The 144,179-nt window shown below is 35.3% G+C and overlaps 2 protein-coding genes and 1 pseudogene across 7 annotated transcripts; 1 reads left to right on the top strand and 2 right to left on the bottom strand.

The window, feature by feature from the left end:
- The window catches only part of LOC131148347 (uncharacterized), a 6,730-nt pseudogene extending 3,892 nt beyond the window's left edge, over positions 1 to 2,838 (top strand).
- Positions 2,839 to 35,515: 32,677 nt separating this feature from the next.
- Positions 35,516 to 37,040, bottom strand: LOC131148831 (E3 ubiquitin-protein ligase PUB23-like). The gene has a single exon (XM_058098764.1). The coding sequence runs from the start codon at positions 36,907 to 36,909 to the stop codon at positions 35,662 to 35,664; it is 1,248 nt and encodes a 415-aa protein (XP_057954747.1). The 5' UTR covers positions 36,910 to 37,040; the 3' UTR covers positions 35,516 to 35,661.
- A 14,830-nt stretch (positions 37,041 to 51,870) lies between these two features.
- Positions 51,871 to 108,415, bottom strand: LOC131149222 (uncharacterized). Of its 6 annotated transcripts, none has more exons than XR_009135174.1 (7): positions 107,987 to 108,368; positions 107,578 to 107,681; positions 92,999 to 93,241; positions 89,486 to 89,644; positions 57,463 to 57,552; positions 52,388 to 52,639; positions 51,871 to 52,165 (listed from the first exon to the last, which is right to left on the bottom strand). XR_009135174.1 is itself a non-coding variant. In XM_058099478.1 (6 exons), the coding sequence occupies exons 1-6, from the start codon at positions 108,259 to 108,261 to the stop codon at positions 52,443 to 52,445; spliced, it is 1,065 nt and encodes a 354-aa protein (XP_057955461.1). In that variant the 5' UTR covers positions 108,262 to 108,415; the 3' UTR covers positions 51,871 to 52,442. The 6 variants fall into 6 exon arrangements, 2 of the variants coding, with proteins under 2 accessions (XP_057955461.1, XP_057955460.1); XR_009135176.1 differs by having other exon boundaries at positions 89,486 to 89,641; XR_009135173.1 differs by having other exon boundaries at positions 51,871 to 52,215; positions 107,987 to 108,351.
- Between the last annotated feature and the right edge of the window lie 35,764 nt (positions 108,416 to 144,179).

Here is a 144,179-nt window from a genome sequence, read left to right as displayed (position 1 = left end):
CACATAGATGTGCTGGTAGACAATACCGCGGGACATGCCCTGTTTTCATTCATGGATGGGTTTTCTGGATATAATCAAATTAAGATGGCCCCAGAAGATAAAGATAAGACCACGTTCATCACCTTATGGGGGACCTTTTGCTACAAGGTTATGCCCTTTGGTTTAAAGAATGTAGGGGCAACCTATCAGAGAGCCATGGTAACGCTATTCCATGACTTGATGCATAAGGAGATAGAAGTATATGTGGACGACATGATTGTTAAGTCTCGAGATGAGTATAGCCATGTGATGAACTTAAGGAAGCTATTTAAAAGGCTACGAAAATGTCAACTGAAATTAAATCCAGAAAAATGTACATTCGGAGCTTCTTCAGGAAAATTGTTGGGATTTATCGTAAGTGAGAAAGGGATTGAAGTAGACCCAGATAAAATAAAAGCTATTCGAGAAATGCCTAGTCCCAAAACTGAAAAAGAAGTTAGGAGTTTCCTAGGCCAATTGAACTACATAGCTCGATTTATATCTCAGCTGACTGCTACTTGTGAGCCCATATTTAAGCTGCTGAAGAAGGATAACCCCGAAAAATGGAGTGAAGAATGTCAGAAAGCTTTTGAGAAAATAAAAGAATATCTATTGAACCCTCCAGTTTTGGTTCCCCCTGTACCTGGAAGGCCTCTTATATTGTACTTAGTAGTATCAGAGAATTCCATGGGGTGTGTGTTAGGACAACACGATGAGTCTGGAAGAAAGGAGCGCGCCATCTATTATTTAAGCAAAAAGTTCACGGAATACGAATCTAGGTACTCTAACCTGGAGAAGACGTGTTGCGCTTTGGTGTGGGTGGTTATACACGCTGTATTACACAACATGGCTGATTTCTAAAATGGATCCGATTAAGTATGTTTTCGAGAAACCTGCAGTAACAGGACGGATGGCTCGTTGGCAAATGATGTTGACTGAATATGATATTACATATGTGACGAGAAAAGCCGTCAAAGGGAGCATTATAGCAGAATATTTGGCTGATAGGGCCGTTAATGATTACCAATCCATGGAGTTTGACTTCCCGGATCAAGATATTGATTCAATTGATCAAGAAAAGGAAGGTAATGTTGGGTGGATGATGCTATTTGATGGAGCGACCAACGTATGGGGGCATGGAATAGGGGCTGTACTCATATCACCAGAGGGTAAATATTACCAGTCACAGCCAAACTCACCTTTCCGTGTACCAATAATATAGCTGAGTATGAAGCATGCTTATTGGGCTTACAGGCGGCTATTGACCGAGGCATTAAAAAATTGATTGTAAAAGGAGATTCTGCTTTGGTAATTTATCAGTTAACTGGAAAGTAGGAAACCCGGGATTCCAAATTAATACCATATCAGGAGTTCATTCAGGAAATGATGCAGGAATTCAATACTATCAGTTTTTCGCATTTACCGAGAGAGAGTAACTTAATCCCTGATGCGCTAGCAACATTGGCGGCTTTATTTAAGGTTGAGTCCGGAATAGAGATTGAACCCATTCGAATAAGAATGCATAGGGAACCTGCATATTGTATAATGACGGAAGAAGCCAATGGGAAGCCATGGTTTCATGATATCAAAACATACATTCAATGGAAGCAGTATCCCATAGGAGCCTCTAATAATGACCGAAAGACAATTCGGAGGCTAGCTATGGGATTCTTCTTAGATGGGGAGATATTGTATAAAAGGAACCATGATTTGACCCTCCTACGGTGCGTGGAGTTGCAAGAGGCAAGACAAATCATTCAGGAAGTACACGACGGAGTTTGTGGGACCCATGCGGAAGGACACTCGTTGGCCCAAAAAATCCTAAGGAGTGGATACTATTGGATAACCATGGAACGGGATTGCATAGAGTATGTTCGAAAGTGCCATAAGTGTCAAATCTATGGAGATCGCATACAAGTCCCACCCACTCAACTCCAGGTTTTATCTGTACCTTGGCCTTTCTCAGCATGGGGGATGGATGTGATCGGACCGATAACCCCGAAGGCTAGTAATGGGCATCGATTCATTTTCGTGGCCATTGACTACTTCACAAAATGGGTAGAAGCAGCATCATACTCTAATGTCACTCAAAATGTAATCAATCGTTTTATCAGGAGAGAATTAATTTGCAGGTATGGGATCCCGAAAAGGATAATATCAGACAATGCTAAAAACTTGAACAACGAGGTCATGACAAAATTATGTAGTCAGTTCAAGGTCAAGCATCATAATTCAGCCCCCTATCGACCTCAAATGAATGGAGCAGTGGAAGCAGCCAATAAGAACATCAAGAGCATCTTGGAAAAAATGACAAAGACCTATAGAGATTGGCATGAGAAGTTACCTTTCGCTTTATTGGCCTATCGGACCACTGTTCGAACATCTACAGGGGCTACCCCTTTCTCTTTAGTATATGGAATGGAGGCCGTAATTCCGATAGAAGTTGAGATTCCATCGTTACGAGTCTTAAAAGAAGCAGAGTTAACCGAAGCAGAATGGGTGCAATCTAGATATGACCAGTTGAATCTAATTGAAGAAAAAAGATTGACAGCTATAGTTCATGGGCAGTTATACCAAAGGAGAATAATGAGAGCTTTTAACAAGAAAGTGCGTATTCGACGGTTTCAAGAAGGAGATCTAGTTTTGAAAAAGATTTTACCAATTCATAATGACCCCCGAGGTAAGTGGACCCCAAATTATGAAGGGCCGTATGTGGTAAAGAAAGCATTTTCAAGAGGTGCCTTATTATTATCAGACATGGATGGAGCCGATCTGGTGCACCCCACAAACTCAGATGCGGTAAAGAAATATTTTTCTTAGAAACCCTGTAAACTCTCAAGGAAATTCAATAAGATGACGATTTGCTTCATAAATCTAATGACTGTGCATTATTCATGTTTTGATCAAATGACAGATGGCCATCGTTGGCCGATCTGCTTTCCTATAAAGAACCAAATAACAATTTACCATTTGATAACCAAATTGAGCCTAAATGATAAACCAGTATTTTTTTCAAAAGTCAGTTTACAAAATTTAACCTGGGTATGGGTCCTTTAGGGTCTGGCAAGTCATATGAGACAACAATTGGCTACTCGAAATGATGGCAGGCCATCTTTCTGCTACCCAAAAGAAACAAAAAGAGATCCCTTGCAAGCCCTTCTTGAGCCTGGAAAATTCAATTTTTGATTAACCCGTCAAAGGATCACACCCCACACTGGGGCAATTTCAAAGGATTAGTCCCAAATGAAGTCCAAACAAAAATGACCGAATCCCTTCATGAAAGAGAAAAACAAAAGGGAGCAGCAAAAGCAAATGGAAAAAGAAGAAAAGAGAAAGAAAATAAGGGACATACTACGCATGTGATCTTTGACCAAGTTGCCCTTAATGAAAGTGCTGATTTTGAGCCTTATTTAACTCTTTCTTTCTTTAACCCGTACCCCTAGCCTATATTACAGTCCAAATAAAAGACCTGACCAGATTGATATACATTGTTGTCTCTAATGATTTGTCAGACTCAATGATTGAGTCTGAACTACGTAATGACCTAATCCGGAGAAGGTACGTAGGCAGCTTGTTCAAAAGACAAGTTCGGTCAAAGCCAAAACAAAGTGCCTCAACTTAAACTGGGGCAAAGAATGTCATTATGGGTTGGGATTTTTGAGCCATAGTTTCCCTCTTCTTCAGAAAACCTATATCCCCAAGCCTACGTTTCGTCCCGAGTCTTAAAGACCATCTTGAGATCAAAACATGAACTGAACCTGAGGCAATAGTTTAACTTGAGAATTATAGGGGTCCGCAACAGAATAAGGCGAAAGGAGGGAGAAATGTTTGGGGTCATCAACGAAAAAAAAAAAAATTAGTCAAAGGGGAATTAAGCTTGACAACTTAACATTCATATGCTTCGACTTTTTGAATACTGGTATAAAGTTTTTTCCTTTGAACTGACATTTAAGTCTGGTAAACTAGTCATCTTGCATATATGATCTTTTGATGTAGCAAAGGGATGTTACAATTACATGGTTGGATATTTCTCAAAAAAAAAAAAAAAAAGAAGAAAAATGAAAAAGAGAAACCCTTTTCATAGTCTCAAGAATAGGGTAATCAAAAGAGTTCGCTAGTATGCTTCCTGTTTCAGGCATGATCAGCAAAAATGACTTAGAGCTTTGGAAATGTGGTGTACAACCGATGAATAAGGTAGGGTCCGGACAGGTTGTGGCCTTCATATGAAACTGAGAGCTTTTACTGATGCATTTGCAATGAGGCAATTATAGTGCCAAAGCTTGTCAAATGTCTCCCTATTCAATTGCATTAAGCAAACAGGGTTAATATTGGTTGTAGATCCATTCAACTGAGGCAGATTTTTTTAGTGAGTTTCCTTTTAGCCAAGTCAATCGTCTCCATGATTGGGTGAATTAAGAAAATTGAGCTAAGATCAGCTACAGATGTGGCAAGTATCAAAAGCATGGCCAAGATGAAAAGATGAGGTTATTGATCACAGACGCACCAGGGGAAAAGATTCAGGCATTTCCTCCATTCATTACCATACATTTCAGGCATTGCATAAAAACATGTAGCAACATATCCCCATGTTCTGGCACCACAGTAGACAGCATACATGCATTACTGCATTCTAGTCATGCCCCTCTTGTCATGCATCTCTTTTGATCATTATCCAAACGACCTTTTTCTCACTAATGTTTGAGTTATTACTCCATGAACTATAGCTCGGGTTCCTACACCCGATGCAAGTCACCCATCATGAACTATAGCTCGGGTTCCTACACCCGGTGCAAGTCATCCTCCATGAACTATAGCTCGGGTTCCTACACCCGGTGCAAGTCAACCATCGTGAACTATAGCTCGGGTTCCTACACCCGGTGCAAGTCGCCCTTCCGTGAACTATAGCTCGGGTTCCTACATCCGGTGCAAGTCACCCTTCCTTGAACTATAGCTCGGGTTCCTACACCCAGTGCAAGTCACCCTTCCGTGAACTATAGCTCGGGTTCCTACACCCGGTGCAAGTCACCTTCCATGCACTATAGCTCGGGTTCCTACACCCGGTGCAAGTCACCCTTTCGTGAACTATAGCTCGGGTTCCTACACCCGGTGCAAGTCACCCATCGTGAACTCTAGCTCAGGTTCCTACACCCGGTGCAAGTCACCCTTCCGTGAACTATAGCTCGGGTTCCTACATCCGGTGCAAGTCACCCTTCCATGAACTATAGCTTGGGTTCCTACTCCCGGTGCAAGTCACCCTTCCGTGAACTATAGCTCGGGTTCCTACACCCGGTGCAAGTCACCTTCCGTGCACTATAGCACGGGTTCCTACACCCGGTGCAAGTCACCCATCGTGAACTATAGCTCGGGTTCCTACACCCGGTGCAAGTCACCCTTCCGTGAACTATAGCTCGGGTTCCTACATCCGGTGCAAGTCACCCTTCCATGAACTATAGCTCGGGTTCCTACACCCGGTGCAAGTCACCCTTCCGTGAACTATAGCTCGGGTTCCTACACCCGGTGCAAGTCACCTTCCGTGCACTATAGCTCGGGTTTCCTACACCCGGTGCAAGTCACCTCTCATGAACTATAGCTCGGGTTCCTACACTCGACGCAAGTCATTCTCATATGCTCTCAAGCATACATGCAAATCGGTTTTCACAAATCATTTTGGTCTCTTCCGTTACAATGGGCCTGGTCCAAAATCAGCGTCTTTTATCTTTGCAGGTTTGTTGCCACAAATAACGTAGGAGAGATCTTACTTTTACTTTGAAGCAACGAATCCTACAAAGAGGGGCAGCTGTAGACACCCCATTTTTACCCAGGCCCAATATATGTATTACTATTATTATTATTATTGTTATTTTATTATTATTATTATTTTATTTATTCTTATTATTATTATTATTATTATTTTCTTTATTATTATTATTATTATTTTTCATTAGTATTATTAATATTACTTTTATTTTTATTTTTTACGTCTATTTTTATTATTATTATTTATTATTTTCATTATTATTTTTAATTTTTATTGTCATTATTATTAGTATTTTTATTACTATTATTTTATTTATTACTATTATTATTATTATTATTATTATTTTTCTTTAATATTATTATTATTACTTTTATTTTTATTTTTATTTTTTATTTTATTGTTTATTATTATTATTATTAATTATTTTCATTATTATTGACATTATTTTTATTATCATTATTATTAGTATTTTTATTACTATTATTACTATTATTTTATTTATTATTATTATTTATTCTAATATTATTATTATTACTTTTATTTTTATTTTTATTTATATTGTTTATTATTATTATTATTAATTATTTTCATTATTATTGACATTATTGTTAATTATTATTATTATCAGTATTTTTACCTTTATTATTACTATTATTATTATTATTTTATTTATTTATTTATCTTTATCATTACTATTATTATTATTATTTTATTATTATTATTATTATTATTATTATTATTATTATTTCCTTATTTACATAATAGTAGTGTATATTATTACCAAAGAAAAGAAAAATACCATAAACCAAAAAAAGGAAATGTTTTTAGGGTTTCTTCAAAATTATTTTTATAAGAAGAGGGGGGCGCTGCACAGAACCTACAGCCGAGGGGCACAGCGGGCGCAGACCGAAAGAAAAAAAATTCCCATCTTCTTCTTCTTCTTCTCCACAAAAATCCACTGTTCCAGTCATCTTCTCTGAACAACCTCCATCCGAAAGCACAACCATCACCGGCCATCTTCCCACTCGTCAGCCAGCAACTCCACGTAACGTCTCCATACCTACAGCAGAAAACCAGCCTTCACAGACCACCGTCATCTCCGGCGAACAGCAACCTCGGTGACGAATCCCCCTCTCCGTTCTCGCCTGTAACTCCAACCAAGGATCCCGACGGCAGAACCACCACTCCCGGCTTCATCGTCACTCTCCTCTGTCCTGCGCCAGCCTCCACCAAGTTCGGAAAACTCCACGGCAATCGCGAGCCACCATCGAGCGATCCCCTGCACCGACCACTCCTCCGGTGTCCGCCTCTGCAACTGCTGCTGCTGCTGCTCCTTCCACACCGAACTCCAGCTCCCAGCGCCGCCGGCGGTGCAGACCCGAGAGGCCACCACCGAGCCAAGCCAAGCCATCATCTCCGGCAACCCCTTGGTGATTCTCTCAAACACACACACCTTGTAAACACCCACACACACGCACAAAACACACACAACACGCACACACGCACACTGTGCACACACAGTTCATTACATACTGGCATGTGTATTGTTTTTATTTTATTTTATTTTATTTTCTTTCTGTGATATTAACTAGCTATTTTTACTGCAGAATTTTCTTTTTATTTAATAATTGATAGTTAAAGAAAAAATATCTATTGTTGTTACATTATGTGTGTAAACATATACATATATATTTAATTGGTATTGTACTATTTAGGATTAGGTATTGAGATGATAATGTTTTTAGTCTTTTTATTATGTTTTATTATCTATATGTTTAGTAGGCTTGATTTATTGTTATTATTTAAGTAAACTATTTTTTTTTTTTTTTTTTTTTTCATTGGTGTTGAACTAGTCACATTATTTCTTGTTTATATTTATCTAGGGTTTGAAATTATTAATTGTGGGAGTAGTTTCGAAGTCTTTTTAATAATGTTTACATAAACTCTAGGGTTATTATTGTAAGGTTTTAGTATTGTAATGTTTGCTTCAATGTTTAATATATAAGATTTGTTTGTCTTGTTGATGTAGGGTTTACTACGCTGTAAGATTTGTTTAAAGGTTGATATTCATGTTTTCATTTTTATTGTGTTTATGGTTGAACGATTATTATTATTATTGTAGATTTTTTTTTGTCGTCTTAACATTCAATGTTTGAACTTTGTTGTTGATATGATGCTCATATTGTAGGGTTAGATTTTTGTAATATCTATGGTATATATGATTAATGTTAGTGTGGTAGAAATTTTTTATTGATATTATATATTCCTTATATTAATTAGCATTTTTATAATATTGTAAATTTATTATTGTGATAATGTGGCATTACATATTTAAGAGCTTGGTGTTTTATTGACATTATATGTAAATTAATAATTTTAGTTATATGTATATCGCATATTAGCATATTGGTAAATATTACATATTTAGCATTTTTGTATTTTCTTTCTAATATTATGTATTTAGTGATTTAGGGTTTAATGGATATTATATGTTTGGTAAATTAGTATTTTAATCACATGTTTAGCATCAATTATTTTATTTTATTTATTTTTTATTTTTTATTTTTTATTTTTTATTTTTAATATATTAATATAGTTAGTATTAATTATTAGTATCCTAGTATTTTTAGTATCAGCTATTTTAGTATATAAATATGTTTAGTATTAATCATTATTAGAACCTTACTATGTTTAGCATTAAGTGTCCCTAATATATTAATATATATAGTATTTAGTTACTTATTTTGACATTCATAATATGTTAGTAGGTATGTGAGGCTTATTATTCTATTACCATATATTAAAAACCTCCCATGTTAGTATTTTTCTATAAAAATTTTATATATAATTTCAAAATTTTGGGAGTGTATTTTCTTAATTATAATTCCCTATGATTTAATTGCAAGGGGTATTAGCCTTTGGGCATCACGTACCCTAAGCTCTGAGGGAATAGATGTATATATTTATTTATTTTCCTATGTATTTATAAATTCATAAAAAGGAGTAATGTAAAGATTTATTAGATTAACTTAGGGATAATTTTAAATTAATTAGGTGTCGTTCTTAAGAACGGGCGCGTAGGGGGTGCTCGTACCTTCCTCTCGCGTAACCGAACTCCTGACCCCAACTCTGGTAATATAGACCGATTCTACCCCTAACGGGGTAGTGATCAGGTGTTCTAACCGCACTAAAGGTTAGTGGCGACTCCTACACCATATTTTTCCTGAAAATATTATAATAATTTTAATTTCGCCGCCCGGGGCACACGCGCTCCCGGGACGCCGCGACATGAGGTTTGCATAAGAAAATAGGGCTTAGGATTTTTCAGAGAATTTTTCTTAATCTATTTTTATAATCCTTGCAAATGAGCCCCTATATATAGAAGAGGGTTAAATTATGACCGTTGAGGACATAGGGGTAATTATTAAAATTGTTTTAAAACTATTAGAGAAAATTAACCCCATTTAACCCCTCTTAACCGTGGTAAAAAAGTGTGCAACCCGAGAGTTTCGGGCACCTGACCTGAAGTTCGATCGTCTGAAAAGACAACAAAAAAAGTCATTTTTGAACGTTTGGGTGCCTGAAAAAGGGTTCGGTCTGCTGAATTGAAGGCAATTTCAAAAGACTGCGATTCGGTCGCCCGGTCCTGAGTTCAGTCTGCCGAACTCACGTGTTCAGTAGACCGAGGAAAATTTGAACGTGAAGTTCAGGCTGTTGAGTTGGTAGGAAAAGTCAGAATGGTGGTTCGGTCGCCCGAGGATGCTACGATCATTTTTGGTTCGGCCGCCTGAAACCAAGTCAATATTCTGACTGGTCAAACATTTGGTCGCCCGAGGTGTTTTAAACATCAGGGGTTTGGTCACCCAAAACCTCACAAATTTGGCCAGTTCTAATTTAATTCAACTTATTCCTCTAATAGTATATGTGATATTTGGGACTATTTTACGTGTAACTGCAAGGATATCAGGTCTTTCTAAGATTTTTGAGTTAGTCCCAAAAACCTAGCATTGGTCGACCTTCAGTCGACTGAAGGGTATTCCCTAAGGTCACTCTATGGTCTTAAGCTTATCAATTCCTACATGCATGATATGCAGATTATTATAGACCTTGGAATAAATGATTATTATAGACCCAATTGAATGAAAAAAAATACAACACTTAAAAGCAATAAGGGTCTTCATATTTCTTTGTGTCTTCAAGTGCCATCATATGATATTGTCAATGAAAACCTACACACACACTTGGCAACTATTAAATACCAGAGTATTTGTCATAATCAAAACATGGTATGACCCATAGGGTCAACAAAGAAAAAGAAAAGAAAGGGACATACTTCATATATGATCTTTAACCAAATTGCCCCTTGATAAGTTTAAAAAACTCTAGCCTTATACATCTCTTTCTTCTTCAACCAATACCCCCAGCCTACATTACGGTCCAAAAAAAAGTCCTAACCTGATTGGTACGTATTATTGTCCCAAATGATTGGTCAGACTCAAAATTGAGTCTGAACTACGTAATGACTCGATCCTGGAAAGGTACATAGGCAACTTATTCAAATAACAAGTTCAATAAACACTTTGCAAATTTGGCGCCCCAAATTAGGGCATAATATTTTGTTATGGGATGGGATTTTTGAGCTTTGGTTTCCTTATTCTTGTTGAAACCTAAATCCCTAGCCTACATTTCGTCTCATGTCTTAAAGTCCACCCCGAGATTGGAATATTAATCAAACTACTCATTTAGGCACTAGTCATAGTACAAGTAAGAAAGAATTCCTTAGTATTGAAGCAATGGAGAATTTTTTTTTTTTGGGAAGCCAATACATAAAAAGCAGGAGAAACGAGAAAGATGCTTGCCCATTGAAGTGACTTTTTAAGTCCGCAGTACTGGTAAATTTGTTTCCTATATACCAAGCATAGTAAGACACACAGAACTGAGCCTTCCGTCTGATGAAAGTGAGACATCTAATTGCATTTCATTTGAATTCCAAATTGACTTTAAACATTAAGGAAGCTCATCACAGAGGGCCCTCGCGGAGAATGCAAAAATGGCCAAGAATAGCCTCAGGCAAGCAAACACTGGGGCAGACTTCCAGCACCTATTGCGAGTATGGCCAAAATAGGGGCAGTTCTTGTGTCGAAAACATAGCCAAGATCAATGGCAAGCAAACACTGGGGCATACACTAAGCACCTGTTGCGAATATAGCCAAAACAGTAAAACTGGGGCGATTATTGTACCAAAAACATAACCATGATTAGTGGCAAGAAAACACTAGGGCATATTTCGAGTGCTTATTGGAAACTAAAACATGACCAAAATCAATGATAAGAAACAAATGGGGCAGACTTTGAGCACTTGTTGAACTTGAAAGATGACCAGGATCAATGACAAGTAAACACTGGGGCAGATTTCAAGTGCCTTTTGGAATTTGAAACATGGTCTGGATCAGCAACAATTTGGACTTTAAAACTGAAGCCAAAGCTAGCAAATAGACAAAATGCAAATGAAGCAAACTCTATGTTAAGTGCCAGCAGAGCCAATTTAAGTGCCCTCATGTCAAAGCCAAATTTAAAGCCAAGACCAGTGACAAACGATAGTAACTGGGACAGATTTTGGGTTAAGTTTTCTCTAAACTGATTCTGATGCCTTTATATCAGAGCACAAGATGAAAATATAGTGTTAGCTTTGGTGTATTCCTAGGATGGGGGTGAATTGGGTATTTAAAAATTTTCCCCTAGGTTCAACTAGTTCAGCAACAGTACATTCACAACCTAGGTCTATCTACCCAAATGGGCAGATAAGTATAATATGCAGAATTTAAATCATGTGCATCATTCACACAATGCCATACACGTGCGGTAAATATAAAGTGTGAAAATATAAACGGACACATGATATGCTATTGGGGTTTGGCCAACTGTGCCTACATCCCCACCTCTGGCTCACAAGCCCAAGGATTCTACTAATGCTCACTTAACGTGTGAAGCGGCACCTAATACTAGGTAAATTAGCACAGGGCTGACCTCAACCTTTATAAGTTCTCTGTGAGGGGCGAAGAAGACCCTAAGTCAAATTCACAGGTCTGACCCCAACCTTATCCTTCCGGGCTAAATCAAGCCACCTCAGGCCACGCTTGGAAATACAACAATATTTTTCACAACATAACTGGTACAGTAATTATGCTTCTCAAGTAAAGCAGATATGTACCCCAATACGCACAGTATACTTAATCAATCACACATAAACAATATAGGTAATGTAAACTCAGTGATGTGATTTTGTGCAAGTAACACTCAAAAAGATATGATCACAATAATGTTCAAGAGTGTTCTAAACAAGTTGTATCTTTGAAACAATTTTATATCAAATCTCAATGTTCAATCAGAGTTTCAAAGATGCTAGTCAAATATTCAAACTAACTTGTTGGCCTTACAAGAGTTCATGAGAGCTTGTACCTCAGATAAGGAAGGTTATATCAAGCTTGAAGCATGAATTTAAAGTTCAAAGCTTGAAGATCATGTGAGCATTGATATTAAAGAAATAGCTTCAAAGAATTAAAGCCCAAGTGATTAACATGGAAAGCTCAAAGAAAGATGAAACAAGTATAAAGGCCTCAAGAAATTCAAGAATTGAAAAAGTCTAGGAAATTTCATGTAAGTACTTCAAAGAATTTCAATATGGATGCATGAAACTCTTAGGTAAATTTATTGGACCTAGATACCTTTGAACATACTTGGAAAATATTTTATAAGGTCAAAAATTGTTTCAAAAAGGATAGACTCAGTTTTGGAATAAAAAGCACCAAAAAGAGGATTTCTCAAATGCTGTCAATTTTTCTACATCTACATTGATGTACATTTTTATCCATCCAAAAGTCCTTATTTTAACATTTGTTCAACATGAAAGTTTTATAATTTTCTCTTAGATTTCATTTGAAACCAAGAACGTCAAAATTGGAGTTATAAAAAAAAGTTATGACCAAAATACTGAAAGGTACTCGAAGTTGACAGCTTGATAGACGACTGTCAAGAACTGGACAGTCGACAGCCAGTGCACTTTGAGGCATCTATGTGGGTTTGGATAGATGACTGCCACCTTTCTTCCCCTTTAATTTAACTGGACAGTCTATTGCCACGCAGCTGTTTTGAATTTTCTCATAACGGTCAAATTTTTAAATGAGGTTGCTTGGGGCTCAAAATTTATGGAAACTTGGGGGATACTTCAAAACACTTGGGGATCAATTTATACACTTTTTAAAGTCTATAAATAAGTCTCAAAGATCATTGAATCAATGCACCAAGAATTCAAATTCTGAAAAAATTCAAAGTTCTCTCAAATTGCTCTCAAATTCTCAAGGCTCTCTTTTGCTCTCAAGCTCACATATTGTGCACAAATTCAACTGAGATTTTTTTTATCTTCTTCCACCAAAATTGTGCTACAAATTCTAAATCTTTCAATCATTGAAAGAATTAATAGGTGATATACTTCCTTGAGCTTCAAGTTATATTCCATATTGTGATTTACTTTGAAGTATATTAGTTGTACTGTAATTGGTGTACTAACCAGCTCTTTGAGGAGCAAGTTCTTTGTACACATCTATTTGATTTGTATCTTGTAGATTGACGATTCCAAGGGTTGTTTGGATCATTGGTTAAGCAAGAGGATATTACTTAGAGAGTCGGACTCTAGCCTAGTTAAGGAGTAACCGGACAAGGGGATATCGTTAGGAGAAGGCGGGCTCTAGCCTTACCCAAGGAGTGTTGTAAAGGTTTTTTCTGCCCATTAAAGGAACATGTTTAGTGAATCCTTTGGTGGTTTACCAAGGCGAGGACGTAGGCTAGGTATGAGTCGAACCTCGTAAAAATATCCGTCACACTCTCTCTTTCCCTACTCTTTATTTTTAAAACATATTTAAATTGCGTGGATGGTTTAAATTGAAAATCATTTATACTACTTATATTTGGGAATCAAGTAAACTTGAAGTTTAATTTTGATTTGGGTTGCGGAAACCGAAAGGGAGTACGTTGGTTAAACCATATCTTGCAGAAACCATACGGGAGTACGTTTCTTGGTTAAACACTCAAAGATAAATTAACTGAAAATTTATTTGAGTTTTGAATATTTGGAAAGAGTGATTGAATGTTGTTTTGAACATCATATTAAGAAAATCCATATATACAGGGCTTGATTCAAATTTATATCTAGGGCTAACAACAAAAGCTTTATTGTGTTTGTGAAGTATTATTGAATATTAAATTACATTCTTCACAAGGTTTTCAAATTCATAACCACAGGGCTTATATATAAACAAACAAACTATCTCAAGATTTTATATTACCAAAGTGTTGAATATTTTATATCTTGGTTTCTTTGTTTGCTGTTTAACTTGTACTTAGAAAATAAATTGATTGTTTGTCTTGAAGATTGTGTTTAATTGATTGAATGTTTAATTGTGTTGTTGATTGATTGTTCAAAAGAAATCAAGTTCTTGTTTGATTGAAAAAATAAATAAACAAGTCAAAGAATTGGTAGAATATTAAAAGAAGTTAAAGACTTTAAAAGAACTAAAGAGAAAGTTTTCAAAAGCCAATTCACCCCCCCCCCCTCCCCTCTTGGGAAGCTATTCCTAATTTCATAACTCAAAATATTTCCTTCAATGAAATACGCACACGAGTAGTTTGAAAAAATATTTTAGCTTGTAGAAAATATTTTGCACAACCAAATCAAAACTATGGGACACTTGCAATAACAATGCCAATATCCTAAGCTTGGTAGTTTATCCCAACACAAGATTTATTATATTCAAATCTGTAGGATAAACTTTGCTCACTCCCCAAAAATAAGTCAATCAATCAAATAAGAACAATGGGATTATTAGCAACCTCTACTAATTAATAACCCAAGCAAGAACTCTCACAAAGCTAAAAATAATCAATGGAATAAAGGTATGAGAGTGTTTGGAAGTATTATTGGAAAAATGGGATTTTGAGTTTGAGAGAATTTTGGCTAACGATTTTTCTTAATCTCCACTAATCCTCACAAATGAACCCATATTTATAAACAAGGTCAAAAATATAACCGTTTGGGACCTATTGGGTGTTATTAGAAAAGTTCCAAAATGCTTAAGCACTATTAACCCAAATTAACTCAATTTTACCTCGGTTAAAATATTTTTTACCCGGCGAGGTTTGGGTGGATGAACTCTGGTTCGGTTGCCCAAGCATAGACAATCAAAAAAGGTCTTTAAATAGGTTCGGCAGCCCGAGTTTCAGTTCGGTGGCCCAAAACAAAGTCAGAAACATTTCTTCGTAAATTTGGGTGCCCAGTCATAGGTTCGGTAGCCCGAACTCGTGTGTTCGGTTGCCCGGGGCTCAATTTGAACTAAATAGTTCAGTCACCCGAGTTGGTGAAATGTCCCTTTTGAAGGGTTCGGTTGCCCGAGGAGAGTGCATAAATGTGTTCGGTCACCCGAGAGCCTAAGTCATCTGTTGACTTCTCAACAGTTCAAGCGCCCGAGGAGTTTTGAACTCCTGGGGTTCGGTCGCCCGAGCTCTCTTAATTTACCTAATAATGTTCAATTTAAGTACATTTTCAACACTCATGTATATTATATGATATGTATGTGAGCACTAGGATCTAAAGTCATATTATGGTCTTACTGAGACCCTTTTGAGATAGTCCCAAAAATTCGGCGTCGATCGACCTTCAATAGACTGAAGGGTGCCCTAAGGTCATTCAGTACCCTATGGTCAATATATGGTCATGTGTAGCTTACAATTACCTACATGCATGACATGTAGAGATTATTACAGACCGATATAGATTATTACATACCAAATTTAAAACATAAGTGCATTTACAATAGGAATCTTCTTCTTCTTTCTTCTGCTCTTCAGATTCTCCATGGAGCATGATTTTTAAGTCTTTTAGGCTTCCAACAATCCTTTCTTGTGTGCGTACTGAAATAATGACCTATTCAAGTACTAGGCACACACATTAGTAATATGCAGTTTGTCATAATCAAAACCAGAGATCGAACTCAAAAAGTCAACAATAATATATAAAGTGTTGAAATTGTGCCTTAAATTGAACAAATATCAGGATATTGAGAGAGCTCGGGTGACTGAACCCCTGGAGTTCAAAACTCCTTGGGCGTTGGAACTGTTGACAAGTCAATAGTTGACTAGGGCTCTCAGGCGACCGATCTATAACATGCATACTTTCCACAGGCGCCCGAACCCCTCGAAAGGGACAGCCCACCAACTCGAGTGACCCATTGTTTTAGTTCAAAAAGGACCCCGGGCGACTGAACACATGGATTCAGGCCACTGAATATAGGACCAAGCACTCGAAGTCGCGAAGCAATGCTACTGACTTTGATTCAGGTCTCCGAACGTGAAACCAGGAGACCGAACTAAGTTTAATAAAATTTATTACCGAGTCTTGTCGGCCGACCGAACCTAGGTTCAGCCACCCAAACCCCGACCGGTTAAAATTAATTTAACCGCGGTAAAATAAGGTTAATTTAAGCTGATTGTATTTTAACCATTTGAGACTTTTTTAATTATTCCCAATATGTCCCAACCGGCTATAATTTTACCCCTGGCTATAAATATGAGTTCATTTGCAAGATTAGACAAGAATTAGCAAATAGATTAGCCAAAATATCCTCTCTTTTGAAAATACACCTTTTGGCCAAATACTCTCAAATTTCCATTCCTTTGATATATTTTAAGATTGTGAGAGCTCTCTTTGTGGGATTGTGATTACTAAATCTTGCTAAATACTCCCACTTGCTTGTGTGATTGAGATATTGTTTTTAGGGAGTTTAGCTTAGGTTTATCCTACAGATTTTTATATTATAAATCTTGTTTGGGGATAAACCAATGAAGCTTAGGATATTTGCATCTTGTTGCAAGTGTCCAATAGCTTGGTTTTTGTTGTGCAAAGATTTTTCAAATAAGAAAATATTTTCAAACTAGTATTGTGCATATTACATTAAAGAAAACTCCTTTGAACTAGTTTAATTATCTGATTCGTATCCTTGAAATATTGATTTTCTATTGAAGTACTTTGTTTAGATTCCAAGATATTGCTCGTGTTGAACACTCTTGAGCATCATACTGATCATATTATATTGGGTGTTGATTGCACAATAACTTGCATCACTGAGCTTACTCTATATCCATATCATTGATGTGTATGTGAATGTGCGTATTTGGGTACATATCTGCTTTATGTGAAAGCATTATCTTTGTACCATCAGTTTGAGAGAATACTGTTGTATTTCCAAGCATGGCCTGTGGGGGCGGTAATCCAGTCCGATAAGGATTGGTTGTAAAGGTTGAGGTCAACCCTGTGCTAATTGACCTGATTTGTTTAGGTGCCGCTCCACCCGTTTAAGTGAGCAATTACAGTGATAATCCTTGTACTCGTTAGCCAAGGCGGGGACGTAGGCAATTGGATGAACCTCGATAACATTTCTGCGTGTCACTCTTACTTTACTGCTTTCTAGTGCTTGTATTGCTAATTAGTTTGCTTTATTTAATTACTGATACATATTACAATTGATTTACAGTACTTGCACTAGATTGTCCATAGGGTTGTGAATATACTGCTGTTAGAAGATTTACCTAGGGCTTAAATTTTAAAAATACCAATTCACCCCCCCCCCCCCTCTTGGGATCACGGTAAAGGTAACACATAGCCAAGATCAGTGGTCAAGGACCAAAACTAGGGTATTTTTCGAGTTCCATTGAAGAAAATTCAAGAGCTTTCATGGCATAATAGAAGTCGAAAACAAGGCCATGACTAGTGAATAGGTGAATGAAATTGAGGCAATTCTCGTGTTAAAAGCACGCCAAGAACCGGGGTTGAGTTATTGACTACAGTCGCATTGGAAGAAGAAAGATCATGCATCCTCATGCATTTTACGTATCCACGTGCATTTCATGCATTTGAGGAAAGGCATTCGCATTATGGGTACTAGCATGCATACATATCATGTAACATGCATCATGTACATATAGCAGCGTATCTCGGCATTCTAACATCACAAGTTAGCAATGATTGGACTGATTTTTTAAATGCAATAGAGGTTGTGAGATCTTTTGAAACTGTTCATCATAATAAAATGGAATTTGATGCTCGAAAAAGAAATAGTGCGTTTAAGGTTTGGATTCTTTTTTAAGTTGAATGTTTGAAGAGAAAGATCGTCACTAATAGTCTTATATTAGCTAGTACTAACGATTCTCATAAACTGTCACTAATAATGCATTTGTTGACAGAGACAATGGTCAAGACTGATTCACTAGTAGGTTGATCTAATGTAGTAACGAAAATGGCCAATCAAGTGCAATTAGCGAAACACAAGCATTAAAATAACCTCGCCTTGGCAAAATACCTAAAAATTGACCTAACTTGTAACGCCCTGACCCTCTAGGTGGGCCCGGAGTGCTACTATTCATACATAACTTGTATATATCTTATAACATACATAAACTACCCACCTTGACATACGTTTGTATCATACGAATCTGTATTCTCATGCACAGCCGAAAATATAAACATTCATATTTCTTCTAATAGACTACCAGAGTATCTAATTGTTTCTTACATACATACATACATACACTCTAAAACATAATATGTCATTACATTTCCCAAAAAGACCTCCTGGCCAAAGCCTAATACATATACAACCACTTACGTAAACTAATGATAATACTACACTCTAAAGTCCCTCTACAAGTCTAGGATCGATTTCCTACAAGACCTAAAACAAAGGTTATATATATTGGGGCGAGACATTTCTCAGTAAAGTGGAAAATATTACATTAGTGTGTGATGTGGATACCCTAATTTTTACTAGCCCTTCCTAAAAAACCTGGTATAATATAGTTGACTTTAAGTCAAATTAGAGTCCTGGTTGTTTTAGTTTTGAGTCCTTTAATAAATTAGAGTCTCATTTTGAAAAAACCAATTTTCCCAAAATAATCTTGCAATTTCAAGTTGAGTCCCGGTGTTCTAGGAAAAGGTTTTTCAGACCTTCAAATGGTCTTCCACACACCGGTCAAATTCTGACCGGTCTGCCCCCTCCCCAAACCGATTCTCACTGGTTTTTCTTTTATTTTATTTTAGATAGTTTCTCTTAAGCTTCAAAATCCATAAAAATTCATAAAATTCAAGAAAAATGCCAAAAAAATCTAGAAAAATGAGAGAAATTTCCCAAAAATATTATTTAAAAATAATTCCCTTCATTTTTGCACCCTTACATATTCATTCACAAGCATTCTCACACGTACACTTGCACTCACACACACATGCATGCACATGCATGTACACACCCACACACGTACACACCCATGCATGCAACATACACTATAACACCCATGCTTATGCACACATATGTGGACACACTCACACAAGCACATCTTCATTCATACATGCATTCTAACACTCACACACATACATATATACACATGCATGAACACACTCACACAAGAACGTCTTCATTCATGCACGCATTCTAACACTCACACACATACATGCATGCACACGCATGTACACACTCACACAAGCACATTTTCATTCATGCATGCATTCCAGCACTTACACATACCCATGCATGCAACATACACCCATACACATTTACACACATTCCAAGCACACACTAAAACACACGCTAACACGTGCGCCCCATAGGCACCGCATGTTGGCTTGGTCTTGACCGGACCTTAAACAGGTTGACCCTTCCCCTTTGACTGGCTTTCTCCCTAAACCGGTCAGGTCTTATGAACCGTGACCGATCTGGTTCAATTTGTGTCATTTCTACTCGAATAATCCCAAAATTCACCATAATCCACAAAAACCATAAAATTTTAGGAAATTCTAAAAATATTTTTAAGTTTTGATTTTCACAGTTTTCGTGTTAAATTTATTTTGTGCTATTTTAAGGTTTGGTAAAAATATCAACGATCACAAAAATTTTTTCACACTTAAAAAAAAATCAGAAAAATATCTTTTCAGCCTAGAAAATCGTTTCCATCCCAAACAGGTTCCAAAAACCTCCCGGAATATTATTTTTTTCACTTAGAAAATTCTATAAAGATTTCAAAACCCCAAGATTTTTTTTTTCGTAAACTATTTTTTCTATTTTCCATCCTAATGATTGCAATAGGAGGCATGAACTCTTCGAAGTACGATATGCCCCGGTTATAAGGGAATACCTATATAGTATCTTCATTTTTTCAATTTTTGGAAAGGAGTAATCTTAAAGACTTATTAAGTTTGGTTCAAGGGATAATTTTCAATTAATCTGGTACCGTTCGTAAGAACGAGCATGTAGGGAGTGCTAATACCTTCTCCTCGAGTAACCATACTCTCAGACTCGACTCTGGTAATGCAGACCAATTTTATCCCTAATGGGGTAGCAATCAAGTGTTATAACCGCACTTTAAAAGGTTAGTGGTGACTCCATACACTTTGTTTTTCCACGAGAAAATTCTTTTCAAAATCACACACCATTTTTCCAAATTCGCAGTTGCACTCGTGCACAGTATTTTTGGCAGGTCTGGGACGTTGCATCATGTGACAACATGAGTTTATACCAGTGGAAACATATATGCATTTAAACCATTCTTAATCCTGTAATATAGGAAATATATATATATAATTCCTACAATAGATAATTTAGCATTATTACAAGTTAGAGTTCTTGAGGTTAGGGTAGGGTACAGGCCCACACATTGTACAATCACTCCGCTCAGTACTCAACCCTGTGACTTTGCCCATTTTAGTTTTTAAATTATGTATATGTATATAGAACGCATTCCAGCTTTGAAACTTCATAACTAAGCCATCTACTGCCCCATGGCAAGGGTTGTGCGATAATAAAGCTCTGATCTAGCCCTGTTCGTGCAAGCATTGTCAGGCATCATGTTTTCTCCTGTCCGATTTGGCCATCACCAACCTGGCCCATAAGTTGACCAGTGACCCTTCGTACCAATTGACTATCTAAATACCCACACCAAAGAAATTGTTGTGTGGTTGCACTATACCTCATAATCTAGCAACGGTACCATGCTTACTAATAACGAGCTTTTTAAGGCCCTCTGATAACGAGCTTTTTAAGGCTCTCTAATAATGAGCTTTTTAAGGCTCTCTAATAATAAGCTTATCTAAAACTTTATAGTAACAAGCTTTCTAAGGTGGTTCCAACATCATATATACAATTTATAATAAAAGCATATTAACCTGTTTTATTTCATAAATCATCTAAGAAATTCCAGTATTTTTCACAAACTCATTAATACATTCTTTCATACTTTCATTCTGTGATGTAAACTGGCACACGCACTCTCGGTTTAACCTTTGCATACATAGCGCTCAATATCTAACAGACATCTCTTATCTGTTTTCCCTGATAATCATTTGGAACTCATGTTCCCATATTTCATAAACATGCTTTCATTTCAATACATTCCTATTTCATATCATATGCCACACTCATTTGGTTAAGTATACCATACATAGTAAAATGGTTTGTAAAATATCATTTAAACCGCAAACAAGGGTTTCAAGCATCTCCTACTTTAAGTTTAATGTAAATAAAGGAGTTTTGATAAGTTTGGAGATCATACGCCAAAACCCTAGTTTTTACCAAAACCATAAAATCACAAAAACAACCATTTTACCCTATAGAATTTTCCAAATGAATAGTCATAACATACATATAAACATAAGTTACAATTCTACAGATTTAGTTTTCTAAAATAGCTTATGTAAACAATTTTTCTTACCTTTTGACGTAAAAACAAACCCGAACAGCTCGAAATGGTAAAATCCTAGAACTTCAATCCAGTGAAAACACGTATCCTTGCTAGACCAAGGGAGAGAGAGACATAACCAGGACCCAAAACTGAGTTCGAAAAGGCTTTATGAAGAAAAAATTTTGAAACCCTAGGAGTGAGAAGAGAGAGTTTTTTAGAATTCCCCAAAAAAAAGAGCTCAAACCTATTTATACGTGAGCAGACCCAGAGGAAAATCTGCGACGATTTTTCTACTACATAGAAAATCGTCTACAATTTTGTCCCTGCATGCTGAAATCCTTCCTTTTTCTTTCATTTTCCTTCTTTCTCTCTTCTATATATATATATATATATATATATATATATATATATATATATATTTTCATTTTTCGGGTTTGGGTTCCTACATAACTGATGAGTCGGGCCAAACACCGAGCCCTATTAGACGAACACCCTTCTCTCAAACTCCATAATAGAATTATTTATATGGCCATGGACTGGGATTAATGTTCTTAACATAGTAGACAAAAAAGATGGATGAGCTATCATTGATAGTGAATATTGGTTGAAAGATTGATTCTCTAAATTTGAACCTTTTTGAGTTCGTGCATTTTGGAATGGCCATGTACAGACCATGGTTGGCTAGTCATTTATTGTCGTATGATTCGTTGCTAGCGGTGGACAAATAAAACCAGATACTGAGATTGTCCAGGAATCGAAATAGGAAAGAAATAATTAATTAATGTTTTGTGTTAGCTTTACCGTGACTACAAGAGGGGGGGATGAATTGGTATTTATAAAATTTAACCCCTAGGTATTCTTCCTAACAGCAGTATGTTCACAACCCTATGGTCAATCTAGTGCGAATAACACAAATATATCAGAAATTTAAGTAAAGCAGTTTAATTACTCACGCACGCACCAGAAAGTAATAAAGAGAGTGTGACACGCAAATATATTATCGAGGTTTGGCCAACTGCCAACGTCCCCGCCTTGGCTAACCAGCACAAGGATTATCACAATAACTTGCTCACTTAAACAGGTGGAGCGACACTTATACAAACCAGGTCAATTAGCACAGGGCTGACCTCAACCTTTACACCAATGCTTACCGGGCTGGATTACCGTCCCCTCAGCCCACTCCTGGAATCTCTCAGATATACAATCAAAAGGTACAATATAAGGGTGCTTTCACGTAAAGCAGATTTGTACCCCAAATGAGCACAATCACAAACACCACAGATGATTTAAACTGTAAGCTCAGTGTGGTCTAAATAGTTCAATTCTCAAATATATTTTCTATCAGTGTAATACATACGTGAGAGTGTCAACGACAATCTGTGTATTTCAAAATATTCAATCAAACGTGCTCACACAAAATATCAAGCAAGCCTCAAGAGTATTAATCAGCAGAATATCTCAATCACATAAATATGTATATGCTTGGACTGCAAAATATATATTATCTTTGTTTTCAGCAAATAATATGCGAGTGAATGAATATTGCAACAAAGATGTTTCACCTCAAAAACAAATATCTCCTCAAATGGTTTTCAAGATAAAGAACAATAGATATTTGTAAATGATTTTGAAAATATTTTGCAACCAAAAGCAAAAAGGAGCTTCTCAAGATGTTGCAACGAATATGCAATCTCATAAGATCTAATAAAGTCTTCTTATGATGAACTTATTAGAAAAGTCCCCTAAGAATCCTTTTGGGTTTGGCTTTCAACAAAATGAATCAATCTCACAGCAAAGAGAGAGTAAACTTTCCTATTTGAACACTCAAAAACACTTCGGAGGATTTTGTAACTTTGGAAGGTAAGCTAGAGTGTTTGTAGAGAAAATATGAGCAATAAGAAATTTTTGTCTTTAGAGAATTTGATTTGCTAATCTCCTCTTAATTTTCCCAAATGAAGGGATATATGTAGACATCCCATGATTTTTTGACCGTTGGGGACCTATTAGGAATTGTTAGAAAAGTTTAATGACGTTTAAAACATTTTAACCCTGTTTAAAAATATTAACTATGGTAAAAAATGAGGTGCAACCCGAGAGGTCCGGTCGACTAGAAAGGTTTCGGTCGACCAGATCTCATATGGTTCGATCGACCAGGAGAACTTTGAACTAAGGGCTTGGTCGACCGAAAGTGTGCGATTTTCCATTTCTCCGAGGTTCGGTTGACCAGTCCATTTTGAACTGGCTGGTTCGGTCGACCAGACCATTAGGATTTTTCCTGTGGACCCTCGGTCAACCAGATAGTTGGAGTACAAAAATGGCGCGGTCGACCAGATGGTCAAATTGTTGACCAAAGAGGGTTTCAGTCGACCGGGGGGGGTGGGTTTGAACTACATAGGTTCGGTCAACCAGGACCTTGGTCAATAGTTAACCCAGGTCTGGTTCGGTCGACCAACCCAAAATGAACTGTGTTGGCCGGTCGACCGAAAGTGCACAATGTGTGCATTTCAGTCCTGTTTTAACAACCATTCACCATATTCAAGTTCCTAATACATGCAAGTGCAAAGGTGAGTGTCTTAGGGTCATCTATGTCCAAAATAGAGACACCGAAAGAATCCGGTGTCGATCGAATGAAAGGTACAACCTAAGGTCTCTCTACGATCACTTTTAGTTCGTATTTGGTTTGAGCTTACGAAATAAATCATACGTGTGTTGTGTGTGCTTATTACAAACCAAATATCTTAATTACTATTACAGACCAAATAGATATGAAATGCATTGCAAAAAGAAATTGGGTCTTTAACTTCACTTTCTCTTTGTGCCATCAATGTATCTGCTAATGTAGACCTACACATGAACTAGATATTCATTAAATACAAGAGTATTTGTCATTATCAAAATCGGGCGTGACCAATAAGATCAACATTTTGGGCAACCTAACCAGTGTGTTTCACACCACAAATGAGAATCTAGACGAGTTGAAGATAAAATACAACGAGAAAAGCATGTGCTTGAGTAGAATGCTTGAAGAGAAAAACCGTCACGTACTAATGGTTTTTTTTTATTTTCTATCAATATATTGTTGCAATTATACATAAATGAGCAAATAAATAAAAACCAAAATTATACAAAAAAATTAGTAATGAAATAATTAATAATAATACTAATAGTAATACTTATATAAAATAATTATAATAATATCACAATTTTTTTTTTTAAAATCGTTATTAAATAGGCCCAATAAATATAATTGTACAAATATATATATATATTTATATTAATATATAAAATTAATTAAAAACCTTTAATTATTTTGCAAAATATCATTTAATAAAATATTGATGTTATCATTTGTTTATTATCGAAAAAAAAAACAATAGGAGTAAAATAGTCAAATGGAAAATTTAGCTAGAATATTAGTGATGGTTTTCAAACATCGTTACTAATAGTTGTTGTATTAATTAAAAATGTATAACTAATTATACTAAATATTAGTGACAGTTTAACAACTATTAGTGACGGTTTACGACCGTCACTAATAGTCTGAAATATTTTAGCCCTAACCCGCGCTGATTTTCTTCACTTCTCCCCCCAAAACCCTCGAAAACCCTCCTCCCCTCTATTCGTGCTTCAGCCTACTCCTCTCCGCTCATCCGCTCCACCAGCGCGGGTCCCCCCAATCTCCCTTTTTTCCCCCCACTCTCCCTCTCCTTTCCCTCAAATACTCCCTCCTTTCCCTCCTTCACTACCCACGACACCCAATCCTCCCTCCTTTCTTTAATCTCCCTCCAATATCCTCCTCCTTTCCCTCCTTCACTCCCCAACGACACCCTCTCGCCACGGCCTTGTCGTTCTCATCTTGCCGACTCTCTGGCCCATGCGATTGTGGTCGAAGCTTTAGGGTTCTTAAAACGCTAACTACTTCGTCGTTCTCCTCTTGTTGACTCGCCGATACGTCACACTTACTCGAGTCCTCAAAAAACCCTCTCCTTCATTGTTCTTTCACCGTATATCACATTTCTCATTTTTATTTTCTAATTTTCCCCACTTGTGGGCAATGTTTGAAATCTAAATTCATAAATAATATATTCATATTTTTTTTATATCAGATTTTGTTTTTGCTTTCTGCTTTTTCGCCCGATTTCTTTCTATTAGTGAGAAAGTTGGTTCGAGTCTCATTTGCTTTGACTCTCTATTTCAATTAGACTATGGGCATTGCACATGCTTGATAGGCTTTTATTATACCCATCTTCTTGAAATGGCTATCGGGATTCTTATTTTGAATTAAACATTGACATATACATCATCTGTGCATTTTTTAGAATTTGAGAACACAAACAAAGATTTGATTATGACTTTACTCCTTGATGCTTGTAGTTGGCGTAGTCACATATCTAATTTACTACTTTGTTTTCATGTAAAAATATAGTGCTAAATTATATGAGTAAAAGGATTAGAAGATCAAAAAATGGTTAAAAGATTTAATACTAGAATAAAATGGCATAGGGTGGATTTGTCCATGTGTTTAGAGTAAATTTAAGTGTAGTTGCCATTTGTTCAGTTATATATGAGTGAGGTAATGCCCCTTGTGTTCAATCCATGTGCTAGGAGTGAATTTGAGTGTATTGACATTTGTTTATTACATGCTTGTGAGGTAGTGCTCATTGCGTTTTTAGATTACTACAAGTATAGGTTAGCCTTATGTGCCATGTATGCAAGTATTCTTTATATGCTCTTTTCTTGGATTTGGAGTAATTGCTTTCATTATAATTTATATTTCCCTTGTTAGTTAGCTTTCATTGTTTTGTTCATTTTCTGTAGGCCGTGGGTGATAACTAAAAAGATACCAAGGCATTGATGGTTTAAACCGTTAATTGGGAACCTGAACTGAAATCCCTGGCAAGTTCTTTCATTTTTATTTTTATTAATTTTTGAGAAAATATCATCAACTATAAAAGTGAGATTTTGTGATACTGTTGGAGCTCTGTTGTCGAATTGCATAATTGATTTTATAATTCTCATATTGTAGCAAGAATTACAAAGCACAAATTCTATAATTGGCGAAGAATTAAAGCTCTGTCACTCAGGAGCTGCAGAATATAGGATAGTTAAGGAGCTAAAGGATTTATTCATGGAGTTTGCAGATCATCAAAAGTGACTGCATAAGTGGCTTGCATCGGAAGAGATAAAATCCTGCACACGTTTGCCCCATAGTGCTTGCAGAGTTCAGACGTGTTCTTGAAGGTGAAAATTTGTGTATCGTTTTTGCAAACTAAGTGAATGATTACATTTCTTTGATGGATGATTTATATTTTGTATAAACTATTATTTGAGCTACTGGATTTCATGCCTTATCTAGAATGCCACCTGCAAGGCTGATGCAATGATTTATGTTTTGTATGCTATAGAAAACTGGTAGGCTATCTGGTATACTCTCTTTAATTTACAGATTTGGGAAATGTTCTATTTATAGAAGGCATGTTACCAAAATTTTGTTAAAATTTTTTCCAAAATAATCAAAATCAAAAAATCAAGTGCTAAATGTTTATAATATGATGCATGCTTAAATTGTTGATGAAAGGATGAGTGATTGCTAAATGAAGATTGATCTTCATCCTAAATTGAAAACGCATGCATAAGAACATATACAGAGGAGCTGAGCACCATTCTTAGATCATTAGCAGTGACAACCCCCTATTTTTGATAATGGCAAAGGGGGAGAAATGGATGGTAATGAGGACGGTATTAATTTTTTGTTCTTGAACTGATGATGTTTTTGGAAGTCAAGAAAGCTTCTTTGTTACTTCTCTTAATGATGTTACTGACTATTTGGATTTATTTTAGTGTATTGATGCAAATCATCTTGTACTTTTTATTTATTTTAACTTTGCAATGAAAAACAGTTATGCTTAACTGATGCTTGCAAGGACCTACTTAACTTGATTTGTGTTGACCCTATGGGTCATTCCCTGTTTTGATTATGACAAATACTCTGGTGTTTAATGTCTATCTAGTTTGTGTGCAAGTTTATATTAGCAAACCAATTGATGATGGCACATGAAGTAAAGCATAAAGACCCTAACATATTCATTAATTGTTTTAATATATTTTGGGTCTGTAATAATTCCATTTCAAATGGGTTTGCAATAATCACTATGCTACCTTTACCGTGATCCTAAGAGGGGGGGTGAATTGGTATTTTTAAAATTTAAACCCTAGGACAATCTCTTAACACCAGTATATTCACAACCCTATGGTCAATCTAGTGCAAGTAATGTAAATGAATACTAGAAAGTAACTAAAGCAATTTAATCAAACATATATGCACCAGAAAACAGTAAAGTAATGGTGACACACAGAAATGTTATCGAGGTTCGGCAATTGCCTATGTCCCCACCTTGGCTAATAGGCACAAGGATTATCACAGTAACTTGCTCACTTAAACGGGTGGAGCGGCACCTAAACAAACTAGGTCAATTAGCACAGGGCTGACCTCAACCTTTACAACCAATCCTTACCGGACTGGATTACAACCCCTCAAGCCACGCCTGGAAATACTCAGATTTTACAATGAGATGGTACAGAAAAGGTGTTTTCACGTATAAGCATAAATGTACCCAAATACACACATTTACATACACATCAATAGCATGGATATAGTGTAAGCTCAGTGATGCAAGTTTTGTTCAATCAATACTCAATACAATATAATCAGTACGACGCTCAAGAGTATTCAATACAAGCAATATCTTGGAATAAAAACAAGTATGTCAATAGCACATCAATATTCCAAGTATATGAATCAGATAATCAAACTAGTTCAAAAAAAGTTTCCCTCAAACTATATTTTGGGCACTCGTTCGCATTTTCATGTTCACCATAAAAGAGTGCACAATCATACCTACATGCATGTATTAGAGTGTAACCAATACCCAATTCACGCATGTATGTCTTCGCCTCATAAAAAAACTTGGGAAGTGTTTTACCATCAGGCAATGCTGCCTTAATAAGGCTTAAATGTATGTTGAATGCACTCTAAGATAACCCATGCATTGTCCTTGCATGAAGCAACTTTATCAGAAACTCTAATTTTGAGAACTTTTTACAGTTTGGATATAGGGGCACTCATGCATCCCTCATGAGATTAGAAAATGATTTACTGAGTCGATTCAACGTACTAGGATTTCAAGGTATGGTAACTACTGAAGTAGATTCATCACCAGTACGCGACACAGGCACATCGCCCATGTCTATTGCAATCCCCCTCTGCAAGTCTCCTAACATTTCAATTACCCCTTCCGAACAGGTATCACCACCTACTATATTTGCCCCCTCATCTTCATCGTTATCATCATCGCTTTGAACTGCGTAATCTTCACCGTGGAACACCCATGTTGTGTACCTTTTCTCCATTCCAAATTCTAATCAATGTGAATAGACCAAATCAATTTGTTTGAATGTTATGTTCTGGCATTTCTTACAAGGACACCTTATTTTACTGGCTTTGTCTGCATGAGGATGCACGAACTCTATGAAATCATATACCCCTTTCACGTATTCTGGCAAAAACCTACCCCAAGCGTTTATCCAACTCTTATCCATGTTCAAGTAAATGGTGTTCATTACATTCTCATAATGTTTATAACGCATGCATCGTGAATCCTATATTCAACCATCATACTCTAAAGGGTACGGATCCTATCCCATTCAGGAATGTTGCATTAACATTGCGATCAATCGCTCAAATTCCTTCGTAGTCATTATAAATTTCGACAGCATCTCCCCGTGTCTCTCCAAGTACATGAGATGGGGGAAGTGAACATGTTGCTAGTTTTCCATCACTAACAAATTATCACGACACCCCACTATGCACCTAGAGAACACAAGTAGATACGCACTCGAAATATATAATGACAATTGACAAAGCGTGAACGATGACAACAATGTAAATACAACTTCCTGAACTGTCCACATTGGACAATCCAAGAATGGTTGAAATACAAACATTACTAATCGTAAGTGAAACAAATAATTAATATGTTCAAGTGATTATTAGTCAACATAGTATGACTAATAATCAATTGAAATATAACAATTGATTTGTCTCACATGTACGATTAGGTATGAATGTATAGTAACTGTTCTTGGACGGGTCTAAGATTCAATAAATACATGAAATGGCAGTAATTAATTTGGAATTTTACTTCATATGACATTTAGTTCTTGACCTTTCACTATACATTTAAGATTGTTGTTCTTAGCCAAGTCTTTTTGATTTTCAATTATAAACCTAAGATCGTCTCTTTTCTTACGAATTTCAACACGTGAGAGCCGTGAGTTAGAATGACTTTAAGTTTTAACTGATCATGCATACATTTCTTTGCACATAGTTTTATTATGGAAAAACTTTAATGAAAATTCGGCAGCATGCTGTCTATAAATTGAACATATCCCAAAAAATTCCTGCACTAAAATTTGATAGATTTAAGCAATATACTAACAATATGTATAATCATAGCTCTTAGAATCGTATGATTCTTGACTCAAAGCATAAATTCATAGAAAGGCATAAATCATTTCGAATGTATATGAATATCATAGAAGGCTATCGAATAGATGAAATAAATCTTACGAACGTAAGATTTGGATATGTCTCCCCCAAAGCCCAACTTAAAACTTTTAGACATTTGCACAATGGCCTTCTTCTGCCATTTATATGTAAGTTTTGTCCACCAATAGAGAAGAAATAAGTTTGTTGGCCTTCTTATTTTGCACTTTTCTTTTTTTTTTTCCATTGGATATTAAATCAAAAGAAAATCGGAGTTAGAGAAGGAAACCATCTTAAAAAGAAAAGCAAAGTCAACGGGGTGGGTTAGCTTTTGGTTGAATACATTCATATTAAATTACTTGGGGCTCAGTATGTTTAAAACCTTGTAGTTCAAATTTAAGATTTTTGAATTTTTTGGAGATATGCAATAATTAGTTTTCTAAAAATATACATAACTGACATAAGTAAGTTTAAATTCAACCATTTTATATTTATTTTTGAAAAGGTGTTATGAATAATTCTTCATCTAAATAAGGGATTAGCTGAATGAATGGAAAAATTATTTTGCTCTTTTTTTTTCTTTCCGAGTAAAAAAACAATGTTTACATAGAAATTACAAAAAGAAACTTTCATTATTTTTTTTTCTGTTTCGCTCATAGATGTCTCGTAATTTTTTTCATGCATAAAGTTTACTTACAATATACTCCTATAACAAACTAATTTGAATGGAGGAAAAAAAAAACTTGCCTCAAAAACATTGAACCATACACCTCCAAGCCATAAAATTTTTCAAATTTTTACTTATAGAATCTTATTAGCCCAACAAGGTTACGGAGATTTTTAACAAACAAAGCCAAACTCAAAAAATTGCCTTTGAAATTTTGAATTGCCTCTTTCTAAGATTCTAGAGATTATTTTGATGGAATGAAATTTAACAACCACAAGGATATGAAGACAAACTATTTACTGCTTTGAAGATTTCCTACATCCTTGATTCTAAAATCCTAAGATTTTGCAAGTTGAAACCGATTGACTCTAATTACTGAAGATTTTTGTAAGAAACACAAAGAAAATGAACTATTGTGTAGACATCCATTGCCTTAACATTATTCTATCTTATCAAGAAGCATCAAATTCGCCCAAATTTTAATAAAAAAAAAACATACCAAGGGTTGGGAGGCTGAGGACTCGACAACGTAGCGGCGGCGCGGCTACGGCTTTGAGTGCAACCGGAGGCAGGGTACCCGACGACGACTAATTGGCCGGGTAGCTGCAGCTGCGGTTGCGGTTGTGGCTCCGAGGGCAGCCGGAGGAGGAGGGAAAGGAGGGGAAAGAAGGAAGAGGGAAAGGAGGGGGATCGGGAGATCGCATAGGGAGACGAGCGGGAAAGGAAAAGGGAAATGAGGGAAGAGAAGGAAGATTAGGATAAAGTTAATTAAAGGACTAGTAGTGACGAATCCATAATCGTCACTACTAGTAGGGCAATAGTGACGAATTAATAAATTCGTCACTAATACTCTACAACCAAAATTCTTTTTTAAAAAAAAATATGGGAAGTATTAGTGACGGTCCTCAAATCCGTCACTAATACAAGAGAAATAGTGATGAATATCGAAATTCGTTACTAATATTCAGAAATAAAAAAATTAAATTTATTTTAGAATATGGGAAGTATTAGTGACGGTTCTCTAATCCGTCACTAATACAATAAATTCGTCACTAATATTCTGCAACCAAAAATTTTTTTTTTTAAAATACAGAAAGTATTAGTGACGGTCCTCAAATTTTGTCACTAATACAAGGGAAATAGTGACGAATATCAAAATTTGTTACTAATACTCTAAAATAAAAAAAATTAAAATTATTTTAGAATACGAGAAGTATTAGTGATAGTTCTCAAATTCGTCACTAATACTGGGACAATAGTGACGAACATATAATGTCGTCACTAATACTCTGAAACAAAAATATTATGATTATTTTTAAATACAGGAAGTATTAGCGATGGTTCCAAAATCCGTCACTAATACTGGTGCAATAGTGACGAATAAAGAGATTCGTCACTAATACTCTAAAACAAGAAATTTTTATTTTTTTTTAAATACATGAGGTATTAGGGACAGTTCTCAAATCCGTCACTAATACTGGGCAATAGTGATGAATATATGAATTCGTCACTAATACTCTAAAATAAAAAATTCTTATTTATTTTTCAATACGTGAAGGATTAGTGACAGTTTTCATATTTGTCACTAATAATAAGCAAATAGTGACGAATAAAGAAATTTGTCACTAATACTCCGAAATAAAAAATTCTTATTTATTTTTAAATACGGGAATTATTAGTGACGGTTCCCAAATTCATCATTAATACTGGGGTAATAGTGACGAATTTGTATATTCATTACTAATACTCTGAAATAAAAAAATTTATTTATTTTTAAAATTATAGTAGTAACGATTATTTATTCGTCACTAATAAGAATCTTTTAGTGACGGATCTTATTCGTCAATAATACTGTACAAATCGTCGCAAATATTTTCCCGAGATAATTTTTGTGCGAAAAACTATTTCCTACAATTTTTTTCGATTTTTAGTGATGAAATTATTAGTGACGGATTCAATTTTGTCACTAATAGTTACGTATAAGTGACGATTTTCAAATTCGTCACTAACAGCCCCCCTTTAGTGACGAAATTGAATCTGTCACTAATAATTTCGTCACTAAAAGTCAATTTTTTTGTAGTGTGCTTTTCAAATATTGAGACTCTTCTGAAAACTCTAAACATCGTATCCGGCTCTTAAAGTTTTATGATTAAATATGGATTGTTCTTTGGTTATGAACACAAAATCATGCTATGTACATATATATATGTTCAAACATTGTATGCTAGTATATATATGTTCAAACATTGTATACTAGCTAGCTAGCTTCTTGTGAAATTATTATTTTGTAGGGTTTGCGGCTCTCAGAACACTACGACGATGTCAAACACTTCAATCAAGTCGAATGCCTGCAACTTTTTACTTTTCCTGTATTTCTTGTTAACTAAACAGAATGAGTTTGTATATTTTAATTTGAATTTGTACTTGCATGTATTTTAATTTTGAACAATTTGTATTTTAAATTTTAATAATTTATGAATGTTTTAGTAATTTTGGTTCAATTTTATGTATTTTAAAATGTAATTAAAGATTTTTACATGAATTTTAAAAAAATTAATTTTTTTCAAAGCATTAGTGACAATTTGCAAACCCCTTACTAATAATGGGAAGATGAAGTATTAGTGATGGTTTAGGAACCGCCACTAAATGACCAAAACTGTCACTATAGAATCAACCTTATTGGGGCCAAATATTAGTGGCGGTTCTATAATCGTTACTAATAGTCAATTATTAGTAATAGTTTTAATAATTCACTAAAAAGTGTGCTATTAGTGACGGTTTTTTGACCGTCACTACTACAATCATATTAGTGACGATTATTAAATCAATCACTAATACATGCGCTTTAGTGACGAAGTTGAGCCGACCATATGTGCAATTTTATACGGTCGTAGGCTATTAGTGATAGTTTTCTTCTGTCATTAATGCTCCACTATTAGTGACGGTTTGAATATTTCATCACTAATAAGTATTAGTATCCGCAGATATGGTGACAAAACTAGAACCGTCACTAATACTGAGAAAATTGTCACTAATAGTATTAGTAACGATTTTTTTGAGTATTAGTAACAATTTAAAAACATCACTAATAACCTTATTTCTTATAGTGATTGAGTTTCTGCCCAGGTCAATCGTCGACAAATGGCATTGAATCATCTCAACGAATTGTAGGGACTCATCGATGAATGAGTATTGGCTCGTCGATGAATTTTTTCAGTAGCCAAAATGAGTTTTCAGCCTAGGTGACTCGTCAATGAAAAGGCATGATTCATCGACGACTGAGGGTGACTTGTCAATGGTTGGGGTAGACTTGTTGACGACTAACATCAAGAATTGAACACCAATGACTAGAAAAACAACTAGTTTCTTTTGGGATTCACTCCCAACGACTATATAATGGCTAGCTCGGTATTTTGGCTATAAATACAAGTTCTTAGACTTGTTTAGCATGAGTTTTTGATTATTTTAGTGATAAACAACTTTTTATACAAAACTTGTATTTGATATTAGCTCAATTAAGGAGCATCATCTTGTAATCATCTTCTTGTTGTAAAGGTTCTTTGTGAACCGTTTGGTGAAAGTTCTTGGTAAACCGACTTGCAAGGCATTTTGGTGATCCTCATGGCTCTTGGTGAGTGCAGTAGGGATTTGTTCCCGAGTATAAGACTTCTCCACTGGTGAAAGAGTTCCTTAGTGGATTGCGGAATCCTTGAGTTGGTCACAAGGCGTGGATGGTGTCGAACCACGTTAAAATACTAGTGTTAAGCTTTCTCTCCCGATACTCTTTATTATTTGTCTTGTACATGATTTACATTTTATGTATTGTGATATAATTGCTTAAATCTTGCTAGGGATTTTATTTTGTAAAGAAAGTCATAAATACGCGAAAGAGTCCAATCACCCCCTCCCTCTTGACTCTATATATTCTCGAGCCAACGAGTGGTATCCGAGCATACCATTGCACTGTCAGATATCAATTTCATCACTGAATATTTCCCCTCAGGTGAAATTCAACATCTCCAACCCCTTCCCCCCCCCCCCCCCCGGGGCGCTCCCCTCCCCATCTTTTACCAATAAAGTTACAAAAGTCACTATGAAAGACCTTCATCCCCATATTTTTAGCGATAATTTTGTATTTTGTCACTAGAGGCCACTTTCTGTGATGAAAAATTGATTGTCACTAAAACAATTGTCACCAAATGACACTTTTCTTATAATGTTATACGTAGATAAAATTATGATATGAAAGGTGTATATTTCTAAAGAAAATTCAGTAATATTTTTAATTAAATAACTATTCTCTTTGATACCACACAAAAACTAAGTCCAATTTGGTTTTTTTCTATTTTACAATTTAAAGAAAACCTAGATTCCGAATAAATTACAGATATTTGGCTTCAAATCAATTGATTAAGAAATCTATTAAATCCAAATAATTTGGATCAGATCATCACAGGCATAAAACTGACAAACTTCTGGAAATAGTTTAATATTATTAGATATTGGTTCAATGGAAGGAGTTACTTCTATACTTTCATGTTTCTCTCCAAATACATAATATTGCTGCATATTTATCTAACGCAATGACACGAACACCCAAAAAAACAAAAAACAAAAAAAAAAACAAACAAACATAGATTAATATTTCAACTTTCAATTGGTATACTCTAGCTCAACAACTATATATAGTAGTGTTTATTAATTCTATGTATAACTGCCTTCTAAAGAATACATTATATAAAATGGATCAAGATTTTCAAACAATAAATTTTATTTTGAAACTCCTCTATCTTCTAGTTCTAGGTACCCTTTGATACCATTCATCACCATTTGAAAAAAAGAAAAAAAAAATCTTTTTTTCCCAATAATTTCTGTACACAAAAAATAAACCCTTGAATTTCATGAAGCGGGATATGAAGAGAGCAAACGAGGAGGGATGCATGGAGAGTGCTTCCAAACCCTTGAGTGCAATTTGAGGATCTCCCTTGCCCTCTCTTTGGTCTTCAAGCTGCTTTCCATTTGAAGCACTAAACACAACTTCGAAACAACACCTACTTGCTGCATTTCCTGAAGAACCCTAGAGCATGCCGAGAGCCTACAAACCGAAGACAGTATTTTCACTGCCCTATCGCTGGCCAAATGGGAAACCCTAAGAATCTTTTTCGATACTATGGCCACCCCAGCGGCGTGCCTTACCAGTTCCGCCCGCCCTTCAGCGCAGCTGCATAGCTGATCCAACACAACCAGTACAAGTTCACTGATCCTCTTCTCGGGTGCATCAAGAAGAAGCTCGACCAAGGCAAAAACCGCACCGGCTTCCACCGCCTTGACCCGGTTCCTCCCCCACGGGCAGATCTCCATAAGAAGTTTCAATGCAGCTTTAGAAGTTTGGTACGAGATCTTCTCGCGCAATACGCTTGTTATCCCAATGAATAATTTGGGAGCAACGCCGATCAGTTGATTTGGATCGGCAACCTCAAACACCGATTTCAGTAGCAACACGGCATCAGTGCGAGATTGGCATCTGCCACAAGCCAAGACTTGCACCAAGGACTCCATGAATTCTCCATTATTGCTAGGCACGAGCTTTTTACGACTAGCTTCCGAGGTTTCAAGATGATAAAGGATGCTGAGGGCTTCATCTCTAGCACTTGGGAGGTCGGATTCATGGTCCGAAGTTGCTTCGACTGCCATGGGATATTCATTCTTGATTATGACTGAAGCAAGGAATTCAATTGCACCGGCTTCTTCTAAACACTTCCTGTTCCTTTCGCTTTCGAGTGCGAGAGACTTCAGCCTTTGGATGCATTCAAGCTGCATTTGCGGGAACTTGTTCGCATCGTTGACGAGTTTCTCAACCTTGGCTTTGTCGACCGGCGGCTTTGGGGTGGGAATCCGTTCAATACCGTGGGAGGCATGAAGGGTACACCACCCTTGGATCAGACGGCGGAGCGTGTGGTTTGGGGTTAGATCGGTGTCGGACAGGTCTTGCTTCGTGACGGGACAAGTAGTGTTCTTGCCCGAAAACAGCCATTTTTCTATGCTTTCCCTGTCGTAAGTTATGCCGGTGACGGCGGTGACCGGATCTCTCATGAGCTCCATGGAAATCGGACAAAGAAAATGAGAAGGAACTTCAATTTCACCCATCTAGCAGAAAACAAACTCAAGCTGGAGAAGAGATGATAAACCAGGCCAAGGTTGGGAAAATATCTTGGAAAGGACAAAAGAAGATAAATGAGTGACAGAAGAAAGAGCAGAAACTCAAAGTTATGATTGATGGATCTGAAACCATGAGGCAGTGATGGGATTTATAGCACCAAATGAACAAAGTCGTATGTGCAAGTTGTTCATCTTATTCAAAAAGGGCAAGTCAACACACGGAAATTTAGAGAGAGAGAGAGAGAGAGAGAGAGAGAGAGAGAGAGAGAGAGAGAGAGAGAGAGAGAGAGAGAGAGAGGGCAATTTCATTTAAGACTGATTCCAAAGTTAAAAGAAGAAAAGCCGAACGAAGAGGTTTGGGAATTGGACTGTAAAGAATAAAGATGGAGCATTAATGAATGGAGGGGTGGGGTGCGAAAGGAATCGTCGGTATTGAATTGGAAGATTAATAAGTAATATATACGTTGCAAGTACGATATTTTTAAAATATTCAACGCATTCAATGCATATTTTTGTAAGGAGTGTGGAGTGCAACAGCTTGGACGCTTACTCATCCTTCGTTTTCACGGTTTTAGTTTAATTTTGGTGTTTAAATTTAATTTTTATGTAAATTTTTTGGTCAAAATATTGTATTAATTAAGTTTCGTTTAAATATATATAAAAATTTTAATCAATAATCTAAAATTCATGGGCTCCTAAAGGCAATCTTTAATTCATAAATCTCACTAAATATTGTTCGAGCTTTCTTAATTTTTATTTTTTAAAAAATATTGATCTTCTTGATCTATTTTCTTTTTTTTATTTCCCTTCTTTAATTCTCACCAATCTCTTATGCCAACCCCCATCATACCTTCGGCTCCTTTTCCTGATTATACCTTTTAAGCTAATAAATTATGAAATACTTTTTAAGGGTTGATTCCTATTTCAATGCTACAAAATTTTAAATGGTTCACAATACTTTAAAATCAAATTGATCATGTACAGCTATTACAATTAATTAGTTTATCAAAAACTTTGTGTCACCAATAACAAGAATAAAAATTCATACAAATATAAAGGGAAAAAATATACTTATAATCCCTTGGTTGTAAGTCTGCAAATGATGAGTTAAGCTAAATCGAACTTTACCATACTCAAATTAATCTATTAAATTTTTAAATAGAGCTCGAGATTGAGCCAAGATCAAATCGAGGTTGCATATACTTGTTCAAACTTCTTCATTTATGTAAATAAATTAGCTTACAAACCTTTGTCAAGCCAAGCAACTAAACTAGCTACTAGTGATTTGATTTTTTTGTAATTAACCTCTCACATTGGGAAATGGCATAATCTTATGTTGTGCTTAGTTTGTGGAGTGGAATGGGGTAGGAAAGGGATGAAATGAAAATTTGAATGGGAAGTTTGATGAAATCAAGAAATTTAATTTCTTTTGCCTCAATTCATTCCATTCCTACATACCTAACATGCAATTAACTTTTTATTAGACGAAAGGTGAAAATGAGATCTTTTCAATATTATCTCAAGATTTCTTTACCCTCTACCAAGCTAGCCTACTAGCCTTAGGCCTTTGCCCTATCATTAAAATCAAGTTATGAAACCTGATTTAAACAAACCCACGTCCAAATAGCTCCTACATTTAGATTAAATAAGCTTGATTACTACAATTTGTCAAACCTAATTTGATCTTATTAAATGAGTCTGCATATTCTAAACTAATTAAACGACTCCAACCAAGCTGGCCTATATAACCAAACCAATCATGAGTCAAAAATGCACATTTTTCATTATAAAAAAAACTAGTTTTTAGTGATGAAACTATTAGTGATGGATTTAATTTCATCACTAAAAGCGGGAATTAGTGACGATTTTAGTAATCGTTACTAATACAGCACTATTAATGACGAAATTGAATCCGTCACAAATAGTTTCGTCACTAAAAATCGAAAAATATCTCGCAAAAACATTTTTCGTGCAGAAATTATCCCTTGAAAATATTAGTAACGATTTATGTGGTATTAGTGACGAATTAAATCCGTCACTAAATGATAAACATTAGTGACGATTAAATAATCATCACTACTATTATTTTAAAAAAATTAAAAAAAAAAATTAATTCAGAGTATTAATGATGAATTTACAAATTCGTCGCTATTGGCTCATTATTAGTGACGGATTTGAGAACCATTACTAAATGGAAAAAATAAATAAATAAATTTTTAGTTCAGAGTATTAGTGACGAATTTATAGATTCGTCACTATTAATCCATTATTAGTTACGGATCTGAGAACCATCAGTAATACTTTCATTTTAATATATATATATATATATATATTTAGTTCAGAGTATTAGTGACGAATTTGTAAATTCGTTACTATTGACCCATTATTAATGATGAATTTGAAAACCGTCATTAATACTTCCATTTTTAAAAATAAAAAATAAAACAATTTTAGTTCAGAGTATTAGTGACGAATTTGTGAATTTGTCACTATTGACCATTATTAGTGATGGATTTGAGAATCGTCACTAATACTTCAATTTTAAAAAAAAAATAACAAATTTTTACTTCAGAGTTTTTATTAGTGACGAATTTGTAAATTCGTCACTATTAACCCATTGTTAGTGATGAATTTGAGAAGCGTCACTAATACTTCCATTTTTAAAAAAATAAAAATAAAAAAATTTTAGTTCAAAGTGTTAGTGACGAATTTACAGATTCGTCACTATTGGCCCATTATTAGTAATGGATTTGAGAATCATCACTAGTACTTCCATTTTTTAAAAAAAAAAATTAGTTTAGAGTATTAGTGACGAATGTACAAATTTGTCACTATTGGCCCATTATTAGTCACGAATTTAGGAACCGTCACTAATACTTTCCTTCTTTAAAAAAAAAAATTATCTGAAACTATTAGTGATGAATTTACAAATTTGTTACTATTGGCCCCTTCCCCCCAATCTCTTACTTCCCCATTTTTTCACCCAAAATTTCCCTCCATTCTTTCGTAGCCCCTTCCTCCCGATCCCCCTCCCTCCTGATCCTCCTCTCTTCGTCGCCGTTCGCCATTGCGTCGCCCGCCGCCGTCGCCCATTGCCGTTGGCTCGCCATCGCAGCTAGCTTTCGCTCGTCACCATTCTCTACTCCAACCACCGCCGCTGCTGCTCCTCGTCGGGATCTAAGTTTGCTTCTTCTTCTTCTTCTTCTTCTTCTCCTCGTCGCTGCTGCTTCTCGGCAAGAGATTCTAATCCATGTTTCTTTTACATCAAATGCTATTGAAAGCAACTATTTGCTGTAAAAACTAATTTTTAAAGTCAAGATAATTAAATTTTGATAATATTTAAAATTAATTTTTGTACATGAAAACTACATATATGTTTTACTTTCTTTTGTACTCTCCTTGATAACTAAACATAAAAAAGTGATTTTTAAAATTTCCTTTTCCTTTTTCTATTAATTATTTTCATGTTTCAAAAGGCATGTTTGAATTTGTTTATTAATTAAGAAAATGTCTATTCTTAGAATAAAATTATAATGTAGGAATTCAATATCTTTCCAAAAAAAAAAAAAAAGTATTAATCCATGGCAAGAAATAGGATAAGAATAAATATTTTCATAGTAAAATTCAAAAAATAATCATTTATTGTCTAATCTATGTCACAAATTAATAGCAAAAAAATGGATACGAAGAGAGAGAGAGAGAGAGAGATTGAATTGTCATTTGTTTTACAACAACACCTTTTCTTTTGTAAGTATTCAAATCTTTGTATTATCAACATTTTCTTTAAAAGAATACATATTTTATGAACCAAATGTATTTGGACATAACATTATTCCTTATCTTTTTATTGTCATTGGTTAACATGTAACAGATGAGGAACCTTGAGTTGTTTCTATCCTATTCCATCTTGAATTGAATGATAGCTAAATGATTGTTTTCTAATTAAATTATTATTTGAATGATTGTTTTCTAATTAAATTTTTATTCATGGATTTCACTATAGGTTGGGATGTTTGTTCTTATCCTATTACATGTTGGATAGCATGACAACTAAATGATTCTCCTATAGTTAATTATCATACACCTATATGTACAAAAATTATGTAAATACCCTTGTAGTTTGATAAAAAAAATTATTAAGTCATTTTCGACATTTTTGACATTTGTTTGTGGTTAAATTATATTGAATTACGACATTTTCGACCCACCCATTTAATAATTAGGAAGCAGATGAAAATTTTATTTATAACTGTGTGAACTTGAAATCCTTTGAAAATTAAAATTAAAATTTCGAATGACTAAATATTTTTTATGGATGGTATTATGTTATATGAATTGTAAATTGAACTACTAAAATACGTGTTTGTGTTGAACGTTAACTGCATGGCTGATGCAGTACATTGTGAATTGCATATTAATAGTGGATTTAGGTTCTTGCATGCTCAAACTCACGAGTATCTGTATGATGCATATTATTGTGATTTGTTTATTTATATCTATCAAGTTTTAGTGCAGAAATTTTTTGGGAAATGTCCAATTTACAGACTGCATGTTGCCGAAATTTTGTTAAAGTTTTTCTAGAATAAAATCATGTACAAAGAAACGTATGCATGATCAGTTAAAACTTAAAATCATTCTAACTCGCGCTTCTCACGTATTGAAATTCGTAAGAAAAATGGCGATCTTAAGCTTATCATTCGAAAATGTAAAACACTTGGTTAAGAACAACAATGTATAAAATACAGTGAAATGTCAAGAACTAAATGTCATATGAAGTAGAATGTCAAATTAATTAGTACCATTTCATGTATTCATTGAAGCTTAGACCCGTTCAAGAATGGTTACTACACATTCATGTCTAATCGTATATGTGAGACAAATCAATTGTTATAATTCAATTGATTATTAGTCATACTATATTGACTAATAATCAATGGAGCATGTTAATTATTTGTTTCACTTACAATTAGTAATGTTTGTATTCCAACTATTCTTGAATTGTCCAATGTGGACAGTTCAGGAAGTTATATTTACATTGTTGTCATCATTCACGCTTTGTCAATTGTCATTATATATTAACCCGTCAAAGGATCACACCTCACACTGAGGCAATTTCAAAAGGAAAAATACAAAATCTCAAATGGATCCCAGATATTAAAAAAAAAAAAAAGGGAAGCTAAAATTCCTTCAAAAAGGAAAAGCAAATGATGTAGTCAAAAAAATAAAGAAGAAAAAAAATGAAGGAAAGAATAAGGTACATACTTCTTAGGTGATCCTTGACCAATGTTACCTTTGATAAAATTAATAATTTTGAGCCCTACCAAATCATTTTCTTCTTTAGCCAATACCCTCAGCCTCCATTACCATCCAAATAAAAGTTCTAACTTTATTAGTATGTACCAGTACTTTAAATGAATTGTTAAGCTCATTAAGAGTCAAAACAACGTTATGACCTGATCCTAACAAGGTACGTAGGCATCTTGCTCAAAGAGCAAGTTCAGTCAATATGTGTCAACACTAGGGGCATGAATGTCATTTTGGGGAGAGGTTTTTTAGCTTTAGTTTCCCTGTTCTTGTTGAAACCTAAATCCTTAGCCTACTTTTTGTCCCGTGTCATGAAGTCCACCCTGAGATTAGAATTTTGATCAGAATACATAATGGGGCACTAATTATAATTCATGATAGAAATTTTGAGATAGGTCATGGAATACAAATCAATAAAGTATCATTGGTGGTTGGGTGCAGTGGAGGAGATATGCCTGTTCCCATGAAAAGATAGTCAAAAAAAAAAAAAAATCAAAAGTGTTGGCCTATTGATGTGATTCTCTAAATTAACAACAAAGTTATACCAGCATCGAAGTACTGTTAAAGTTGTTTCCTATTTAAACAAGCACATAAATCAAGTAAAACTAGACAAGTTTAAGCATCCCATTCATATCTTTAATGAGATCGAGTTATCTGATTACATATTTATTTATTTAAATTTAAAATTGATTTTAAAACATTAAGAATGTAATCCAAAGAAGGACCTTGTTGAGAAAATGCAAGATGGACATGAGCAATCACAAGTAAATTAATTGGGGTAGCTGTCATGTTGTGTTCTAGGGAAACAAAATTCAAGGGCATTCATATCAGATTGGAATTCAAAAATATGGCCAAGATCAAAGTTTGGTTTGTTGATTACAAATGTGTTGGAGAAAGAAAGTTCGTACATCATCATGCATTGCATAAACAAATGTGCTTATATATCATCATACAACATGCATGCATATGTCCATATTCTAGCATCATAAGTAGCGACATACATACATATCATCATGTCATGCACCCATTCATTCATGACATACATGTCTTATTGCATAGGCTTTGCATATTCATTTTCATCCCTACCTAGTCAAGCCCTTATTCTCTAAATTCAAATGGTCAAAGTTCTACTTTGTGACATGGGGCATCAGTCCTCAGATCCAATTTTTTATCGCAAGAAATTTTTTCAAACTACTGAGGCATCGATCCTCAGGTCCAAGTATTTCTTGCGAAAATACAAGGGCATTGGTCCTCAGACCCAAGTAGTTCTAGCCACAAAATATTTTTCGAATACTGGGCCATTATGCTTCCAAAATTCAAATAATCATTTCTAAGTTGTCTCGTTAATCTCGTTCATTTAAGAGATAACTTCCAAATTGACCCTTTGCGATCCCATTCAAATTGACCCTTTTTTGTCTCATTCAAATTGATCCTTTTGTGGTCTCTGTTGACCCTATTGGTCATACCCGATTTTGATTATGACAAATACTTAAGTATTTAATGTCTATCAAGTTTGTGTGCAGGTTCATATTTGCAAGATCACTTGATGGCTGAGAAAACCTAAAGACTAAAAGACCTAGAAAATTTATTCTTGTCATAATTTATTTTATGCTTATTCGGGTCTGTAATAGTAATTTAGGAAAAGGTATGTAATAATCACTACATATCATGCATGTAGATGCAATATGCTCAAAACACCTTAGAAAGACCTTAGGTCCTTGCACATACGCATAAAAAGTCTCCAAAAATACATATATTATCAGGGGAATTAATTAAAGTAAAGATTGGACTTATAGGGTAAAATCAGTGAGGCTTCATGTGACTGAACCGTTGTGTTCAAAACACTTCGGGCAACCGAACCATTAACCAGTCAGAATGTTGACTTGGTCTTGGGTGACTGAACCAAAATGAATGTACTGTCCTCGATCAATCAAATCATAATTCTGACTTTTTCCAGCAACTCGGCAACCTAAACTTCATGTTCAAAAATGCCTCGGGCTACTGAACACAGGATCAGGGGATCGAACCTCGGGCAGAATCACCTTGGTTCAACAAACCGAACCCACACTCAGTCACCCGAACTTCAAAAATTAACTTTTTTCATTGTATTTATTCGGGCGACCGAACCATGGATCAGACGCCCGAAACTCTAGGGTTGTTTTAATTTTTACCACGGTTAAGAAAGGTTAAATGAGATTAATTTTCTTAAATAGATTTAAAACAATTTTAATAATTATCCCTATGTTCCCAACGGTCAAAATTTAGCATTTCTCTATATATAGGGGCTAATTTGCTTGGATTAAGAAATAAACAAACTGATTAGCAAAAAAATTCTCTAAAAATTTTTATGTCTTATTTTCTCATATTAAGCCCATACACTCAAATACTTTCATTCCTTTGAGAAATCTAAAATTGTGAGTGTTTTATTCATTGAGTATTATTGCTAGAAACCCTCACATGTTCTTGTCTATTTGATTTTTATTTGAGGGTTAAGCAAATATTTTTTTTCCCCTTGATTTTATATAATAAATCTTTGGTTGGGAAAAAATCTCATAGCTTTGTGGGTTTTTGCATTATTATTGCAAGACTCATTATGGCTTGTATTTTTATGTGCAAAAATATTTTTTACAAGCTCAGATTTGAATATCTCCTTGTGCTTGATATTGAGAAAACTATTTTTTGAGATATTCTAAATTTCCATTGGCTTGAATCTTTGAAACCCTAAACTAAGATTGAGATTTTGTCATTACTTAGTTTCAGAGACTAGCTTGTAGATACACTCTTGTAGACCTATCCAAATTGACCCTTTTTTTGTTCCATTCAAATTGACCCTTCGCGATCTCATTCAAATTGATCTTTGCGCTCTCATTCAAGTTGACCCTTTGCGTTCCCATTCAAATTGACCCTTTTCAAATTGACCATTTTGCGGTCCCATTCAAATTGACCCTTTGCGAGACCATTCAAATTGACCTTTTGTGGTCACATTCAAATTGACCCTTTGTGGTCCCATTCAAATTGACCCTTTGTGGTCGTTTTCAAATTGACACTTTGCGGTCTCATTCAAATTGACCCTTTGTGGTCTCATTCAAATTGACCATTTTTGGTCTTATTCAAGTTGACCATTTTCAGAATAGTCCTATCCAAGTTGACTATTTTTGGAATAGTCTCATCCAAGTTGATAATTTTCTGAATGATTCCATCCAAGTTGACTATTTTCGGAATAGTCTTATCCAAGTTAACCATTTTCAGAATGGTCCCATCCAAGTTGACTATTTTCGGAATAGTCTCATCCAATTTGACCGTTTTCGGAATGTTCCCATCCAAAGTTGATTATTTTCGAAATAGTCCCAATTAAGTTGATTATTTTTGGAATGGTCTCATCCAGATTGATCATTTTTGAAATGATCCCATCCAAGTTGACTATTTTCAGAATAGTCTCATTCAAGCTGACTATTTTCGGAACGGTCTCATCCAAATTAATCATTATCGGAATGGTCTCATCCAAGTTAATCATTTTCAGAATGGTTCCATCCAAGTTAATTATTTTCAAAATGATCACATCCAAGTTGATTATTTTCAAAATAGTCTCATCTAAATTGACCATTTTTTAACGGTTCTATCCAAGTTGACCATTTTTGGAATGATCCTATCCAAGTTTATCATTTTTGGGATGATCACATCCAAGTTGACTATTTTTGGAATAATCTCATCCAAATTGATCATTTTCGAAATGATCTTATCTAAGTTTACTATTTTAGGAACAGTCACATCCAAGTTGATCATTTTCGGAATGATCTCATCCAAGTTGACCATTTTTTGTTTCATCCAAGTTATTGTTGACCTTATAGATCACAACTGATTTCGATAATGAAAAATACTTGTTGTATTTGATGGCTTTCAAGTGTATGTGTAAGTTCATTTTAACAAATCAAGTAATGGCACATGAAGGCAAAGCATAAAGACCCCGAAGATTAGTTTCATGTTGTAATTTATTTAATGTAATATCGGTCTGTAATAGTAATTAGGATATAATGTTTGTAATAATTATATGCATATCATGCATATAGGATCTGTAAGCTCAGAAATGTCATAGACTAATCATAGGGACCGAATAACCTTTTGTCGACCGAAGGTCGACCGACGCCAGGTTTTTGGACGTACTTGAAAAGACCCTAGGTCCCTACACAAATGCACAAAATAGTCCTCATATGACATATATTCTCAAGAAAAATAATTGAATTAAAAATTGGACTTAATAGGCATAATTGTGAGAGGTCAGGCGACCGAACCCTAGGAGTTCAAAACTCCTCGAGCGCCCGAACTGTTGAGAAGTCAACAGTTTGACCAAACTTCGAGCGACTGAACCTATTTTGACCCTATCTCCCTCAGGCGCCCGAACCCTTTGAAAAAGACATTTCACCAACTTGAGCTGCCGAGCATTTTAGTTCAAATCATGCCCCAAGCGACCGAACTCCTATGTTCGGGCTACCGACCCCAGACCCGAGCACCCAAACCTACGAACAAAATGCTACTGACTTTTGTTCAGACTACAACTCCAAAACTCGAGCTACCGAACCATTTTCGAGGTTTTTTAAAAATGTGTCTATTCGGGCGAGCAAACCTAGGTTTAGTCACTCGAACCTTGTCGGGTTAAAATTAATTTACCTGAGGTAAACATGGGTTAATTTGGGATTAATATTTCCTAAGCATATTAGACTTTTCTAAGAATACCCAATAAGTCCCAAATGGTTATATTTTTGACCTTGTCTATAAATATAAGTTCACTTGTGAAGATTAGTATGAGATTAGCCAAAATCATTAGCCAAAATCATCTCTATCTCAAAATCTCATTTTTCCCAAAATACTCTCAAATATTCATTCCCTTGATACATCTTGATATAGTGAAAGTTTATTGATTGTTCTTGTGTTTATTAGATAGTACTAATACTCCCAATATTCTTGTTTGATTGTGTGATTCATTTTTAGGGAGTTTAGTTAAGTTATCCCATAGATTTCAATATTATAAATCTTGTGTTGGGATAAACTAACAAGCTTAGGGATCTTTGCATTGTCATTGCAAGATTCCCTTAACTTTGATTTTGTTGTGCAAAAATATTTTCTACAAGCTATAATATTTTTCAAATTACTCTTGAACTCATTACATTGAAGGAAAATATTTTGACTTAGTTTGATTATCTGATTAACATTTTTGAAACCCTGATTTATTATTGAGATTTGATATTTATTGTTTCAAAAAAATAGATTTATTAGAACACTCTTAAGCATATTAGTGATAAAACCTTGTTGAGTGTTGCTTGCACAAAATCACATCATTGAGCTTACATTTCCTATATTATTGATGTGTGGTTGATTGAGTATATTGTGCGCATTGTAGTACATACCTGCTTAGTTGAGAAGCACATTTCTGTGTACATAAATTCATATTTGTTGTATTCCAGGCGTGTGCCTAAAGAGGGAGAGTAGCCCTATAGAATAGTCTCAGACTAGCTTAGACCTGGTTAGAAAAGATAGGTGCACCATCCTGGTAAGGCGTGTTGGTTGAGATCAGCCCCTTGAATTGACCTGGTTGTAATCAGTTCCGCTCCACCCGTTAAGTGAGTCGTAGTGGAATCCTTGTGCTGGTGTAGCCGAGGCGGGGACGTAGGCATAGTTGGTCAAACCCCGATAACATATCATGCATTTTCTTTACATTTTTGCAATTTATTTACTGTACGTGTATGTTTTATTGTGAATGATTGGGTTTATTTTTGCATAAACAGACCCTAGGTTGCGTGATACTGTTGATCTGGTTTAACATAGGGAAAAGTTTTTAAATACCCAATTCACCACCCTCTTGGGAATACACCAAAGCTAACAATTATACTAACCACTAACACTTCAAAGTGCTCTGACTATCTTAGAGGGTTTTGGTGTCTATAGTTCCCAAATCTAAGAAGTCTCATCCAAATTTGTCTACTACTCGGGGGGTTCATGGCATGTTTCCATACCCGTGGTAGTAATCTTTCCCATCAACTAGGATACTTCACACCTTATTCTGTAAGTCTGTAAATTGGTATGGGATTCCACCCATCTTTGTAAACATGTATTTTCTTTTGTATGGGTTTTTGTTATATAAGACCCAATCCAAAATTAGCATATTTTGTCTTTATAGATTTGTTACAAAAAGAGAATAAGAGACATGTCTTTTATCATCTTCAGTAACAAAACCTATAAAGAGGGGTAACTGTAAACATCCTAATTTGTTCGAAGGTCATATATTACAAAAAATTAAAAGAAAATTTCATTATTTCTTAATATAAGAAAAAGAAAAATACAAAAAATAAAAAATAAAAAAGGAAAATTTGAAGTTCTTCATGTTGGCACCTGCACACACACACACACACACACAAAATTCAAATTCAAATTAGAAAAATCATAATTTAAAATTGATTTAGCTACTTAATTTTGATTGAATAAATTTAAATTTTGTTAATCAAATTTAAGTTAGCAAATTAGATTTAATCTTGATTTGTTGATTTGAATTAGATTAGTTGATTAGATTACTCCTTGAGTCCTATAAATAGGAGCCTAAGAAAAGCAACAAGGGGACATGGAAAAAGAATACAAGAAGAGAAAAGGAGGAAAAAAGCGTTTCGTGTTAAGAAAGAGAAAAGAAAAAAAAAGTGTTTTTTTCTTGAAAATTTAGGATTTGAGGTGTCTGCACCATCAGCTTATGCTAGACAATTGGATGGTGATTTCTCGTCCGATTGAGCTGATATTTTGATAGGTGGTGCCTAACTCATCCTTCTTCACTTTGGACAATCCAATTGGCATTTGGAGCTCGGAAACGCTGATTTTGGGGCTTGGACAATAGCCTCATTACAACAACTGTTTCAGCAACAGCAACTTGGGCAGTCAGCTTGATCTAAACGATCGGGTGGTAATTTCTAGTCCGATTGTGCTGAACTATTTACAAGTTGTATATAACTCACCCTTCTTAATTCTGATCGGCTAGATTGTTATTTGGAGCTTTTAAATTGTGATTATGTGTCTTGGATATCAGTCTCATGGCAGCAGCAGCTTTAGGATTGGAAGTGCCTACGCAGTCCTCTTGATCCATAAAATCGAATGGTGATTTCTCATTTGATTGATCTGAAATTTTTACAGGTTGTGTTTGACTCGTCCTTCTTAATTTTGATGGTTAGATTTTTATTTCAAGCTTTGAAACTTTTATTTTTTGGTTTGGACAACAGCCTCATTGCAGCAACAGCAGCTTCAGGATTAGAGGTATCTGCATAGTCAGATTGATCTAGACAATCAGATGGTCATTTCTCGTCCGATAAAACGAAAATTCTTATGAGTTGTTCATGACGTATCCTTCCTAATTTTGATCAGTCAGCTTGAGTTTTGTAACTTCGATTTTCTAACTCGAATAACAGCCTCATTGCAGCAACACTTTCACATAAAAAAAAAGTCTTTAAAAATCCTATAAATTTTTAAAATAAAATGAAGGCCCCAGAGAGTGACACGTGTCATGGTGACACATATCAAGGTGACGTCGTGCTAACATCACCCTACTACAGTACTTTTAAAAATAATATGAAAAATAAAAAATAAAAAGAACAAAAATGCCACGTGTCACATTTGTGAGTGGACATGTAGCACCCGCTCGTTTAACACGGTTCATTTTAAATGAACCAGTTGACACAGTTCACCATTTTTTTATTTATTAATTTATTTTATTTATATATTATTTTAGTTAATGTTTTTAGTTAGTTTTAATTTTTGAAAAATAGAGAAAAAGAGCAAAAAATTACAAAAAAAAATTAGGAAAAATAGAGAAAAGTTTTGGAAAAATATTTTTGAAAGTCAAGGAAAATATTTAGAGTCATTTTGATTTGAAATTTTTAAAAAAAAATCAAAAATCAAAAAAAAGATCTTAAAAATCCCACGAAATTTTAGAAAAATATTGAGAAATTTCATACAATGTATACAAAGATTTTGAAAAATTTGGAAATGTTTTCAAAGATTATTTTTGATGATTTTACTTGTTTTTTGTGTGAGTGTATCCCGATGATTTCAAAAAGGGTAAAAAGGTATTTCAGACATCACATGTATCAGCCCCGAGGGGGGTTTATCTAACAAGAGCAATGTTGACATGTGGTAGTATAAAACATCCAAAAAAGTTGAATAGTCTCAAAATTAGACACTAAGACACTTAGCAACAAATAGAGTATATAGTTCAAGTCACAATTCATTTTGAGACCAAAATAGTGCCTAAATTAAGAACACAACGTCTAAATGATGCACGACAAGTTCCAACATCAATGTTGGATCAAAACGGATGTGCAGAAACTCACTACACCCCCCAAAAGAAAAAGAGCCAACCGTTTCACAACTAGACGCTTTGCAATGAATGAGCTTAATATATTTCAACAAATATACATTAAGCATATATATATATATATATATAGGACAAGTTTCAGCATTTCTATGGGGTTTAAATGGAGGTAATGACACAAAATGACCCAGTGATTTTCAAACTAGACACCTCGCAGTGAATGCTCTTATGGGGCCTATTTAGCTATTTATGTTTATGCTTGTTCCTCAACCCACATTGTAAATTAGTTTATCACTAAGGGTTGGCTATCAGTGCCTGTGCCATTGCTTAATTCTCTCTTGGTTAAATGGTAGGAGCAAGTGTCCTTCAAGAAATTGACAGTATCCTCTTGGAAGTTTGGCTAGTAGTATCCTTTATATATAGCATTGTAGGCCAGAGACCACCCTTCCCTCAACTAGTTCCCACATTTGCCTTCATGTATATGACGAAAAACATACCGAACTTCCTCCATAGAACTTCCTCCATAGATAGACACGAGAGAAAACGCAGTGCGTAAGATCACCTTGAGTGGTCTTCTCCCCAAGAGAGTATTGTGTTGCTCCGTGTAACGCTCTTCATCCAATCAGATTTTTAAATTTAAATCTATGTTTCTAATAGAATAAAGGTAATTAATCAACTCAGTTGTTTAAGTTTTGGTTCACATTTAATATAGTGAGTTGTACAATTTCAAAGACAATAATCATAAGTAAATACACAGCTTTGAGCAGAATGTGAGAAAGGGAATCATATTTAGTTTGTAGCTGAATCCCCAAATTTGTTGGTTAAAAAGTATTAACTCCCGTTGAAACCAAATAGTAATAAAATGAGAATCACAACTTGATTCTCAATTTAGTCCACAAACCAAATATCACATTTTTCTTTAAAAAACAAAAAACAAATTCTAATATAAATTATTAATTTAGTAAAATTATTTTCTAAGAAAAACAAAATTTTAAGGAAAGAACATCTTAATGCAAAGAATACATATGGGAAGGGCCACTGACATAACTATGCAGTGAAAATTCCGGCCCTGCATTTTAGCACAAATTTTGACCTTGGATTTGAATGTATGAATTTGAACAGAGTACAAAATTATATACTAAATTTCTCCAAAATCCACAAATACAAATCCAAATGCAAATTACACTCAAATACTACCAAACTTCTTTTGAAAATAAAAATTTTAAAACCTTCTCACCAGTCCCTGCCTATAATTGCTCTTCTGCGCACTTAACTAAAAGACAGGAACAAAAGAAAGCAAGGTGGGGGGAACGATCTTTCTCATGCAAATAACTGGAAAAATATCTTGGTGGTGAATTATGAACAAGACAATTTAGTAAATTAATAAAGAAAAATATAAATAAGACAATAGTTTTGTTTCTTTTCTCTTGCATTATATATGGTTTCCCTTTCTATATGTGTGTGTGTGTGTGTGTGTGTGTGTGTGTAAATAAGGCCAATGCATCCGAAAGAACAGCTGCAACCCATTCATTCCATTGTAAAGCACTTGCTGGGGGCGTTGGCACTACGGTGTTCCTCAGGCATCCAGGGCTCCTCCTGCTGCATGCACTTCAACAAACTCTTTTATCATGATGTCTGTATTTCTGTTTCTGAGAATAAACATCTGTGCTAAGGCAATTATGCTACAAAAGACTTGGTGGAATACCATCTATTTGAGAAAATAATTGAGGAAATTATATGAAAATGTATTGAGTGAGAGAGATTATAGAGGCACTGAACCATCCACATGGTCATGCACCTGGTGACCAAATGCTTGCTTACGTTTAGTGGGTCGCTTTTTTCTTGAATATGACATGTCATAAATCAAAATCTTGGTTTAATCATCAGCACCCCAAGCATCTTCCCTCATATTTTGCCTCGTAACGATGCGTTTCCTTCTGGCTTCCTCCTGTTTCCACAATTCTTCTCTAGCCCCCAAGCTTGCCGAGGGCAACTTTAATCCCATTCCCTGTGCAATCAGCCTCCTTGCAGTTCTCACTGATGTCTCTGGTCTTGGTCGAGGAGGCTCCAAATCTGAAAATAAAATAACACAAGCCTCAGGTTTCAACAAATTCTTCCTTTTTTTAAGCAACAATTTCAGTCATAGGAAAAGATCTACATTTTCTATTTCTAACTTCTAAAAACTTACAAAACACCACCTTATTATCAAGAAAACTTAGAAAATAACTACATAATTTTCTGGAAATTTAGAAATGAAAAATGAAAATTATTAGCAACTAAGCATGCCCCCATTTACGCCAATGAATTTTCACTCAGAAGATTAAAATAAGCTTGACTACTTAAACTTCAAATAACAGTAACTTCACAGAGCACAATATAATCAAATCTTGCAATATATGCATAATAATTATTTAAGAGCACATGCTCGGTAATTCTCATAATTATTGAGGATCTTCGTGGTTTCTCAGTAGGGAATTTTGATCAAGCAGCAAACAAGAGAATAATTGGCAACTCACAAGGGATAGAACAATCTAAGGTGCATCCAAAGGGATTAGATGGTTTTTATCGGAAGGTCCTCTGGGCCATTATAAGGAAGGAAAGACTTGGCCTCGAAGAGTCAGTTGGGGGCCATTCACAAAACCAATCCTTTTAAACATTCCTAGTGAGCTTAAACACCAACCATACACCATTTTGACACAACATTCTTTTACCTATTACTTCACTAAGCTCCAGGCACTCATCACCTTTCTGGAAAATTCACAACCTTTCCTGATCAGTATACAACATTTAATAGTATTAACCCCTCGGGTAAAATGCCAACCCTGCCACTAAAGACCACCTACATCACCTGGGAGATCTTTAGCTCATCCTTACATAAGAGCTTCTCTCTCTAGATTCCCTATAAAGAGTAGCCCGCTACCAATTCATAAAGCCTGCTATGGGGCTGCCACAAGGTTGCTACGACCATAAAAGCTAATTTTTTGTTCTTCAAATCTTCTCTTTTCAGTTTCTATCTTGTTCAAGTTGTCAGTAATTGTTTTCACGGTAACATTTTTATAATGACTCGAATTAATCACAGAGTTTGGTGTATATTTTATTGGCCCTAGAGTCGAGTCTAGAGGGGAGGTGAATAGGCTCTTTTGCATATTTTCTCTTTTCTCTACAAAATATAAATCTTGGCAAGATACAAGCAATTATATCACAATATGTAAAATGTAAATCATGCACAAAACATAAAATAAAAGAGTAGGGAAGAAAAGCTCGACAAACAATTTTAACGTGATTCAACCTCTTGCCTACGTCCATGCCTTGAGACACACTCAAGAATTCCTCAATCCACTATAAGTCTCCTTCACCGGCGGAAAAGCCTTAACAAACATGAACAAATCTCTATCGCTCACCAAGAGCCGCAAGGTTCACCAAGAACCTTCACACAGGAACCAATCCCTTTCGCTCACCAAGAGCCGCAAGGTTTACCAAGAATCCTTACAATTCGGTTCACCAAGAACCTTCAATCACGGTTCACTAAGAACCCTTCGCAACTCGGTTCACCAAGAACCCTTTGCAACAAGAAGATGAATTACAAACAAATCTCTTTGAATAAGCGGATATTTAATACAACACAAACCTCACACAAATCTCTCAAGTAATGAATCAACACAAGATTAGAGAGCAAGAGAGAGATTGAGCACAAAAATTATGAACTAAAATGTAGTGTGCTTGGGAATGATAATCACTAAATGTTAATCACTAAGAATCACATTTAAACAAGTCTTTGGATTTGTATTTATAGGCAAAGGGGCGAGCTAGCCATTTTATGGCCGTTGGGGGTCTAATATAAAAAACCATTTTGAAAACTAGCCGTTTTTCATCCGTTGGGTGTTTAGTTTCTATCTCAAACTGTCGACGGTTTTAAAATTTTTCCCTGAAAGTCTTCAACATGAAAGTAGTGGGATTTTTCCTTACCTTTCCGTAGATACCAAGATCACCTTTTTTGGAGTCTTCTAACAAAAATTATGCTCCAAATACTGAAGGGCGTTCAGGAAATTTGAGAGGTGCATAAATGAAGTTTTAAACCCAGTCAAGACCAAGTGTTTAAAATATTATAACACTAATATGATTTAAAACTTGTCCCATATATAAATAAATTTGAGTAAAGGATATTTTTATAAAACTATTGTTTTGACTTTGAAAACTCATAAATACTGAACTTATGACTCGGTGATATCCTATGTACTCTTACGAACTAGTATGCACATGCAATTTGCTCAATTCTTGCCAAATAAACTTGCTCAAATCAGAACTACAAGAGTTGCAATAAACACTACCCATTATACATATGACTTTACATTTGCTTTGATGGTTGTACTTGAATCCTTTCAAGTGATTGTACTCTTGATCTTTGCCTATTTGATTATCCACCGGATCTTTGCCTATGAGAATGTTCTCTTGATCTTTGCACTAAAACTCGAATCTGTGTGATTTCGCCACTTATACCTGCCACAACTTAGTATGCAAAGATTTGTTTAACTTAGAACCACTAATGGGCTGTTATCATCAAAATACGACAATTAGGATCATGTAACCACCAGCCTAACATATTTATTAAACTTTCAAGATCGTAACTAATAAAATAATGGAAATTATCCCTCAGGATAGCCCTGCAGTAAAAGCAAGCTGCGTAAGGTGAATCGTCAACTGAGGTATAATTCCATGCAAGATCAAACTTGTCTAAGTGGGCATCCATTTTTTAGGGTTGCCGTGCTAGGTCTTCCGAAGGCAGCCAGCCAATTTATGCTTAGGCCGCTCTTCTATCAAACAACAACAACAATAATAATAAAATAATAACTAGTGTATGTATCACATTTACAAGTTATAGGAGCCTCATAGATTATGGCGTGCACTATATTCTATTTCTTCAATTTATTTGAGATCTACCACATGTTTATCTTATCATGTTACATGATCTACTCATCAACTTGTTTTATATGATTAAGTAATGATCATTACATGTTTATAGTCATGAAATAATGAAATAGCATTTCAAAATCAATATAAGACTTATTTTCCTAACTACTGTTAGTAGGTTGAACCAAGGGATCCAATATAGATTGAAAATCTTATTAACAAGGCTAGGGGATTAAAACATGCAAATCTACCAATATACAGGGCTGCTCATGATGAACAAAATTCACTACTGTTACTCCCTCTTTCTGTTACACCTATTACCATTGCATTGCCATACTCGCTACACTATCTAAAACCATGATTCCTAACTTACCTACCACATGATATTTGAGATTCCCAAAGATCACCCAATGTTTCCAATCTTTCTCAGCCCCTATCTACTTCCCATATGATCCCATCATTTGTTATATACCAGATGCAACAAGATCAGGTTGCATCTGCCACTACCAAATGATATTGATTTTAAAAGTTGCAGGTTAACAAATTTATCTTTTATCAAGGTTCTCGTCGACTTGTCTCTTTTATCAAGGCTCTTGATTTGTCCTGTCTAGATCGGGTTTCCACTCTATGTGGCTCTATTTACATAGGGTTTCTATTGCCTACATACCATACTCTTCCAATGAAGTCTATATGCATATAATCCATCATTAGTTTTTGTCAAAACTCTGAAGATATTGCATATAATCCATCATTAGTTTTTGTCAAAACTCTGAAGATATTGTAAGGATTGAGAGGACCACTATCCTCCTAGGTACCCCCATCTGATGCTTGGATAAGGGACAAGAGCACTGCAATTGGACCTTTTCTTTCTTTCTTTTTGGGTCAGTTGGGAGGCCTACCGAACCTATGCTACACAAAAGCAGGTAGCACATCTGGCAATGCAAACCTCTCCTACCCCTATTCAAAGTTTGCTCCTGGACCTCCATCTAGGGCTGCAAAGAGTTTTGCAACGTTCAAGCTTACCTATTAAACTTTAATGAAGCTGGAACTTACTAAACATATTTGTTCAAGATTCTCTATTAAAAAATTAACTACACAAGATCAGCCAAGGCCAAGTTCTACAATATTCATGCTGCTTTCTTACATTTCTAACCCAAATTGAGACTAAACTGAGCTTAAATCAAGCTTAAGCATACAAGCTCAAGCTCGTTTACTAAAAAAGCCAACAAAGATCAAGTTCATAATTGAGCTTTTCTGTTCATTTAATAAAATAATAATAATAATTGCACAAATTTACTGAGCAGAAATATACAGCCATTTTTATAAAAATAATAATAATAATTATATAAAACTACCAAAATCTAATAGTATAAGAAAAAAGAAAGTTTCTAACTTTCCATTTGATGCCTCATTACCCTTCTGTACCATATAATGAACCTATTCGATTGTTTAAAACAAATACACTTACATCATATGTTAAACCAAACATAAATATTGTTAATAAATATGTCTATGGAATTTTAAAAACAGGGTTTAAAGATGTTCATGAACATGTTCTTAAGGCTTGTTCTCAATCTCAACCAAGTGGGAGCTTTAGCATCTTCAAGCTTCAATATTAAAAGAACTCAAATTTATGTTCAAGCTAAATTCTGAGTTGTTCATGAATGTTTGACCCTGAGCCCATCTAAAATAGGTTTAGTCTAAAGTAGTAATCTAATCACTACCTGAACTCCCTAAATGATCTTCTCGTAGTCTTTCATTTCTTAGTCCAAATACATTGCAAAGTCATCTTTAACTAATAATCAATGCAAGTAATATGATCACTGCTGAAATATTTCAAATACACTTTCATACAGAGAATCAGTGGGTAATGCTCTTCAGTAACACAAGTAACATTGTATCTGCAGCTCTTGGTCCTCAAATTTAATATAATGTGATGTGCAGTTTCACCTGAGTTCTGAAGTATGGGATGAGAAAATAGAATTTACCTCTTGTTGGAATTGAGCTCAGAAGGGTATCATTCTCATCAAGTATACGTACTGTGAATGGGCAATGAACACAGCTATAGGCCTCACATGCTGCATTAGATAATTTAAGCTCGTAAATCAATTAAGCACAAATTCGAAACATTATAATATAATACAAATACAAATCAGGAAGAAACTACTGGATTAAAAGGGAAAAAAAATACACATGTATAAATCTGCCTATATTGAGAAATTAAACAATGAAAAGAACATTTCTTATCTCTGTTGACCTAATAGGTCATACCCAGTTTTGATAATGACAAATACTCTTGGTACTGATGTTTGTACTAAGACTTGCATGCAGGTTCACCTTACGCATATATTCGAATTGAAAGACATATCATGATGGTATACAGTGATCAAGCAAAAGAATGAAGATATTTGTGCTGTATTTCTAATTATTTATCCATTTTTCTTCATTCTGGGATGTAAAGTTAATTATGAACAGTACACCAATGGCTTGTAATAATTTGCACAATGCATGATAGGTAGGTATGCTCAAATCGACCCTAGTTAGACTTTAGCTACCTACACATAGTGCACTAAGTCCCCAACATCACTTCATATATCAGGGAAGTTAACTGAAGCAAAATTGGACTTAATTGAAAATCTTGTGAGAGGTTAGGCAACCAAACCGTGGACAAGTCAACATGTTGACTTGTGTTCGGCAGACCGAACCATTTTTGAACATATCTTCCTTGGTCGATCGAACCCCTGTTAGAGTATTTTTCCGGGCTCCCGAACCTTTGCGTTCAAAATGGCTTTAGGCGACCGAACCTGTGAGTTCGGTTAACCGAATTGTAGACCGGGCACCGAACTGCGGTCTTTTTGAGGAATCGCCTCTGTTCGGCTAACCAAAGTATCCTTCAGGCGACTGAACCTCAAAAACAAATGTTTGGCATTGAGTCTATTCAGGCATCCGAATCTCGGACCAGGCACCCAAAAGCTCTCAGGTTGAATTAATTTTTACCGTAGTTAAAATAGTTAAATGGGGTCATTTTCTTTAAACAGATTTAAAACTTTTCTAATAATTCCCATTAGGTCCCCAACGGTCATAAATCTGCCCTTACCTATATATACTTGTTCATTTGCAAAAATTAGCAAGGATTAGCAAGATCATTAAGGCCAAAATTCTCTCAAATTCAAAAATCATTGTATAGCCTATACTACTCTGATACACTCATACACTCCATTTTCCTTGATCATTCAAGTGTTTTGAGTATATTTAGTGTGTTTGTGTTTCATTCTAATTTGCTCATACTCTCATTTGTTGTATTGATTCATTGATTTTTATTGAGAGTAAAGCATTAAGTTCTCCCATTGATTTTACTTAATAAATCTTGTGTAAGAAGACTTAGAGGCTTATGGTTCTTGCATTGTCATTGCAAGTTACCTTAGCCTATACTTTTTGTGTGCAAAAATCATTTTCAAGCTTGCATTCAAACATCCCTTGTGCTTAGTATATTGAGAACATCTTGTTGAAGCTATTTGAATCATCTTACTAGCATTTTTTGAAACCTTGATCTGATATTGTGATATTCAAATATTATGTTTCAAATCTTGCTCTGATATACACTCTAGATCTTGATTGATTATTCTTACTTGATTGAGTGTTTAGCACACATATTTAAGTACTGAGCATATTTATATATCATTTGTGCTTGCATTATTACTTGAGCTATACGGGTGTACATATCTGCTTTTGAAGAAGCATATTTCCTTCTACACAAAATTTTATACACATTTGTTGTATTCTAGGCGTGAGCCTGAAGAGGGAGACTAACCCTGTGGAATAGTTCCGAATTGGTTTAGACCCTGTTAGGAAAGCTAAGTGCACCATCTTGGTAAGATGTAGGTTGAGGTTAGCCCTGCTAATTGACCTGATTGTAAACGGTGTCGCCCCACCCTTTAAGTGAGCCGTAGTGGAATTCTTGTGCCGGTGTAGCCAAGGTGGAGACGTAGGCAATTTGACCGAACCCCAATAACATATCTAGTGTCAGTTTACTTTCCGCACTTTATTTTCTGCACCTGTATGTTTATGCTTTGATTAAATATCTGTTTGGGATTGAAATCGCTTAGACTACCCCTAGGTTGCGTAATACTGATTGTTGGATTAGATTCTCAGGAGGTAATTTTTTAATCTCCAATTCACCCCCCCCCCCCCCCCCCCTTAGGATTGCATCAAAGCTAACATTTGGTATCAGAGCCTCGTAACTTAGACTTAAACATCATTTAGTAAAAAATCATGATGGCTCATGTTAGTGCATCCCCTTCATGTGAGGGAAGGTTGGTCACACACCCACCAATATTTTGTGATGAAAACTATGCTATATGAAAATTTAAAATGACTATATATGTGAAAGCTTTGAATTGGAGATTTTGAAAAGTCATTGATCAAGGTGATAGTGTGTCTGTTAAATCCATTCATTATTTTGATGTTCCTAAATCTGAATATGAGTTGGATGATAATGATAGGAACTTAGCGCAAGTAAATTTTGATGCTATGAATACCTTACTACATGTTTTAGATTCTAATGTTTTATGTGAGGTTATAGCGTGTAGCAGTGCTAAGGAGATCTGGGATGAACTTAAGAGGTGATATGGAGCATCCATACAAAATAAAGTGATCACTCCTTGTGACTCAAGCCCTACAGATCTTGAAAGAGGTAACCAATGCTTTGTTGCTTTAACTAATAATGAGGTAATCTCTGCTCCTTCTGTTTTAGTAGATAAATCTGGAAATGATTCATGTGCTGATTTAAATGATAGATCTTATTCTAAATCATATGATAGTTCTGATGATGACAACATCTCAACTTATGAAGAATTGCAAATTGAATATGTTAGAATTCATAAGTTACTTGTTAAATCTAATAAGAAATATACTGTTTTGAAAAACAATTATGAAGCATGCATGAAAGAATGTGAATCTAAAGTTCATGCTGAAAGAGAAAATGACCTAAAAATCAAAAGATTAGTGAGCAAGAATGAATCATTAGAAAAGGAAATGACTATTTTGAAATCTAAAGTTTCTAATGATAATAATAAAGATCTTATGATTGGTGAGCTTGAATAGAAAGCAAACAATATGACCAAAGAGTTCATTATATTATAAGATGTTTGCAAGAGTCTTAAAAACTTGAAAATGAAAGAGCTAGAAAATAGAATAGAAGACCAAACTAAGATCATCCACACGTTCACTAGAGGGAAGGACAACATTGATAAGTTGCTAAGATCACAGAGGATGATCTTAGATAGGGAAGGTATAGGATACAACGGAGTCAGAAACAGGAAGAAGAAAAATTTGTATATGGGGTACTTTGTGAGAGAAGTCAAAAATTATGCTAGTACCTCCTCCAGTCCTTATACCAATACCTACTGTGCGTTGTGTAAAAAAAAGAGACATACCAAGTTCGATTGTGCATTTAAAAGGAAAGGGGTTAAAATGAAATAAGTGTGGAGAGTGAAAGTAAGATCCGAACCAAACTTCTCTTGAACCAAATATGTTCCCTAGTGCCCATAAGGTACATTAGGAAGACTCTATAAACCCTAGGTCTCATATTTAAATCATAGAGGATCTTTCCATATGAAAAATGGTCAAAGAAAAAATGTTGACCAAGTTCGGGCTGTCGAACCTTTATGTGCTTTGGCACTTCGGGTGACCGAACTTGAAGTTTGACCAGTACATTGACCATCACTCGGGCAGCAGACCTTCACAGTTCATAATCGTTTGGGCTACCGAACACGATTCAGGTAACCGTACATATTTTCGGTAACCGAATCTGCATTTCAGCCGACCGAACTCTTCAGTTCAAAATGAGTTCGGGCTATCGAGCATTGGTAAACTAAAAAGGCGTTTGAACTTCAGCCAACCGAACCTATGTTCGATCAACCGAACAGACTCAGAGCCCTACGTAATTATTGCAGTTCGGGCGATCAAAGCTCTGTTCAAGCGCCCGAATCGCGCTGTATAAAAATAGTCACCCATGGAAAAAGCTTCATTTTCACTCCATCTTTGAGAGCTCCTCCGGTTTTCATTACTTCTAGCCACTCCATTTTCATTTCTAGTCTAGTGCATTTTAGAAAAACTTCTTCCCACCATGTCTAGAGACCAAAGACGCGTTGCGGCAGGCATTGCACTTGATCAATGGTTTTGTACACCTGAGAGACAGATCAAGTATGATAAAGTTTTCCGCCTCAAGGATCCCATCCTCGGTAAGATACTGGACTTTGAATTCATGCAGACATATTTTAATAATGTGTTAGACATGTTCAGATACGATGGTATGAATTTATAAGTTTCCAGCCTAAGGGGATCTACCCCATACTCGTCAAGTTGTTCTATGCCAACATTGGGCAGGACAACCAGGGCTGCTACTCCAGGGTGTTTGAGACTGACATCCGTTTCGACGACGCATACCTAGCGGAGACGTTTGACATCCAGCGAGGCGACTTCGTTTGTCCTGATTCCACCTCGTCCTGGATTAATGAGCAGGACTTTACGGTGAGCACTTTCGTGAACCTTGTGATGTCGCATCCTGTTGTAGACCTCACACACACACCTAGCTATAGTTCACTAACTTTGGAGGCAAAGGTGGTACACCACCTGATTTCGTATAATATATTGCCGAAGTCGTGATCTAGGGATCACGTGTTGTATTTAGATTGCTTCGTGATGTGGTGTCTATTCATGAGAAAGAAGTTGGATCCCCTTAGGTTGATCATCGGGTGGATGTTCGTAAAGGCTGTAGGAAAAAGGATCATACTGCCATATGGAGGCATCCTATCCAAGCTATTTGTCAGAGAGAGAGTCATGAGGACTCCATATGCAGTATTTAAAGAAGATAAAGAGCACTAACATCTTCTCCTCTACCACTCTGAAATTGATGGGGTACGAGCTCGCAAGTAACATGTGGCTACCTATTATATTCCTCAGAGAGGTCCAGGGGCTCAGGAGGTTCCACAGGAGCAGCCCCATGTGCCATCAAACGCCGAGATCATGGCGGCCATCACTAGTCTTACAGCATCATTTCAGGAGTTTAAGACCTCCATGATAGAGCAGGCATCCTCCTCCTCGGCCAGGCTTAATGCTTTCTATGGCGAGTTTACCGAGTTTCAGTCCGATGTGCAGGCGAACTTTCATATCCTCAGTGAACGCTTGAGAGAGATGAATGATGAGGATATAGGGGAGGATCAGATCGAGATGAGTGGTGATGAGGATGACGATCACGATGATGGTGAGACATAGAGGTGCACCGTGGGGATCGGCTGCTCCATATTCCATTTTTATCTGATCTATCTTATGCTTTATTTACATACACTTACATTTGGTTTGTAATAATTAAAACAACTTTTTATTTTGCTTTTTCGATCGTACACACTCACCACACACATACACAAATACATACAGATACTATCTTGTGGTGATTGTAATTTTGCTTATATTTATATATATCTGATGGTATTTAGGCTTGCATGCTTTTTTTTTATACTTACATGATTATACTATTCAAATGCATGTTTGTGATGAAAGCCTCCTGCATGTCGGATGCAGTGATTGTGTATTGCCTGCTGGTAGATTTAGGTTCTCGCATGCTCAAAACTTGTGAAATACTGTCTGTTTGAGAATCTTCTTGTGCAAGTTAATTTGGGAAATGTCCTATTTATAGACGACATGCTGCTGGATTTTTGGTAGACATCTTCCCAAAAATATTGAAATGTTTTCTAAAATGAAAATGTATGTGCATGAAAAATCTTTTTTTCGGATTTTAAAATGTCTGCACTTAGCTCATTTTAATTTGAATCATCTAGAGATGCTTGTGCATACATATTTAAATGTTTTAAAATTGGCAGGTTTTATGGGATAAATCACATTTTTAGACAAAATGCTGCCAAAATTTTTCAAAATCACTACACATATCATATATCTTTTATAAATGCTAAATGTTTTAAAACCTAAGTTGTGCTTCTAAAACAAACCTTGCATTGTGTTCAAGGTATAAATTTAAAGAAAATGCACATTCTTAGGGGGAGCCATTTTACTTTGAAAAACATACGGCTCTGAGAAAATAAAATGTATTCGGTACTATAATTCTACATCTTTTTGAAATACACTAACAACTGGTATCAATGCGTACATTTGAAAACATTTGGTATCAGTCTCACATATCTTTTCTTGCTTTATATCTTGTGGGAATGCATATTTTTGCTGACAAGTGGAAATAAAAGATGACAGATTAAATATTTAAATCCTTTTGAAAGGATGAGTGAAAACCAAATAAAAATTAATCTTCATCCTTGCATAATCATCACTTGGGAGAAAGTAGGCAAAATTGTAACAACTCATAATTGGTATCTGTTGATGTCCTAAGTCTTGTATGTTGCATGATTATATTATCTCTTTGACTTATGTACTGTTTGAGTTGTTGCATGAAATCTGCTATATACTATTTGTTGTAACTCAAAATAGGTCACTTAGGTACAAAATTATGTTGGGAATGCTCCATTTTTAAACGGCATGCTGCCGAATTTTTTCAGAAATCCTCACTATATATTTTATATCTAAATGATTTCTTTTGCCTTCATGCTATATTTCGTAACCCTTTTTGCTGCTGTCAAAAGGGGAAAAAGAGGCAAAATTGGGTACAACAATGAACAATTTAAATTTAAATTGAGTACATTGAGCTTTAATTCTCTTTATACATATAGTCAGGGGGAGCCTTTCTTGGCTGTACCCACTTTTGCATAAAATATTTGTCATCATCAAAAAGGGAGAGATTGTTGACCTGATAGGTCACACCCATGGTTTTAAATCGCGGTAGCGGGTAGCGTAACGTAACGTAACGGTAACAGGTGTAACGGGAAGCAGGAGTAGTGGATGTTACATAACGGGAAGCGGGTGTAACAGCCGTGAATTTTTTTGAAGCACGCACAACCTTGTGCATATTAGCGTACTTGCATGTTTTAAACTTTTGGCCATTCTTAGAAAGGGTTTTAGTGTATTTTGGACCCTTTAGTTCGAGTAACTAAGTTATTTGGTAAGGGCAACAAGTTTACATTTGTTTTAAACCATCATTGATAGAAAATTACGTGTGTGCGTGTATTTATACTTCTCATTGTTCTTATCTGTGATAAATTCTTATGTGTGCTAAATGAATTAATAAAATAAAATACATTATACACTCCATTAGTCTATTAGACACATAAGACATACAAATAATATAAATATAAAATAGCTAGAAAAGAAAGAAGGTTGAAGTTGAAAAATAAAGAACATAAATATCACATTACTAATATTATTAAAAAAAAATTCCTAACAAGTTAGTATTTTGAAATTGTTATTAATGCATCTATTGTGAGTATTTAAAGAAAAAGTAAATTTTGTATCATTGTCATCCTCATTATAATCTTTTCCCCCTCTTGCCACTTGGTATATTGAGAATGATATATGAAAGACAGAAAAAAAGTGAGAAGAAAAAGTAAAAAATAAAATATTTTTTTGGTGTAACAGTCTTGTAGCGGTTATGTAACGGCCGTAGCGGCCTTTACGTAACGGTCGCGGTCCGTAACGGCCGCTACGGCCGTGATTTTTCTTCCCACCGATTTCGCGGTGTGTAACGGTATCGGTAACCCAAAAAACCTTTACGTAACGGCGTTACGTAACGGTCGCGGCCTTTATTTAAAACCATGGTCACATCCATGTTTTGATAATAACAAATACTCTTGGTACTGATATTTGTACTGAGGCTTCCATGCAGGTTCACCTTACGCGTATATTTGAACTAAGACATATCATGATATCATACGGTGATCAAGCAGAAAAATGAAGATATTTGTGCTGTATTTGTAATTATTTATTCATTTTTTTTCATTTTGGGATGTAAAGTTAATTATGGATTGTACACCAATAGCTTGTAAAAATTTGCATCATGCATGACAAGTAGATATGCTCAAATCGACCTTAGTTGGACTTTAGGTACCTACACATAGACTAAGTCTCCAACATCACTTAATATATCAGGAGAGTTAACTGAAGCAAAATTGGACTTAATTGAAAATCTTGTGAGAGGTCGGGTGACCGAACCTGTGGCGTTCAAAATGCCTCGGGCGACCGAACCATGGACAAGTCAACATGTTGACTTGTGTTCGACAAACCAAACCATTTTTGAACATATCTTCCTCGGTCGACCGAACCCCTGTCATAGTACTTTTCACCAACTCGGGCTCTGAACCTTTGCGTTCAAAATGGCTTCGGGTGACGAACCTGTGAGTTTGGTTAACCGAATTGTAGAACAAACCCCCGAACTGTGGTCTTTTTGAGGAATGGCCTCTATTCGGCTAACCGAAGTATCCTTCAGGCGACCGAACCTCAAAAACACATGTTTGGCATTGAGTCTGTTCAAGCACCCGAACCTTGGACCAGGCACCCGAAAGCTCTCGGGTTGAATTAATTTTTACCGTAGTTAAAATGGTTAAATGGGGTTATTTTCTTTAAACAGGTTTAAAACTTTTCTAATAATTCCCATTAGGTCCCCAACGGTCATAAATCTGCCCTTGCCTATATATACTTGTTCATTTGCAAAAATTAGCAAAGATTAGCAAGATCATTAAGGCCAAAATTCTCTCAAATTCAAAAATCATTTTATAACCTATACTACTCCCATACACTCATACACTCCATTTTCCTTGATCATTCAGGTGTTGTGAGTATATTTAGTGTGCTTGTGTTTCATTCTAATTTGCACATACTCTCATTTAATGTATTGATTCATTGATTTTTATTGAGAGTAAAGCATTAAGTTCTCCCATTGATTTTACTTGATAAATCTTGTGTGAGAATAAAAATCTTAATCATAGTTTAGGGTTGTGGTTCTTGCATTGTCATTGCAAGTTACCCTAGCCTATACTTTTTGTGTGCAAAAATCATTTTCAAGCTTGCATTCAAACATTCCTTGTGCTTCGTATATTGAGAACATCTTGTTGAGGTTGTTTGAATCATCTTGCTAGCATTTTTTGAAACCTTGATCTGATATTGTGATATTCAAATATTGTGTTTCAAATCTTGCTTTGATATACACTCTAGATCTTGATTGATTATTCTTACTTGATTGAGTGTTTAGCACACATATTTAAGCACTGAGCATATTTACATATCATTTGTGCTTGCATTATTGCTTGAGCTATACTGGTGTACATATCTGCTTTTGAAGAAGCATATTTCCTTCTACACAAAATTTTATACACATTTGTTGTATTCTAGGCGTGGGCCTAAAGAGGGAGACTAGCCCTATGGAATAGTCCTGAATTGACTTAGGCCCAGTTAGGAAAGCTAAGTGCACCATCTTGGTAAGGTGTAGGTTGAGGTCAGCCCTGCTAATTGACCTGGTTGTAAACGGTGTCACTCCACCCATTAAGTGAGTCGTAATGGAGTCCTTGTGCTGGTGTAGCCAAGACAGGGACGTAGGCAATTTGGCCGAACCCGGATAACATATCTAGTGTCAATTTACTTTCCGCACTTTATTTTCTGCACCTGTATGTTTATGCTTTATTTAAATATCTGTTTGGAATCGAAATCGCTTAGACAGCTCCTAGGTTGCATAATACTAATTGTCGGATTAGATAAACCTTGGAGGTAATTTTTTAATCTCCAATTCACCCCCCTCTTGGGATTGCATCAAAGCTAACAATCTCAATGAAAATTACTACCCTGCTAGGACAATTGCTACCACCCCCTCACATCATTCCCACATATACATCACTATGATATATAAAATCCCAGCAATACTACCTCAGCACTGCTGCAACCACCACAACCGCCAGTAACGGACCACATTTGTTCCTGTGGGGGCAACTACCCTCACTAGAGTTTTTGACAAAAAAATTTAACACGTAAATGAAAGAGTTAACCCCATCAAAAATATTATCCCCAAACTTAAAATTAGAATAAAGAAAATGCTTTTATGTAAATGTAAATTTCTGGGCCCACCACTAACAAACACTACTACTACCTTGACAACTCCATCATAGCCACAATCTAGCACCACCATTGGGCCACCATTACCATCAAAGTTGCCTTACCACCATAAAAACTCCACTCAACCTAAGACCTAGTACACTTGTGTAAATGATGGAATTTTCAAGTGAAGGAATTTATCCAAACAGTAGAATTTTTAGAAGTTACTATTTTTCTAAAAAATAAGAAACTTTTTTATTTAGAGTTGCCCTCCTACAACACAAGAAGAATGATTAAATAAAGAAAAAAAAAAGATAAAATGAAACAATTTTCCAGTGAAAATAAACATTCCAATCATGCTAGAAATCAGTAAAACCAGTTCTTTAAAAGACTCAAAAACATAAGCTCACGAGGAAGCAAGAAAAACAAACCTATCCTAATCTCAAATAAAAAGGCAAGTATTGACCTTGAAGTGAGCAGTCCATTCCGATCAAGCACACTAAACTACAAAATAAACGCCTAACGGATCCGCAAACCCTTAGCATCCTTGTCCCACAAAATGTGGTGGCAAATACTCTCCCATGACTTCTTGAACAAGTTGAACTTGTAGCTATTTCTATACTTGCATGGACTACTCTTAGCAAATCAAGAAGGAATGGTGGTAAAATCCGGAGAGTACAGGTATTATCCAAAAGCTACAAGAAGAGTCATTTTCAGTCCCTCCTTATTTTTGGAACTCTTAAACTTACGCCCATAAGCAAACTATACTATAAGAAATACAAACATCACCGTTTGTAGGTCACTCGTGTTTTCTTAGGACCTACAAAGTGCATTTCTCAAGAATTTTACTAGAAGGGGATGAAGAATGAAATCAAAAAGTTTGTAGCAGAATGTGATGTTTGTCAATGACAAAAAGGGGAAACTGTGGCTAGTCTAGACCTTCTACAGCCTCTGCCTGTCCAGAAGAAGTTTGGACTGATATCTCCATGGATTTCACGGAGGGACTACCATCTTCTCATGGTAAATCTAAAATTTTGTTATTGTGGACCGTCTCAAAAATATGTTCATTTTTGTGCTATAATTCACTCTTGTACTGCTATGTATTGCTCGTGCTTCTGTTGATAATATTGTCAAGTTGCATGGAATTGTTCAGTCTATTATCTGTGATGATGACGAAGTCTTTACTAGCAACTTTTGGAACGAGCCACTTTTCCATTTGCAATGAACATAATTGCATATGAACACTGCATATCATCCACAATCAGATGGGCAAAATGAAGTTGCTAACAGGGGCACGGAGAAATATCTTCGTTGCATTGCTAACGACAAATCGAAGGATTGGATGCAATGGCTTCCATGAGCCAAATGGTGGTACAAAACCACTAAGCATTCCTCCATCAAGTATGAAATTAGGATGTATTCCCAAGAGGGGGGTGAATTGGGTTATTTAAAATTTATTCATGGAATTCCTATTTACTTTAACCCTTGATTATTTTAAACTTCAACAATTACATACACAGTATATCTATGCAGCGACCGTACTATACTAATTGGGAGTCCTAGATATGAATATGAATGTGTATATGAAATCCAAACTTAAAATACAAAATCAAACTTCAATAGATTCAGTTAATCAATTTGGTAGAGATTGATTTTCAGCGATTCTCAATGATATGTTCAAGAAAAACAAATTCGGTGATTCAACTTATGCTTCAGTAGTATAATCAATATCAAGATCAGATTTTCAGCAATGGATAATGTTTTCCTTCAAAAACAATTTCTGTAAAACCACTTGTTTTGTTTCAGCACTTAAGCTTTAGTCTGAAAAGCAATTTACAACTAGTTAACCTCAGATTATTTACTCACTACTTCAGAGTTGTAAGCTTGTCTGAATTTTCAAGTCAATAACTTAATCATGCAACTGATATATATATTTAATCTCAACGAAAACTATGATCAGCAAGTTCACAATATTCAGCAAGATTCTTCTTTTCAAAAAATTCTCAAATATTCAGCACATCATCAAATATTCAGCGAGTACTAAACAAAATTAAAACATACACGCAGGTTATATCTTGCAGAAATTTAAAAGAGAAAGGGAAGATGAGCTGAACACTGGATTTTTACAAGGTTCGGTCACAGCCTATGTCCTTGCCTCAAGCAACCCGCTGTGAGGATCTCCTTTCTTTCGTTACCAGGTGAAGTAAAACCTCTCTCCGTTCAAGGTGGAGTTCACCTCTCTAACAAGAACAACCCTCTCACTAGGCAACGATTCAAAATCCCTGAATCGTCAAAAACAACACAAACAAAGCAAGATTGCTTGCACAAAAGATTACTCCTCAATAGAGCAGATTAGTACATGTTAGAATCATTATACTTAAAGTTGAAGCTCAAAAGTATATCACCAGAAATCTTATTCAAGGAATGTGAGTTTCGAAAGATCAAATAAGAATTTCGTGAGTTTGCAGTAAGAACACAGCAGCCTCTTTAGAAAAAATTTTCAGCAGTATAGCCACAAAGTTTTGAAAGAATATGTGCATGTCGTTTTCTCTTCTTGCCCTAATGTGCAAGAATATGATGTATAAATAGTGCTCTAGGGCTTCGAAAAGTTTCCCTCAAATTTTCTCTCAATTTGGAAATCAATCATGCAAGTTTTGTAAACAAGATCAGTGCTGTTAATCGTTTAAACATACGCATCATTCAAGTAGACTCGAAGGGCCAGTCGCTTGTGCTCTTTTAAAACTAGCGTAGTCTAAAAGTTAGAATGGGATCAGTCGACTGGTCCTGATAGGTCAGTTGCTTGTGCTTATTCTGTTTGCATATTTTGAAAGTCAGTAGCACTTCAGTCGCCTGACCTTTCAGCAACACTTGTTTTTCAATGTTTTGGTTCCAAACTTAAATTCATAACTTGGAAAACTTAATTTGGACTTTAAGAAAATATTTTTCTATGAAACAGGTCTCTAAGTCCATGATATATCCTAAGAGCTTCAATCATTCAATATTGAAATTTGAAGTACTTACATAAGACTTTCATACGATAACTTTATCTAAGTTCCTAAGTCTTCATGTTATGAAGCTTCCAAGATTCTTCTGAGCTTATGCACTGCTTCAAAGAACTTCATGTCCCACATGACTTGAAGCTTTATATCCTTCATGATTCATCACTTTATGGGTACATATCATTTAAGTTCTTCAAGTATGCTCACTTGATTTCACAAAAACACTTAAGTCCTGAAACTCAAACTTAAATAGACATGTTAAGTAACCTTGATTTGTTATCATCAAAACAAGATTAAGCCTTGTTAGGCAAACAAAGTAGAATCCATTCAAGGTTGTTTATGGTCAAGCTCCTCTTGCTACACATTAGCTAGATCATCCAAAATTTATCATGTTGACAAGGAGTTACATGATTGAGACAAAATGCTTCGGTTCCTCAAGGAAAATATTGTTTCAGCTCAAGCTCATATGAAACAAGAAGCTAATAATCAGCATAGTGAAAGGGAATACTCAGTGGGAGATAGGGTATTTCTCAAGCTACAACCCTATAGACAGATATCTGTGGTTGTCCATTCTTCAATGAAGCTGTCTCCTTAGTTCTATGGGCCTTATAAGATCCTAAAACAAATAGGCCCTAAGCAATCCTAAAACGAATAGGCCCTATTGCTTATCATCTTGACTTGCCAACAGGTTCTAAGGTACATTTGGTTTTTCACGTCTTTCACCTAAAAAGAAGTTAGGGTAGCAAGCTAATGTGCAATGCCACTGGTCTGATATTGCATCTACTAATGAGGTTCAAGTGCCGCCACAAGCAATTCTGGATCGCCGAATATTTAAACTTAGAAGTCGAGACATCACAGAAGTTTTAGTTCACTGATCTCACTTACCAATTGAACATGCAACTTCAAAAAACTTATCAATCCTTGGAGGAGAGATTCCTGAAGTTTATTACTGCTTAACCTCGATACAAGTTTGATTTGTAGGAGGCAAGAATGTTAGGATTCCAAAATCAATTGGGATGTTAGGATTTCCAAATCAATTGGGCTTTATATTTAATGTTATGATTCCCAAATCAATTGGGATTCTATTTAATGTTTAGGATTCTATTTAATGTTGGGATTTTTATTTAATGTGTTAGAATTCCCAAATCAATTCGGATTGAATTCATTAAGGACTTGGATTGGGATATTTTACATTCCTAATAGTAGGGCACCTTTAGATTACCATTTTACCTAAAAGCTTTAGCTGTTAGTTAGTGGGCGAACAATGGATATTAAGCTTTAACACTCCCCCCACATGCAGCCTAACAGCACGTGGAGAGATTAACACATGATAGATAAACCCATTACAGGGAATAAAACAATTTTTTAAATACCAAACAATAAACATGGGCAACGAGACCAGAACCCAGGACCTCCTAGTAGCTTGGCTCTAATACCATGTTAGACTACCACTTTACCTAAAAGCTTAATCTGTTAGGGTTATGGGCCAACAATGTATATCAAAGCTTTAATAGGTTTCCTACCCTATATATATGTTATCCTACAGGCCTTTTTCATGCAAGCAATAACATAATTCATAGCCTTCGGATAATTTTGAGGCAAACCCCCTCGAAGTGATCAACCCCTATTTTCTCTTTCTATTTTTCTTTCTTTCAATTTCCCCAACTTCTCTACTATAAACCCCTAGAGTCTTATCAATAATCAAAGGAAACCCATTCCTCTCCAAAAAGGACGAATAACAATCAACCAAATCGTAGAACATACAACAAAACAATGCAAGAAAAGATGAAACACAACCCGACCGCTTAAGCACATCAAATGCATCTAAGACAGCGCCCTATATGACACCTTCAACCCCCACAACAAATTGTTATTGTTAACTGTACTAAAGAGTACCCACTAGACAAAACCATAAACATTGGACAAAACTATAGCTTCCCAAACATACTTCTAAAGGAGAAAAAAAGAACAAAAAAGCTAAAACTAAAACAAAAATGAAAACAAAAACGAAAAAACAAAAATTATATTGAAGGAAGAAAGGAGTACAACAAAGAAAAGAGAAACTTAGGGGGGGGGGGGGGGGGGGAAGATGATTCTAATCAAGTAACGCCAACCAATCCAACATTAGTTTTCCAAAGAAACATGACAAAAGAATCCATTTTCCAAGCACCAAAGGGATGCAAGGAACACCACTCTACTCCAAAGCATGCTACTAGAAGTGGCAACACCTTTAAAGATTTTAGCATTTCTTTACAACAAAATAACAAAATAATAGCCAATACAGCGGAGGCCACAAAAATTTCCCATCTTTCCTCTTACCAAAACCCTTGAATATAATCGAACAAAAACTCTCCAAAGAAAAGGCCAAGCTTAATTCAGTTAAAACCGAATTAACCGAACAAAGCAATTAAATTCAGTTAATTTGGTTCGGTTAATATAAGCAATTTGGTTAGCTCGCTTTTATTGTCGTAAAAATTTGGTACTTGGTTCTCAATTCAATAAGCTAGGAATACGTTAAATCAATTAACTGAATTGATCAATTTTCTATATATATATATATATATATATACTAATAATTTTAATATATAATATCTATATATTAATAATTTAATGTTTATATCAACAATTTATATATAATGTACATTAATGATTATATATATATATATATATTAATAATTTTTATATAATGTATATTAATAACACATGTAAATCGGTTAACTGATTTAACCAAACTACTAATTGGTTGGTTATTGGTTTGCTTAGAAGGCTAATTCAGTTTGGTTCAGCTTGATTCGATTACCAAATTTCTTAACCAAAATTTTTCTATTAATTACTTAAACGTAGTAACCGTATCAACTGAATGCTCACCCTATCGAGAAGGAGCAATGTAAAAAAAACAAGTTAAAAAAATTTTCCCCACTCGTCAAAACAAAGGACACAAATGTCGAGCAAGAGGGCATGGGACAAATTATTAGTATTGATTTTATCAAATATCACTATCCAAAGGTGTCACAAGCTAAGCTTGTTTAGGGCATTATGCATGCTTGTGATCACTTGTCTTGTGTGCATGGGATGGGTAACCATCATGTAAAAAGTGGTGCATGTTTTACTCCTTGAGTAGCATAATGCCTTAGTGTAAAATGGGAGTATGATTACTTGGTCAATTTTATGTTTTCAATTACCAGAGCTAGAATAGCAAAGAAAGCTAGAATAGCATAGAAAGCTCTTTAGAGGAGGGTGAACGTTCATTAATTAGTGTAAAATTCAATAGCTTTCGTAAACATATTTAGCCTACTTGCCTCCTTATAAACACATGTTGCCTATACCCCCCAAAAATATATAAATAAATAAATAAAACATATCACTAGTAGGGGTGGCAAAACGGGTTCACAGGTCTAATTTGGGCGGGTCGTAAACGGGTCGGGATTAAACGGGTTCGGGTTGACCCATTGATAAACGGGTCACAACCATGTAAACCCTAACTCACCCGTTTATTGTGGGTTACCCGTTTAAAATATATAATTTATATATTTTAAAAATTTTTAAATACAAATATCCGCCGAAACGAATGCGGAATAGAACTACCGATATCCACCAACCAGGCGACCACCGTCCAAGCATCGTGAGGGAGCTTGATCCCTAGAACACATCATGATTCACCAACGGATCCGTGAATAAACAACCCTGAAACGTAACAGAGAACTCAAAAATAAAAAAAATCGTAACTCACTTCTGCATCTCTGGAACGACCACCGTCCGACTATTCGAGCGTCGTGAGGCACTAAGGGAGATGGCAACTAGCAAGCTTCAACTAAGCAGATAGGCAACGAGGCAAGGGCGTTTGAAGATAGCGTTGGTGACTTGGCATGCGGCGTGATGGGTAGACGGCCAAACAGGCAAGGGCGCACGGCAGTGGAGTGCAGGAGTAGAAATGTGGAATAGTGGATAAGCTCATAGGCAGGTGGCAGGATAGCAAATTAGCAATTAGGGTTTTATGTGTAAGGGGTGTTTATATAGCAAGGCCGAGCAAATAAACGGTTCACCCAGCTCGAACCTAGGTTGACTCGTTTATAAACGGGTCGGTTCCAAGTTGACCCATTTATAAACGGGTCAACATGTATAAAACCCGAACCCATTTTAAACGGGTGGGTCACAGATCACCCGTCGGGTTTTGACCTGTTTTGCCACCCCTAATCACTCGTAACAATCAAGAAAGACAAAATAAGAGCATCATGATATGAAGAAAGATGGAAAAGCAAAAGAAAAAACAAGTAAGAAACACTAATCTCCCAACCAATGATCCTCCCAAAAACAAACTATTGTAAATCTGAAACAAATTGAACAACTAAAGAATAAAACACAGAATTCAAAGTTAAAGATGAAGAGAAGAGAAGGAGAAACGAAACAATCGGCAGTTTTTCATGGAGCACTTGAGTATAGCTCCAGGTTTGCCTCTTATATATTAATACGAACAAAAAGATTAAAGGCCAAAAATACCCCCACCCACACAACCTAATTACTAAAATAACATATTTCCTTCTAACACTCTGCTCAAGCTGGAGGTGTATAATATCACCTTAACCCGAGCTTGTTACAACCATTAGACAAGGCGAGCTTAAATGAAGGTTTTGTGAAAAAGTCGCCTAATTGATACACTGATTTCACCAACAGAGTTTTCACTACCTTCTTCAACATGGCATCCCTTACAAAATGACTATCAACTTCAATGTGCTTTGTCTGTCCTCTCATGAAATAGTGGCTTGCTAGTGATAAATGGCAGCTTGGTTATCACAAAACATTGGCTTCATAACCAAGAATCCCATCTTTGACATAAGAGACTCCAACCACATAAGCTCACTCCTAGTATGAACCATAGCTCGATATTCTACTTCAGCACTAGATCTTGCTACAATAGTTTGTTTCTTGTTATGCCAAGTAACAAGATTAGCTCCCGCAAATGTACACTATCCAGTAGTAGACCTTTGATCATCAATAGAGCCAACCCAATCTGCATCAAAGCATGCCATCATCTCACAGTTTTTATTGCATTTATATATCAAACCTTTGCCAAGATAACCTTTGAGATAGCACAAAGCCCTACAAACAGCATCCCAATGTGTTTGTTTGGGATTTTCCATATATTGACTCACCATCCCCACTGCAAAAGATATGTCATGTCTAGTAATAGTCAAGTAGATCAACTTACCAACTAATTGCCTATGTTTGTCTTCAAATTCTGGTCCGACATCCCTAGACAACTTCATGTTAGGATCCATAGGAGTATCAACTGGTTTAACTCCCAAAAGAACCAATCTCACTTAGCAAGTCCAAGGTATATTCTCTAAGATAGATTCAACCCTTTCCAACATCGTACAATCCCAATACCAAGAAAGTAACATAGGGTATCAAATTCTTTGATTTGAACTGTAGTTTCAAGCCACCGCTGAACATTTACAATCCCACTATGATCTCCCCTAGTAATGATGATATCATCAACATAAACCACAAGAAGTACCACTCCTGTGTCCTTTTTGTGGACAAAGGCCAAATGATTAGGAGTATCACTAACATGGTTTTAAATAAAGGCCGCGACCGTTACGTAATGCCGTTACGTAACGGTTTTTTGGGTCACTGATACCGTTACACACCGCGAAATCGATGAGAAGAAAAATCACGGTCGTAGCAATCGTTATAGACCGCGATTGTTACGTAAAGGCCGCTACAGCCGTTACATAACCGCTACAGGACTGTTACACCAAAAATTTTAATTTATTTATCACTTTTTCTTCTCACTTTTTCCCTCTCTTTCATAAATCATTCTCAATATACCATGGGGTGAGAGGGGAAAAAGATTATAATGAGGATGACAATGATACAAAATTTACTATTTCTTTAAATACTCCACAATAGATGCATTAATTAATAATTTGAAAATACTAGTTACGAAAATATTTTATTTTGATAATATTAATAATGTGATATTTATGTTCTATATTTTTCAACTTCAACCATCTTTCTTTTCTAGCTATTTTATATTTGTATTATTTGTACGTCTTATTTGTCTAATAGATTAATAGAGTGTATAATGTATATTGTTCTATTAATTAATTAAGCACACATAAGAATTTATCATAGATAAGAACAATGAGAAGTATAAATACACACGCACGTAATTTTTCTATCAATGGTGGTTTAAAACAAATGTAAACTTGTTGCCCTTACCAAATAACTCAGTTACTCGAACTAAAGGATCCAAAATACACTAAAACTCTTTCTAAGAAGGGTTAAAAGCTTAAAACAAGTAAGTACACTAATATGCACAAGGTTGTGCGTGCTTCAAAAAAATTCATGGCAGTTACACTCGCTTCCCATTATGTAACATCCGCTACTCCTGCTTCCCGTTACCGTTACATTATGCTACCCGCAACCGCGATTTAAAACTATGATCACTAAATAAAGCAAAATGTAGAGACTGCCACAAACTCATCAAATCAAGCTCAGGTAGACTGTTAAGACCATAAATGGCCTTATGCAGTTTACATACTTTACCACCCCCCCCCCCCCCCAAAAAGCAACATTCCCTAGAGGTTGCTCCATGTATACCTCTTCCTGCTAATCTACATATAAAAAAGCATTCATCACATCCAACACGTATAAAGGCTTATCAAAATTAACTACTAATGAGATCAATACATGAACAAAATTTAGTCAAGCAATAGGGGAGGTCTCAAAATAATCAATACCATTTATTTGGGTGTACCCCTTGACAACCAATCAAGCCTTAAGTCATTCAATAGAGCCATCAGGAAGATGTTTGATGGTGTAGACCCAACGACACCTAACCCACTCCTTAACAAGAGGAAGATCCAACAAATCCCATGTCACTCAAGTGGTCAAGGCATTCACTTCTACATTCATTGCATGCTTCCACATGGTTACCAAGGGCTTCAACATGTGAGGAAGGGATAGAAACAAAATAAATAAGCAATGCAAAAGAACGAATTAGGCTAAGAAGGTGAAGAACAAAAACATAATGGATATAGGATAAGCAACTAAGGACTGCTAAGTACATGTACGAGTACCTTTTCTATGAGCAATGGGCAAATCCAAGTCACATTGGGATGGATCTCCAAAACCAAATTTCGGAACAATAATGGGCAAGTGAGGTAGCTGCATGGTGATAGTGATGTATATGCTTGCTTTTCGTCATTCATAAACCCTCAATTGTTTCTTTGGGTCATTAGCAGTTGAATTTGGAAGGGTAGAAAATTTCTAAAGAAGGGTAACAATAGTAACAAGAAGATCAACACATGAGGGGGGGGGGGGATCATAAAACATTAATGAACTCAAAATAGATTCATCCATGGAGGATCTTGCACAAGAGAAATAAGGGGTTCCCTATAAAAAGGTGGCATCTGCACTAACATATTTCTTACAAGTGTGGAGATCATACCATCAATAACCATTTAGGGTTCTTGAGTACCTGAAAAAGACACATTTAACAGCACAAGGAGAGAACTTGTCTTGACCAATATGTGGAACATGAACAAAACATGTGTACCCAAAAACACAAGGCACAATAGAGAACATGGATGTTTTTGGATAAACGATGGTGAAGGAAATTTGTCCTTATAAGACACTAAATACTAATGACCAGTCAAACTTTGACTCTGCATGAACCCCAAATATCTAAATGAATGAGAAAACAATGATTTCTCTAAAAGCGCTAATACCATGTTAGATTACCACTTTACCTAAAATCTTAAGATGTTAGGTTGTAAGACAATAATGTACATCAAGCTTTAACACTTCCCCACACGTATAGCCTGATAGCACGTGGAGAGATAAAGTGATGAACACATGATAAACATATAAGGAATACAATAATTTTTTAAACATTGAACAATAAACGTGGGCAACAAGCTAGGAACCCAAGACCTCCTAATAACCAGCTCTGATACCATGTTGTAATCTAAAATAAATTAAAGACCCAAAGAAGAAAATACAGAATCACAATTAGAGATGAAGAGCAGAAGAGAAGGAGAAAAGAAACAATCGGCAATGTTTCCTAGAACTCTTACATACAGCTCCAGTTCTTCCAATTATATAATAATAAGAACGAAAGATTTAAGGACAAAAATACCCCCACCCACACAACCTAATTACTAAAATAACATATTCCCTTCTAACACAAACCTTGGGGAAATACCCATTAAATGAATTTCCATGGACTTACATGAATCACCCTCACTCTAATATCAGCATCGCACCTGTTTGTGTGCGAGCCCAAATATAATATTGTACGCCAAAGAAATTCACTTCTGAAGGAAAACAAGATTGCATTTCCCCGCCAACGAAATGGTTTTTGACACCAAGTTAACCCAAGCCCCCCTCAATCTAGATCTCCTAACAAAATAAAAATTCTTATAATCCTTTTCAATCTACTGGCCTCTTCTACTAGAATTTTAAATAGGTAGAAAATAATAAATCAAAGAAAGATGAGCCTGCGTTGAAGTAGCACGACAACTTGAAGAAAAAAGGCCACCCTTCTGCTAGTCGAGGTGCTTAGAAATCCTAGTCACCACTCACCATAGGATCCCAAGACCTCACCAAGAAAAGGTTATTATCTAAAGAGACTCCTAAATAAGATTGCATTTGGAAACACTTAATAATTAAACAATCACTCTTTAAATAAGTGATTCTTTATAAACACTTTCATGCACAAATATTTCAAGAACAAAATATATATATATATATATATATATATATATATATATATGTTCGGATTCAACTAATCAAATAACCACTTTTTGTACTAAATAACTTATTCTACGGTAATATGTATTGTAGGCGAATGCACCCCCAAGTGACATGTTCCAAAGTATGATCTTTTCCTAGGTAAGCTTTTTCGATCTGAATTCAAAACTTGCATGGTAGAACCACAAGGCCTCTACTATGGGGAAAATATTTCTTGAGGATGAACATTCCTTCTAAATGCTAGGGAAATCAATGATGTAGATGTTAAACAGCAATTGCAATGTTCAACTACAAACTATGATTCATATACATCAAGAATTCAATACAGTTTCAAATACCAAATTGACCTAAAGAGTACACTATGCTAAAACAAACACGTCCATAATTCCCTTAGTTTCATAACAAACACATATTGTATGCTAAAAACTGTACCATTACCACCTCCCTCTTGCTTTGCCTATCACCTTCCCCACACATCTTTTAATCATTTTATGTTCTCGCTCTTGGGTGCACAACCAGACTAAACTAATTAATACAAAATCATTTATGCGTCTTCTCAAAGTCCTCTTTGTTTCTCACTCGTTATATACACTTCGCAATGGTCGATAATGGTTTTGCCAAAGCATACAACAACAATGCCATTACTAACACCAAAAATATATCCATTTTCAATCCATCAAGGTGTGACTTGCCTAGACCCATCAAGGAGAATATGAGTCGCTCCAAGGAGGCATTCAGTGCAGAGTTTGTCCTTCATTCATCAGAGACATCAAGCAAGCAAGCAAGCTCCATTCCTATAATCGCAAAGGCCTTGGCTGGCCTAAAAGCCATGGGCATTGACTACATTGATAAGAACAAACTTCCAACTCCAGCCAATGATGAGCTCTTTTTTTAGTAGCAAAAGAAATTTCATTAATAGTGAAAGAATTTACAAGGAGGGAGAAAAAGATATTATTTCCCGAAGAAACTCTGGCTCAAACCAAAAAAAAAGAAACTAAACCAACAAAAAAGATAAACATCAAACCAATCAATTCCTCACATCCCTTTGTAAATCCTAAAAACTAGCTTCACTAAAAACTCCAAACCCAACAGACCACAAAGAAGCCATATACTGAATCTTTTCCCACACCAGTGACCAATTTAGCTTCTTCCCAAAAAATATCCTTGCATTACGCTCCAACACAATACCCCATAAGACTAGAAGTCAGTGTTTTAAAAGACAAAGGCATAAGGCGAGGTGTTTTACCCCTGACAAGGCAAGGTGTAAGCCTCGAGGCATTGAGGTGTAAGCCTTTTGGGAATTTAATTTTTCATTTTAAATATAATATATAAAAATAAATCATATATATCAAAATCACTATGAAATCTATTAAAATAGGATATAAATTTTAATGTCTGAAATTTGAATTTTAAAACTAAAAACTCGTATGGGAAAAAAATATAAGTGTAAAATACATTAACTAGCCACATACCCAGGGCATGGACTATAATAAAAGCGCCATGTGGCATTCACACCTAGTAGAAATGTAACAAGGACAAAAAAAAAGGTGGGGAACAGGTCATCTATGTTGATATTTACATTGGATGTTTCAAATTAAAAAACAAGACTATTGATTTGATAAATATTATATAACAGTAATTGGTTTTATTTTAATTAAGTATACGTGAAATTTAATAAATTAGTTTTAACGTTTTAAAACATTAACTACTACTTTAACGGTTTCGTATTTATGATCCAATTCATTTCAAGATACGTTTTTCTTCTTCAAAACAACCCCATCTTCTATTCTCTCTTAAGATTTATATTCTGTTGGGTAATTAAATAACACTACATCTCCTATAGCTTTGGTGTTTGTGAGTGCACACAAAACCAAGCCAGCTGAGTAATCCTAGAGGTCGTGCGCGCAATGACTATTTGCACCAAGAAATGTTCTCCGTAGGCACGAAATTGGCTTTAAAGACAGTGGTTCTTCTACGCCTCAACTTCTAACAAGTATTTGTATTTTTATTTAATGTTAATTTTATTAGTGAATATTTTTCCTTCTATTATATTTCCAACAATCTTAAAGTCGAATTCATTTTAGCACAATGAGAACAAGGCACGTAGTAACAAATTTTTCTAGCACACATGAAATTTACATTTAAACATCTTGTTCTAATTTGTTGTGGTTGAGTTTTGGTGCTTTGGTTGGGCCCTAAATGTCGTATTGATGATCAAGGAAATTTGTTGATTGGTGCAATCATGATCTGCTGAAGTTGGCAAGAAATGTGTGGATCAAGTAAAGTGTCGATAAAGTAATGTGTTTGTTCCTTTGCTTTTACTACCATGATATAATCACCAACTCTTTCACTATTATTTAACTTAACTTAGCCCCTTTTGATTTTATTTTTGGTTTGAAATGTTTTACAACCTGTTAAATTGATATTTATATTTGATAGAAGTTTAAATGATATTCTATTTTCCCATTTGTGCGTTGCACAACTTTAGGGGAGTCAAACAAGAACACTGCAGTTGACGGCAAAATCAATTGCAAATGATGTCACAAATATTGTAGAAATTTTATATCATTAATTTGTAAAGCAATTTTAGTAAAATTACAATTATTTTGTCAAAAATGCTTTTAATTTGGTGTGTGTTGGCTAGTTTCCGTTTGTTCTTTGGCACTGACTAAGGTTTGGGATGTGCAAGTGATTCGGTTAGGCAAAAGTGTTTGACTTCTCCAATCTGCTTCATTGATACGTTCAATTTTTTGATTGCTCCATCTCATTTACATTTTCACACAATTCTTATGAATTGTTAGAACCTTCATACCTATTGTTTGGGTTGATTAATTTGAAAATACTTGCATGATTTGTACACCAAATCCAAGTTCATTTATGAAGATTTTCAATGGTAATAATGCTTTGAGAGTGTCAAATAATTATTGGCTATGTAAAAGAACTCCATCTATTTCGGAGCGTAGAGATAGTAACCTCAAGCTCAAATATTATTGCCTTCAATGGGTGAAGCATGCATTTCACGGAGGCAAAAAATACAGTTATATAACTCTTGTGAGTTTCTTAATTTTTTAGATTTCTTTTTGGGATTCTGCCTTCCCTTTTCAAACTGATGGTAAATTTGTTTATAAAATGGGGAGAAAATCTTGGGATTGTGAGGTTTTTTCTATAGATCACAACCTAATTACTAGTGGGGTTTACAGTAATATAAGAATTTAAGTGCTCCCCACTATTGTTGACTTGTTTTTGAGTGATGGAAGCATGTGTGCATAAATGAGCTGACATTATTCTTGAATTGATTTTATTATGAATGCTCCAGCCATATACATGGATGGGACATAGTAAAGCAATTTTTTTTGTGATATCTAAAGGTAAAATTTTTATTGTGGCATTAGCATTTTCAGAGGATCATTTTCTACTATTTTATAGTAGACAATATTATAATATTTTGGCTTTCAATTCTATTACATAAAAGAGAATATTACCTATTTTTCCTATAATGAGGCGAATTCTTAAAAGTCACACAAATGTATTATCTTTAGTTATGGGGGGTATCCAATGTGGTTTTTGGTATTCTTGTTTATTCATGAAAATGTGTGGTGATGCATAAGCATGTAGATAAATATATATATGCTCCATGATTGTTATATTTTATGTCTTTGAAAGGCATATTAACAGGTGCAAATAAGGCACAATACATGGAAGCAATGGTGTGGGGATGAAGTCACTTAGCCATAAAATAGCATGAAGAAATTAAAGTGTAAACACACATAGGTGTGTAAATTATTTATTTTTGTGGTGCATTATCCAAGTGGACAATAGACACATAGCAATAGTATTGGCTATGGTTTGTGGACTAATCTAAACTAATTGAATGTTCAAATTGAGCTATTTTTTAGTGTGATCACAAAAATGTGGGGGTACCTAGTATCAATATGATCAAAATATGAGAATTGAGAAACAATTGTTGATTAACGATTTCCTTAACTAAAGGACTAGCTAAAAAGCTAATAGAAAATAAACATCGAGGGGGGTGTGTCTTAAGCCCTTAACGTAAACTACTAATGATGGCAATCCAACCTATGTGATTGGAGATCACATGAATTAGGTTCAATGGGTAATAACAAGTCATTGAGTAGTTTGGTGAGCACTATTATTTGTTTTGATCATCCTTATGGTGTTTTGAATGCTGTAACTATAACAATTGTGAGGTTGAGTTTCTCTCTTAAAAATTCATATCCTTTGTTAGGTAGCGTGTTTAGTTACAATCACACACTTGATGAATTTACCTATGTTGAGTGTGGAAGTGGGGTCGCTTCCTATGAAAGTTTACTAAGCTAAAACTTTCTAGAACACTCATGAATATCCAGATATGGTGCATGGCCTATTCGTACCAACCCACAGGAGTTTTGTGTCTATAGATGTTATGTGAGTGATTTGCTATATGTTACACTAAAAGAATTTGGTTCAAAAATTTAATATTCACCAAGTTCTCGTAACTCATAACATTATCTGACAACTCAAGAAATTTAAGATCATGCCATTATCTGACAAGTGGGGTAACATCATGCTAAGATTTGAATCCTTTCCAACAAGTTTTCCACTCAAATATCTGTTGCCCAAAGTAAAAAGAACCTTAAACACATCCTTGGAAGACACCTTCAGAATCGATTTTGTTCTAGAGCAAATTACAACAATGTTTTCTTTCGTCATCTAGAGCTCTACTCAAATGACAAGGATTTTAAAACTTATTCTAGTACCACGGGTCCATGAATCTAGAAAATGAATCAAGTGCAAAATCAAGGGGCAAATGTCATGACTTGTTTCTCAAGGCAATTAAAAAGCACATAGATAATTTAAATGGTAAGCATGCTCAAAATGCAAAGGTGCATTCTTTCAATGTAGGTAAATGACCTAGTTCAAAAGCTTAACTCATTAAAAAGGACAAGCTCCTCAAAAAGCAAGACTTAAAAAAATATGTGCCAAAGACAAAGCACCTCTAAATGTGCAATACATTGACTTTAACCCAAGTTAAAGAATGCAAAAGTAGGAAAAGATGGTATGCATATATTTAATAAATGCATTGTGACAAAGATTAATTTCTTATCAAGTAATCAAGTGTCTGTGAGTGAGTGAAAGCTCTACACTAGACCATGGTCTGTACACAAAAACAACAATTTGAAAATAATAATAATCGTTTGATCATGAAATAGTCAAGTTGGAATGCCATCAGAACATTGTACAAAAACCATCCGTGTGTGTGTGTGAACACACATAGCATTTCATCATTTCAGCCATGGGTGACGAGTCCTGATGATTGATGAATACATGTGTGTGTGATATGTGAGCGTTACGTTAGTTCATGCATACGTACTCGTTAGTTCATCCACGTGAAAGAAGCACATTGTCTAATCATGGTTATCCACAATGGCATATATATGTATGCATACATACAAACAAATACATGCACATAAATACATACATACATACATAAATGGTTTCTTGACGTCACTATTCTAACCACTATGGTCTTGCTTATGCCTTGTGAAGCATTAATTGAACCATAGAATAATACAAAGTTAGCAATAACAGGGCATACTAGGTTCTGTCAAAGCCCTCTCTTGTTGCTTTCTTTAACAGAGGATGGCTTATGAACCTGCAGAGATGTTCCTCAAGTACCAGCAATTGATGGGCGGTAGATGCATCAAATTAACAAGCAAGTATATTCTTTCTCGTCAAACCATAAATCCAAGTCATTTGGTAAAGATAGAGGTTATAGTTGTATTGCAAAAGGCTTCCCCCAGTTATAACTTGTGACACTATCTAGTGGAAGGCAAAAGAGCTTAATAAAGCACTATATATTTATGGCCTATTTGAAGGAGTTTATGAAAATTAAAAAAGAGATCTTTCAAAATTGGTGGGTGAGTCCATTGAACGCGAAGTTGGTTCATGGTTTGCGTGCCCAAGTGTCCTCAGCACATTATGATTAGCATACTAACATGATTTTCAAATACCATACAGCAATGTACATCCAAAATTACCCCACTTGTACAGTCACATCCAAAGATACAACTCAAAGGCATTTCACTTAAAATAGGTGATATTGGTTGTCTTCACATGTGCCAAGGAATTTGCCTATGACAACTCAAAGGCATTTTCACTTAAAATAGGTCATAATGGTTGTCTTCACTTGAGCCAAGTAATTTTCCCATGACACATGCATGAGTTTCTCCAAATAACTAATGCCATGCAATTAAGGAAAAAAAAACTCCCAAGTCTCGCCTTCAGTACATGGCAAGCTTGTACACAGCCCAACCTTGAAGTGGGGCATTTGTAGGCATCCAAAACTCGTCAATGCCTTATTTACCATTGAGTTAATCAGATATGATAAAATAAACAACTGCTTACAATTCAAAGAGAAGAAGAAAGGGGAAAGGAGGAGACAGGAGATACCAAGGGAAAACTCAAGTTCAATTCAATTCCAATTCATCAACAACTGCTTACAACATAGCTTTCAGCCTTTCACACACTATTTCTAAGAAAGCATAAACACATAAAATTATACACATACCCCTAAAACTACATGAATTACAAAAAAAAACCCCCCTACTTTACACAAATATTACAAACCATGGTCTTAAATTTCCACAAAATTGTCGAAACTTCCATCGAAATTTCCGGTTTTTGTCACCCTTGAAATTGAAATGGCAGTTGATTTCCATCTTGCATAATTTCTATCGAAATCTCAACGAATCATCCCTAAATTTATCGAAATCTCAAAATTTCAGCGAAACTTGTCAAAATTTTAACTTTACAATGAAATTTCCTTGGAATTCAAATAAGAGATTTAGGAGTGAAGTGAAATTTCTCTTTTAATTTGTTTTTTTTATTTTTATCAAAAAAAAATATTATTACAAATGCTTTTGAAATTATATGAAAAAATAAACTTACAGTAGCATTTTATTTAACCGTTTATGTATGAATTATCATTATTTATATAATAAATAATATTTAAATGATTTATGAATTTCATTTGTATGAGCTGAATATGTTTATTGTACATTATCTTACAAATATGTTTGATACACATACTATATTACAACTTTTCCACCTCATCACAACATAGATGTATTCAACTTGTAATATATTTGTCCTAAAAATAACATTAATATGTTTGTTAATCATTTCTAAAGTTCCACAAAGAATTTCATGCTTTACTACTGATTTTCGTTATTTTTTTCAAATCGAAATCGAAATTGACATCGAAATCAAAATTTCCGTCAAAATTTCCATACTTTTGGAGCTTCGAAATTTGAGTCGAAATCGAAATTTAAGACCTTGTTACAAACAACCCCTACACATAATCCTATACTAATTAATACAAAACACACATGATAAACTACTAACTAAAAACAACAATTCCTTGACCCAGCTCTTCTTAATTATTCTCTAGCAAGGAAATTCCCAAGGTCTCGCTTCTTGTCCAACATCAACTCTCCCCCAGCTAGAAAAAATTTGGCCTCAAAATTTTGAAATGTTAGAGGACCATAAGTAAGAAGCAAACTTGGACTCTTCGAAATCTAATGCTTGAATGAGGCAAGACACCACAATCCTTTGGCAGCATCATAGACTTGAATTGAGAGTTGACATCAATACACACATCATGAATGACAAACTCAACAATAGGAATAAGATATCAGGGGGAAACTCACATTCAATTCAATTCAAATTCATCAACAATTGCTTACAACATGGCTTTCACACATTATTTATAGGAAATCCTAAATGCATAAAATTACACACATACCCCTAAAACTATAGGAATTACAAACATACCCTTACTTAACACAAATATTTCAAGCAACCCTCAAATAGACATAATCCTATACTAATTAATACTAAACACACATAATAAACTACTAACTAAACCCAATAATTCCTTGACCTAACTTTTTAAATTATTCTTCAGCAAGGATATTCCCAAGGTTTTGCTTCTTGTCCTACATAAATATCCCGCAATTATTTTTAGTATGGAATGCGTCAATCATCCCTTTGGTATTTTATTGAACAAAAATGGTGATACTCTTCCTCCATTGATCAAGAAATACCATTTTTGGGAAGTATCATGATCATCCAATAAGAAGGGTTTCAATTTTTTCAAATGAATGATTAGAAGACCTATGGATTCTAACAACTGATAGCAGAGTTGATCATTCGGACCTTTAACAATCTTTAGGCAACTCTCTCTAAAGCAAAGAGTCGTGCCTATAATCTATTAAGGCCAATCCGTAGAAGAAGAAGAAGAACAAGTCCCAAACTGTCCTTTCACAATCCACTCTTTGTTCAAACATTCAACCTTCATGATCACGCTTGCTCACATAAACAACATAAATCCCTCATCATGATGTTTATCAAATTCATCATCCAAAAAATTCACAGAAAAATTTCATTTTACAGAAAGACATACAATTCTTTTTAAGAATACATTTTTTGAGCCCTTGAAGAGGATCATTCTTTCCATAAAGAAATACCCACACAAAGATTGCACGCATTCTTCTGTTTAACATAAAAATTGAACATTTGTTACTAGTTTCTTGTCCTAATTTTCTGCATCAAATTTATGGTTACAAATTTATGCCATGCTCAATGGATAGGATTTACACCAACAGAAAGACAAACCACAAAGCCACTATTAAGGGCCCTACAGACCATCCTACAGAATACATTTTCAAAAAAATATATATGTAAACAAGAAAAGGAAGAAAGGAAAAAAAAAAAAAGGATTATATCATCACACTTGCCCACGACACGTGCATGGATTCTTCACATAATGAATGCTATGCAATTAAAAAAATTGAAACTTCAAGCCTCACCTTTGCTACACGGCAAGCATGAACACAGCCCAGCATTGAAAAAAATTATACAGTAGGTTTGTCACTAAATATGGGTTTAATAGCCAGCCTACAAGCCCATAGCTTGTACAGAGTCACATATCAATATACTTGGAGCTACAAGTTTTCACATAACCCTAGTTATTTATTGCAAAAGTTCTTTTACCCTCTCAAAGGGAGCTATACATAAACACATTCAAATAGTGAGGGGAAAAAACTAGACTCCATTATTTGGAAACTCTCTACAAAGCAAACATTCACACCCACAAATCTACTAAGATCAATCAGCTGTTGAAGAACAAAAAATCTCTTACCGTTCTCTCGCAATTCACTGTCATTCCAATATTCACCCTCCATGATCAAGCTCACATAAAAAAAAAATGCAAATCCTTGTTCTCGTCATTCGTCAATATCATAGCAAAGAAGATCCACATCAAATCTGTTCAGGAAATATTTTTTGAGCCCTCAAATGGCCAAAGTTTCTTAAGAGATTGAATTAAAGGATTTATTCTTACCATAAATAATATACACAAGAAGATTGTATCCATTCTTTTATCAAATATAAATTTGAATATTTGCTCCAAGTTTCTAATCCTAATTCTTAGGCACAAAATTCATGAATACAAATTCATGACATGCTTGATGGTACAGGGTTTACACCAATAGAAAGAAAATCTACAATGCCATTATTAAGAGCGCTATAAATCCTCCTACCCAATCCATTTGCAAAAAAGAACTTCAAACAAGAACAAAAATAAAAAGGGCAGCCTGGTGCACAGAGCTCCAGCGTAGGCAGAGTCCGGGGAAGGAGCGGACCACAAACAAGAAACGGAATAAATTTTTTTGAGCACACCATCACACCCTAGTAGTCACTAAAGACAGTCTTAAGGTCAAAAAGTAGCTCGAAAACATAGAACCCTCAGACACCTCCAACAAAGAAGATCAAAACCATTTTTACCTAAAACCTTATCAAGAAACCCCAACTTGCCTTAACATAAGCTCACTTAAAATCTAATTTGAACACAACCCATTCTTATTCCTCCTAAAATCCTTTGCAAGCTTGTTCACCACCAGACCATTAGATTCTTACATGCCAAAAAAAATAAAAACAGAAATATGGATCAAAATGCAAAAACAACAACAAAATGCAAAATTTAGGTCAACATTAGGCCCTAACCGTCAAAATAAAAATTTCTAATAATTGTATGATCAATTTAAACCATTAGAAAGAACCTTCATAAAGAACTTCCACAAGAAATATGGACGAGCAGATGTCATACAAAGCCATACTTATAGTTAAAAAAAAAAAAAAAAAAAGTGCTACCTTATATTATAGAAATTCTCATAAAGTTCAACATTAGAAAAATATGAAAAAAGATTATAATTACCAATTGATGGTGTCCTAAATACTGCGAGTGCAACTGTATCATTGACCCAGCGAATCACAACACAATCTCTGAAGTTCTCAAAGAGCTTCTCCAACTTTATTGTCTTTGTAGTAGGTGGAAAGTCGGCCAGAACAAGAACATGATGTGTGCCATATCCTGCTAAATCCACAATAACAAAACCCTTAGATACTGCATACTATTTGTTAAAAACATAAAGATTTGCAACACTTAGAAGACACAATCAAACTCCAGTTAAAATGAAAATAGAATTGCACAAACAAGTCCTTTTTTTTACCATTATTACTCCCATTTACAACTGATGAAGACAAATTTTCACTTGAAACCTCCAAGATTTTTTGTTACTCTCTTACTATACCACATGCACTCTATTCAAAGTCAAACCATTAAAAAAAAAAAACACAACAAAACAAAAAACAAAAAAAAAACAAAATCAAACAAACAAACAAAACAAAACAAAAACAAAAAAAACAAAAACAAAAACAAAAGTCTCACAGTAAAAAATTAAAAATAAGGGGAAAAAAAAAAGTAAAACCAACACTATCATTAAACTATCATAAGCTGCAATTTAGGAGCAATTACAATAATAAATACGTGAATGCATAATAGTAGACGATTGAGATGGGCAGGCTAAGATATACTAAATCATTTCTCTCACTGTTAAATCAACAATTATACCAAAAAACTTTTGCTTTTTTGTGGGGGAGATTTCATGGGAACACATGCCAATGACAGGTACTACTCATGAGTCCATGATTTATATGGGATACTCCCAAGTTTCCAACACAACCAACACCCAACCTCACCAATTATACCAAAAAACTTGAGTTTTTAGGTGGGGAGATTTGATGGGTACACATACCAATAACAAGTCCTACTCATGAGTCCATGACTAATATGGGATACTCCAAATTTCCAACACAACCAACACCCACCTTCCCCCTCCAAAAAACAAAAAGGAGCTCTACTGGGAGGAGGTGTTTAAAGCTTGTCTATGTGGTTTGGTTTGGGCAATACATAAGAATGGCATACGGAATACCCTTAGTGATTGGGACTTAGAAGTGTGTCATATCAGAGCCATATGTACTAGTTAGAAGTGCATCATATCAGAGCCATATGTACTAGTTGATTCACTCTGGATAATTGATGATCAGACAATTCACATCCCCCAAGAAGTGGGAATTAAGGCTTGGTTGTAACTAATTGTCATTAAATATATTCATCATACATAGAATTGAGCAACACAAAAGTTAGTTTCTTGCAATATTTTATCACTAAAGGAATTATTTCCCTATCACAGAATTCTCCAAAATTTTTCAATTAATTGTTGGGAGATAGTGCCCCATTTGGTCCACCAAACGAAATTGAAGTAGGAAATGAATCAGGGTAGTAATGGAATCAAGGCATGAATGAGATTACTATTTAATGCATTTATTGCACTTAGTTAGCAACACTATTCGGTACTTGTGTGGCTATAACATAATGAAATATAAGTCATTTTTTAAAAATTCCCCCCTCACTACAAAATTATTTTCAAATATATGACTTCGTATCAATATTATTTTGTATTGAGAATTTATGCATTGTTTGGATTATAATATTCTGTATTTTTTTTAATATAATAATAATAATGAAAATTGATAGTAAAATGATATTTTTGTTTGATTTTTTTTTTTTTTTTTTGGTTATCTTTTAGATTTTGTAGTAGCAGTAGTAGTAATAACAATATTACTATTATTATTGTTGTTTTTGTTCTTGTCATTACTATTATATTATAGAAATTTATAAAAATACTATTTTTACTATTATTTTTTTTGTTTTTATTATTCTTGTGATTGTTTGTTGTTATTATTTTATTGTTTATATATAATAGTTATTATATTATTATCATTATTAGTATAACAACTACTATTAATGTTGATGTTGTTGACATGTTTTCTTTTTGTTGTTGCTGTTGTTATTGATGCGGCTGCTGTTGTTATATTGTTTTATAATGATAATAATAATAGTAATTACCATTATATTATTTTATAATAATAATAATAATAGTAATATTATTACGGTTGTTGTTTTAATTGTTTTGTGGTTGTTACTATTATTATATTATAATAATTTATAATAATGATAATATTATTTTATTATTATTTTTGTTGTTATTATTATTAAATTATTATTCTTGTGTTGTGACTTTTATTATTATTTCTCATTTTTTATAATAATGATTATTATTTCATTATCGTTATTATTATTGTAGTCATTATTGCCGTTGTTATTATTAGTGGTGTTAGTTTTTTTTTGTTTTAACAATAATAGTTATTATTCTTACAAGTATTATTTTATTATTATTATCATAATAGTAGTTGTTGCTGTTGTTAATGTTGTTATTCTCATTATAGTTGTTTATTCTATTTTTTATTATTTTTATAATAACAAATATTATTTTATTATCATTGTCAAGGTGGTGGTGGTGGTTGTCACTGTTATTATTACTACTTTTATCATCATCATCGTCTTCATCAGTGGCACACATAAGGGACAATCACCTTGAGATTGTTTTGCTATGTATTACTTAGTGAGGGTTAGAATTGTCTTCCAAAAAAAGAAGTCAGGAATAAACCGTTATTCTTACCAATAAGAAAAGGAATCACCATTACATGCTTGGTACATAGGAATGGAATGAAATTTAGGGGATTGAAATCAAATTTATCATTTGATTTCGTCATACTTCTCATTCAAATTTTCATTATGTTCCTTCCCTACTCCCATTCTATCCACAAACCAAACATGATGTCAATGGGGGAAAAATCAGCATTCCGCTCAAAATGTGATTCCACCCTCATTTATGCAAACCAAACATGGGAACAGGAATCAATGCAGAATTTTGAGCCCCTAATCGGGGGAGTAGAAGTTGTAAAATCCTTGAACAAGATATTCAGTGCAAAGTATTACCAAAGCAAAGATAAAAATGCAATGGACAGACTCAAAAGGAAAGAAAACTTAGACTCTACGTTTTGACTATGGGTCATTTACATATTTCATGGTATAATTACGAAGTAAAACCAGGATATTTCTCTCTGAATACGATCAAAAGAAAGTTGGACATTCATTCTCAGTATCTAAAATTCATGACAATGCTGCCAGCATTGCTCTCATGATTTCTAGCTTCTAGCAATTTGTTGTTTTTTGTCCAGAAGAAGCAATTCATATGTATGTAAAACTGTCCATTTTCCTCAACTGTTATAATTATTTCTTTCAGATTCAAAAGTAATAATGCATGAAAAAAACCATAGATTATTGTAAAATGACTCCAACAGAAAGCACTGCATGGTACACTTCCATATATCAAGTACATTTTGACAAAAATCAAGTGCTGCCAAAGAAAAGGATCTTCCATATGAAAACACAATAAATAAAAATGCAGACTAGCACATAAGTGCACAACATAATTTCATGAAGCCGTGAATTGAAGTAAAAGAAACAAGACAGAAGGCCTACTATATCTTGTTTCCGTTTTGCATTCCAAATTATGATGCTCAGGTTCATCCCCTGAATCAGCAATTTTAGGCCCATCAGATGCCCAGTCACTATACAAGGCCTCTTCCTTGTATGAGAATCTTCCCCTTCCACGCCGCTTAGAAGTTTGAACTTTTGCATCTTCTAGTGAAAGCATAGAAACTCCTGGTGAGCACTGCGGAGAGAGCAATTCATCGGGTGCACGATCTGCAATGGCCTCCCAATCTGAAGGCTCCACAACAACAAAAAAGGGATGAAGAATGCTCAGAATATTATGTTCTAGACACAAAACTTGACATTTAGCAAGGAACAGATAATATAATAATAACATTAACAGAAGATATTAACAATTGTTTTGTTCTCTGGTTTTAGAAAGAATCCTGATTAAGGTGGAGGGTCTATCATTTTTATTGTTTTAATAATAATAAATATTTATTTTATTGTTATAATAATAATTTACAGTATTTTTTATTAATATAATTATATTATAATAATATTTTTTTTTTTTTTTATTCCTGTTGTTGTTGTGTGTTGTTGTTCTCTTTAGTGAGGTTTATAATTTTTTTTCAAAAAAAAAAAGGAATCGCAATTCCATTGAATGGGAGAATCAGCTGGCCAGAATGTGTTTCCACCCTCATAAACATGGGAATGGGAATAGGGTGTCAGAGTTCCAAATCCATTCTAGACCCGTTAACCAAGGGAGGGGGTACCATACATGTCTTCACAAAATGCTTACAGAGTCCTGGTAATATGGGCTTCAAAAGCATAGGTGCTTGCCCATGTTTGACTTGCCTCAAAATCCTACATGGCAGGGAAATCTTGCATTCCAGCAAAACATGCAAATCTCATGTCCAAGAGTCTCGATAGTAATCTTAGATTCCCATCAAAATAGTATTGTTTTTATGATATGGCCCCATACTTCGAAGCATTGGACAAAGGGTCCCTTTATGTCTCAGTATAAAATGAGTTTTAAAAATAATTAAAGGACTAAGTACTCAACAAAAAAATTGCCATCTTATAATGATTAAATAATTAATAGTGACAGTAATATCTAGTAAATTAAGTGATATTTCCTCCATTTTTGTCTACCTTCTTAATTTCCGATATATTTAAAGCATTTATTCATGCCTTGCAAGAACTGAGGTTTTTATTTTTTAGAATAGCTCAGAGATTTGAATGTTGAAAGATTGACTCAATCACAGAAATGATATATTTTGGTGTGCCAACCAGACAAAAGTATTACCCCAGGATAGGCATCCTATTCTTTGGCAAATAGCATTTATGATCATTTGAACCAAAAGCCGCTAGCACGCCCTGTCACAAATCACAAAAGAACCACTATTCTAGACCACCTAGAGTAAATCCGAAGAGTTTCCAAGGCATTTGCCAAGTCTCTGATTTGCTTTCTAAAACCCTAAAATAAGTCCCTATACTTATGGAAATGTGCCTTACCAGTTACCAATAACAAATGACACAGCGAAAAATTCCAAACAAGATAGGAAACCTATCTTTTCAGATATTCAAGGCCAGTCAATAGATTCTACCAAAACCGCTCCTTTCACCTGTTTTGCTTCCACAATAAAATCGAACTCTAAAAAGAAACAAAGCCTTCATGTCACTTTGAAGTTTGTAGATAAGTGAAAGGTAGCAGTCATTCAAAAGCACCATAGGCAGTACACCATAAGATGCTAAGGAATCAAATCTACTCTATTAAAAACCAAAAGGAAGTGTCTGCTCATTGAAGAATCTTGCTGTACACACAATTCAAAAGTACCAAACAGCCCCAGACAAAGCAGACCAGAGATAATTACACTCCTTAGTCCTCATTCCTCCAAATCCCTAAAACAATAAACCTTGCAAACCCCAGCATTATCATATCCCTTCTCATCTAAAATAATCCCCCCCACCCCCCGGCCCCGTACCAACACTATCCCCCTTCATCTGTCACGCCCCCGCTCCTGGATCAGAATCTAGTTATCTTGGACATTTTTTAAACGCCCATGATCACAACTTGCCAGCAAATGCTTCCTGGACTACTACACAAGGGGAAATAAATCCTCTTATCAGGAAGAAAATTGAATTTGCAGCTGGAAGTGTGATATTTTTTTCAGTGCTGTGGGGATTATTTTTGGAGCATAATGCACGTATTTTCAGGAAGAAAATTGAATTGGTAGCTGGTTTGGGAGAGGATTCATTACCTGGCTTCTTTATGGTGCGTTGGGTTTGGTTGCTTTAAGGGAGTTAGTTTTTTGGATATTCAGCAAGACTGGAGAAATCTTCTGCTCTGAATTTAATGAATTTTCCCAGTTTTTGCTTTATTAGTTTGTTTTTTCTGTTTTTTCCAGTACTTAGACAAGAGAAGTCTTTTTCTACTTTTGTAAATTCTCCTTTTATCAAATCTCTTATTTTGCTATCAGAAAAAATAAATAAATCCACTATGACTAGTCACTCAGATCCACTAGTTAAAAACTTCCCTCCAACAGTAACCGTCTAAGATTGAGGTCTCTTTCTGGAGCCATAAATGCCACCTGCAATGAAGCAGCCAATCGTCCTGATACCCGCAAAGAAAAAACAGCCAAGCCCCCATTCTACAGCAGCAAACCAGTCCCATTAGGGCCAAATGAGCTCCCTCATGTTTTGGAGACTATAATCCGGGCCCAATCCCCAAAATTAACATCCTTTTTTTGCAAATGGACCATTCCACCCTAATAAATGCATGGACTATGGGCTGGACCATCACTGAACCTTGAGGCCCTAAATATGGGCTCAGGTACATATTTCAAAGGATGGACCTAGCAAACAAGAATGTCAACCTGACCCAAAGAATTGATCAAAAAGAGCCTCTTATATCCCAAAATCTGACCCATGGGCACTGTAATATCTAGAATCCCCAGCCCAAACCACTCCAAGTAAATAATATAATATAAATAATATCCCTTGAAAGATGTATAAAACTATTTTTTTTTAAATATGTGCAAGTCTAATACAATTACATAAACAACATTTTCACTTAATGATGCCTAAAAAGTTGGGAATGTTTGATTGCAACATTTTTTTATAGAAGAAGAAGATTTACTAAAAGAGAAAAAAAATAACTACAAAAGAAAGTGGACAAGACATCCTCCGTAAAGAAAAAGAAAAATTACATAAAAGTAATAAAACAACCCTCCAGCATATTGCAGATTGCTCTAAAGAAATATCAACATATCATTTTAAAAAAATTGAAGAAAGTGACCAAAACAAGATCAAGAAAAAACATTGATTCCAAGTTTTACCTCAACTGAAATCCTTTCATTTCTTTCATTCCACATCTTCTCAAGAACAGCAAACCAAGAAGATCACTCCAAAACCTTTGTTTTCTTAGTCTTGCCTTAGCCCCAATATTTTAATTCCGTAAAATCTTCCATATATTAGTTAGGCACAACCACAACTCACCCAAAAATAAGAAATAATTTCTTTTGGTGAAAAAGAATATATATATCAAGAGAGAAAGAAAGAGAGAGAATATACGATCTAAGCAAGGATACAAATCCACAAAAATCCCTTTCCATTGTAATCCCCCAAACACTTCAAATTTGCTAGTTCCCTCTGACCCTTCTTCACTTTGGATTAACAACCATCAAGCTGAACCTCATTGCCTCCACAATCAGACAAGGCCAAATTTATCCAAGAAAATATGAGCTTGAAATGAAGGTCCTTCTCAGAAGTCTCCTGAACTAGGGTGGGCAATATTCCATCACTACCAATTCGCTCTTTAATCGTACCATAATCTTCAAAAATACTAGTCACCTCCAGTCCTTCCATTGGAGGCAGCACCACATTAGTTAAATCCCCAAGATGATCAAAAGAAGAGTCAGAAATATAGCAATCTTGAATCTCATCCAAAAGTAAACCCCGTCACATTCAAAATCATTAATGCATTAACTATCATTTTCCAAAACATCCACCCACTTTCGCTTTTTCCTTGCAGATGGTAACCTCAACACCCTTCTAACCAATCAGCTCTTCCATTATACTTAAACTACTGCCTCAATCTCTCTTAAGAATTTTTTTTTTTTCTCATGAGAAGAATCTAGATTTTCTTCAAAAGGTTTCCTCGCTTCAAAGCCCATCTGCACTTCCATTTGGCGAGCATATGCCTTTTGACTCCTAAAATTAACAGAGTTTACTTTTTACTATAAGTATTTCCCTCCAAACCAACAATAATACCCTGAATCACATCCTCACATTGATTTTAATTCTGACAGGAATCTTCCCTTTTTTTCATCCCCAGGAGACAGCCCACTGACGATCCTCTCCTCTATAAGAGAAAAATCTCCCTCTAAGAAACTTGCTGTTTTTTCACAAACTAAACTTTCTAAACCGCCCCTCTACTATTCCCAAAACACTGCTGCTTCTATGCTCTTGAGTCTTGGCCACCATGAATCTGCTTCAAAGAAGAGCAATGCACCACTGGATTAGCATCTATATTTTACTCAGAGGCTTGATCAATTCCAGTAACCTTTTGGACTTGTAATGAATGAATTTGGGCTTTCAAAAGGGAAAACTGAGATTGATGGTCCTCTGTTAACATATAATGCTCGCAGAATTTAAGAATAGAATTTTAAGTCAGCCCATTAAGGTGGTCTAGCTGAGGAATAACCAAAATGGGCATAAATTGTTATCTTCAATCTGATCATTGGCCTGCTCAATAGATTGGCTGAACAGCAAATGAGGCCCTCATTTCTATCTAGAATTTAGTACAATAAGAGACCCAGGCCCAGCCAATGCAGCTTACAACACTCCATCTTCCGCCAAGGAAACCATAGCTGCCTCTGGAACCACCAACTCCTCATCCAAAACCCTAGCCATCTTTGACTTTGATTGCTCATATTTCACTACATGCGACAAAAGCCGAAGGACTTCCCCTTGCATCTTCCCCTCCACAACAACCACAAACCTGCTTAGAATCTGTAGAGATGCCATCCTACAACACACTGTTTAGACAGATATTTCCATATCCTGCAACTTCATTTATCCCCAAAACCACTTGACTCGGAGCGATTTTTATTTTTTTTATCAGTGAAGAGAAAATTATGTTAGCAAGGCATCAAGGGGATGCCAACTCGTAGTACAAAACATCAACCACTCTAGAGTGTCACAAACATCAAGGATTACATTATGATCATTAACAATTTGCCCACTAAACCAGCGGGAAACAGCAGCAATCCACTGGTCTTCGCAAGTCAGTTGTATCTTTGAAGGCTCTCTTATTTTTTTCCTTTCCAAGCACATGAGATTCATAGCCTATCACTTCTTCTTGCTGGCTCTAATGCCTTTCCAAGCCCAAATCTCACCTCCTGAGTTTGCCGTAACCCACTGCTTTCCAGACAAGGGAAGAACAAATTCCACAAGTTCCTTGTCCAGGGGCAGTGGAGAAGAATGTGGTTGACTGATTCTGCATCAGCCATACAGAGAAAACACCTACTTGTGATTGTAAGCCCTCTTTTCTGTGGATTGTCAAGGGTTAAAATATTTACATGAGCAGACTCCCAAACAAAAAGGCAACCTTTGAAGGGGCTGCAGTCCTCCAACTGTGAATCCAAGGGGAGTTGTTGCAATTAGTTCCCATCAATGAGAGCTTCTTGTAGAATGAATTAACAGTGAAAACACCATTTTTGTCCAAAGCCCATTTTGGTCGTTAGGGATGTTTTGGTAACGGAATTTACAGAGAATTCTGTAAAAGTCAGAGAGTGCATGAAGCACCCAATCTGCCACATTCCTAGTAAAAGGAATATTCCAGAAAATTCCCTGATCAGTGCTTTGGAGATGATGACTAATAAGGGACAAGTCAAGTTGTATATGGAAGGAAAGACAGCTCCACACATCAAGCCAGAAGCAAACATTGGCCCCATTTCCCATTTGAAATGTCACAAATTGGAAAATTTATCCCATCCTTTCCTAATGAATTTCCATGTTCCCACTCCATTGACTCCAGGAGCAGTTATTATTAAATATTATTGCTACCTCTACCATCAGTACCTAGAAGAAGAGATCTCACATTTGTGCTAAATCTTTCCTCAAATTGAAGCCAACCATCAACATTAGAACCCCCAGAAGCAAAGGAAACCCCACATCATTGCGCAAAATTATCCCCCTTACAAAGAATTCTAACATTACATCCTAGCTTCATCTTTATTTAGCTAAATTTTAAAATAGTAAACATTAGGCCTTCAAAGAGTATTTTGAGCCTCGTAATGATAGGAGTGAAGTTGTAACTCTTTCTTGTTAAATCTAAATTCTAAAAAAATCAATAAAGTTTTGGGCCCAGCAAAAAGTATTTTAAGTTTTATAATGACAGTCAGATTCTATAATGATATTTGCAAGATTTTGCCATGGTTAAAACATGGTCCAGTCAATATTTTATCTAGAAAGCACAAAATCAAGGTTCTGAAGAGGATGTGTCAGCTTGCATAGGAGGTTTCAATAACTAAGAATGGCATAAATTAGGTCAACAAGTTTCTTGCTTAGATTTAAAATATTAAAAAAATAAAAAAGGGAAAAAAACACCGAAAGAAAGAAGATAGGTATAAAAGCAAGGACAAGGCTCCTCTAAACGAAAAATGATAATCACATTAAGATAGCCCTCTAATCACATTGCAAATCACTCAAAGAATCATCCCAAAAAAGTCCAGAGAAATATCCAAAAGCAATGCTAAAAAAAACAACCCAATCCCAAAGTAAAGGTGGAGTGAACTAAACCGTGAGAATAGTCCTCTCCTTCCCCTTGTTTTTAAATAGAAAAAAATGCATCCATTAGAAAAGAAACAAAAATACAAGATGTTCAGGACAAGACATCCTCTAGCAATCAACAAGAACAACTATAAAGTGCTACTTTCCGATCTCTTTAGAGATCAAACAAAAAAATTCCTAAAGTCGGCAGCTAAAAAGAAGCAAGGAAAAAAGACCATCACATAATATGTATACGGTATAAGGAAGTAGTTTTAGCATTGAAGATCCTCGGATTTCTCTCAATCCACAGCCAAAGAATGGCACATACTGCACAGTTCCCATAAAGCCATCCCTTTTTTGCTCTTCCCAAAACCCCAAAACTGCACCAACAAGAACTCGGCCACATTTTTGCGAGGCTACCCACGTTTCACCAAAAATAGAGAGCAGGGTAGGCCATAGTTGTCATGCCCCACGACAATGCAGGAAGAGATGCGTAGCAATCTCGTTAGAGTCAAAGTACATGATACAAATATCTAGGCGAATAGCCTAAAAGGGTCTTGTTAATTGTGACAAGTGATTCATATTAATCCCACTAAGAGTCGAAGTCCAAATGAAAGCCATGATCTTAAAAGGAACCTTAGCCTTCCAAACGATATTAGTCAAAAGAAAAGAAGGGACTGAGTTTCAAAAAATGGGTAAAGAAAGATTTAGAATAAAAGGAGCTCTATGAATCCCGTGATGAGCTCCTCAACCACTCTTTAATCAAGATTCCTACGATAGTGGGGATCCCAAAAAATAGTGCCTCCCCCCCCCCCCCCCGCGCGCGCGCGCTTCTCCAAGGGATAAAAAATAAGAGATTGGAGCATTATGAATGAATGATAATTTGAAAAGACAAGGTATCAAAACCTCCAAAATAAACTCACGCACCAAAGATTCTCCCAAAACTGAATTGAACTATCATTTACTTGCTTTGAAGCAAGTGAGGAAAAAAACAATTGGGCAACGCAGAAACAAGTTTCAAGGACTCGCATGAGAAACACTGCCACTCTCTCTGGCATCCCAACCATTCCAATGTACGCCATACTTCTAATAATCTTGTGCCAAAGAGAATTAATCTCTGAGGGGAACCACGACGACTATTCCCCAACTAAAGAAATGTCCTTAGAAATCACATTATCAAGCCCCACATGCCCTTGTTAAATATCCACATCAAATATTATTATTCTATTAATGAAATGATTTAATGCTTTCCTTCACAATGGTTGGAGGCTAGAGCAAATCAAAAACGAATGAATTTTACAATAATTCAGCACATTTGGTTTGATTCACCTGATTTTAGTGATTTGATTTCAGCCCAATATTTCAAAAACCATCAAAATAATTTTAGATTGGTGGAAGCAGCCGTAAGGAAAAGATAAAACTCAAGTGGAGGATCTTCCATTGCAATGAAAATACATATGGGTTAAAGAACATACTAGCTACAATGAGGGAGTATTGCATTTATGGGGGTAAGAATGTGTTACTAATAGATATTAAAATAATAGGGAGATGGAGAATGTAACACACTTTCAAAATATTTTTTTAATAAATTAAAAAATTCTGTTGCAGGAGAAAAGAGATACAAAATGGATGATAAGATATCGTCCTATAAAAAAAAAAGGAAAAAATACATACGAATGAAAAAAGGATAAAGCGAGTCAGAATCCAAACAACAAAGCCCAGCAGTCTCATGCAAATCTAAAAAGCAAGTTCCCTTGTAACTACCTAAGAAAGCCTAGAGGCATGCAAAGGAAACAATTCTATCCCAAAGCAATGGCAGAAGTTCAAAGTCTTTATTATGTCTGTGGATAGTAGAAAATTGGGTAGTTTGGAGTAGGAGTGTCAATAATTGTTCCATAGTGAAATTCTATTTTGATGTGTCAGCAAATGGTTGTGTTCCTCACATGGATGGTGACATTGAATAAATGCCTAACAACCTCATTGATACATAGAAACTAGGGATCATGAATAGATACTAAAAGGAGGCAAAGAATCAGCAGACATATTCTTGCAAGCACAGGAACATTATCAAATAAAATTGCCAACTTGAACCTGCAAGTAGATTATTCAGCAGCCCATTACATAATTACCTATAATTAAAAAAAAAAAAAAGAAGCCAATGATCTAAATTAAAGAAATACTTCCATGGATTTGTAAGTTCTAACTTAAGTACCCAAACAATATTTTATAGGGTCAGCCACCAACACCCCCCCCCCCCCAAAAAAAAAAAAAAACATTGTAAAAACAAGTTTGGAAGCATATGGGCCAGTTGGCAATGACATTAGACAAAAGCAGACTGAACAAAGAAGCACGAAAAGATTGAGACAAGCTATCAAATACCAAAATGCCTTGAAGACATCCTTCACAATCAACAAGGTAATAATGACTTCGATTCTTAAAAATAGCCTAAAGGTTGGCACTCACAATAAGCTCCAAAAAGCATAAGTTCCCTACTGTGCTTTGAAGAAATTTTAAGCAATTTTCTGTTGGGTGTGGTTGCCAAATTATTAGTAAAATCAACAGGACAAATCTGGTAATCAACATGAAGGGTAGTTATGCGCCATATTATGTCTTCAATAGCATCAAACTGCCCCTCTAGTTTTTCAGATATTTTGTGGATGCTTACTCCATACAATCAGTATGATAATCATATATAACAATTAGTTCCTCAGCACAACATACTTGCACCAAATGATTCTAAATTTATGCAGTACAATCGAAAATGATCAACAAGACATCTCCTAACCTAAACTCTCACTGAAGGACGAAGTTTGCACCACATTCCTAAATCATCAACTCATCTAATACATCAGCTAAATCACTAACAAACTAACAACACTTTAAAACTTGCTTATTTCACCATGTAGAGAGTCCCAATTATGTATTTCTTCATCCCCGAATAAGTAGGGATTAAAACATCATGATGTAATTTAAGGAATATTTTACAATTTCCAAGTTTTTATAATACTCCTTATATCCATAGAAGAAACAGAATAAATAGAAAAATACAACGATTAGCAGCATTTGGGTACAGTGGGTTTTGCTATGTACCAGAATTTTTGAATTCTTTTTTCTTCATCAAACATAAAATTCATTCCCTTTTGGGCAAAATATAACAGATGTGATGACCACAAAAAAGAGGGGTTGTAAGAAAGGATTTATGGACCCCAATCTTCTTATTGTGAGACTTAGCACAAGGGTCAAGTGAGTTGAGAATCTTAACAATAAATAAATCAAAGCCCCAGAGAATGATACATGTCATTAAACAAAGAGAAAAGTAATTAAAAATGTACCATCATCTGAAGAGCCGTTGTAAGGTGTCACAGTCTAACTATTTTCACACCGTTGTGAAAGGGTCATGCGGCGCTAGCTAAAGCACTCTTGTTTAACTAGCCAGCCTATCGTTTACCAACATTCATTCACGAAACACTTTCATTAGCATTCAATCAAATGGCAGCGGAAACAGTAAGCATTCATGAAAGCAGTGGCAAGCAAGCAGCAAACATGGAATAATTCATTAATAACACCTCCCTTGACATCGTGTGTTTAGCGAGGTAGGCAAGTAGGCTAAACACATTGACAATAGCTAGTGAGTTTTTACAATGACCGATGAACACTCACCCTCCCCTAAAGAGGTTTTTATGTAATTATCATCCTGACACTAGGAAACATCAAAGTGACCGAGGAGTCATACTATCATATTTGGCATACAAATAAACTACTAATAGAAAATAACCCTACACTAGTATTTACATGATGGAAACTCATCCCAAGTACATGAGGCAAGCAGTCACAAGCAAGCATAATGCCCTGAACAAGCTTAGCTCGTGACATTCTCCCCCACTTATGCGACCGACGTCCTCGTAGACTTTGACGGTAGGAACACTTCAACTTTGTCCACGAACGGCTGCATATCTTCCGCTAAAATCCAACTGATTCCTTTGTCATCAAGGCATTTCCACTTCATTAGGAACTTCTGCCACTTCTTCCTTAAGGATATGAACTTTCTGTCTGCAAGGATCTCTTCAACTTCACATTTGTTAGGTTGCACTGTCTTCAACTCTGCTCTATTGGACTGACTTCTACTCAGGTCATTGGTGTCAGCGTTGAATGGCTTAAGGCAGCTAACATGAAACTGCGGTCTTCTCTCCTGATCTGCCCACTTCTTCATCTGCTTAGAAGCTTTCTCCAGATAGGCTCGGACAAACTCCGCATTCTGTCTCCATTTTTTGGTGAAGATGTACGCCCTGGGACTCTTTTGTCAGTACGGCTCGCCCACTGTGAGGTAACAATGGGTGCTGGCCTGTAACAAGCTCAAAAGGGCTCTTGTTGGTTGTTGAGCTCCTTTGGGCATTGCCACAGAACGGAGCCACATCAAGTAGTTGCACGCCATTCTTCTGGTTGTCATTGACGAAATGGCGCAAGTACTCTTCTAGTAGCTCTCTGAATCTCTTGTCCATCTGTCTGTCGATGGTAACTTGAAGAGATGTCAAGATGTGACCTGAATATCCTGAAAAATTCTGTCAAGAAGTTGTCAATGAATATTAAGTCTCGGTCACAAACAATAACTTGGGGAAAACCCCAATATCTCATAGTAGTCACAAGGAACAATTGTGTCGTCTCCTCTGCCGAACAATACTTTGATCCGGCCATGAAAATACCATACTTCTTTCGCTCCCCCTTATCTTGTTCGCAAGTGAGACAAGTTCTGGTATAATCAACCACATCATCCTGCGTGTGCGGCCAATAATACCTCCCCAGTAGTCTTGTCATTGGAGTCATTCTCCGCGAATACCCCTCAACGAACTTCCTGCAATATCTAGTAAGGTCAAGAAAGGAACGCAACTCCTTCATTGTCGTGGGAATCTTTCATTCTTGAATCATCCTTACCTTCTCCATACCCCTCCGAATACGACCTTGTTCAACGACATGACCAAGGAATTTGTTGCTCCGCTGAGCAAAAGAGCACTTCTCTTTCTTCACATACGGATTGTTTCCCCTCAGCCTGTCGAACACCTTCTGTAGATGCTCTTCATGTTTCCTCTTAAACAACACCGATGCTCCCAACGGTGCTTTGGAAGGCAAACACATCCCGCTTCCAATTCATCAAACTATTTTCCCAACTCTACTATCTCTAGAGGCACCATCCAACATGGCCCTTTTGCAGGTAGTTTCACTCCTGATAACAACTCGATCTCATGCTCCACAGTCCGTCGTAAAAGCAAATAGTGAGGCAGCTTATCCGGCAACACCTTCTTGCACTCATCCAACATCGCTTGGATGGTCGTAGGCTCCAGCTCTTGGCCTACTTCTTTGTCCACCACCACCGTGGCTAGATGTGTCTGCTCGCCCTGACCCAATCCCTCATTGAGTTATATGGCTGAAAGAGACTTCCCGTCGTCTCCTTTCGTTGCAACGACTTGCACCATGCACGAGTGATCTCTCATTAGACACAGGGAACCAGCTGAAGGCATCAGCACTGCCCTCGTCCCCCTTAGGAACTCCATTCCTAGAATGACTGGAAAGTCATCCAATGGCACCGTTGTGAAATTCGCATGACCTTCCCACTATCCAAGCTTTACAGCCACTTGCTTGGCTACTCCCAGAGTAGGCTGGGCTACAAAGTTAATTGCTTTCATGCGTCCTGTATCCTTCCTTAAGGATAAGTTGAGTCTCCAAGCTTCCGGTTGCAAAACAAAGTTATAGGTAACCCCGGTATCCACCATAGTGCGGGTACTCTTCCCATTGATTCTCAAGTCCACAAACATTAGCCCTCTGGCTCGTGTAACATTTAGGGTTTTAGCCTGCTTTTCCAATGTGCTCACCTGCCGCATTACACTCATCCTCGGGGTCTCATCCTCTTCCCCATCGTCTTCCACTTCCTGTTCTACAATGGAAGCCTGTAAAGCATTAAGTATTGCTTTGTGAGGGCACTCAAAAACTCTATGAGGACCTCAACACAAGTAACACTCAAGTTTACCCTTTCCCTTGGGTGTGTTGAACTCTCGAGACGACGAAGCTTCCTTTAAGGTTAATGCTTTATAGTCGGCTACCCCACTCTTGGATTTGCCTTTCTTGAAAGACTTTCCATTGTTTCCCTCTCCGCCAGACCCTTTAAACGAAGCGGTATTCTCCCTAGCGTAGTCAGTCAAGCGTTCTGCAGCTGCTTGTGCAATAGACAAGTCTTGAACTCTTTGTCTTTGAAGTTGAGTTCTTGCCTACGGTTTCATCCCCTCTAAAAAATAGAACAACTTGCCCTTCTCCGACATATCCCTGATATCCAACATCAAAACAAAAAATTGTTTCATGTATTCCCTGATTGACCCAGTATGCTTGAGGTCTCTCAGCTTTTTCGTTGCATTATACTCAACATTCTCAGGAAAGAATTGGGTCTTGAGTTCTCTTTTCAAGTCTGCCCAACTATCAATTACACAGCTTCCATTTTCAATGTCATTGTACTTGGCACGCCACCACAATTTGGCGTCACCAACCAAGTACATGGTTGCATCATCCACTTTCACCTATTCTGAGGTCATCCTCACAGCGCGAAAATATTATTCCACATCAAATAAGAAGTTCTCTAACTCCTTGGCATCATGGGCACCCTCATACGTCCGGGGTTCTAGTACCTTGGTCTTGCTAACTCCCAGAGTTTTGGAGTTCCCCATAGCAAGAACCATCAGATTCAGCTTTGCATCTAGATCCACCATCCGAGATTGCAAAGTTTCCACTATATGGCGAAAGTCCTCTGACATCTCACCTAGCAAACTTGCTCGATGCTTTTGTGATCCCATCACTTCATCAACAAGTTCTCTCATTTGGACCACCTCCGCAGCCACGGTATTGGTTGTTGCCCCAACCTGTGCTTCCAGCACGTTGATCCTCTCAACATTGTTTGGTGCCATGGTCACTTACCAAAGCTTTCCGAATCCCACAACGAAGGTAACTGAATTCTCATAGCAATTAAGCCTTGGCTTTGATACCAAGTGTCACGGTCCGACTATTTTCACACCGTTGTGAAGGGTCGTGCGGCACTAGCTAAAGCACTTTGGTTTAACTAGTCAGCCTATCGTTTACCAACATTCATCCTCGAAACACTTTCATAGCATTCAATCAAATGACAGCGGAAACAGTAAGCATTCATGAAAGCAGTGGCAAGCAAGCAGTAAACATGGAATCTACACAATTCATTAACACCTCCATTAACATCGTGTGTTTAGCGAAGGAGGCAAGTAGGTTAAACACGTTGACAATAGCTAGTGAATTTTTACAATGACTGATGAACACTCACCCTCCCCTAAAGAGGTTTTTATGTAATTATCATCCTATCAATAGGAAACATCAAAGTGACCGAGGAGTCATACTGTCATATTTGGCATACAAATAAATTGCTAGCAGAAAATAACCTTACACTAGTATTTACATGATGGAAACTCATCCCAAGTACACGAGGCAAACGGTCACAGGCAAGCATAATGCCCTAAACAAGCTTAACTCGTGACACAAGGCTATTGCAATGCATCAACCTAGGACACAGTGATTTCCCCTTCACAAACAAGCCAATGCCCATTACTTCGTAGAAGATCATAAATGGCAATAAACATCTAATGGACCACAAAGCTGAAAGAGGAAAGAAAGCCTAACGTAGCTGAACCCAAATAGTTAAAAATAAAATGAAGGAGAAAAAATGGTTTTAAATAAAGTTTGTATAGAGAAATTTAAAAAAAAAATCATTACAAAAACAAAAATCTAGTTCAACGTTAAAAATAATAATAGGTAATAGAGAAATGAAAAAAAATAAATAAGGGTACCATCATCAATCTCCCCCTCTGGAGCTGAACTATCACGAGGCAAACCATCATTTTGAGGTGAAATGCAATCTTCTTTCTCTGGGCTCTTTCTGATCTCTGCGTCACTGAAATTTCAAACAACCTCAGACACCAAAAATCCCCAATAAACCACACAAAAATCCGTCAGAATGCTAACAAATTATACGAAAACAAAACGAATTAGAACCTTGCACTTAAAAATAAAAAGTAACCCCCCCCCCCCCCCGGCTACTCAACTAAGCGTAGTTAAACTCAAGGGTTTAGATGGGCGAAGCATCTTCTACCCTTTTTCCCTCCTGGAAGTTCCCAAAGAATGCATAAAATAGTATTAAAAATTTCATCAACTCTTTCTGTTCCAACAGTTTCTGAATAGGAAAAGGTAGCGAATAACCTTGGCGAAGGGAGAACGTGTTGAGAACGAAGTTTAATGAGGGAAGCCCGAGAAAGGGCATCATCAGCTTTGAGAGAGAAGCCTTTGGACGAGTAGAGATTGGCCAAGTCAGTGAGAGCAGAGGCTAATTGGAGATTGGAGGCAGATGGTTCGGAAATGTCGAACTTAGAAACTAGAGATTCGAGGAGAGAGATGGCTCCGTCCATGTCTCCGGCGTCCACGAGATCTTCCACAGCCGTGCTCCAAGTGGCGTCATCTCCTCTTCCTTCTTCCATTGTTGGGCGCTAGAGCAGTAGAGTCTTGGAATGGTGATTTTGGAGCAGACACCTGATGGAACTTTGGGGCAAGGAACGAGCAGGCCTTGCGGTTCTTGCCTTTTCTCATTTTAATATTTTATAATAAAATATTAAATAATACTTTACAAAAAAATTTCCCTGCTTGGTCAGCCACATTTAAACAAATTTCGCGTGAAAGCACAATTGCCTTGGCCATTTATTTATTCTGTATTAAATTTATTCTTTATTTTTTAACTTTTCAATTGAATGATTAAAAAATAAATTAATATTTATATAATTTAAAAAAAAATTAATATAAAAATTGGAAAAAATAAATTAATATTTCTATAATTATAAATAATTTTCATAATTACCTTGTAAGAGCCAAAAATATAAATACTTAAAATAAAAAAAAAGGACATTTTCCAACTTTTCTATATTTTAAATAATTTAAAAATAATATGACATTTTTGTAAATATTTGAAAATTTAAAAATAAAAAATAAAACTATTTTCACAAATGAATAGTGATACTTCTTTTTTTAAAACTATAGTTCATTTATTTAAATAAAAAATTAGTTACACTTTGTTACGCTATAGAATATTTGTCACGCAAGCAAAAAAAAAATGAATTTATCTATCCAATTCTATTAGATATTTTAAAATTTTAAAAAATTATGAGTTTTTGTTTTAGTTTCAAAGCAACTCCTGATTGTTGCATTTTAATTTGCTCCATTTTTTAAGTTATTTACTAGTTCGACATTTTTCAAGTCGTGTGCTTTATCTATTTTTCACAGTTATGTTTCTCAATTTTAAAACATGAGAAGTGATAATTCATTGTAAGTTCTATGTTTACCATTTAATTTGTTTTTAACACTATTCTAAAAAAAGTAGAAGTGAATGTTTGATTTTAAGGTTTTCCTCAATTTCTTTTTTTTTTTTTATTAGTTTAGAATTGCATGTATGATAGGAGGAATAAAATAGTGACGATAATTTTTTGAGATAATTTGCATCATGATGGCTATTTCTTTGATACTGAATAGTATTGACTTTTTGAGTCTAATCCCTATTTTGATATTAACAAAGCACATGTTTCTTATGTGAGTATTTAACATGTGAATAGGTCCAATAATTTAACACACACATAAGAAAACGGCGATGAAAGCTTGCAGGACTTAAAACCTATACGATCAAGCGCATTCCATGAAATCAGAAGAGCAAAAAGACGAATAAGACATTTATTTCTTATTGTAGTTGTATTTATTTTTTATTATTTAGTCTGTAATAATGCATGCATTTGCATGATATGGTTATTTGCTCATATTAGATCATAGATTGACCATAGGGAGTCACAGGACCGTAGACTGACCTTAGGATTCAGTACACCGACGTCAAATTTTTGGAGTTAACTCTCAAAGACCATAGATTGACTTTAGATTCCAAAATATTACATAAAAAGTCTCATATAACTTAAAAGTTATAATTATGTGAACAGAGGTGACTTTGAATAAAAATATTGACTTAAATGCACAACTTTAATATGCTAGGTCAATTGAACTTGAACCTACATAGACTTTCGGTCGACCAAACCTTCCAGGGTCAACAGTTGACTATTCGGTTGACCACTTTTAAAATGACCTTGCACTGCACGGTCGACCGAACTAGCACGCGGGTAATTCCCAACACTCTAGACGACCGAACTCTTAATTGAAATTTGATCTGGTCGACCGAACGTCAATATTTGGTCAATCGAACATGCCTTGGTCGACCGAACCTCGGAGGGTTCAAAATCACCTTAATATGGTCAATCAGAACCTCAGTTCAAAAATGTCATAGTCGACCGAACTTGTCAATATGGTCGACCGAACCTTTAATATGGTTGATCGAAACTCTCAGGTTGGAATTTTTTTAAAAACACTAAAATTTCATTAACTTTTAATTAAACTTTTTCAAAATACCGAGTGTGTCCCAAATGATCATAATTTTCAGAAAATCTATAAATACACCTTCATTACTCTAGATTAACAACTTTGATTAACTCAAAATTCTCTCTAAACCTTTTGTTAATCAAAGTTTCCTCAAACCAATTTTTACTGATAAAATAATTTCTTTGGGGCATATTTTTTTATCAAAACTCTTCCACTCTCTTTCCATTCATTTATTTCAAAATCATTTTGAAAGAGAGCATATTTATTTTGGGCATTTATTTTACATTTGTATACACTTAGTCTCATTTGCATCTCATTTATTAAAATCATGTTTGAGAATAGTCTTAACATTTCTTATGGTTATTTTTCTTAATAAACATTTTTTGGAAGAAATCTTTTATTGCACAAATATTTTCTAAAGCTTAAATTCCTAAATTCTCCAAATATTATTTATTTGAAAAAATATTTATAAGAGAACAACAATACTCATTGTTCATATATTTTATTTGTACAAAATTATTTGATAGCACCCTTACTATACTAAGCATAATGCATATCATATTAAAGTGCATGTATTTAGAGCTTAAACGTGTACATTTCCACTTGTATGTTTTAGAAGCATTTTTATGTACAAAAATATTTTTATGTATCGGTTGGATTCAGCCCGGAATTGAACTGGGGAGTCTCAGCTCCATAAGTGAGACCGATTTGGTTCATCCAGAAAATTGAATTAGGGAGTTTCAATCCCGTAAGTGAGACAAGTTGGGCTCAACCTTGTAATTGAGCTGGGGTTTACCTCGCCCCGTAAGGAGAGGTTGTAACGGCTTCTGTTCTGCTCGTTTAAGTGAGTAGGTTTAGTGGAATCCTTGGGGGATATGCCCAAGGCGGGGACGTAGGCTGGTTTGGTTGAACCTCGATAACAAATATGTGTATCACTCTCTCTCTATCTTATTTAAATTTCTGCACTTTAATTTAAACATGTGTATGAATGTTTATTTGATGTCATAATTATTTGCATACACACATTTGATTTAAATAAGATATACTGCACATGTGTATGTCTTAATTTATCGTTTTATTATTTTCCATACATGCGTGTATATTAGATGGGATATGATTTGCGGTGAATCGGCGAAATGCTTAATTTAGCTAAAATGTTTTAAAACTCAATTCACCCCTCTCTTGAGATCACACCAATTCTAACAATTGGTATCAGATCTCGGTTGCAATAAGTTTAACTGCTATTTGCATAAAGATTGCAACGGCTCATCGTTTCAGTGTATCTAATTTTGAGGGTCAACCCTTTGCAAATCTTCCACTGTTTTCATTGCCTAGATTTTACTGTTTGATTATTGAAAATGATTTTTGTAAAATCAAATGATTAGAGGATTTGGAAAGTGTCCATCGAAGTCTTTCATATCCTATTAAAACGTTTTTAAAAGATGCATGTGTTCCCAAACCTGAAAATGATTTAAATCTGCATGATATAGTTTTAATGCATATCATTTAAATGTCATGCATATATTTATGTGATGCCTTAGCTACTAATGTCTTTAAAAGATTATGTCTTATAATAGTCCTAAGGAATGTTGGGAAACAGTAGAATTTTGGAAAAATCGAGAGAGGAAAGGACACCACTCCAAGGATTCCGTGCCTAAATGATTAAGAAGGAGTAAAATGTATTGGTATATCTCTGTCTCCTTCTACTTTTTAAAATATTTCATGTCATGATTCTTGTGATATATATTGTGTTAAATATTTTGTTGAATCATGTGTTATAGCATGTTAGCTTATGAGATGCTTAAAAAGAACATTTCATTAATACTCATAAGATTTTAGGATATATATAAATATATACATATATAAGGAGTCATAATACTTTAAATAATTGAATAGTGTTTTGTGCTTAAGAGTTTAAATTTTAGAACACACCAGTGTTATACTAAAAACATTAGGAATGCTAGCCGATATGAAAATCTTAATATATATCCAATCTAAGCTTAATATATACGTATAATTATGATTGATTAATATATGATAATACTGCCTAGTGCATGTTTATATCAAATTTTCAGTTCTTAAATTAAATCTCATAAGCATGTTTAAATAAATCCCCTTCAAATGGACAATGATGTTTAATTTGTAAAATGGTGTAATATATAAACTTTAGTATAAATATTTTAAATATAGCATATCGTTTTGTCCATCATATTGTGTTGGGCTCTAGGAAATTAAAACTTACATTGTATATCATATTTTCCTAAGCTTAGCAATAAAAGGCCAAAGTTCGTCTATTGAAAATCTAATACTTTTGGCTAAGAATTTAATGCTCTTGCTGCATAATTGAGGGGGAGCAGCATTTTTTGAAAATTCATCCAATATGCATTTTGTTATATTGTGCTTATCATTTCATATATGTTGGATGTTTTGTATAAGCTAAACGCAAATATCCATTTGCGCTAAATGATTGTATTCTCTAATGAATGGATATATTTTAAAATTGTTTTGAATTGAATGCCACTATCCGTTAATTGTAAAAGTGAATATATTATTTAATGGATAGTTTATTTTTATGAACTACTGAATGTATGTTTGTCTTAAATGCCTCCTGCATGGCGGATGCAGTGTTGTGAATTGCATGCTAGTAGTGGATATAGGTTTTCGCATGCCTTTAACTGAATAGTATCTGTGTGATGCACATTATTTTATATTGTTTGCTTGAATCTATCAAGTTTTTGGTACATGAAAAAATGAGAAAATGTTCAATTTACAGACAAAATGTTGCCGAAATTTCGTTAGAATTTTTCCCATAAATGAAACCATGTATGAATTACGGTGTTATCCTAAGAGCGAAGGTGAATTGGGTATTTCATAAATTATTTAAGTTTATTTTACTACTTAATCCCTATTTCAATGTTAACATAATAATTACAGAGGTCTGAAATTAATTCAAATAATTATCTCAATAAACTCAATTATACACAATTAATTATCAAGAGCATGTAATATTAATCAACATACAAACATACAAAAAATGATAATGAAATGTAAAAAAAAATTAAAAAGTTAAGGAAAGAGAGAAGGCAAACACGGTTTTATGAGGTTCAACCTACCCCAGCCTATGTCCTCGCCTTGAGTAACTCACTCAAGGATTCCACTAAAAAACCGCTCCTTTAACTGGGACAAAGCTTCCCGTACAATCCACTGCTTACAAGAGGCGTAGCTACCTCCTCAATCCCAGTTCACAACCCAAATTGTGAATACAATAGCAAATTACGAAATCTGCAAAAACTCAAATGCTTCTACACAAAACTAGTGAGTACAATAGAAACCTAATACATACTCATATGATAAATGCTTGAAGCTTAGTATGAATGTAACGATGAGATCCTTACATGAATGATATGCTTCAAAAATTATCTTTTTATCAATATCTCCCAAAAATAATTTTTATAAATAAATGCTTTGAAGAAACTTAGGATTCGATTTCAAAATACTTTATACAAGAATAGAAAATAAGATCCTTTCAAAAATAATCTTGAATAATGCGTAGATCTAAGTTTTTGCTATCAACTAATCTATAAAGCTAAATCTTTGAATAAAAATAAGAATTTGAATATTGCAAAGATTTAAACAATATTAAAAAAAATATTCCTCGAGTATATGTATTTAGAAGCTCTTAGTATTTGCTATCAAATAATTTTTGCACTAGTCAAATAGCAAATCTTTGAATGAAAATATATTTAAACACTATCTCCAAGATTTTAGTTTTAAACAAAAACTTTTCTCAAGTAATGATCTTTCACAAAATGTATATATATACTTAATAACTTAAGATCAATCTCTAAAAAAATATTCAAGAATAAATTTGTGAAAAAAAATTTTGAGAATAAGCAAACAATTAGTTTGATCACCAAACCTCAATACCCAAGTTGTTTGAACAATATTTGTTGGAATGCCTTTTGAAAATCAACGTAACCCAAGCTCAAATTTGATGTGAATGCTTTGAAATCGCAGGCAAGAGCTTAGTAGTTGTGTTCAATACTCTCTAGAAATATGTAAAACATTCAAGGCTCCCAATAAATGTGCAAAAAGTGACGCACTAGGGTTTTTAGGTTACTTTTATAAGTGTTCTCGACCTTAGATTTAATCCTAGCCGTTGAATCAAATAAAAATAATGGTTTTCATCTGTGTCAGCGCTGAATCACGTTTCAGCGTCCTGATCTTCGTCGACGAGTGGGTAAGTTTGTCGAAGAGTGCATAACACTCGTTCGTCAACGAGGCCATGAGTTCATCAACGAGAGCAATGTCTGAACTTTTTGGGCTCTCAGTATTTGTTCATCAACGAAATAACATTTTTCATTGTCGAGTGGCCTTCATACATTCATCGACGAGGCCATTGGGTTCGTCAACAAGGCCTCTAAAATTTGCTTCGAAAAATTTCTTTCAACTTAGAACTATGTAAATGTATTTTTCATGAAACGCATGAGTCCTAAGGTCTGCCTAGGGTATATTTGAACTTCTAGATATATCATATAAAATATGCAAATACAATCAATTCTAAATACACATTCCCATGACGATCTTGAACTTGACGCTTGCATCTTCATTCTTATACTCTTTTAGTTCCATGGATTGTGTCAGGTTGTATATATTTTAATCCTCATGACTTCCATGACTTCCTCACCTTCCGTGCATGCTAAATAATGTTCATGTTCACAATCTCAATGCATAGGTCAAATACCAAGTGATTTGTCATTATCAAAATAGGATTGGACTTATAGAGTCAACAATCTCCCCATTTTTTATGATGAAAAATACATGAGTAAAAATAGAAAATGGGTTACGCCTAATAAGGCTCCCCCCAAATAATGCCCAATTTAAGATTTAGTAATATGAAATATGCGTATACACAATGTAAAATAGGCAATAGTTTTGCATGTATAACTCATGTTCTTATGTACTTTTCTCCCCTTGCATTCAAAACTTTTGCAAACAATTTTACAATTTTTACTATAGACTTATATTCTTCTCCCCCTTTTGACATCAACAAAAAGAAGGTGTAGATATAACAATATCATTCTAATATAACTTTATTGCATCTTTTAACATAAATATATATTTCCCTATGTCACTCACCTTACTACTCTCATGTTATTAAGAAACAAGCAAGCTCTCCCCCCTTTTAAAGTATATTTATGTTATTTAATCAAATTTCAACATTAACATACACCGTATTTCAATTTTTCATAGATATGAATAAGCAAATCAATCCATTAAAGTCCAAAATTTATGTGAGCATGTATCCATAAAAATTTAACATGCAATAACCATTCTTTAGTTTTAATACCAAATGTGAATGAATGAGCCAAATTTGAAAATTTTAACCAATTGTGAATATTAATTGATGTTGCTCCCCCTGAGTAGGCAACTTCTTGACTATGCATCAGGCCTAATTCACGTTTAATTTGAATAAACCTATTATCCGCAAGTGGTTTCGTGAATATGTCTGTCCATTGTTCATTTGTGCATACAAAGTCAAGTGTCACATCTCCTTTTTGCACATGGTCACAAAGAAAATTATGTCTAATTTCTATGTGTTTAGTTTGTAAATGTGATATAGGATTCTTTGAGATGTTTATTACACTCGTATTGTCGCATCTTATAGGAACTGTCATAGTTTAATCCAAAATCCATAAATTGTTGCTTTACGTATAGCGTTTGAGCACAACAACTTCCAGCCGCTACGTATTCAGCCTCGGCTATGGACAGAGCAACTGAATTTTGCTTCTTTAAAAACCAAGATACTAATGAATGTCCTAAGAAATGGCATGTGTCACTCGTACTTTTTCTATAAACTTTGCTATCGACAAAATTTGCATTTGAATAGCTAACAATCTCAAAAGATGTATACTTAGGATACCATAATCCAAGTTCATCGATTCCTATCAGGTATCCAAGTATTCGTTTGACAGCTAATAAATGTGACTCTTTATGAAAGAACCCGACTCGAGATATGTAGATTGACTAAATGACGAAAAGGTAAAAAGGTAAATTTTGCAAGCTTCATCGACGAAGTCATTGTTCTCGTCGATGAAGGCCCTCGTACTCTTCATCGCCAAAATTCAGAGCCTCGTCAACAAAGAGACACCAAACGTGTTGTAAAATATCGGAATAGGGTTCATCACCGAAGGAGCCATTTCGTTGACGAAATGTATGGATGATTTGTCGACAAGGGCGCCGTTTCGTCGACAAAGTTGGTTGGGTCAAAGGGGCTATAAATATCCTCCTTCATTGCATCATGGCTAAGTAAGCTAGAACTCTCTCTTCCTCCCTCTAGAACTTGAATTCTCTCTCTCTCTCTCTCTCTCTAGGATTTCATGCCGTTAGTTGCCAGAATCAACGATCCGACGTTACCACGTGGATTAGGAGGAGAAGCTATACGTTTATAACAGATCAAAAATTTGTTTTGGGGATTTTCAGGTTTTCGACTTAAAAATGAGGTAAGGGTCCGATTTCAGTTTGTTTCGGTATATATGTAGTAGTAAGAATTATAGTGAAGTATAATTCTTGGATGTTTAGGTTTTCGGGACTCGGTTCGTAGTTTTAGAGTCGTAGAGTTTGTATTTTGGTATTCGGGAAAAGGTAAGGAGATTCTGTTTATATCAATTATTTTTGAATCGGGATTGGTAAACCTATAGTTTACGATTGTATGTATATTTTGCCTACTTATTTAGAAAAATCTATCGGGTAAAAATGCAGGATTTTCGAGTTACAGTTTTGGGAAAATGGGGGGTTTTGGGTATCATCTTTATTTCTGTTGGAAAATCGTATGTTGTATAAAACTGTAGTATTGAGATGACCATACCTATATTTCTCGAACTGAAAATGATATGATTTGTGTATGCTCAAATAAGTGTGGAATGAGCTGTTGCATGTAAAATGTTCCAAGTTTTGTAAAACAGTTAGGGGTGGCTAATTACTGTACGCTGATGAGTATAGGAGCATAAGTTCCAAAATTGTTCCAGGTTTTGTAAAGCATCTAGGGGCGGCTAATTATGGTACGCTGCCGCCATGTCTCGGCCAATTACTGTGGGTGAGAGTGTCTCATCCTATATCCGAGGGTGTGAAATATCGCCAGTTTGTTTCGACCGGTCACCGATGGGTGTGAGTGGACACTGTACTGGCAACAGTATCGCTGTGAGGCTTCGATTATTGTAGGGTATCGTGTGCTTGAGTGTGACGACACTAACCGTATATTTGGTATCGTATGTACTGGAACTAAATTGTGAAAATATTGGAACTGTATTATGTTATGTTTTATGTTAAAATAATACTTGTATGTCACACACTGATACAACCTGCTTTCTTTCTTACTGAGAGGTGTCTCACCCCGAATATACAAATGTTTTTAGGTCCTTCAGCTAGTCGAAACTAGTATCCTAGTGTTCGGAAGCATGGGTGTCAATTAGCTACGTTTAGTACCTGTGTAAGTATGGGTTTTGTAACCGGGTTGTCAGTGTTGGGTTTTGTAGACACCCGGAGTATGTATTGTATTTTGGGAACGTATATTCCAGTTATGCATAGACTCTGGTATGGTATGATGTATGTATAGAAAGAACATTTTCGCTACGTATTTGATGTGTATGGACATGTATGTAATTGAGTATAGGGTTTACGTGTACCCCACGGGGTCGGACCCTCATTTAGTATAGTATCATGTATGTTTTAAATGATACAGAGACATGTTAGGTTACTAAAATCACACCTAGGACCCATTCGCGGGTTTGAGGTGTGACAGCTTGGTATCAGAGCTAACCAGGTTGTTAGGTTTTGTAGACTTGGTTAGGCGTAGTTTTGTGTAGATACTAGAGTATAGGATGTGGGAAATGGGTAGAGTAGGTCGAAGGTTGTTTTGTTGCTAGACGGGGACTCATTTGCAGTGTTTTGTATTTTTCTTGGAATGACGATTTCATTAAAATCACAATAAACCATTGATGGCTTCGTGTCGGTGTGGTAGGACAGACCTAGACTCGTAAGAGTTGTAGTTGACATGATTACTTTGTGCAAATCTTTCTGGTGGAGTGGGATGAAATGGGAGATTGCACGATTTGTGGAGCAATGTCTAATGTTTCAGTAGGTGAAAGCTCAACATCAAAGGCCAGTAGGGCCGTTGCAACCATTGAGTATTCCGGAGTGAAAATTGGAGCATTTTTCCATGGACTTCATCACCGGGTTACCACCCGCACTACACGGGCATAATGCCATCTGAGTAATCGTGGACAAGTTGACCAAATCTGCTCACTTTATATCGATGAAGGTTAGCCACTCTTTGAGTAGGTTAGCAGATTTATATGTGCAGGAGATAGTCAAGATGCACGGGGTACCGGTGTCCATTGTTTCAAATCGAGACCTGAGATTCATTTCTCAATTCTGGAAGAGTTTGTAGGAAGCACTGGGGATGAAGCTTACTTTCAATACAACGTTCTACTCCCAAACTGATGGACAGTCAGAGAGGACGATACAGATTTTGGAGGATATGTTACGGGCTTATGTATTAGACTTCGATGGTAGTTGGATCCAATTTCTACCATTGGTGGAGTTTGCCTATAACAACAGCTTCTAGGCTAGTATCGGGATGGCACCGTTCGAGGCATTATATGGTCGGAGGTGTCGGTCTACTCTATATAGGGATGAGGTCGGTGAACAGTAGATGTTGGGTCCTAAACTCGTACAACAGGCTTCTGAGAAGGTTGGTTTCATCAGGGATAGGATTAAATTGGCTCAGAGTAGGCAGAAGAGTTACGCGGATGTTCGTCGCTGTGAGTTGGAATTCGAAGTGGGGGGCGGTAAGGTATTTTTGAAAATCGCTCCGATGAAAGGGGTGATGAGATTCAGGAAGAAGGGCAAGCTGAGCCTAAGGTATATCGGACCATTCGAGGTACTGGAATGAGTGGGTCCAATGGCCTATAGGATTGCGCTACCCCCAGTACTCTCGAGGATCCATGATGTGTTTCACGTATCCATGTTGAGGAGGTATGTGTCGGATTCGTCGCATGTGATTAGTTATGAATCTTTAGAGATTAGGGATGCTTTGGCGTATGAGGAGATACCCGTTCATATTCTGGACCGTAAAGTTTAGAAATTGTGTACCAAGAAGATACCATTAGTGAAGGTATTGTGGTGGAATCATGCGGTTGAGGAAGCTTCTTGGGAGTTAGAAATGGAAATATACCGAAAATATCCACAGTTGTTCTGAGTGGTAGTTTCGATAGTAGGATCGGTATGGGTATGTATGTATGTATGTAATATTCTGCTATTGTAGTAACGTTGTGTGGTTAGTCTCGGGGAGAGTTTTGTAATATTGTGAGCTCCTGAGATAGTGTATGTATGTAACCACGATATTCTTCTGCCATAAGTGAGGATATGTATGTATTTGGGACATGATTGCTATGTGGGTGGCCCCCGGCTCTTTCTAGAGTCGAGTATGCGATTGGGTATATAGGTGAGTTGGTAAATGAGAGATTACAAATTTCAAGGACGAAATTTTTGTAACGAGGGGAGGTTGTAAGAACCCGACCCGAGATATGTAGATTGGCTAAATAACGAAAGAGTAAAAAGGTAAATTTTGCAAGCTTCGTCGACAAAGCCATTATTCTCGTCGACGAAGGCCCTCATACTCTTCGTCGTCGAAATTCAGAGTCTCGTCGACGAAGAGATACCGAACATGTCATAAAATATCGGAATAAGATTCGTCACCGAAGGAGCCATTTTGTCGACGAAATGTATGGATGATTCATCGACGAAGGCACCATTTCGTCGACAAAGTTGGCTGGGTCAAAGGGGCTATAAATATCCTCCTTCACTGCTTCATGGCTAAGTAAGCTAAAACTCTCTAACTCTTCCTCTAAAACTCGATCTCTCTCTCTCTCTAGGATTTTAGGCCATCAGTTGTCGGAATCAATGATCCGACGTTACCACGTGGATCAGGAGGAGAAGGTAAGGGGACTCGGTTTAGGTTTTGGGGACTCGGTTCATAGTTTTGGAGCCATAGAGTTTGTATTTTGGTATTCGAGAAAAGGTAAGGGGATTCTGTTTATATTAGTTATTTTTTAAATCGGGATCGGTAAACTTGTAGTTTACGATCGTATGTATGTTTTGGCTACTTATTTGGGAAAATCTATTAGGTGAAAATGCAAGATTTTTAGGTCATAGTTTTGGGAAAATTGGGGGTTTCAGGTATCATCTCTATTTCTGTTGGAAAATCGTATATTGTATAAAACTGTAGTATTGAGATGACCGTACCTGTATTTGTATTAAACTGTATTTCTCAAACTGAAAACGATATGATTTGTGTATGCTCAAATATGTGTGGAATGAACTATTGTATGTAAAATGTTCCAGGTTTTGTAAAACAGCTAGGGGCGGCTAATCATCGTACGCTGATGAGTATAGGAACATGAGTTCCAAAATTATTCCAGGTTTTGTAAAGCAGCTAGGGGCGGCTAATTAACATACGCTGCCGCCATGTCTCGGCTAATTACTGTGGGCGAGAGTATCCGACTCTATATCCGAGGGTGTGAAATATCACCAATTTGTTCCTGCTAGTCATCGATGGGTGTGAGTGGGCACCGTACTGGCAACGGTATCGCTGTGAGGCTTCGGTTATTCTAGGGTATCATGTGCTTGAGTGTGACAACACTGACCGTATATTTGGTGTCGTTTGTATTGGAATTGAATTGTGAAAATACTGGATATGTATTGTGTTATGTTTTATGTTGAAATAACACTTGTATGTCACACACTGATACAACCTACTTTCTTCCTTACTGAGAGGTGTCTCACCCCGAATATACAAATGTTTTTCAAGTCCTTTGGGTAGCCGAAACTAACATCCTAGCGTCCGGAAGCGTGGGTGTCGGTTAGCTACATTTAGTACCTATGTATATACGAGGTTTTTAATCGGGTTGTCAGTGTTGGGTTTTGTAGACACGCAGAGTATGTATTGTATTTTGGGAACGTATATTCCAGTTATGTATAGACTCTGGTATGGTATGATGTATGTATAGAAAGAATATTTCGTTGCGTATTTGATGTGTATGGACATATATGTAATTATGTATAGCTTTGTGTGTACCCCACGGGGTCGAACCCTCATTTAGTATAGTATCAATGTATGTTTTAATGATACAGAGATAGGTTAGGTTACTAAAATCGCACCTGGGACCCATCCGTGGGTTCAGGGCGTGACACTTTAGGTGCAGCTTAAAATCTTGCGCATAAACATACGCTAAACATTATGTCAGGCCTACTAGCAGTCAGATAAAGTAGGCTACCAATCATCCCCCGATAGAGCTTAACATATTTTGGTATGCCTTATTCGTCTTTGTCTAATTTTAAAGAAGAGCTCATAGGTGTTCCTAGGATTTTTCCATCTTCCATATTAAACCTTTTGAGCAAGTCTCTAATATACTTTGATTGATTTATAAATATTCCATGTTTTGCTTGTTTGATTTGAAGTCTTAGAAAGAAATTGAGTTCACCCATCATGCTCATCTCAAATTCATTTTGCATAGTACTTGCAAACTCATTGCACAACTCTTCATTTGTTGCTCCAAAAATGATATCATCTACATATACTTGAACAAGGAGCATGTTATCATTCTTAGATTTTATGAATAGTGTTGTGTCTATCTTTCCTCTGATAAATCCATTATTCCATAGAAAACCGCTTAACCTTTCATACCAAGCTCTAGGAGCTTGCTTTAAACCATACAAAGCTTTAGTTAGTCTATACACATGATTTGGATGCTTATGGTTTTCAAAACCTAGTGGTTGTTCTACATATACCTCTTCACTTATGTAACCATTTAAAAATGCACTTTTGATATCCATTTGATATAGTTTAAAATTCTTAAAAGCAGCATAAGCTAACAACATATGAATGGCTTCCATTTTAGCTACAGGTGCAAAGGTTTCCTTAAAGTCTATGTTGGCCTAAACACGACTTACGACTCTAAATTTTGATAATAACAAAGTAAGGTTATTTAATTTGCTTCAAAGTTGTGGTGTTTCAGGAAAAAAAACATATATTGAAGCCTAGCATACTTCACAAGGAACCATTTGAAAGCTCATATCAAATTCAGGTAATCAATATGGAAAGCTCAAGGATCAATAAAGCTCAGATTTTAAAACAATAAAGATTTGAAAGCTCATATCAAAGTCAATATTGAAAGATTAAGGATCATGGAAGCTCATAAACAAAGAGAACTCAAAGCAGCAATGAAGAGTCAAATGTGTCATTAGAAAATGCTTTGTAAGTACTTTAAGTATATTTCAAGTATGATTTTTTTGTTGAAGCTCATTAGGCAAAAGAGACTTAGAGACCTTATTGTAAACTTGGAAAATATTTTTTAAAGAAAACAAATTAACATTCCAAGAAATGAGGAGCAAAGAGAGTTAGTTCAAGTATATTTTGAAAACCAGAATTTTCTCTTGACATGAGCCTGACTAAACTTGTCAATTGACTGCCAACTTAAGGGTTTTTAAAAATACATAGACAGAAGGTTGTCAGGCTACTGCCTAGACCTTGACAAGCGCCTGATGAGGTAATCTGAGAAGCGTGTCTGGGTTTCATCAGGCTATTGTCACCCTACTGCCTGTTTTTTAAAACTGAGAATTTCAGTGATAGGCGCCTGACCACAAGGTGATAGGCAACTACCACTCTACTGCCTATGAAAAATACCTGTGTATTTTATTGACAGGCGCCTGACCAAATTTCATCATGCTATTGCCACGCGGCAGATTTCAAATTTTATAATGGACAAATTTTTGAAAATTAGATTGCTTGAGGCTCTTACTTGGTTAAAACTTGGACACCACTCCAAGTAAACTTGGGGAACAAGTTAAATGATTTTCTACATTTATAAATAAGCCTCAAGACCAATGAATTCAATACCAAGAATCAAATTCAGCATTCAAACTCTCTCAATTGCTCTCAACACTCAAAGGCTCTCTCACTCTCATTTTGTGCACAAAATTTTCAGAGACTTTGCTGATTCTAAATCACCAATCTTGTACTACAATTCTGAATTCTTTCAATCATTGAAAGAACTATTCGGTGATACACTCTCTTGAGCTTCAATCTAAGTTTCATATTTGAATTAATTTGAAGTATATAGATTGAATTTGTACTAATCTACTATGTTTTGAGAGTATTCTTGTACGCAGTGTTTACTTCATATTTCTTGTAGTTCTTGGACAATTTGAGGTGTTCGGATCGTTGACCAAGCGTAAGGTATCGCTTAGAGAGGTGCAACTCTAGCCAAATTGAAGGAGTGACTGAGTGAGGGTTATCACTTGGTGAGGCGGCCTCTAGCCTACTGAAGGAGTGTGTAACGGCGTTGTTCCACCCAAAAAGGAACTAGATTAGTGGAATCCTTTGGTGGTTTGCCAAAGGCGAGGACGTAGGCTGGGGATAAACCGAACCTCGTAAAACCCGGTGTCACTCTCTTTCCCTTACTCTCTTTAATTTTCAGCATACATATAAACTGCGTGGATGTTTTAAATTCTTAATCATAAATACTATGAAGTTTGAATATTAAATAAACTTAAGCTTAATTTGTTTTTGGGCTTGCGGAAATCGAGAGGGAGTACGTTGGTTTATCCATACTTTGCGAAAACCATAAGGAAGTACGTTGATTGGTTAAACACCCAAAGACTCTTTAACTAAAAGTTTATTTAAGGCCTAAGCTTTTGGAAAGAGTATTGGATTTTATATTGCACTTCATTTTGAGAAAGCAAATTCATTAATACAAGGCTTGCATGAAATTTCATGTACAGGGCTGCAAACAAATAAAAACTGATTCTTACATCTTGGTTTGGATATTGTGGTTGATTGGAAAATTGATTGATTTGGTTGATTGGTTACTTGATTGATTAAATAAATTGTGTGGTCGTGAATTGTATAAAGACTTAAGTATTTGTTGTGTATTGAATAAATCAACAAGAATTCAAGAATTCATTAAAAGAACCAAAGGAGGTTAAGGATTCTTAAAAAGAATTAAAAGAAAATTTTTAAATCCAATTCACCCCCCTCTTGGGACTATACCTTAGTTTTCAATTGATATCAAAGAGGGGTTATAAAAAATCTTAATTAGTAGCTATACAAAGATCTTAATGGTTCACATAGGAGTAGCTCCTTTTGGAGAGGGTCAATCCTCAACTAGGCCACCCACCTTTTGTGGTTCTTACTACCACTCACAAATCACCAAAATTCTAAACCCTTCCTCAGAGCTTTCTAAGCTTGATCACCTGAAGGACATGAAAAGATAATAATTCGCTGGGGTAAGACACCTCTTAGTAAGAAAGAAATAAACTATAGTAGTGCGTGGCAAAAGAGTTTATATATACATATATATAATTTAGCCATTTCTTAATCCACCACAATAGAGCATACACATACATATCCAAGCACACAAACATAAATATTTATCGGCGAAAGTTCCCAAGGATAGGGAAGATTACACGCTCATACATGTACCTTCCCTCTGCTCTGATACCGTTTATAACCGTATCATTTAATTCGGGTATGACTACAATTGATACTGATCAGGGCACTCACCTTTCACAATAAGCCCTCAGGAGGAGAGATTTATTTTGCCATAAATATTCTCCTACTACTATTCACACATATTCACATCAATCATATTCCAGAAATGCACGTATTCACATACATCACCACACAACCACACAGAATTACAATACAACCATTGATCTCAGTACGTGGCCCACTCAGGGCAACTGTGTACTTCCCCATATGTGGTCCATGTAAGGCAGCTGTGTACTTTACTGTACGTGGCCTATATAGGGAAACTGCGTACCTCACCGTACGCGACCCACGTAGGGCAGCTAGGTACTTTGCTGTACGTGGCCCACGTAGGGTAGCTACGTACTCCACTATACGTGGCCCACATATGGCAGCTACATACTCCATTGTATATGGCCCGTGTAAGGCAGCTACGTATCTCATTGTACGTGGCTCATGTAGGGCAGCTACGTACTCCACCGTATGTGGCCCACGTTGGGTAGCTACGTATCTTACTGCATGTTTATGTTCACAACATACATTATTCACAATCAACCCATATTCACCATCAAACAATGTTCACAACCAAGTAGTATTCACAAGTAGACAGTATCCATAACCAATCAGTATTCACAACCAGGCAGTACCCACATCCATATAGCACTAACAAGCAGACAATATTCACAACCGTACAGTATTAACAACTAGTTAATTAAGAAGGATTATTTTCTTGCCACATGGTTTTTCCCAATTATGATTTATAATCAAAATCATTATTTTCAATGGTCTAAACTGTGTAGAAAATCATACTATAATTATACGGTCCCTATACTCGAAAATAACCGATTGAAGTTTAATAAAAGGCCTAGTATATTTTATTTCCCCTTACCTGTTCCTCGAAGCTTTGCTGAAAACGAATGGAAAACAAAATCTAGTATTCCAAAAATCTTTACCTAATCAGTTCAACCCTAGAATATTTATCATTTAACATCTCTTAGGCTCACACACTCCCAATAATTAATTTAATATTAAAAATATCCTACTTACCCTAATTTTTGGAGTGGTGCCCAAGAACTCCAAATCAAGTTTCTACTCTGGCTGACTTGGAGAGAATTATCCCAGGAACCTCGTGTTGGTTTTCGATCATCAAATCGGGATAAATCTGGGCGAGAATCGAAGAAAGAAAATGGTAGGGTCGAACCCTAGAGAGAGAACGAGAGAGGAGAGAGAATTCATGGAAGAAATGATCGAGGACCTATTTATAATCTAGCCTTCGTTGACGAGTCTAAAAGATTCGTTGACGAAGCAAAGAAGGACATTCATCGACAAGAACATCAGGTTTTTCAACGAATCATTTAAAAACCTAAATTTTCTCTGCTCTCAGTAATTACTCATTGACGAGACACGTGTACTCGTCGACGAGACCAGAAGGACATTCGTTGACGAAGAAAACGAGTTCGTCGACGAGTCTTTACTGATACCCATTTTTAAATTTATTTTCTCATTATTTATTTCCCTTTTTATTTTATTTATTTTTATTTTATTTTTTGTGTTCGAGTTATTATATTCCCCCCCACTTACAAAATTTTGTCCTTAAACTTCGTTAATCAACATATATTCTATATCACACATTTCATACATTTCAATATATTCTAACATGTGAACAATTGCATCACCTAAACTCAAATGAAACTTATTATTTATCTCAAACATAAACACGTTACCTGCACCTCTAGTAGTATCTGATCCACCGCGTGGCATCGGATTGTTCCCTCAATTCTGATTTGGAGTGGGTGCGTTGCTTGGCGGTCCCTAGTTTTGACCCAGTGGCTCATGACAATACCGAGCTATGTGGCTATACTTGTCACACCGGTAACACATAGGACCCCTACCCCGACATTCTCCCCAATGCCTCCGATTACATCTCGCACAGTAAGAGGGTGTTGAATTACCCCAATGACCTTGATCACTCCTAACTGACCTCTGACCCCTAATATCCTTGTCTCCCCTCCATGGACCCTATTTGACATTAGCTTGGGAGCTGGGAGACATGGGTCTCTTCCTATGCCTTGACATCCCTACACCTCCCTACAGGCTCAACTCTACAACGGTGGCTTTATCCACCAATTCTAAAAACTTCTATATCTGTAAGCATGCCACATGCTCATGGATTCTCTATTTCAAGCCCCTATCAAACCACCTCACCTTTTGATATTCATTAGGGACCATGAAAGGAGAGAATCGAGAAAGTTCCACGAACCTAACAGCATACTGTTGTACAGTGAGATGCCCTTATGCCAGGTTGAATAGGAAAATACCAGTTGTAGATGACCTCCTTGAAATGCTTCCATGTCATAACAGTAGGTACTGCTTGCTGCTCTTCCACAACTTCACTGCTAGTCACCACTGCTTAGTCTCTCATGTCAGTTTGAAAGTGGCGAAGAGGACCTTCTATTTCTCAGTGCAATCCAATACTATCAGTATCTTCTCCATCTCCTGCACCCAATTCTCAGCTATGTTTGGGTCGGTACCTCCCTCAAAAGAAGATGGTTTCAGGCGAGTGAATTGATCAATCGAATAGTTTTGGTTCATAGGTGGGCAGCTTGATCCCTTGGGGTCCTGCCTCATCTCTTCCCTGACCTGCCCAGCTATACCTCGCAGCAGTCGGGAGGTTTCAATCTTATCTCCACTAGAAGCTCCTTACTCGTTCTCCCCTTCAGCATCCACGCCTTTACCTCTGGGATCCATCTTGAAGATATGACATAGACAAGTTTAAAATCTCCATATCTTAACATAACTGGCACAATTATTAAACAAGGAACCCAATTAATATTCAAATCCTCAATTAAACATCCAACACCCAATTAACCTTAATCATTTTAACCTTTGAGTTCAAATTCCAAGTTCCAGTCTCTTGCTTGGAAACATTACCATCGATGAATTTTTCGTGGTTTTCTAAAACCATCGACTAATTTAGAAAATCACAGAAGTCCATCAAGGGATTTCTGCCTCCAAGCTATAAAACAATACTCAAATTCCTATCGATACCTTAATCTACCAATTTTTACCCTCATCTTAACTTAAACCTATACTCTGGTATTAATCCTCTTAAAGTTTGCAGAATCTATAACCTAAAACTCTGATACCACTTTGTCACACCCCGAACCCGCCAGGTGGGGCCTGAGGTGTGATGAGACCAATCATTGTCTCTGATACCATTCACGTAGTAGAAAAATAAAGAACAATCTCAAATAAAATACCAAAGTACTATATACAACCCAAAAGGAGTATCTATATTCATATATTACATAACAAGAAATTTTAAAACATAATTATATATATTTCAATTCTTACTACCACTCACAAGTCACCAAAATTCTAAACCTTGCCCCAAAGCTTTCTAAGATCGATCACTTGAAGGACCTAAAAAGATAATAATTCGTTGGGGTGAGACACCTCTCAGTAAAGAAGAAATAAACTATAGTAGTATGTGGCAGAAGAGTTTATATATATATATAATATAGCCATTTCTTAATCCACCATGTTGGCATTACAAGGCTTAATATCCCCTAATATCCTGTTTTGATGCTAACAAACAAGTAGAACTTAACATGTTTTGTTTAAGTGATGTATTTTCAAGACTCAATAATGAATTCAAGGTTAAAGAATTCATGAAAACTTGTATTTCAAATAAGGATGATTATATCAAGCTTGAGGCATGGATTAAAACTTGAAGATCATGAAAGCATTGATATTAAAGAAAAAACTTCAAGAATGAAAACCCAAGTGATCAACATGGAAAGCTCAATGAAGCTCAAAATCTAAAGCAATATTGAAAGATCAAGAGCGATAAATCTTGAAAGCTCACATCAAATTTAGGATCATTGAAGCTCAGCAATAAAGAGAACTCAAAGCAAAGAAGAGTCAAATGAGTCTTTAGGACAAACTTTGTTAATACTTCAAATAATTTCAATATGGATGCATGAACCTCTTAAGTTAATTTATTGGACCTAGATACCTTTTAACATACTTGGAAAATATTTTTATAAGGTCAAAAATTGTTTCAAAAAGGTTAGAATCATTTTTGGAATGAAAAACACCAAAAAGAGGATTTCCCAATTGCTGTCAATTTTTATACATCCTCATTGATGTACATTTTTATCTATCAAAGAATCTTTATTTTAAAATGTGTTCAACATGAAAGTTTTAGTATTTTCTCTTAACCTTTTTTGGACACCAAGCTCGTCAAATTTGGAGTTACACAGAAAAAGTTATGACCAAAAGATTGAAAGGTGCTCAAAGCTGACAACTTGACAGGCACCTAAACGTTCGTATAAACGCCTATCTGTGCACTTTGAGATGCCTGTCCGTGTTTGGTCAGGCGAATGCCACCTTGCTGTCCCTTTAATTTAACTAGACAGTCGGTTGCCAAAAAGGGATAGTCAACTATCACACAGAAGATTTTGAATTTTCATAATGGACATTTAAATGAGGTTGCTTGGGGCTCAAACTTTGTGAAAATTTGGGGAATACTCCAAGTCACTTGGGGATCAAGTTATATACTTTTTCAAGTCTATAAATAAGCCTCAAAGAACATTGAATTAATTAACCAAGAACCAAGAACCAAGAATTCAAATCAGCATTCAAAAAATTCTCTTAATTGCTCTTTACACTCAAAGCCTCTTTCAGTCTCATCTTGTCTACGAAGTTTGCTGAGGTCTTGGCTGATTCTCACTCACCAATCTTGTGCTACAAATTCTAAATCTTTCAATCATTGAAAGAATTAATCAGTGATATACTTTCTTGAGCTTCAAGTTAAATTCCATATTGTTATTTACTTTGAAGTATATTATAGTGCTGAATTGTTGTACTAATCAGCTCTTTGTGTGAGCAATTTTTTGTACACAAATATTTGATTTGTATCTTGTAGATTGAAGATCTAAGGATTTTTTGGATCGTTGGCTAAGCAAGGGGATATTGCTTAGAGAGGTAGGCTTTAGCCTATTTGAAGGAGTGACCGAACGAGGGTACATCGTTTGGAGAGGCAGGTTCTAGCCTACTGAAGGAGTGTGTAAACGGTATTGTTCCACCCGAAAAAGGAACTAAATTTAGTAATCCTTTGGTGGTTTGCCAAAGGCGAGGACGTAGGCTGGGTATAAGACAAATCTCATAAAAATCCCGGTCTCACTCTCTCTTTCCCTTACTCTTTATTTTCAGCAAATTTAAATTGCATGGATGGTTTAATTGGTAATCATACAAACTTTGTAATTTGGAAATTAAATAAACTTAAGGTTTAATTTTTGATTTGGGATTGCGGAAACCGAAAGGGAGTATGTTTGTTAAACCATTCTTTGTGGAAACCATACGGGATTATGTTACTTGGTTAAACACCTAAAGACAAATTAACTAAAGAGTTTATTTAAATTCTGAGTTGTTTAGAAATTAAGTTGAGGTTTGCATTGAAGGAACGATTTCACATTCACTACAGGGATTGGTTCAAATTCATATCCACAGGGCTTATATAAACAAACAAACCATCTCAAGTTCTTACATTACCAAAGTGCTGTATATTTTAATCTTGGTTTGGTTGTTTGCTTTCAAATTGTGGTTGATTGGTTTGGTTGATTGATTACTTGAATGATTGTGTGGTTATGGATTAAATAAAGAAATGAGTTTTTGCTGAAGGTTTGAAGAATCAACAATAAAGAATTCCTAAAAATATTTAAAAGAAAATTTTTAAAATCCGAGGATAGGAAAGATTATACGCCCATATATGTACCTTCCCTCTGCTCTGATACCATTTGTAACTATACCCTTTGATTCGGGTATGGCTGCAACTGATGGTGGAGATATTTACTTTGTCATAAATATTCTCGTACCAGTATTCATGCATATTCGCATCAATCATATTCCAAAAATGCACGTGTTCACATACATCACCACACAACCACACAAAATTTCAATAAAATCATTTATCTCAGTATGTGGCCCACTTAAGGCAACTGTATACTTCCTAGTATGTGGCCCACGTAGGGCAGCTGCATACTTTACTATACGTAGCATACATAGGGTAATTGCATACCTCACCGTACGTGGCCCACATAGGGCAGCTATGTACTCCACTGTACTTGGCCTACGTAGGGCAGCTACATACTCCACTGTATGTGGCCCATGTAGGGCAGCTAGACATGTAACATCCTGAAAATTCTTACCATATATATATATATATATATATATATATATATATATATATATATATATATATATCTGTGTATCTACATCCATACCTAAGCAGCGGAAACACAAATCATACAACCATTTACATATATACTATTCAATACCAGAATCCAATATATATAGACTATAGCCATACAAAACTACTATAGCCATACAAAACTAACCCTCCAACATCATCTACCCAAAAATATACACAATTCTGTCAAAAAATCACCCTAAAACTAGGGTAATCAAAATACTCTCTATCCGCGAGCCTAATCTGCTTGCCTAACTTGCTCACCTGAAAAATGTTAGAGTAATGGGGTGAGTCGACGCTCAATAAGTGGGAAATATGCTATTACTAGTGTGTGTCAACTAAGTTAAGAATACTTTTTAAATAACAACTGAACTGTAGTGTAATAATAAATCTATAAAGCATATATTTACTTCACATTTTAAAATATACTGTATCATCTGTATTTTTTTTTTTTTTTTTTCATACTGATAATATCATATTATACTCATCATATACTGTAAAACTGTATACATATACATAACTGTGTTTTATTCCTGTGACTCTGTATGTCATGATTTGACCCCTCATGACAGGGTTGTGCGGCCCGTAGGCGGGACTTCATCTGGTCGGCCCTCCAGACAAGTCAATATACTCTACACTACCTCATTCCAACCAAACTATATCCACTCCTAAGCTCAGGACTGGTTACTATCTCGTCAAACCGGGTCCCTCCACTCAGTGAACTGGGGAGCTGCATACTCTTCGAGCACGACTGACGGTACCCTCACACTATCTGAGATATGTTGTTGCACTCTATCTGCATATAGCAACGGTACCGTGCTCTGTATTCTATATCTGTACTGTATTTGTCTGTAATCTTTCCACAGGGATTTGATACTATATATCTATACATATATACTCTTTTACTGTTTTCATCATGTTTCCAAAATTACCATAATGCTATCTTTCTGTACTGTAAATACTGTAATCTCTGTATACAATATCTGTAGCATCTTGATGCTACCTCTGTATATCTGTCTGTATACTCTGTCTGTATACTATGTCTGTATACTCTGTATTTTATTGTAATAGGAAACATGGCATGCTATAAACTCTGTATATACTATTTTGTATAAAGCTGTAATATATATACTGATTTGAGTAAAACTGTATACATGTATATGTATATATCTGTTTTACGAAACTATTCATATAAAAGTTGTATATGCATGTATATTTCTCTGTATAATCTCTGTGATTATATATCTATGTCTGTATATTCTGTATAACTCCATATATTGGGAAAAACTATATAAACTGTATATACTGTCTATATCTGTGTATTCAGTATAGTATGATACATTATAAAAGTTATATAAATTTAGTCATCTCATAAAAATCTACTCAGGCCACACAAGCATTTAAACTCATATTCTGTAAATAATGTATAGTAAACTGATATAAATATGTGTCTATGAAATCTCTGATAGCATTATGAAAACTCCTAGCATAGCATATTTCCCTTACTGTAACTCTGAAAAGCCCCTATAAAATTCTGGCTCAATACCCACAGGGTTCCTAACTCAACACCCTGAAAACAAAATCCCCCAGAACAAAATAATAGTATTTTCTTACCTACAACATTTCTTATAACTGAAAGAAAGACAAATACTGAATAAAATGTTTTTTACCCTGAGATTGGGACGAAATCCAAACCAACTTTTCCAACGATCAGCTCCGGCAGACTTGCAAAGAATTTCGCCAGGAGCATCGTGGTAGCCTCAGATCTTCGATCCGGTGAGAAACAGGCCCGAAAACGAAGAGAGAAGTGAGAGAGACCGTATGAGAGAGAAATGAGAGAGAGAGAGGAATCCTGAAATTAGATAAAAATTCGAGTTTTTCACTATTTATAGGGCCAGATTCGTTGATGAGACGCGTCACCTCATCGACGAGTTCTTCAATAATTTCGTCGACAAACTTCCTCCCTCGTCGACGAATTTTAGGCTACCCCAAAACCTCTCTCGGTATTTTCTCGTCGACGAGATGTGGCTTCGTCAACAAATTCCCTATGTTCGTTGACGAGGCCCTATGTAAGAATTTCGGGTTATTCCATCCAAAATGCAATGTCTCTTTAATATTTAAATACCATTATTTTTTAGTTCGTTACAATGCACTCCACTGTACGTGGCCCACGTAGGGCAACTGTGCACTCCACTGTACATGGCCTACGTAGGGCAGCTATGTATCTCACTGTACATTTATGTTCACAACAGATAGTATTCACAATCAACTTGTGAATTCCAGTGTTATCCCAAGAGGGGGAGTGATTGAATATTTTAAGAATTAAGTCTTTCAAGTACTAATTTTGAAAACAATCAATTACAAACTTGCCAGTTACTTACTACTACCGCAATGTTTTTTCAATTAATCAACCTAATGAGTAAATTTATCAATCAACCTAATTTACCCAATTACTTTGATGACCTACTATATATTTAAAATATTCTCAATATTCATATAATTAAGATTACCCGAAAATTAAATAGAGATCAGGGTAAGAGAGATGCAAACTCAATTGTTACGAGGTTCGGCCTACCCCAGCCTACATCCTCGCCTTGAGCAAGCCACTAAAGAATTCAACTAAAAATCCACTCCTTTGACTGAGACGAAGCTTCCCTTACAATCTGCTGCTTACAAGAGGCGTAGCTTCCTCCTCAACCTCGATTCACAGCCCGAACCGTGAATACAATATAAGAATAAAATTTTTGCAACAACTCAAAATGATTCTAACCAAGCTAGTGAGTACAAGATAAATCCTAGTACATAATCATATGATAAAAAAACTTGAAACTCAATATGTATGTAATGATATGATCTTTAAATGAAGAATGAAATGCTTCACAAATCTACCCTTTAATCAATATCTCCCAAAAATTATTTTTATAAATAAATGCTTTGGAGAACTTAGGGTTTGATTTTAGAGTACTTTATGCAAGAATTTAAAATAAGATCCCTTGTAAAAATAGTCTTGTATAACATGTAGATCTAAGTTCTTGCTATCAAGTAATTTATAAAATTAAATCTTTGAATAAAAATAAGACTTTGAATACTGCAAAGATTTAAACAATATTTAGAAAAATATTCCTAAAAAATATGTCTTTAGGAGCTCTTAGAATTTGCAATCAGATAGTTTTTTGCAATAACCAAATATCAAATCTTTGAAAGAAAATATAGATTTGAATATCTCAAAAGATCTTAATTAAAAAAAAAAAAAAAAAACTTTTCTTAAGTATCTCAAAGATCTTAGTTTTAGAAAAACTTTTCTCAAGTATTTTATTCAATCAATGAATATAAAATACACAGATTATAATTTTTGCTCCCAAGAAATATATTAAATATAATGAGTATGGGAAAACAAAAATACGATTTGAATGCTCAAAATACTCTAATGCTCAAACTTGATGAGTATGCTTTGATGTGTAGGCAAGAGTCTTTCAATATGTTCAAGGCTTCTCAAGAGATAGGCAAAAAGTGGTGCTCTAGGGTTTAGAGTTTAGGTTTATAAGCAATCTCACCATTTAAACCATTTCTGGCCGTTATATCATGTAAAATATCATATTTACGTTCGTGTCCGCGCTAAAACGTCATTTTGCGTCGCGATATTTGTCAACGAGAGCACTGTCTGAACTTTTTGGCTCACGATGTTTTTTCATCGACGAGACAACACTGTTCATCGCCAAGTGGCCTTCATGAGTTCGTTGACGAGGCCATTGGGTTTTTCGAAGAGGCCTCTAAAAATTTTCCTCTAAAAATTCATTCAACCTAAAACTAATGTAAATGAATCTTTCATTAAATGCATGAATCCTAAGGTCTGTCTAAGGTATATTTGAACTTCAAATTAAATCATATGAAATATGTAAATACATTCAATTCTAAATACCCATTCCCATTGAAGATCTTGAACTTGATGCTTGCTTTTTTATCCTTTTATTCGTCTAAATCCGTGGATTGAGCCAAGTGATATGTACTTTAGGTTCCTCGTGACTTCCGTACAAGTTCACCGTTCGTTCATTCTAAATCATGATCCTATTGACAAACTCAATTGCGCAGGTCAAATACCAAGTGATTTGTTATTATCAAAACAGGACTAGACTCATAGAGCAACAATCTCCCCTTTTTTGATGATGACAAACACATGAGCAAAAATGGGTTATGCCTAACAAGGCTCCCCCTAAGATAATGCATAAATTAGAATTCAACAATACAACAATATAGTTTACACACAATGAAATTCATACACATTGTAGAATATGCAATATTTTTGCTAGTATATACGTCTATACTATAATCTTCTCACCCTTTATTTCAAAGGAAAAAATAAATCGCTTACTTCTCCCTCTTTTTGACAACAAAATCATAATTTATTTTTTTCTTACTAACTTCTCTCAAAAATAATTTTATCATTTTTGCTTACTAATTTCTCCCCCTTTTTGACATCAACAAAAAGGTATATAAAAACATATTCTGACATAAATATATCTCATCTTTGCAAAAAAAAAAAAAAAAATACAATTCAACCTTTAAGTTTCAAAATTGTACTACGAAATATATCTCCTTGTGTTACTCAATTTACTTCTCCTCCATTCCAATGGATATTTGTGTTGTTGAATTAAATTTCAATGTAAACATACACGGTATTTCAATTTTCATAGACATGGATAAGCAAATTAGTCCATTAAAGTCCAAAAGTTATTATTTGAGCATCAACACGTGTCATGTATTCATAAAAAAATTAATACCAATAACCATTTGTTAAATTTAATACCAAATGTAAAAAAAATTGCCAAATGTAATACTAAATGTGAAGCCAAATGTTAATTTTAACTAAAATCGCTCCCCCTTAATTATGTAGTCTAATGTAACTTTAAGCAACATCATGACTATGCGTAAAACCTAATTCACATCTAATTTGGATAAACCTATCCTCCAAAAGTGGTTTCATGAATATGTCTACCCATTGTTCATTTGTGCATACAAACTCAAGTGTCACATCTCCTTTTTGCACATGGTCACAAAGAAAATGATGTCTAATTTCTATGTGTTTAGTTCGTGAATGTGATATACGATTCTTTGAGATGTTTATTGCACTCGTATTACCGCATCTTATAGGAATTGTGTCATAGTATAATCCAAAATCTATAAGTTGTTGTTTCATGTAAAGCGTTTAAGCACAACAACTTCCAGTCGCCATATATTCTGCCTCGGCTGTGGAAAGAGCAACTGAATTTTGCTTCTTTGAAAACCAAGATACTAAAGAATGTCCTAAGAAATAACATGTGCCGCTTGTACTTTTTCTATCCACTTTACTACCAGCAAAATCAACATCCGAATAGCTAATAATCTCAAAGGAGGCATACTAGGATACCATAATCCAAGTTTAGTGGTTCCAATCAGGTATCTAAGTATTCTTTTGACAGCTAATAAATGGGACTCTTTAGGTGCAGTTTGAAATCTTGCACATAAACATACGCTAAACATTATGTCAGGCCTGCTAGCAGTTAGATATAGTAAACTGCCAATCATCCCATGATAGAGCTTAACATCTACTAGTATACCTTGTTCGTCTTTGTCTAATTTTAAAGAAGAGCTCATAGGTGTTCCTAGAATTTTACCATCTTCCATATCAAACCTTTGAGCGAGTCTCCAATATACTTCGATTGATTTATAAAGATTCCATGTTTTGCTTATTTAATCTGAAGTTCTAGGAAGAAGTTAAGTTCTCCCATCATGCTCATCTCAAATTCATTTTGCATACACTTATCAAACTCATTACACAACTCTTCATTTGTTGCTCCAAATATGATATCATCTACGTATATTTGTATTAAGAGAAAATTTTCATCTTTAGCTTTTATGAAGAGTGTCGTGCCAATCTTTCCTATAGTAAATCCATTTTCCAGTAGAAAGCCGCTTAACCTTTCATACCAAGCTCTAGGAGCTTGCTTTAAACCATACAAGGCTTTAGTTAGTCTATAAATGTGATTTAGATGCTTATGATTTTCAAAACCTGGGGGTTGTTCTACATATACTTCTTCACTTATGTAGCTATTTAAAAATGTGCTTTTGACACCCATTTGATATAGCTTGAAATCCTTAAAAGTAGTATAGGCTAACAACATTCGAATGGCTTCCATTCTAGCTACAGGTGCAAAGGTTTCTTCAAAGTCTATTCCTTCCTCCTGGTTATATCCTTAAGCTAATAATATTGCCTTATTTCTAACAACTATTCCATGTTCATCTTTCTTGTTCTTATATATCCATTTTGTTCCAATAACTGTCTTATCCTTAGGCCTAGGAATTAATGTGCAGACTTTATTTCTCTTAAACTGATTTAATTCTTCTTTCATAGATACCGATGATTCATCCTCAATTTCTTCACTCACATTCTTAGGTTCTTCTTGTGATAAGAAAGCAAAATGACTAATCATATTTCTAAGTGAGGATCGAGTAGTTACTCCATGTGATGGTTCTCCTATAATTTGATCTATAAGATGGTTCTTTCTGTACTTCCATTCTCTAGGTATTTCATTAGTCTCTTTTTCAACTTGATTATCTTTAGAAGATGCGTCCTTGACTTCATTTCTCTTGTCTGAGTTATCTTCAATAGATAATTTTTCAAATTCCTTATTAATCTCAATTTTATCCTCATTAGTCTTTTGAGCAAATGGATTGGATTCATCAAATACAACATGAATGGATTCCACAACGGTTAATGTTTGTTTATTATATATCCTGTAGGCTTTACTATCTAAGGCATATCCTAGAAAAATACCTTCATCAGATTTCACATCAAACTTTCCTAAATGTTCATTGTCTCTAAGTACAAAATATTTGCAGCCAAAGATATAGAAATATGAGATGTTTGGTCTTTGGCCGTTCCATAATTTATATGGAGTCTTATTTAGAAATGGTCTAATCAGGAACATAACAGGCGGTATTTACTGCCTCAGCCTAAAAGTACTTAGGTAGTTTATGTTCGTTAAGCATAGTTATGGCCATTTCTTGTATAAACATATTCTTTCTTTCAACTACACCATTCTGTTGTGGTGTTCTAGGAGATGAAAAATTATGAGATATTCCTAATGAATAACAATCTTCTTCCATACCTTGATTTTTAAATTCTCCACCCCTATCACTTTGGATTTTAGTGATAGTATATCCCTTTTCATTTTGAATTTTCTTGCACAGCTTAATAAATTGTTCACACGCTTTATCTTTGTGACCTAAAAATAGTACCCATATAAATCTAGAATAATCATCAAAGATAAAAAATGTGTATGATTTTCCTCCTAAGCTTTGAGTTGGTTTTGGACCAAATAAGTCTAAGTGTAGCATTTATAGTGGCCTAGTAGTGGAGATCACTTTATTCTTCTTAAAACTAGATTTTGCTTGTTTTCCTAGTTGACATGCATCACAGATTTTGTCTTTCACAAATTTTTTCATAGGCAATTCCTTAACGAAGTCTCCCTTAACTAGTTTAAATATTAAGTCCATGTTTGCATGTCCTAGTCTCCTATGCCAAATCCAACTAATTTCATTCATAGAAGAGAAACATGTCACATATTGAGATGTTAAGTTATCAAAACTAGTGGTATATACATTTTCATGACGCTTAGCAGTGAATAGAATTTTGTTATTAGTTTTATATTCAACAATGCACTTATCATGTTCAAAAGATACTTTATAACCTTTATCACACAGTTGGATTATACTCAATAAGTTATGTTTTAAACCATCAACCAATAAAACATCATATATGATAAGTGATGGATCGTTACTAACATTACCTACTCCTATGATCTTCCCTTTTGCATTGTCCCCAAAAGTGACAAATCCTCCGTCCTTTGGTGTGATAGATGCGAATTTAGCTTTATTCCCAGTCTTATGATGTGAACATCCGCTGTCCATATACCATCTTGTTGGCCTTATAAGGCTTATCATCCTGTTTTGACGCTAACAAACAAGTGGAACTTTACATATTTGGTTGAGTATTGATATTTCAGGACTCACAAGGTTCAAGCATGTAAATGCAAGGTCAAGAATCTATTGCAAGCTTATACTTCAAAGAAGGATGATCATATGAAGCTTAAAGCATGAATTTCAAGATGATATTTTGAAGTTTGAAGAATATGAGAGAAAACTTAAAAGTATGTCAAAGCTTGAAGAAAATCAAGAGAGCGAAAAGAAAGCAAAGCAAGAGAAATCAAAGAAAAGACAAGCATAAAGACTCAAACGCCAAGAATGTTCAAAGTCCTAGAAATCTTTATGTAAGTACTTCATATTTTAAATATCTTTTGAAATATTTTTGAAACTCTTTATGATACAAAGACTTAGAGACCAATTCTTGAAAGACCCTGAAAAATATTTTTGGCAAGTCACATTTAAGTTTTTCAAATAACAAAAGTGTTTAAAAATAAAAAATGAAAATTTTTCAGAAAATGAGACTGGTTAGCTGACTGACTAAAACACACTAAGATTGGCCAGTCGATTGACAAACACCAAGAATGAATAAACCTGCTCAGCCGACTAATAGTTTGAACTGAGATCAGTCAGCTGACTGACAAACTCAGTCGACTGACCATTTTGAACGTGGTTGAGTTAGCCGACTGACAATTTATTGGAATTAATTTTTGGACAGATAGAATGCTGTCAGCTGCCTGTCCAGGTGATTAACTCTAAGAAATGAACTACCTAGTCACCTATCCAGCCGACTGACTCCATGGGATATTAAATTTTGAACCTCAACGTGAAAATTCTAAAAGTTAGTTTTTCAAATGTGAACGTTATAAAAACTTGGTAGACATTCCAAGTAACTTTGGGAATAAGGAAACTAATCCTAAAAAGTCTATAAATACTCCCTTAACCCCAAGAAATTAATTACCAAGGCAATCACACAACATTCTTTTAATCAAACTCTTAATCTCTCTCAAAGTTCTCTATTGCTCATACTCTTGTTGGGAGAATTCTTCTGAATTGCTAATGAATCAACAACCTACGGTTCTAATACTTAGTTTTCTCAATCACTAAAGAGCCCTTGGTGATCTCTTTACTTGAACTTCAATTCTATTTCATATTGATATTTAAATTCTTGATGTACATAGTGCTGAATCTGTACTAATCTGCTCTATTTTGAGAGTGTTCTTGTATGCAATATTTACTTCATATTTTTTGTAGTTCTTGGACGATTCGAGGTGTTCAGATTGTTGACCAAGCGTGGGGTATCGCTTGGAGAGGTGCAGCTCTAGCCTATTGAAGGAGTGACCGAGTGAGAGGTATCACTTGGAGAGGCGGGCTCTAACCTACTGAAGGAGTGTGTAACGGTGTTGTTTGGCCTAGAAAGGAACTGGTTTAGTGAATCCTTTGATGGTTTGCCAAAGGTGAGGACGTAGGCTGGGGATAAGCTGAACCTCGTAAAAACCCGATGTCACTCTCTTTCCCTTTACTCTCTTTAATTTCTAGCATACATATAAGCTGTGTGGATGTTTTAAATTCTTAATCATAAATACTACAAAGTTTGGAAATTAAATAAATTGAAGTTTAAATTATTTTTGGGCTTGTGGAAACTGAAAGGGAGTACGCTGGTTTATCCATACTTTGCGGAAACCGTAAGGAATTACGTTTATTGGTTAAACACCCAAAGAATCTTTAACTAAAAGTTTACTTAAAGTATAAACTTTTGGAAAGAGTATTGGATTTTATATTACACTTCATTTTGAGAAAGCAAATTCATTATTACGAGGCTTTATATCAGCAAACTTACTGTTGGCCTTACAAGGTTTAAAATTTTGTTATCTTATTTTGATACTAACAAACAAGTGGAACTTAACATATTTGTGTGAGTAATGTTGTCTCAGGAGAAAGTAAGGTCAAAGTGCTCACAAGGATTAAATGAAGCTTAAAAGAGTCAAAGCATGGATTTAACGATGATATATTAAAACTTGAAGAATATGAGGACATGAATGATTTGTTGAAAGCTAAGGAATGTTAAGTCAAAAGATCCAAAGAAAAGCAAAGTGAGAAAGCCCAAAGAATATTAAAGCTTGAAGACCAAGAAAGAGTCGAAGTAAGCAAGAAGATTTTAGTATTTAGAATGTCAAGTCTTAGAAGTCTTTATGTAAGTACTTTAATGTTTAAATATCATTTGAAATATTATGAAGCTCTTAAGTTAACTTCTTGGACCTAGATACATTTTAAAATACTTGGAAAATATTTTCATAAGGTCAAAATATATTTCAAAAAGGTTGAAATTATTTTTGGAATGAAAAGCACCAAAAGGAGGTTTTTCCAAATGCTGTTAGTTTTTATACATCTGCATTGAGGTGCATTTTTCTTTATTTAAAACTCCTTATTTTAAAAGGTGTTAACATAAAAGTTATAGGATTTTCTCTTAGCTTTCTTTTGAGATCAAGAAAACCTAATTTGGAGTTATATAAAAAAGGTTATGAGCAAAATACTGAAGCGAGGTCACAGCTATCAACCAACTGAACACTGTTCACGAGAGGAACTTCAGCTGACTGAACAGCAGACAGAGCCGCTTCAGACGACCGAAGTGTAACTTCAGATGTCTGAAGAATAACTTTAGACAACTGAAGCTTAAGTTTAGTCATTTGAAGATTTTTTTCTGAATTTTTTTTAGAGGCAAAACCGCCTCAGATGACTGAACCCGAGACTTCAGTCATCTAAACACTGTTAACGGGCAGAAATTTCAAAAATTTTATTTTTTAAATATTATTTTTTTGGGCTCCAAATTTTATAAAAACTTGGGAAACACTCCAAGGAAACTTTAGCAACATGGAAACAAGTCTAATTGCCTATAAATACATGGTTTTCCAAATCAAAACTCAACAATGAATTGAAAAATATGTTTTAGAAGCTGAAAGCACTCTTGTTCTTCCAAAGCTCTCTTGTTCACTCATTGAAAATCTCTTTTGTTGAGATATTCTAAAGTGCTAATCCTTCCTTCTCTGAATTCCTATTGCTAATCCTCATCTAAGAAGGATATTGGTGAATTCTACACTTAAGCTTCATTGTATTTCATATTGATATTTTACATTGAAGTTTATAGTGCTGAACTTGTACTAACTTGCTCTTTGAGAGAGTATACTTGTACACAAATTATATCTTGTTTTCTTGTAGTTCTTTGAGGTTCCAAGGATTGTTTGGATCGTTGGCTAAGCAAGGGGATATTGCTTAGAGAGGCGGGCTCTAGCCTAAAGGAGTGACCGAACGAGGGGACATCGTTTGGAGAGGTAGACTTTAGCCTAGTGAAGGAGTGTTTGAGCATGGGCTATCGCTTGTAAAGGTTTTGTTCCACTCGTCAACGGAACAGGTTTAGTGAATCCTTTGGTGGTTTGCCAAAGGCAAGGACGTAGGTTGGGTATAAGCCGGACCTCGTAAAAATCTCCGTATCACTCTCTCTTTCCCTATTCTTTATTTTCAGTACATATTTAAATTGCGTGGATGGTTTAAATTTGAAAATTATATAAACTACGCATATTTGGAAATCAAGTAAACCTTAAAGTTTGATTTTGATTTGGGTTGCGGAAACCAAAAGGGAGTACGTTGGTTGAACCATTCTTTGCGGAAACCATACGGGAGTACGTTACTTGGCTAAACATCCCAAAGATAAATTAACTTAAGAGTTTATTTGAATTCTGAAGTTTGGAAAGAGTAATTGGATTTTATATTGAACATCATATTAAAGAAGAAATTTCAAATATACAGGGCTTTGTTCAAACTCATATTTACCACAGGGCTGAACACAACATAAAAGCTGAAAGTTAGATATACTAATCTTGAATGCTTCCATCAATCTAATAGTGCTGAAGTGAATTTATATTTGGCAATCAAATTGGTTGTTGGTTTGAGCTTTGTGGTTGATTGGCTTGACTAGTTTAATTATTTGTGTGGTTGAAGATTGAATGTTTTATTAGTTGTCTTATTGATTGTTTAAAAGAAACCAAGTTCTTGTTTGATTGAAAAAATAGATAAACAAGTTAAAGAATTGGTTAAATATTAAAAGAAGTTAAGGACTTTAAAAAGAAATTTTTGAAAGCCAATTCACCCCCCTCTTGGGAAGCTATTCCTAATTTTACTTACATTATCAATCTTTACTTTAAAAGGTTGAATGAAAATAATAAATACAGGGCTGCAAACAAACAAAAGTTAAATTCTTGTAAAAAACTAAATCTTATATTTTGATTTGGATATTGTGGTTGATTGATTGGTTACTTGAGTGATTAAATAGTTGTGTGGTTGTGAATTGTATAAAAACTTAAGTATTTGTTGTGTATTGAATAAATCAACAAGAAGTCAAGAATTCATTAAAAGAAGTAAAAGAGGTTAAGGATTATTAAAAGGAATTAAAAGAAAAATTTTAAAATCCAATTCACCCCCCTCTTGGGACTACACCTTTGTTTTCAATTGGTATCAGAGTGGGGTTATAACAAATCTTAATTAGTAGCTATACACCGATCTTAATGGCTCACATAGGCGTAGCTTCCTTTGGAGAGGGTTAATCCTTAACTAGGCCTCCTATCTGTTGTGGTTTAAACTATACATTTTGGAAACAACGCATGAGAATCTATCTACAAACCATGGATTGGAAAGCTTGGAAGGTTGTTACACATGGTGACTTAATTCCTATTAAAATGCAAAGAAATACCCAAAGAAAAAAAGAATGGACCGACCAAGACCATAAGATGTTACAAATAAATTCTAGTGCTATGAATGCTTTATATTGTACTCTAGATATAAATGAATTTAATAGGGTCATGACTTGCAAATCAGCCATAGAAATTTGGGATAAATTAGAAGTTACCTATGAAGATACTATTGATGTAAAGGACAATTGAATCGATATGCTCATTAGCGAGTATGAAGCTTTTAAGATGAAAACGGATGAATCAATCACTAGTATGTACACTAGGTTCACTCACATAATAAACTCTCTCAATGTCTTAGGAAAAACATACACCACCTATGAAATGATCTGAAAAATACTTAGAGGGCTGCCACCTATATGGGAACTAAAAGCCACTACAATAACCGAAGGAAGAAATTTGAAAAATACCTCATTAGATAAACTTATAGGTTCTCTCCTCACATATGAA

The sequence above is a fragment of the Malania oleifera genome, chromosome 2 (assembly GCF_029873635.1).
Source record: "Malania oleifera isolate guangnan ecotype guangnan chromosome 2, ASM2987363v1, whole genome shotgun sequence".
Lineage (NCBI taxonomy): Eukaryota > Viridiplantae > Streptophyta > Magnoliopsida > Santalales > Ximeniaceae > Malania > Malania oleifera.
The sequence above is the reverse complement of the archived record's forward strand: the minus strand, read 5'-3'. Positions and strand labels throughout refer to the sequence as shown.

Coding starts and splice junctions, on each gene's coding strand:
- LOC131149222 (XM_058099477.1), bottom strand. CDS start 108,261: ATGGAAGAAGGAAGAGGAGATGACGCCACTTGGAGCACGGCTGTGGAA. Junction 89,645..92,998: donor CAAAACGGAAACAAGATATA/GTAGGCCTTCTG, acceptor TTGTGGATTTAG/CAGGATATGGCACACATCAT. Junction 57,553..89,485: donor ATTTAGGACACCATCAATTG/GTAATTATAATC, acceptor TATCTAATGCAG/CATGTGAGGCCTATAGCTGT.
- LOC131148831 (XM_058098764.1), bottom strand. CDS start 36,909: ATGGGTGAAATTGAAGTTCCTTCTCATTTTCTTTGTCCGATTTCCATG.